Genomic DNA, 144,179 nt, shown 5'->3' with positions numbered 1-144,179 from the left:
TATTTGAACCTAACCCAACCCAAATGAGTTCATAACCCAACCCAAACCGCACGGGTTGGATTGGGTTGATCGGTTTTTCGGGTTATCGGGTCTTTTTGAACACCCCTAATTATAATATAAGGTTTATTCAAGAGGAAATAAATGTTTGAATAAGATTTGAATATTAATTATATGAATTGGATTCATATAATTAAATTTAGTATAAATGAGATTTAAATCAAATATCGTGAACTAATGAGATAATGGAAACTATAGGTTATATTGTATTTGATATAATATTAAACTATAGGTAATATGTTATATTTGATATAACATATAATTTAATATCTATTATATGATAAAGTGGTTGTCATATAAATATATATGAATTGTTTTTATTAAAATAATTTTTTTATTAATTTATTTTTTATTTTTAGAAAAATAATTTGGGAGGGAGTTGTTGTTGGAGTTAGCAATTAGCGAAAGTAAACAGAATCATTAAGTATTCCAATTCATTAATTTTAGCAACTAAGAAAGCATGCTCATAAGAGAAAAATAGATTTTAAAGATATACCTTTGTAGAACTTCTTCAATCCACGAATTCAACTTGAATCTTCTCTACAATTCCTTGTTGACCACTAATTGATCTTCCGTAATATTCTCTAGGACCTTAGATTGAATTGTGGGAATCAAAATGAGCTGAATTGTCAAGAAAATTATGAGAAAATCAACAGTTTGTGCCAAGGACTAGAGAGAAACTATTTCTCTCTCTTTTTTTCTTCAGATTTTTCATCTCTTTCTTTCTCAGCAATTGGAGTTGGTTTTGTTCAATTCTCTCATGCATTCAGAATGTTTCATGGATTGACACCTCTTACTTGAGAAAATAAGTGGAATTTGAGTGGAATTGTAGTGTTAAATGTGGGATAAACCCACTTATTTGAATTTTCAAATTTTCAAATTTTCAAATTTTAAAAAAATATTTAAAATTGATTTAAGATCAATTTACTGGATTTTTCATTAAAATTCAGTTTTATTTAACTTTCCAAAAATTAAATTAAAATAAAAATTGGTTTTCTAAATTCAAATTCTCTCATCACACTGTTCTAAGGTTTATCCATTTGTAAGCTAGTAGGGGACCTAATGAACCTACAGATCATGAGCTCCAACGATCTGATATTAATCGGCTAAACTCTTAAACCCAATTAACCAATATTTGTTAACTATTGGGTCACTCCATTAAAGCCAAGTAGTTGCACTCCCCTCATTATAGATATAATTGTGTCCGTTCGATATAAACATAATTAGTAAGTCAACCCTTCATAGGTTGTTTATAATAACGACTAGGTCAAAAGCTGTTTTACCCCCGAGATTACATCTTGTTCCTTAAGTTCCACTAATCCTCTAATAAACAATTGGTTTGTGATCCAATCACTAAACCAAGTCCCTCTCAGGACAACGAGAGGGTGAGACCCCTTGTTCAAGACCTGGAGTCAGCACTTAATGGAATAACATCTCTACTATCCCTAAATGCGGGTAGAAGTGGAGTTCTTCTTGCACCCTATGTCCCCAGCTATCTACCCAGTCTTACCCTTGAAATAGGAAGCTTATTGAGCCAGCACTGTTGAGCCACCCCTCACCCATGCAAATCTAAAGATAAGCCTGAATAAACAGGAGTTCATAGTTAGCTCAGGATTAAGGTCACGTTATCTATATCATCGTTTTTAAATAGTCAGTCTTAAACAGTAAATAACATTATAAAGTAAGAATGACTTATTTCTTGGTCCGGTCTTATACAAACTCTTTGCATAGGATGCCCCCACGCGCATATCTCCACATGAACAAAAAAAGAACACTTCGTTTGTAGCACTTTACAACAATTCTAACATCTTCAAAGTGGGTCGCATCTGATAGTGTCCCCAGAATAAGGTACCCAGACTTATCTGTATACTATAGACCATTTCTGCTATTTACTCAAACTTGATCCACTCGTATGTCTCCACATAAAGTTCAGATACTCATGTAATAGCCGTGGATCTTAGTTTATTGGATTTAGGTTATTTTTAGAACGAAATGAGCAATTCTAATATTCAATAACAACTCTATTGAATCAAACTTCAATAATATCTATGTTGATTAACACAATAAGTTTATTGTTTACAAACCACGAGTTTTAGGATATAAAACTCAACAAACTTCCACTTGGACTAAAACTCCACTGGTAACACACATTTGTACACATAATGTTGAGTTTTTGAGTTTTTAGAGAGAAATACAATAAATTAGGACATCATATACCCATAGTTTGTCTTTACTAGGTATCATATACCTTAGATATCAAATTAACACACATTTGTACACATGATGTTGAGTTTTTGAGTTTTTAGAGAGAAATACAATAAAGTAGGACATCGTATACCCATAGTTTGTCTGTACTAGGTATCATATACCTTTGGGTTTTTCTCCAACTTGCCCTAGATTATAGAACCCATAGTCCTAGACTCACCAGGTGACCCTCAAACACTTTAGCCAAGAGGACCCCTACAAACATTTCAGTATACAATAGATTTCTAATTATGAAAAAAAAAATAGGGAATGATCTTATATCCTCAATTTTTTGAGAAAGATGCATCTGACCAATCTTAACAACATTCGCTATAGGGTCAGCTTAATCAATAACTCTTGTTGATATTTTATAATTACTATGGAAACTTGACACAATACTTGATCTCTCATGTGTACTTCTTCAAGTAAATTAGCATTTGTTGATACAAATACTTGATGTTCTTTTGGGTTGAAGAAGTATATTGCTTTTGGGTAGGCTACGAATAAGTATACTATTTTGAACGATGTTCCAATTCCTTAGGGTTTCATACCAACACAGGTGACAATCGTTCCCAACTTCTAAAATATGTAAACATCACTTACTTATCATAAACAACTTTTATGACATTTCCACATCTCATGTGGAGTTTCAGAAACACTTTTAATGGAATGATGTTAAAAAAGTATATAACAGTCACTATTGTGTATTCCTAAAAAAATTTAGGCAACTAAGCATAGCTCATCTTTCAACTGAACCATGTCTAACAGGGTTCTGTTTTTCTTCCCAAGAGTGTTGTGACTGGATTCCATGTTCCATCAAATAGTTCTGGAAATCTCAGATTCTATGTACTCTCTACCTCGATCTGATCGAAGTGTCTTTGTTTTACCTAACAAGTTTTCAAACACCTTGAACTTTTCAAATGTTTTAGACTCATGATAAAATTAGATAAATATAATCGTACTTTGAATAATCATCAATAAAATTGATGAAATATTCATACCCTCCTTGTGTCTTGACATTCATTGGACCATATAATTCTGAAAGTGCAAACTTTAAAGGTTCTTTGGCTCTAAGACCTTTTCTTATAAAAGGTTTTTTGGTCATCTTTGAAAGAACTCAATTTTAAAGAGATCCATGAGCGGAAGTGGATCGTCTACATTCCATTTAGATTGAAAACATGAATTTATAGCAAACATACAAATTATGCATTCTTAATAAAATTACAGCATGCTTTTTAAACAAGAAATAAAAGTTCAAGAAATTATACCTTTGAAGAACCCTTCTTTTTGTATATCTCTCAAACTATCACAAACTCGAACACAACAACCTTGAAGACTTTCTTCAAAAATCTCATGAACCAAAAGGAAGACACCACCACTTGGAACCTTTGGTATACTCGGGATGAGAACCCAGGAGTTGTGGGCTCTGACTATTTTGGTTAGGAGGGAGTTTGTGAATTTGAAAGAGGAAGACAATTGAGGAAGATGACTATCGTATAGCAAGCTTCTCAATCGTGTAGTGAAAATCTCTATCGTGTAGTCTATGTATCTCTCGTATAGACTAGTTAGGGAAAAATAGAAAAACATTTCTTTTATCCCATTTGCCACAAAAAACTGCGTAACCACCCACCAAGGTGGTTGGAGAGAAAAATGGATTATAATTTAAAACAATCAATAATATAAATAAATATGATAACCAACTTATCATATTATATTTATAACCTATAGTTTTAATATTGCATCATATACAATATAAATTATAGTTCTTTTTCTCCATTTTATGGTATTTAATATAAATCATATTTATATTAAAATTAACAATGATTTGAATCTCATTCAAATATTTCTTTCCTCCAATTAAACTATAATGTATCAAATACATTATGTCAATTATATCATATATAATTGAATCAATAATTATATCATATATTATTAAATTCCCTCTTATTAATTTGAACAATTCAAATTAACCAAAAAATTGATTCTCAATTAAATCCTTTGAGCTACCAAAGGGACCTTATGGACCTATAGCTTAAAGCTCCAACGATACGTGAATAATTAATTAAACTCTTTAATTACATTATCCATCATCCGTAAACTGTCGGACACTCCACAAAAGACCGACAGTTGTACTCTTCGCACTACAGATATATTTCTATGTCTATTAAATATAACCAATCAATAGTACGATGACCCTTCACAAATTGCTCGTAAGTACAGTTGGGCCAAATTACCGTTTTGCTCCTCTAGTTACATCTAACTTCTTAAGTACCACCAATCCCTCTAATGAACAATAGATCATAGTCCCACTATGACTAAACCCCTCTCGGGCCAGGAGAGGGTGTGGCATCACATTGTTTAAGACCCGAATCAGCCCTGAAGGGAGCAATTTATCTACTTACCCTTGCTTCGGGGAAGGAGTGAATTCCATCTTGTGTAGCTGAGTTCCCAGCTCCCCAATCAAACGAATCCCCAAAATGGTAGGCTTGTTGAGTCGGCGATTTGGCCACTCTCACCCATACAAATCAAAAGACCGCCCCCATAGGCAAGGAGTTCACAACTCACTCAAAATTAAGGTCATGTTACCTATGGTCATCCTAGTGAAATGAAAGTCTCTATTATGAACGGTGTTATATAATGAGACTAAACATTTTGTGGTCTGGTCTTATACAAACTCCTTTGTATATAATATCCCAGCTCGCATGTCTAATACATGAATGATGCGGATCAGATCATTTGTAGCACTTTACAACATTTGTAACACCTACAAAGAGGGTCATGCTCACAGTGTCACCAGGATAAGGTATCCAACCTTATCCATATACTACAGACCATTTAGGTTATCACTTAAACATGATCCACCTGTATGTCTCCACATACATGTTTAAGTTACAATGGTACCCTTGGATGTTAGTTTATTGGTTTGTGGTTAATGCAACTAAAATATCACATATTTCATAGATAAAGTGAATAAAATATCAAATATTATTAATCACATACAAGTTTGTTCATACATGGTTTACAAACTATAGGACCTTATGAGATTTAGGGCATTAACCCCAACAATCTTATCTTCAAGACAAGATAAATGTAGTGTTAAAAGGTTGTCTTCTAACTGATTTAGATGTCCACTTTTAACAATTCTTAATCCTATTAAGATTTATGTGACCAAATCTTTAATTGCCAAAGATAAGTACTTGAAGAAACCTTTGCTTTTTGTTTTTCAACCATTTTAGATATCTAAATATTTGAAATGGTCTATGCTTTGGTCGGTTTTAACATAGAATTTGTTTTATAATAGCACAAATAAAAAAGAAAATTTGTTAATGAACACTTCATGTATGTCAAAAGATACTTTTATACAAATGTTCTTACAAAAGATAGATACAAGACTTTTCATACACTAACAAGAAGTATATTATCTGATATAATGGATCTATCTTTTGAAAACAACTTCAAGAACTCCCACTGATTTTTCTGAGATAGCCTCCCTTGTTCACAATCTTGAGAGTTATCTCTTCATTTGCAAGCATTCTTCATAAATTAATTTCCTTGTTTTGCTTTTTTCGCCTTCTATTTCGCAAGGTACTTCAGCCAGTTTCTCTTCCAGTATCCGTCTTCATTGCAGTAGAAACATTTTCCTTTGTTTGAAACTTTAGCCTTGCCTTTGCGGTCAGTAAGAACCTTCCCCTTCCCCTTACTCTTTTTCATCTAAACACTTTTGTTATTGGAAGAAGAAGAATAGTCTAACTTTATCTTAGATGACGATGCTCTTTTATCTGCAGTGGCAACATTTACCTCTGCATCCTATCCCTTAGTTTTCAGGAGAGACTGATAAGTCTGTAGCTCATTGAGAAGAGTGGTCATATATAGTCTATCTTGTTCATCATTACATTTGTGCAGAACTGTAAGAAGTTCTTTGGAAGAGACTCTAGAATAAAACTGACCTGACTTTTCTCATCTATGATAGCTTCGTTTACTTCTGCCACATTAAAATTGACCATCATGTCCAGAACATGTTCTCTAACAGAGGCCCCTTCTGTCATACGGTAGTTATAAATGTACTTGATGGCATTATGTCTAAGGGAGAAGAACAGTTGTCCAAAAATCCCCCACAGAGATTCCATAATCTCTTTTGTGGTATGCATGCGATCGTGTTTTTTCACCAAAACATCATATATCCTAGCAAGAATATGGGATTTTTCATTTGCCCTTGTCCACTTGTCATATGCTTCTCGAACAGTTCTGTTTGCGTTTGAGCCGAGGTTAGGAGGACATTCCTCAGTTAAAACGAACCTCAGATCATCTATAACCAGTATTGTATTCATGTTTGATTTTCATATAGCATAATTGTCCCAATTAAGTTTCTCATAAGCCAGTAACTGTATTCATGAGCTAATCATCTCCGAAAGTATAAACAAATTCTATTAGTGAACTTCTTTTAAATCGAATCACGTTTTAGCAAACTAATAATGTGCCCAAATTTCATTATTTTATTTGCAACGATACTTTAGTGAGTCAGAATAGATGCTATCGAGGGGCAGTCAAATACTCATTCATTGAAGCAAGACATTCTTGACTAATACTAATTTTAGAATGACTCATATTCCTATAGTTATTTAGTTACTATTTTTGGTCAAGAACTTACTAAAACTTAGTAATTCTTGTAAGTGCAACCCTCTATTTTCAGACCTCAGAGGTTGGCCCCAACAATGTTATCGAATTGGAGAGTCAAGGTTGGGAATCGACCTAAGAAATCCTATCCATTTATGGAGTTTGAGTTGTCTTGAATCCCATGTTACAACCCTCTGAGGGGATAGTCACCATAAAACGACTAGCTTATGTTGCATAAAAATGACAAGCAGGCGTAACATAGGAATCTCACGGTCCAAACTAATGGAAGAGACCATAGGACACGTTGACACACATCCTTTACCTACTTACTATGACTACTTCCCTTATTCACCTTGCTATTGACCTATGCAAATACTTTTCGAACGAAGGTTATGTCACACCCCGCTCCAGACCACCCTACGAGCCTGAGAAATGGTGTGATTTATAGCAGTTATCAACCCTTTTATTGACACTTACTATCTAATAACTCTTTTGGAAATAACTCTGATACCAATGTACGAATTTAACAACCAACTGATTAAGTAGGCCCATCTTATATTACAATAACGTAATGTTTATACAAATCCAAGACTTAACAACAAAATTTACAACAACAACTATAAAACCCCCCGGGAGTATAACTGTGGTACGTGGCAGACCTTGAACTTAGCAGCACCCTGGAACTCCTCACCTTTCGCTACCTAGGAAAAGGAAAAACATTTGGAAAGCATGAGCTATAAAGCCCAGTGAGTGACTAGAAAACTGATTTTTATCAGAAGAACTACCCCACACTTGGGTACTTTTGCTCAGATACCTTCTCAACTGTGTCCTTCAGTATCGAGCTTCTCGGATACCTTCTCAAATGTCCTTCGTTATCGAGTTTTAAGTAAAACTAGTCATAAAATAGCTTTCTTTAATAAAACTTATGAAAGATCTTTCTTTAGCACATGGTTTCTTAAAACATTGAAAACATTTTAGTCACTCATCTTAATCGTTTAAGAACCTTCCTCTCTAGAAGTTCCTTTATCACCTCGGGCTCCCTTTTGAACCCTAAAATCCAGATTCAATTTAAAGCTCAGATTACTCATAGTTATATGCTTTATCTAGAGATACTTCCTTCTACAAATGTGCTCTAAACTGCCTCAGGTATCTTACCCTAAAATATTAGCTTAGAAATTCTCGTGGTTTGGCCGAAATCATCAAAACATTAAGACTGGCCCAGCTTACCCGACAGCTCGACCTTTCTGTCTTTTCCTCATTCTCCAGCCCGATTCCTTGGAGCTTCTTCTCCGAAAGTCACACTATGAAAACAAGACTCCTTTAGCTTTCAGATAGCTTTATAATCACATAAAACGCACGAGTATTCTGGGAGAACTCCTCGTTCCAAGTTGATTCTGCTTTCTAGACTTCACTGTCCAATGCGTCCTCTTTAAACTTCTATGTCAAACGCATGGATTTTGCTCTCAATGCAAAGTTTCCTCAACTTTCCCACTCTTCTTTATGTATTTTGAGTTGTGATCTGAATGAAGTCTTTGGTCCTATTTATAGGCATCCAAGATTTATCCATAGCTGACACCTCCTACTTGGCCACATGACCAAGTGTCTCTTCCTTACACCATCAACGCAATCTTGCATCAGCACAACCTAATGTGTCTTCTTCTCCTTTCACCACGCATGGCCCTTACCTTTGTATGTCTTCTTATGCTGCTACCTCTTTTACTTAAGGCTTAAGAATTCTTCCTAACAATCCACATGTCCAGATGACATCCTCCATGAGTTCATCCTTCATATGCGTCCACAAACTCTTGGATGTTCAACGCATTACTTCCATTTTCCTTCCTTCAGCTGCATGCCATCACCAACAACCCTTCCAATGCATCAACACAACTTCTTCCAACGCATTGGTCCCTTCCAATGCATCTACACAACTTCTTCCAACGCATTAACACAACTTTCTATACTTAGCCAAATTTCCAAATTTTCCCTCCTTCCAATGCATCCCACACAATATTCTATACTTAGCCAAATTTCCAAATTTTCCCTTTGCCCAAGTACCATTTCCAAGATCTTGTGGCCAATGCATAGCAATGCCTAATCCAACACTTAGTTAATTTTTAGGGATTTAAGCTTAACTCAAAGCTGACATAGCAATGCCTAGTCCAACACTTAGTCAATTTTTACGGATTTAAGCTTAACTCAAAGCTACTCACATAGCAATGCCTAGTCCAACACTTAGTCAATTTTCAGGGATTTAAACTTAACTCAAAGCTACTCAAGGAAAATCTATTCAACACTTAAAAATTTCCTTCTCTTCAATATAGGATTTAACTTTCTCCTAGTTAATCTCTTAATCACTTGCTTAAGTAGGAAAAATAGAAATCCGGGTTTCACAGGTCACTTCCAAGGTGACACAAAGTCGAGCATGAATCTCACGAGGTAAACTCTTGGGGACGCGAGAGCTAACAACAACATATCGTATAAGTTATTAATCTTCCACTGAAGTGGTCTATTTATTTTGGGTAAAAATTTTTTTTACTTAGGTTTACTCCAGTTAATAAAACAAAGTTTAGGTGATTATCCAAATATAATGTTTATATTTAGATTTAACCTACGATGTCTAGGTGATAAACAGTTTTAAAACCTCACATCGTTCACGCATGATCATAAAAACGGGTTAACAACGCTCACTTATTCGGTTATAATCCCCAAGCAGGAGGTTTTCTGTAAATCGTCAATTTAAATACCTCCAACCTTAGATAGGATTATAAACTGGTTGAGTTTGTAACAAAAATTTACCAGATAACGACCTATTTTAACTATTAAAACAAGTTGTTATTTGTTAACCCTAGGTGAACATGCATTTTATCTTTGTTATGGATTTTAAATGTCTAATCCGATTTTTATAGCAATTATAAAACAATAGACATGTTGATCATCCATAACATTCACCAAGCATTTCATAATTTAATCTAACACCTTATATTAAAAACTTGAAATCCTAAACATGCATACTATATATTATAACTTTTATAACATACTTTCAATGCATGCTACATGCTTCCTGTGGTGGGATTTTAAATCTACATAGCATACTATAAGCACATACAAGATTTATTTAATTATAACATACATTCATAATGCATAAATAATTAAACACACACTGATATGGACCAGTTTTGGCATTTTAAGCAAGCAAATAGCCTAAATTATTACAATAATAATCATTAGCTCTATTAGCTTCTGGACTTCACAAACCAACCCGAAGCAAACCCGAACCGCCCGAATCGAACCTTTAAAGCTCCAATACGGGTTGAACCGGCCAAAACCAGATGAACCGGACCTCTAAGACTCGAATCAATCGAACCGGTTCACTTGAACCACCGGTCGGGTTGCGCACATTCTTTTTGGACTAGGATGAGCAGTGTTGCGATGCTTCATCCCAGCTTTGCAACGCTGCTTGGCAATAACTTCACGACAGGTTTTCTTCTGCTGACCTTTCTTGCTTCTTTCTTCAATTACAATCTAATTGCACTCTATTGACTCTAACAAATTTATAGACTCTTAATCATACATTAAGGCCCATAAATAAGAGCCAATTACAACCATTAACACTTAATTGAAGAGAATTTAAATGTCAAAACTGGAATTATCCATATCAGCAACCATTATCATACAACATATGAAAATCACCTACCAAGCTAAAATTACCTCGAATTGAGTGCTTAAATCATGCTCTGATTCCAATTGTTGGAAAACACCTACCACTTTTACTGCAGGAATAAGCAGAAAAATAATAGAGAGGAAACACAAGAATTTACGTGGAAAACTCCCAACTCGGAGAAAAACCACGACCTATCAGAAAGAAATCCACTATGTGAAATTTTTTTACAATCACACAGAACAATTCTCTCCCTTGATTCCAATTACAAAAGCACACTCTCAAAGCTTTTAACTACTCATACCTTTTGTCCCACTCTCCAACTAGAGAATACAAAAGGAATTTAATTAGAGTTAGCACACTAAACTTAAAGTGTTTCTAATTGAGACAATTTGAAACTAAAGGCATAAGCTCCTTTTATAGGCTTAGAGCCCATCTTCATTTTTCAATTTAACCGATGTGGGATAAACTGCCATTTTAATATTTTGCCAAAACCCAACAAATTCCACCTTGGCAAGATATTTGAAGAATCCATAGCTTCTACAACATTCATTGTCTTCATTGACAATCATATTTCTCAAATAAGAGAATTATAATCTACTTCACCATGAAAAGTAGACCACTTGGAATATCACCTCCGAAGATTTTCCTTTTTCGTCATATGTCGACAAACCTTGCTGATATTCATGGTGCAACTTCCACCTACTTAGTTCACTTGGAAGTCCTTCAGCCATCGAAAAAACTTCCACCACACACCTTGCATAACTGCCAAGTCAATGTCCATGTGCAAACTTGTAGACTGCTAATATCACATCCTCTATCATGGTAAAACGGATATACCATGAGGATGAATTTTGTCTTCTTCAAAGGAAGTCACTGTCTCCTCTGACAAGAAATATACCATCAGCATCCGATATAGAGCCCTTTGACGAAGCTGCTCTAATTTTCATGTGCCCAAATTGTTCGTATGCTCAACATCATATCTTTTGTTCGAAGACTCTCCTTTTTAAACCTCTACTGGAATCACTCTGAAACTATATTAGAACACCATCACTGCTTAACATTCATTTGTGTAATCCATATTGCATTAATACATCCTTGACTTGCAAATTTCTCCTCATCAAACTTTATTGGACTAATAAAGCTTGAGACACATCTGCTTCACTCCTAGTAAATCAGCAAATAGTGAATGACCCACACTATTTACAATACTGTAGCTCGTTTCAAGAATTCTTTTTTGATGTGGAAGCTCAGACAAAGCTGCAACCACAAAGAATACTCAGACATTCAAGAAACTATAAACCTGATGCTCTGATACCACTTGTAGGGAAAAACCTCCCACTTTTATCGTAGGAATAAGCAGAAAAATAATAGAGAAATTAAAGAAAAGCAATAAAACTGGAAACACAAAAATTTACGTAGAAAACTCCCAACTCGGAGAAAAACCACAGCATGCCAGAAAGAAATCCACTAAGTGAAAAATTGCTACAATCACACAACAATTCTCTCCCTCGATCTCAATTACAAGAGCACTCTATCAAAGCTTTTAACTACTTCCACCTTTTTTCCACTCAACTAGAGAATACAAAAGGAATTTAATTAGAGTTAGCACACTAAGATTAAAGTGTTTCTAACTGGGACAACTTGAAACTAGAGGAATTGGCTTCTTTTATAGGCTTGGAGCCCATCCACGACTTCAACTTGAATCTTCTCCCCAGTTCCTTGTAGACTACTACTTGATCTTTCCTACTATTTTCTAGGACCTTAGATTGAATTGTGGGATTCAAAATGAGCAGAATTGTCAAGGAAATTAAGAGAAAATCAACAGTTTATGCCAAGGACTAGAGAGAAACTGTTTCTCTCTTTTTTCAAGATTTTTCATCTCTCTTTCTCAGCAATTGGAGTTGATTTTGTTCAATTCTCTCATGCATTCATAATGCTTCATGAATTGGCACCTCATACTTGAGAAAATAAGTGGAATTTGAGTGGAATTGTATTATTAAATGTGGGATAAACCCATTTATTTGAAATTTCCAATTTTCAAATGTAAAAAACAATTTTATTTAAAATTGATTTAAAATCAATTTACTGAATTTTTCATTAAAGTTTAGTTTTAATTAAATTTTTTAAAGATTAAATTAAAATAAAAAAAAATTAATTTCTAAATTCAAATTTCCATAAATTTCAAAATTTTAATTTTTAAATAAAATTAATTGATTTAATTAATTAAAATAATTTAATAGCCAATATTAAGTTATTAAAATACCAATTCCACAATCATGAATCCCTATTCATGTAATTAATATTTAAATCAAATTTAAATATTATCCAATTCTCCAATTTCATTTAAGTTGTTAATTAAACGTGTAATTATATCGTATATAATTAATAATTCTCTTAATTTGAATTTGAACATTTCAAAATCTCTCTTCATGCTATTCTAAAGTTTAATCCATTTGTGAGTTAGTAGGGGGATCTAATGGACCTACAGATCATGGGCTCCAACGATATGAGATTAATCAGCTAAACTCTTTAACCTAATTAACCAACATTCGTTAACTATCGAGTCACTCCACTAAACCTCGGTAGTTGCACTCCCTGCACTATAGATATAATTGTGTCCACTTGATATAACCATAATCAGTAAGTCAACCCTTCACAGATTATTTGTAATAACGACTGGGTCAAAAGCTATTTTACCCTCGAGATTACATCTCGTTTCTTAAGTCCTACTGATTCTCAAATGAACAATTGATTTGTGATCCAATCACCAAACCGAGTCTCTCTTGGGTCAATGAGAGGGTGGGACCCCTTGTCCAAGATCCAGAGTCAACAATTAATGGAACAACCTCTCTACTATCCCTAAACACGAGTAGGAGTGAAGTCTTTCTTGCATCCTATGTCCCCAGCTATCTACCCGATCTTACCCCTGAAATGGGAGGCTTATTGAGCCGGTGCTATTAAGCCAACATTCACCCATGAAAATCTAAGGATAACCCAAATAGACTGGACTTCATAGTTAGCTAAAGATTAAGGTCACGTTACCTAGATCATCGCTTTGAAATAGTCAGTCTTAAATAGTAAACAACGTTATAAAGTAAGAGTGACTTATTTCTTGGTCTAATCTAATATAAACTCTTTGCACAGGATGCCCCCACTCGCATGTCTCTAGATGAACGAATTAGGATCACTTCGTTTGTAGCAGTTTACAATAATTGTAACATCTACAAAGTGGATCGTCTTCGATAGTGTCCCCAGAATAAGGTACCCAACCTTATCTATATGCTATAGACCATTTTGGCTATTTACTTGAACTTGATCCACTTTTATGTCTCCACATAAAGTTCAAATACTCATGTAATGGCCATGGATCTTAGTTTAGTGGATTTAGGTTATTTCTAGAACGAAATGAGCAATTTAATATTCAATAACAAATTTATTGAATCAAAATTTAATAACATCTATATTGATTAACAGAAATAAGTTTATTATTTACAAACCACGAGTTTTAGTATATAAAACCCAACAGTTTTAACTCCCTCCCCCTTGTTCTCTCTACAACGTGCATGAGTGGATTGGTACCAAGTAGATCACCTTCTTTTTCTCTATTGAGTTTGACAGAGATGAACATAGATTTTTTTTCTGAGAAGAATTCCCACGTTCTCTGTTCTTCCCCTCTCCTTCCTCTCAAACTCAAACTCCTTTTCTTCCAAAATAACAAGAACCCACAACTTCTTGGATTCTTATCCTAGAGAATATAGAGGAATCCTTCGTGGTAGTGGCCAACTAGGGTTTCAAGTTTGTTGCAATTTTGGAGTAGAGGATATACAAGAAGGTTTATCTTCAAAGATGAGTTTCTAGTCTTCCTTATCTCCTTTTTCTAATTTCATAATTGCATGCTGTAATTTTAATTTAAGTGCATAATCATTATGTATGTTTCTGTAAAAATTGGGATTGGGGCTGATCCCCGCTTCCACTCAGGACCTTCACCAGTTCCATCAATTGGTATCAGAGCGCCGGGGGGGGGGGGGGGGGGGGGGTTGCCCAAATTTTTCCTAGTCCTTACAGCCTCTAATTTTACAATTTTTATTTGTAAAGGCCTGTGTTTTGGGCATATTTTGGTCGAATTCTAGAGAAGATGAGCCAAAAATCGAAGGAGTTTCGAAGGAGATCGCAATTGTACAATGCATTCTGTACATTAGCATTGTAACGTTGTGCCCTAGCATTGCAACGCCACGATTAGGCGAACGAAATATTCTATCCAAAGCATTATAATGCTAGGTCACAACATTGCAACGTTGCGAGATGGAAAGAAAAAATCGGTTCGTGCATGGTTCAGTTCGCAGCTCGGCTGGTTCATGTTCAGTTCGATATGTTCTAGTGATTCTTGGCCAGTTTGGGTGCTGAACGATCCGGTTCATGCGGTTCAAGGTCCGGTTTGCTTGTTTTGAACCGTTTGACCATTATTTTTTGAATAGTAGTCATTTTTTATTAATTAAATTGATATAATCATTATATTAATTTAATCAATAGTTTAGGAGTCCAATCCCAGTCCAATAATTGTTTTTAAATTATTTTAATTTTATATATGTCATAATATATGTCATATAGTAAAAATCTCACCATAGGTATTCATGCATCATTATTTATATTATAAATGTTGTAGTATAATATATAGTTGCATGATTTATTTTTATAGCATACTCATGCATCATATAATATAAATATTATAGTATATGTTTGTATGCATTAATAATATAGTCGTGCATCATTTATATTATAAGTGTTAAAATATATAGTTGAATGTATGTATGGATGTATGTTATTAAATAAATCATTACTTTATTATATAAGTGTTATATAAGGTTAGTAATAAAATGAAATTGCATTAAGCATGACACTACTTTAGGTAATTTATAATTGTTATAATTTTACCAAGTGTTTCAATGAATGCAATTGTATGATTTTAATATATTTCATTTATTTTATAAAAGTTATAATTAAATGAAATTAGAAATTAAAATCAATAATTTAGAATTCCATGCAAACCTTAGGTTAAAATAATTTTTAAAAATAGTTTTTAAAATATAATTCACATAGACCTAAGATCACTTCTCTAATAAGAGTAGAAATTAAGTTTAATCTTTTAATCAATATAATAGGATTAAATTGGTTCTTAATTAAAAGATTAAATTTGTAACAAACGTATCTATAAGGGACCTTTTGTCTAAGGTTAGTTTTGTCTAGACTGAGGTATTTAAGTTGACGGAAATGTAACACCCCTACCTAGAAACTTACCTGGAAAGGTGAATTAGATAGATTTGTTACAAGCATGTAATGGTTGATTGAAGTTTATTAAAATGTCTAATAAACATTAATCAAAGTTGTTTAACCATCCAAAGTAAATGTTACTTTTGGGCAAATTAAACAAACACTTAGTTAAAATTAGTAGTCGAATTTTACTAAGTTAAATAACCCTAGGTAAAACATTCAGTGGGAGAAAATGGGTATATGATACTTTATTTTACCTTTTCACGTTTCTCCCTAAAAGTTCACACTGTGAAATCTATACTCGGTCTCGAGACACCTTTACTTGTGTCCACCTATGGATGGTGTTTGTATTAGTCAATATTAAGGTGAATGGAAATAGTGTTTATAGTAAGTGAGAGCGGGATGTGTGTTAAGACATCCCACAGTCTCTCTCATTAGTTTGTAGTAAAGTTTCATGCTCGACCTCGAAGCACCTTTGCTTTTGTCCCCCTCAGATGGCATTTGCATGATTCTTTACCTTAAGCTCCAGAAATGGATAGGGTTACTTAAGTTTTTGCCCCATCGGTTTTTTCCTATGGTTGGCTCATTTGGGCGGAACTCTAGAATCTAAAATGAGGGATTGCACTTAGAATAAAATGTTATGCAAGTTTAACAAGTTTTGGACCGAACAATGGTGATTAATAGTTACAGTAACAAGGAATTATTTTGTCTATTGGTTGAGATAGTCTCATTTCAGTGAAGGGGCACTTGATCACCTTACGATGACTTTTGTCCTATCTCACTGAAACATCATTGCAAAAATAGATGTCACTTAGGTTACATTAGATTATTTTTGTAAAATTTGATTGGTTTTTGCAAATGGGTTAATGCATAGATTTCTAACATAAATAAATTGTATGGTTTCAGAAATTAAATCATGACTTCCGTGACACTAACCTACTCATTGTCGATAAACTTATCGGCGAAAATTATATAACGTGGAAAAACACAATCAACACAATACTATTCATCGATGACCTTCGTTTTGTTCTTATGGAGGATTTTCCATCTATTCCTGCTTAAACTGCCACCCGAAATGTTCGAGAGGCATGTGAGCACTAGATAAGGGCAAATGAAAAAGCATGAACGTATATCTTGGATAGCCTTTCTGAAGTCTTGGCCAAGAAGCATGAGCCCATAATATCTGCCTGTGAGATCATGGAGTCCTTGCGAGGGATGTTCGGACAACCATCCACACAACTCAGGCATGACGCTCTAAAACAAATCTTCAATGCCTATATGCAAGAAAGGGCATTTGTTAGAGAACATGTTCTCAACATGATGGTCCACTTCAACGTGGCAAAGATGAATGGGTCTATCATTGATGAGGCCAGTCAGGTTAGTTTCATCTTGAAATCTTTGCATGAAAGTTTCCTATAGTTCCATAGCAATGCTGTTATGAACAAAATTGACTACAACCCGACCACCTTGCTCAATGAGCTTCAAAATTTTCAGTTTTTAATAAAAAGCAAGAACAAAAGGGAGATGCAAATGTTGCCTCGTCCTCTAAGAAATTCTACAGAGGTTTGACCTCTGGAACTTGTTAGAGTATATTAACGTGCAACGGACGAAAAACATAATCAATAAGCATCTAATCATACTTAATTTGAGTTTAAAACATGTTTCAAAATAACTTTTACAGAAGAGGGTTTGCTGAACACAATACCTTCAAGTAGACAACTACCAAGATCTTCTCTACTATTCTCTTGCAAGGATTGTGTGGTGGAAACACTAAATTGAGCTGGATGTATATAAGATATGAAGAGGGTTTGGAGGTTTCTGCAAAGTTCTCTTTTGAAGTTTTTATAAGCATGAATCATTATTCATCTCAGCACTTCAATTTTGGAAATCTCCACTTTGAAATCTCAACTTTGAAAAATGATTTTCAAAAAAAAAAAAAAAATCCAAAAAAAATGATTTCCAAAATCATTTTTAAATTAAACTTATTTATTAGTTTTATAAAAATTAATTCTATTAATTAATTTTTAAATAAAACTAATTAATTAAACCTTTTAATTAATTTTGTTAATTTAATATCTAATATTAAATTAATATTTAAATCATATTTTAAACATTAATCGTTTCTCCAGTTTCATTTAATTTCGATAAAATTAAACATTTTAATTATATCGAATACAATAAATAGAAACCCTAATTGAACTTGAACATTTCAAATTCTAAACCCTAATTTCAAATCTTATCAAGATGACTCAATTTATTAATAAAAAAAGAACTAATAGAGGGACCTTATGGACATACAGATCATGAGCTCCAAGACTTGTAATTAATTGGTTAAACTCTTTAAACCGAATTAATCACTACTCGTTAACTATTAAGACATTCCACTATAGCTCGATAGTTGCACTCTCGTCACTGTAGATATATTTCTGTCTATTTTAACCATAATCGGTGAGTCGATTATTCACAGGTCGTTCCTATTTGCAGCTAGGTCAAAGATTACTGTTTTACCTGTCACACCCCCTCCCAGATTACCCTTTGAATCTAAAATAGAATATGACCGCAGTAGTTACTAGGTCTGCTGCCAACACCTACCACCTTAGCCCTCTAATCTAAATGCCAACCTGATAAACATTAATAATGTATGCATATGATATGCCTCCTTAAGATTCTACAAAATATTATATAAACACATGTATACAGCCATGATATGACATCTAAGGGGAGAAACATTCACAGATGGGCCCAAACATCTCTAACAAAGCCCTAGTCCCACTCAAAACATGTGTACATAAATAGATCATCAACCTAAGTCTTCTTAATAAGCCGAGTCTTTAGGTAGCAAGCAGTAGCAGGATCAACCCGGAGGAATCTAACCGCTACCTGAGAAGGGAAAACACAGAAATTCCATGAGCTTAAAGCCCAGTGAGTGACTATAAAATCGTATAACATTATGCATTACATTACTGTAAACATGTAAATATATTAATAAGGGTTTCAAGCAATTGTCTCTAAATGTAGCTTTAAACCATTCTTAGATATCATCAAACATCATTATTCCCTAGTTGAGAACAAGCCTAAATGCTCTAGCTCCCAACGTCTATTACCGACCAAGAGACCCATACTTCAGTCTCTCATTCAGAACAGCCTACATGCACGTGTCCATACTAAGTACCGTCATACCCTAGGTACTTCCGCTCAGATACCTTCTCAAACCTGTACTTCAGTATCGAGCTACTAAGATACCTTCTCAAATGTCCTTCGGTATCAAGTTGGTCAGGTACCTTCTCAAATGTCCTTCGGTACCGGGGTATTTTTTGTATCATTAAGTTAAGTTCTGTTGCCTACCATCTACACAAGAACTCATTCTCTCATAGCCTTCCTCTAGGAAGCATATTTTATCATTAGAACTTAACTGTTGTAATGACTACATGACATATCTTGAACGGTGCTACACATATACAAGTCGGGGAACATGCGTTAAGTTATTCTCCATCTATTTGTTGCTTGAGAAAGTATAAATTCATCACTAATGTCACTGTAACTTACTTGATTTTATATGCATAAGTACTGGAGACATTAATTCACTTAGTCACTCACCACTTGTCAAGCTCTTAATGGTTTATATGTCTCTCCTAGCTATTCTGGGCATGAAAGTACATAATTCCCGGTTAAACTACTTAGAATTCTAAGTAAAATACCTTAATTAATTCATTTATTAAAGGAACTTTCATCAACAAAGACAGCTTTACTGGCGAGATTCCTATGAGCGAGGTCAGCGAGATCCTCTAGAGCAATACCAGCGAGATCCTCTAGAGCGATACTAGCGAGATCCTCTAGAGCGAGATCAAGCTTTTCCTGGAAAACTTTCCTCCTAGCGATACTCACCTTATCAGCGATACTCAGCTCAATTCCTAGCGAGATTTCCTTTTAGAGTGAAATCTGCGAGATTCTCTAGAGCGAGATCAGCGAGATTTCCTCATCCCCATATGTCGCTATAACTTCCACAGTGAACTGGTTGTTTGTTCATCCCAATCAGCTGTCTGCTTATGCACCGATTCCCTATTATAACTTTAAAAATTCATAACTCAAAATACAGAGCTCTTTTCAAGAAATTTTCTTCTACAAACCTGTTTAGAATTGAGTTAAACCTTAAAATATCAGCTAAAAATTCCTTGTAGTTTTTCCTGGAACTTTCAATCTTCACCTCGGGCCCTAATTAACCCAAGATTCTGCCTCCTCTGTACTTTCTTCACTTCTTGTTCTTCTCCTTGTGCAATCTTCCTTTGGCAAGACAACCTCGCAAACTAGATTCTCTTAGTTTTCGAATGGCACTGATTTCACTAAATTTGCTCATGTCAATTGCCGAAACCATGCCTTTGAATTTCCTCTTCCAAAAACTTCCCACCGCCTCCAGAGTTCAAGGGTTAACTGCCACGTCATCCCTCATTTAATATGTTTTTCCTTCCCTTCCATCATAACTCCTATAAAAAAACATGAATTGCTACTTAGTAAATATATAATGTAACATTCCTTTGGCTAAACATGCTTATCTAGGAAACCTAGAATTCGGGGTTTACAATCATCCCCCCTAAAAGAAATTTCGTCCTCGAAATTTACCTGATATGTTATTTGAAGAGTTGAGGATATCTCTTTCTCATTTGTTCTTCAGGTTCCCAGGTAGCTTCCTCGATTCCATGATTACGCCATAGCACCGTCACCAAAGGAATCGTCTTATTTCTGAGTACCTGGTCTTTTCTGTCCAAAATCTCGATGGCCTCTTCCTCGTAAGATAAATCTTCTTTGAGCTGTACCGGTTGTGTTGCTAGTATGTGCATAGGATCAAACACATATTTCCTTAGCATCGACACATGAAATACGTGATGAATACGAGCTAGCTCCATCGGCAACTGCAACCTATAAGCTGTTGGACCAACCCGTTCCACAATTTCATATGGTCCAATGTGTCGTGGACTTAACTTCCCTTTTCTCCCAAACCGGAGAATTCCTTTCAATGGGGATAGCCGAAGTAATACCCGTTCTCCAACTTTAAATTCTAGTTCTCTTCTTCGCTTATCGGCGTAGCTCTTTTGTCTATCGTGAGCCGCCTTAAGATTATCTCTGATAAGTTTCACATTTTCTATTGTTTGTTGAACCAATTCTGGACCCAATAATTGTGGTTCTCCGACTTCGTTCTAGTATACTGAAGTTCTGCAAGGTCGGCCGTACAATGCTTCATAGGGAGCCATTCTGATACTAGAATGGTAGCTATTGTTGTATGCAAATTCAATCAACAGTAAGTGTGTATCCTAACTTCCTTTGAATTGTAATACACAAGCTCTTAACATATCTTCCAGTGTTTGTATAGTTCTTTCCGACTGTCCATCTGTTTGTGGATGAAAAGCCATACTGAAATGCAATTTAATGCCCATAGCCTTCTGTAAACTTGGCCAAAATTTTGAAGTGAACCTCGAGTCCCAGTTTGACACTATCGCCACTGGAGCTCCATATTGACTGATTATCCTATCCATATAAATCTTAGCTAGACGGTCTAGTGTAAAAGTAACTTTTACTGGTACAAAGTTGGCCGTCTTGGTTAGTCTTTCGACTATTACCCAAATGCCATCATATCCTGAGGGTGTCTTAGGCAATCCAAATAGAAAGTCCATTGTCACATGCTCCCACTTCCACTCAGGCACTGAAAGTGGATTGAGTAATCCTGCTGGTTTTTGTCTTTCAGGTTTTACTTGTTGACAAACTATACATCGGTCCACATATTCTGCTACGTCTCTCTTCAACCCAGGCCACCACTACGACTTCTTCTAAGTTCTATACATCTTGGTGCTACCTGGATGCATGGCATAAGCGAAACTATGTGCTTCCTCTAGAATGGCTTGTTTAATCTGTAGCTTGTTAGGCACACACATTCTCCCCTCCTTTTTTAGTACACTGTCTGTTCCCAGTTGAAAGTCAACCCTAATGCCCTTACTTACATCATCAGCAATCTTCTGAAGATCAGGGTCTTTCAACTGATCCTGCTTAAGGTTTTCTACTAAGGTCGGCCTTATCTGAAAAGTAGCTATCATTCCTCCTGACGATTCCACTGATAACGCGGTTCTGAAATTCTTGAACTCCTGCAATAGAATTCCTCTTATTGAACCAATAATGGCCTTGGGTCCCGAGGATTTCCTACTTAGTACATCTGCTACAACATTAGCCTTACCAGGTTGGTACTCGATGGAACAGTCATAATCTTTAATCAATTCAATCCATCTTCATTGTCTTAGATTCAACTCTTTTTTATCAAAGATATATTTTAAGCTTTTGTGATATGTAAATATTTTGCAGCGCTCTCCGAACAGGTAATGTCTCCACAATTTCAGAGCCAAAAAAACTGCTGCCAACTCCAGATCATGTGTAGGATAGATGCTCTCATGTTTCTTAAGTTGACGAGAGGCATATGCAACCACCCTTCCATCCTGCATCAACACACATCCCAATCCTTGTTGGGATGCATCACAATAAATCTCAAATTTCTTACCTAGAAACAGGCAAGGTAAGCACTAGTGCTGATACTAATCTCTGTTTCAGCTCCTGAAAACTATGTCCACACTCTAACGACCATTCAAGCCTCATGCCTTTCTTGGTCAGATTCGTCAATGGAAGAGCTATCTTAGAGAAACCCTCCACAAATTTCTGATAATAACATGCCAAACCCAGGGAACTGCGTATCTCTGAAACAGTCATCGATCATTCCCAATTAACTATTGCTTTCGTCTTCTGGGCATCTACACTAATGCCATCTGCTGAAACAACATGCCCAAGAAATACCACCCGATCTAACCAAAAATCAAATTTACTGGCATACAACTGCCTATCTCGCAACGTCTTCAATACTATCCTCAGGTGGGTTGTATGATCTTCCCTACTACCAGAATACACTAGTATATCATCAATGAATACTATCACGAACTGGTCTAAGTAGGGATGAAATATCCTGTTCATAAGATCCATGAATACCACAGGGGCATTTGTTAATCCAAATGGCATTACTAGAAATTCATAATGTCCATATCTTGTTCTAAATTTAGTTTTAGGAATGTCAGCTTCCCTCACTTTCAGTTGATGATAACCCGATCTCAGGTCTATCTTTGAAAACACTGTGGTTCCTCTTAGCTGATCAAACAAATCTATAATGCGTGGTAACAGATATTTGTTCTTAATCGTTACCTTATTTAGTTGCCTATAGTCGATACACAATCTAAGTGTACCATCTTTCTTCTTCACAAACAATACCGGAGCTCCCCAAGGCGATACACTAGGTCAAATATATCCCTTGTCAATTAACTCTTGCAGTTGAACCTTTAATTCTTTCAATTCAGTCAGTGCAATTCTATACGGTGCCTATGATATAAGAGTTGTTCCTGGAACTAAGTCAATAGTAAACTCCACCTCCCTGTCGGGTGGTAATCCCGATAGTTCTTCAGAGAATATATCTCGAAACTCAATTACCACTGGGACATCTTCTAAGTTCAGCTTTTTCCCTTGAGCAATCACTACATGAGCCAGATAGGCTTTACATCCCTTGCTCAATAGCTTCCAAGCTTTCACTGTCGATATCAGATTCCCCGCGGCTAATCTTTTGATTCCTGTCAGCATTGCATCCTGGCCATTTGATTTTCTAAGTACTACCTCCTTCTTGTACAGTCTACTGAAGCACGATACTTACTTAGAAAATCCATTCCCAGGATAGCATCAAACTCCTACAGTTCTAAGGGAAGTAAATCAGCATAGAAGTTCTGACCATTGATCAGTACCTCACAATGATTATAACATCTATCTACCATTATCACATCTCCCAAAGGGGTAGAGATAAATAACTCTTCAAGCATAGGTTCAACCAACCTATCTATACTAGATGCATACATGCTAGATATAAATGAATGTGTGGCACCAGGATCAAATAGAACATAAGTAGACTGTTCACATAATATAACATTACTGGTCACAACATCTGGAGATTCCGCTGCCTTCTGATGTGTCATGGCGTACACTTGCCCCTACTACTGGGGTCGACCTATGACATTCTTCTGCTTGGTACCGCTTGACCCTTCACCTCGATTTCCAGCACTCTTTGGTTGGTTAACTGTCTGGGAGGTTGGCTGTTGTGCTGTCGGGACGTCCCTGTTCACCTGGGTACAGTCCCTTTTGAAATGCCCTGTTTGTCCACTTTGAAAACATACCCCTCTGCCACTATAGCATTCCCCAAAATGCCTCTTGCCACAACTAGGGCACGTCGATCTCTTATCTATGTTGGCTACCGATTCACCAACTCGTGGCATCTCTGATTGACTAGCTGCATTGGCCGAAGGTCTCGTTTTCCTTTTCTTGGATCCCTGCCAACTGGTTCCCCTGAATTGGCTTCCACTAGTCTGAGTTGCAACTAGAGTTCGAGATCCCCTGTCTCTAGGCCCTACTACTGCCTCACTGCCTCTTGGCAACTGCTCATCATCTGCCAAACTTTGCTCGATGCGTGTTGCTATTTCTACTAACAGGTAAAAATCTAGCCAATTAGCCGTAGACGTCACCGGAGTTCTAATTTCTTTCCTTAAACCCTATTCAAACTTCCTACATCGATCTTTTTCCTTAGCAATAATCGGTAGGGTGTATTGCGATAACTCTGTAAATTTCTGCTCGTACTCTACCACCGACATCGTTCCCTGTGTTAGTTTAAGAAACTCATCCCTTTTCGCATCTCGGAACAAGCTGGGGTAGTACTTGTCTTAAAAGACCTTCCTGAAGTCAGGCCATAACATCGCATCTGTACTGGCTCGTTTGATGGATATCATTTTCCACCATTTCTCTGCTTCTTTCTGTAATAGGAAGGTGGCTAGCCCTACTTTCTTTTCCTCTGGACAACTCATAACATTGAAACATTTTTCAACTACATCCAGCCACAACTCGGCTTCAGCTGGGTCTGCTGTACCTTCAAATTTCACAGCCCCTAGGGCTTTAAACTTCTCAATACCATATTTCTTCTCTGGGTTGGCTACGTAGCCCACACTGGCTGCTAATCTATGCACTATCCCGTCAAAAACTACATCTTCTAGCTGAGAATCTGCCCTTGCCTGGGGAGTACTACACTCTCCCTTAGACATTTTTTCCTGACCCACTGGACCATTCACCTTCTTTTCCCCACCCAGTAGGTTCTCTCTAACCTCCGGGCCCCTATTGGTAGGGTCAGTATTCCTGCCACCTGTCTGCTTACTCGGTCTGCCACGTTGCCTCGACATTTCCCCTAATACAATGTACACATGTTAGGGACTTGCACTTAGGGACATAGACTTATGCATGAACTTCCCCTCTCATTCCTAAAACCTTATGCTCTGATACCAACTTGTCACACCCCCTCCTAGATTACCCTTTGAATCTAAAAGAGGATATGACCGCGGTAGTTACTAGCCCTGCTGCCAGCACCTACCACCTTAGCCCTCTAATCTAAATGCCAACCTGATAAACATTAATAATGTATGCATATGGTATGCCTCCTTAAGATTCTACAAAATATTATATAAACACATGCATACAACAATGATATGACATCTAAGGGGAGAAACATTCACAGATGGGCCCAAACATCTCTAACAAAGCCCTAGTCCCTCTCAAAACATGTGTACATAAATAGATCATCAACCTAAGTCTTCTTAATAAGTCAAGTCTTTAGGTGGCAAGCAGCAGTAGGATCAACCCGGAGGAATCTAACCGCTACATGAGAAGGGAAAACACAGAAAATCCGTGAGCTTAAAGCTCAGTGAGTGACTATAAAATCGTATAACATTATGCATTACATTACTGTAAACATGTAAATATATTAATAAGGGTTTCAAGCAATTGTCTCTAAATGTAGCTTTAAACCATTCTTAGATATCATGAAACATCATTATTCCCTAGTTGAGAACAAGCCTAAATGCTCTAGCTTCCAACGTCTATTACTGACCAAGAGACCCATACTTCAACCTCTCATTCAGAACTGACTACATGCGCGTGGCCATACTAAGTACCGTCATACCTTAGGTACTTCCGCTCAGATACCTTCTCAAATCTGTACTTTAGTATCGAGCTACTAAGATACCTTCTTAAATGTTGGTCAGGTACCTTCTCAAATGTCCTTCGGTACCGGGGTATTTTGTATCATTAAGTTAAGTTCTATTGCCTACCATCTACACAAGAACTCATTCTCTCATAGCCTTCCTCTAGGAAGCATATTTTATCATTAGAACTTAACTGTTGTAATGACTACATGACATACCTTGGCCTGTGCTACACATATACAAGCTAGGGAACATGCGTTAAGTTATTCTCCATCTATTTATTGCTTGAAAAAGTATAAATTCATCACTAATGTCACTGTAACTTACTTGATTTTATATGCATAAGTATTGGAGACATTAATTCACTTAGTCACTCACCGCTCGTCAAGCGCTTAATGGTTTATACGCCTCTCCTAGCACTTCTTGGTCTGAAAGGACATAATTCCCAGTTAAACTACTTAGAATTCTTAGTAAAATACCTCAATTAATTCATTTATTAAAGGAACTTTCATCAACAAAGACAACTTTACTGGCGAGATCCCCATGAGCAAGGTTAGTGAGATCCTCTAGAGCGATATCAGCGAGATCCTTTAGAGCGATACCAACGAGATCCTCTAGAGCGATACCAGCGAGATCCTTTAGAGCGATACTAGTGAGATCCTCTAGAACGATACCAACGAGATTCTCTAGAGCGAGATCAAGCTTTTCCTGGCAAACTTTCATCCTAGCGATACTCACCTTACCAGCGATACTCAGCTCAATTCCTAGCGAGATTTCCTTCTAGAGCGAGATTGGCGAGATTGGGGAGATTCTCTAGAGTGAGATCAGCGAGATTTCCTCTATAAGTGAGATCCTCATCCCCATATCTCGCTATAACTCCCACGGTGAACTAGTTGTTTGTTCATCCCAAGCAGTTGTCTGCTTATGCACCGATTCCCTGTTATAACTTTAAAAATTCATAACTCAAAATCCATAGCTCTTTTCAAGAAACTTCCTTCACAAACTTGTTTAGAATTGAGTAACTTTTTTACCTTAAAATTTCAGCTAAAAATTGCTTGTAGTTTGGCCTGGAACTTCCAATTTTCATCTCAAGCCCCGATTAACCCAAAATTCTACCTCCTCTGTACTTTCTTCACTTTTTGTTCTTCTCCTTGTGCAATCTTCTTCTAGTAAGACAACTTCGCAAACTAGATTCTCTCAGTTTTCGAATGGCATAAATTTCACTAAATTTGCTCATGTCAATTGTCGAAACCATGCCTTTGAAGTTTCTCTTCCAAAAACTTCCCACCACCTTCAGAGATCAAGGGTTAACTGCCACGTCACCCCTCATTTAATATGTTTTTCCTTCCTTACATCATAACTCCTATAAAAAAACATGAATTACTACTTAGTAAATATATAATGTAACATTCCTTTGGCTAAACATGCTTATCTAGGAAACCTAAAGTTCAGGGTTTACGGCACACCCTCTGGATTCTCACACCAAGAATACCAAGGTCGCCTTGTTGGTGGTGTCAGACTCAACTCGACACCGTCGAGGTTTTCCAGGGGCCGTTCATGGTGTTGCGGAGGAGTTCGTGACCAAGGAGATCGTTGAAGACGAGCGCAAAGTGTTCGTGCGGTGTTGCGGTCGTATAGATCAAGCGCTCGTGGTTGCAGTTGTTAGATCAGAGTCGCGCATCGGAGTGTGGAGACGTTTCTGCATATGTGCGTAGAGTTCTCTTTATGCATTTGTTGTTCATGCTGTAATTTCTAGAATTATTTGTATAACCATTTGTTTAAAGTCGACTATAAATGATTTGTTGATTCATGATTGTAATTTGGAATTGTCTTGTCCCGATGCTCATGAAAATTGTGAATCTGATTTCCTTCAATTGGTATCAGAGCCAGGTTGTCTGATATTCCAAATTACAGATCTGAATCGAACGATTTTTACAGTCACGGTGGGTCTTTTCATTTGTGGCTAACTGTTTTCTGCATTTGTGGATGAATTTGATGAATGTTTCGGGTTTAAATTGCCTTTTTTGTTAAAGCGTTCGTTATTACAAAGTGTTAATTGTAAGGGCCCTTGCGTTTTTAGGCAAAATTAACTTTGCAATCGAGTTTGTAATTCGAAAAGTTCGAGTTCGTCGAGTCGTTCGTGATGAAGCTTCGATGCATAGCGATGCAGTTCTCAACGAAGAAGAATATTAAGCATTGATTAGATCATATAGCCTCAGGTAAACGATTGTAGGGATTTTACTAGGCGGTCGTTTAGATATTTCGTTCTAGACGATTGTGTAGTATGTTCTAAACGATCATTTAGCTAATGCTAAGCGATGGGGTAAATTGTTTACCATATGTGTGGCATTGGTTGCGCGATCGCGAAGGCGCTAGAGGTAGGTGATCGTAGTAGAGCATGCGATGCTCGTCGTTTAGTAGAAGGCGCGCGTTAGACGATCGAGTAGTTAGCAAGCTTTATCGCTTAGTTACTACCTATGCGATCGCGCGTATGCAATACGAAGATGCTAGCTATGCGATCGCTTAGGCGATGGTGCTTCACGACATCGTAGTCGCTTAAACAATCGCGAAAGGCGGGCATCGTGCGGAGCGGGCTAAGCGATCGTGTACTTCAGGCTTCATTGCTTAGTAAAGGTACACGATCGTGTTGTAATGGCTAAACGATCGTTTGGATTTTTCTAGACGATTGTATAGTAATGTTAAATGATTGTTTAACTCTGGGAGCGCTGGTAAGTGATAGAACGAAGGGTTTATTTTATCGTGTAGACGATCACAGGGTGTTTAGTACACGATGGATGGTTGAAGAAGCGATGCTTTGCCGAGTGGTTCAAGACTCGGTTCGCCTGTTTGAACCAGAGACTCCTTGTCTTTGTAATAGTTAGCTTTCCCTTTTGCGTTTTAAGGCAATTTTACCCAGTTCATCAAACTTTTATTGCTTATACAAGTGATGTATGGTACTTATATGTCAAAGTGTTTGTCATATAGTAAAAAACCCACCTTGAGTTGTGCAATTACTCATGCATCATGTATTATAAATGTTATAATCGAGCTGAAGAAATTACTTGAAAGCAAGCGCATGCATCATGAAATATAAGAGTTATATTTTGCATGCAGTGAGCATTATCATGCATCATCCTTTTATTATAAATGTTATAGTCTAAGGGTGAATGGAAGCATGTTTTACTTGTTTCATTGCGGTTTTGTATAAGTGTTATATAAAAGAAGTAGCAATGAATGGACAATGCATTGAGCATGACACTTAGGCCGTTTATAAGAGTTATGAATGCCTTGCATGTGTTAGCTTCGCGTTGTGGTTGTTTCCATTTATAAGTGTTATAAAGGAAATTAGACCTAAAATCAATAATTCAGAGTTGCATGCGGACTTAGGGTGAACTCAATTTTTTAAAAGGGTTTTGAAATTGGATTGAGATAGACCTAAGTTCAAGTGGTTTTAAAGAGTTTAGTAACCTAGATTAATCTTTTAAATCGGTTTAATATGATTAAACTGGTTGAAATAAAAGATTAAATTTGTTGTTATCCTATCTATAAGGGACCTTTTGTCTAAGGCGGGTTCTAGCTAGGCTGGGATTCTTATGTTGACGGAAACGTAACACCCCTACCTGGGAACCTACCTGGAAAGGTGAATTAGATAGATTTTCAAGAAGTATGTGACAATTTTGTCAAAGACTCCGTTAAAGAGTTTAATGGATGATGATCAAAAGTTGTTCAACTATCCAAGGTAAAAGTTACTCTTGGGAAAACCTAAAAGTCACTTAGTTAAAATCCTTAGCCGTGTTTTTTTCTAAGTAAACTAAACCCTAGGTTATACAATACTCAGTAGAAGGAGGAGGCGTATCAGATATGTCTATGATTCTACTCACGTTTCTCCCTGTATGTTCACACCGTGAGATTCATGCTTGGCCTTGAGATGCCCCAGGATGCATCCCCCTTCGGATGCTGTTTGCATGAGTCAATATCAAGGTGAACGGAGAAAGTGTTTATAGTAAGTGGGTGAAGGGTGTGTGACAACACATCCTATAGTCTCCGTCATTGGTTCACACCGTGAGATCATTCTGTACGCCCTCGTGTCATCTTCGATGTGGCCCCCTTTCGGATGGGTTTTGTGCAGTTGGTCAATATCAAGGTGAGCTCTAGAAATGAGTAGGGTCGCTTTAGGTTTTGCCCCAATCAGATTTTTTCCCTTCAAATTGGCCTTTTGAGATGGACCTCTCGGGCTTAAAATGGCGGGTCACACTTACGAGAAATTGTTAAGTAAGTTAATGATCTCTTGGCCAAATCAATGATGGTTAGTCGTTATAGAAGCAAGAGTTGTTCTAGTATTAATGACTGGTTGAGATCTTCTCAATTCAGAGGAGGGATAACTGACCTCCCTTCAGCGGCTTTTGTCCTAAACCTTTGAAGCGTTATTGCAAAACTAGATGTCACACGGGGTTCATGTTAGTTTTGCTAAAACCTTATTGGATGTTGTTTTGTTTTACAACAGGTATTTGCTTAAAACCTAATGTAGGTCAATGTGTTTTTCTTTTCAGCAACTCGTTAGTATTTCTGTTTAAAGCTTTTAAAAATGACCGATTTATTACAGTGGAAAGAATCGTGTGAAATAAATTTCGTGGCAAGCGACCTCCATCCCACTACTCTCCAAAAGAGGAGACAAGACAGTAAATATGATTTATTGGTCTTGGAGACATGTCTAGTAGAGAATGATGATTCTGCCTAGATCCTAGATTCAGTGCTACCATCATGTTAGTTCCTCTTACAAAGGATTTAGTTCCTGGCAAACGTTGCCACAGAGAGAGATAACTCTTTGAGTAGGTAATGGTGAGGTTGTTTCAGCTGTTGTTGTAGGCAGGCTGAAGTTATTTGTTGACAAGAAACGTTATCTGTTACTAGATAATGTTTTTGTTGTTCCTCATATTAAGAGGAACTTAATCTCGATTTCTTGTCTCATTGAACAAAGCTATATGATAACGGAAAGAAATGCACGTTATCATAGTGCTAAGTTCTTAAACAATGTTGGATTACGTTGATAAAACATGTTAAATTGCGTCCATCAAGCATCAATTTCATAATATTGCAGTCACATGCATTCATCGCATAGGAATAGTTTATTTTTGTGTTTTTATGCACAATATGCGTTGACACAATGCAAGAATTGCGATCATAGGAAATCATTGGTCGAGCGCAACTTCACCGCAAGGCTTTGTGATGATTGTGTTCGCAAACATTCGCCCGAGAAGGATTGCTGTAACTTGATCAGCGCAACATGGTGGGCATATCTGGGTGAAAGGCTAATTAATCACGATGAAACAGAAAGCTGATGACAGTCGAATCCAAATTAAGTTAACAGCCGCTAACGATAACAAGTACATTCAGCTTTTCGGTGACAAATATTCGGCGCATCAGTCAGGAGAATTAAAGTCATCCCATCTGTGCAATCATGAGAGAGAAACCCTCATTCATCTTGGATATTCTATAAATATCAAAGGCATCCTTCAAAAAAAGGGTTCACCATTCATTAGTTCGAAGTTTCATACACTCGTATTCATAGTTTTCTTTCGTTTTAAGGCAGACGCGAGAGAGAAGGTTGTGCCAATAGATTATTCCGGTAAGCTTGGGAGAGCACCAGAAGCTTTAAGAACAGAGAGAGGGCCGATGCCTGCGGAAACAGGAACATCTTTAGAACCGAATAGAGATTACAGTGTAAAAGCCTCGGTCAGCAAGAAATTGCTACCAGGTTCTCTACCTTTAACATCCATTGTTATTTTGTACTCCACTCATTTATTGAAATGGAATCTACTTCTCTATATCTGTTCACTCTCTGTTATTTACGCATGAGTAGCTAAATCAGTTGAATGGGTTGAGAAGCATTTAGCTAGCACAACTAGGGAATGTTCATTCTATGCGATTATCTTATATTATGCATGCTTCATTCGTCCATTAGAGATACTCGGGAGGGTAGTCTAAGGACAAGATCTAGGCTTAGGAAGGTCAGGTTAGAATCTAGGCTCGGGAGAGTTAGATTAGAATGCATAATCAAGAGATAGGAGCTTAGGAATAAGCATTATTTGTTATCAACGCATCGCATGCATCCTAGAGATAGGATATGATTGTATGCGGTCACCTTGCTTGTATGCATTTTGCATCATCGCATAGGACAAGAGTAGAGACTTGAGGATAAGCTCTATGGACACTTTTGTATTCATGCGTCCTAAACTTAGGAGCATCGCATTTGCATTGGAAAATGACTTACTGTGACCGTTCATCACATACTCAATGCATCTATCACACAACTGACTTTTCTTAAATACGCTGCATTTTTTTATTTTCTCATTAACGAAATCAACAACAAACCAACAATTAATTGAGTTACCGGTTATCACAAAGTTTTCATAAAAGTTACCAACACAACCTATTTTCACAAGTCCCTGCTGGACTTGAAAACTCAGTGGAATTTACATTTGGATTATGCTGAGGAAACTTGAGTGCACAACGCAATTTCATCAACGCATATCATCCACATTTTCGCTTCATAAAAATAAGCATCAAGTTTTTGGCGTCGTTGCCGGGGACTTTGGCAAAATAGTGTGCTAACGATAATTTTTCTGATTTCTTTGCAGACTCTCAATCTCTGGCCAGTTACGACCCAGAGATTGAGAGACCGCCAATAGCAACCACAGTCAGATAAAGAAGAGATGGCAGAGCAGCCTGGAAATGGAGCACTAAATGATAATAATGTCATGGCAAATCCAATCCTGCTGGCAAACGATCGCAATAGACCCATTAAGGACTATTCATCGCCAAACCTCTATGATTTCTCTCCAAGAATCATGAGGCCTGCCCTCGATGGAAGCTGATTCAAAATTAAACCGGTGATGCTGCAGATGATCCAGACTGTAGGACAATTCGAAGGCCGGCGTGGCGAAGACCCGCACGCCCACCTTCGAAGTTTTATTGAAATCTACAATACTTTTATGTTCCCGAACATCTCTGCTAAAGAAGTTCTAACTTTGTTCCAATTTTTTCTCTGTGATCAGGCTAAGAAATGGGCGTATTCTCTCGAACCGGGAGAGATCACTTCTTGGAAACAGGTCGTGGAGAAGTTTATGAAGAAATACTTCCCACCTACTGAGAACGCCGGACGAAGGAAACTAATTACAAATTTTGAACAAGACATGGATGAATCTCTCAGCGATACCTGGGCGAGGTTTAAGAGGTTGGTCAGGGATTGTCCACACAATGGGTTGTCAGACTGCCTTCAAATGGAAATTTTTTATCATGATTTGAAACCCGCTTCGCAGACCGCTGCCAATGCAGCAGCCGCTGGTGGTCTACTTGATAAGACGTATGACGAGGCAAAGAATATCTTGGATCGCATCTCTAAGAACCATGAAGATTGAAGAGAGAGTGACCAGAGATTGAGACTCAAAGACAATGATGCAAATAATGGAGCTATTACTTCACTACAAAATCAGATGATGGCAATGATGAACTTAATTCAGGGAATTGTGATTAGCAGCCCAACACCGCAAAACAGACAAATCAAGGCAATCAGTCAAAACACCGCAAGGTGTGCGACTTGCGGTGATGGACATGCGATGGAAGATTGCCCGCAAAATCCATAATTTATTTACTTTGTAAAGAATAACCCCTTTTTGAATACCTACAACCCCGGGTAGAGCAACCACCCCAATTTTACTTGGAAGAATCAGAAACAGAATTTCCAACCCGTGGCGCAGAAAGAAGAGTCACCAGGATTCTTCCCACGCAACAACAGTCAAACGAGAAATCAAGCAAGCAGCTCACAACCACCACTTTCCTCTTCCTTGGAAAGTTTATTGAAGAATACATAGAGAAAAATGAAACAGTGCTTCAAAGTCAGGCTACGTTCATCCGTAATCTAGAGTATAGATGGGCCAGATTGCGAGTGAGCTGAAAAGTAGACCGCAAGGGGCTTTGCCGAGTTCAACAGAACTCCCACGCAACCTGGGGGGATCAGGTAAAGAGCAATGTCAGGTTGTGACATTGCGAAGTGGGAAGACTGTGGAGGGAGAAAAGAAGAAGCTTAGTCGGACAGCTCCCATTGCAGCAGAACCTGAAGTTGCGGTGACACAAGAAGAAAGAGAAAAAGAAGCAATAGAACCAGAGGTTGCGTTGACCTCAAAGCCAACCGAGACGGGAATCGTGAAAGTACAGTTACCTCTTTTCCCGCAGAGACTAAGGAAGAAAAAGAATGAAGAGGTACAGTACCAACGCTTCCTATCTATGTTAAAGAATTTACATATTAATATTCTTTTCAGTGAAGCGATTGAGGAAATGCCTGCCTACGCAAAATTTCTAAAGGATATGGTAACTAAGAAGAGAGGAGCTAGTAATTTTGCCATGGTGGCATTAACACAAATTTCCAAATCAATAATTCCACCGAAGATGAGCGATCCTAGGAGCTTTACCATTCCTTGCTCCATAGGAGGACTGTATATTGGGCAAGCCCTGTGTGACCTGGGAGCCAGCATAAATTTGATGCCTCTGTCAATCTTTAGGTAGTCGAATGTGGGGCAATTTGTGCCCACAACAGTGACTCTCTAACTGGCTGATAGATCTCTAATACATCCATAAGGAAAGGAGAAGGACGTGCTGATAACCATTGACAAATTTATCCTGCTAGTCGACTTCATCATTTTAGACTACGAGGGCGACAAAGATGTACCTATCATTCTGAGGCGACCTTTTCTATCAACAGGTCATGCTCAGATTGATGTATATAGAGGAGAGATCAATTTGAGCATCAACAGACAGAAGCTCAAGTTTAACATAATTTGTGCCATGAAATTTTCAGATGAAGAAGACCTGTATGACTCAGATGATGACTAGAATGTGATTGAAGAAGAAAAGTTTGATGAAGAAAATGAAGAAGATGATGCCAGCACATCCGTTGCTGCCTGTAATGCGATCACAACAAAAACAAGCAAGGAAGAAGAAATGATTGCAAACCAAGTAGAAGAGCCAACAAAAAAAGAAGAAGAGGAAATGCCAGCACATCACTTGCAGCACATGCTATTGCCTCTACCCACTTGAAGACATAATCGACGACCAATAAAATATAGTGCTTGCCATGCGAAGGAGGGGATGGCCCCATGAAATCAAGCCCCCATACATCGAATAATTCTAGCTCCAAGATAGTGTTCATTGGCATTGCATTGTTCCATGAAATGTTACCGGTGCATTGACACCGATCACATTTCATTGCGTAGTCAACAACATCTTTAAATAATAAAGGCCAAAAGAATCCACTTTGCAAAACTTTAGCTGCAGTGCGTTGCCCTTCAAAGTGCCCACCATATGGCGAGTCATGACATTGCGAAAATATGCATTGTTGAGTAGCATTTGGTACGCATAATCGAATGATTTGGTCTGCACCTCTTTTATACAGATTTAGCTCATCCCAATAATAATGTTTGCATTCATGCTTGAGCTTCTTCTGTTGATGGTAGGTGTAATCTTCAGGAAATTGTTCACAAACCAAATAATTAACGATGTCCGCATACCAGGGAAATTCTTCTATGTAGAATAACTGCTCGTCCGAAAACACGACACTCATTTCAGATTCATTGCGGTCAACCTCGGGATTTTTCAGTCTGGATAAGTGATCTGCAACTTGATTCTCTGTCCCCTTCCGATCAATTATCTCGATATCAAATTCTTAAAGGAGGAGAACCCATCTGATTAACTTCGGCTTTGTGTCTTTTTTTGTCATTAAATATTTGATTGTCGAGTGATCAGTGTGAACGAATACCTTGGTTCCCAACAGATATGCCCTAAATTTCTCCAACGCAAAAATCACAGCCATGAGTTATTTCTCAGTGGTGGTATAATTTATTTGAGCAGGGTTTAGAGTTTTTGCGATAGGGTGCAAAATAGTCTTCTTCTTTTGCGCTAATGCAGCCCCCATCGCATACTCGCTTGTGTCGCACATGATTTCAAATGGCATTGTTCAATCTGGCGCAATTAGTACGGGCGCAGTAATCAGCGCATCTTTTAATATTCTGAATGCGTTGAGGCAATTGTTGTCAAACTCAAATTTTCTGTCCGCCTCTAACAATGCACTCAGTGGTCGTGTAATTTTAGAAAAGTCCTTGATGAATCATCTGTAAAATCCCGCGTGCCCCAAGAAGCTTCACACAGCCTTCACGCTGGTTGGAGGTGGGAGTTTTTCAATTGCTTCAATCTTTGCTTTGTCCACCTCCAACCCTTCCCGGGAGATTTCGTGTCCCAACACTATACCCTCCTTAACCACGAAATGACACTTCCCCAATTGAGCACCAGATTTGTCTCTTCACATCTTTTCAGAATCTTCTCTAAGTTGGCTAAGCAGACTTCATAAGTGTTCCCATAAACGGAGAAGTCATCCATAAATATTTCCACAAAGTCCTCGAGATAATCTAAAAAGATCGCCATCATGTACCTTTGGAACGTGCTTAGCACATTGCAAAGGCCAAACGGCATGCAACAAAAAGAAAACGTCCCATATGGGCAAATGAATGTGGTCTTGTCTTGATCTTCAGGAGCTATCATGATTTGATTATATCCGGCATACCCATCCAAGAAGCAGTAAAAATCATTCCCTGCTAGTCGGTCCAATATTTGATCGATGAATGGCAGAGGGAAGTGATCTTTCTTTGTGGCCGCATTCAACTTGCGGTAGTCCATACATGTGCGCCATCCAGTGATGGTTCTTTGCAGTATTAATTCATTGTTCTCATTTGGGACTATCGTCATTCTGCTCGTCTTCGGCACACATTGCACGGGGCTGACCCACGTGCTATCTACTATGGGATAGACAATGCCCGCATCCAGCCACTTGATGATCTCCTTTTTGACGACCTCCTTCATCGCAGGGTTAAGTCTGCGTTGATTTTCAATTGTTGCTTTGTGGTCATCCTCAAGACGAAACTGGTGCATGCAGTACGCGGGGCTAATTCCTCTGATGTCAGCGAACGTCCGGCCAATTGCTCACACATGTTTCTTAAGAATGCTCATCAACGCATTCTCTTGCTCTTCGTTGAGCGCAAAGGAAATTATCACTTGCAGCTTCTCATTCTGCCCCAGAAATGCATACTTCAAAGGGGTTGGTAGGTTCTTTATTTCAAGTGTTGGTGGTTCCACGAGGGAAGGTTGCGTTGTTTTTCTTTCTTCTTTTGGCTCTTCTTCTTGCGTTGCGATCATTTCTTCTCCTTTGTTTATTTTTGCTACGATCGCATTGCAGGCAGCTACAGATGCGTTGGCATCCTCTCCTTCACACTCTTCATCAGAATTTTCTTCTCCAATCAAATTCAGGTCATCATCAGAATCTTGCAGGTCTTCTTCATTTGGAAATTTCATGGCAGGAATTATATTAAATTTAAGCTTTTGTCCGTTTATACTCAAGTTGATTTCTCCCTTGTGCACATCAATTTGAGCATGACCCGTTGATAGGAAAGGTCATCCTAAAATGATGGACACATCTTTGTCGGCCTCATAGTCTAGAATGATGAAGTCAGCTGGCAGAATAAATTTATCAATCTTGATCAGCACATCCTTCACCTTACCTTCTAGATGAACCAGGGATCTATCAGTCAATTGAAGAGTCACTGATGTGAGCACAAGTTGCCTCACATTTAATTGTCTAAAAATTGACAGCGGCATCAAATTTATGCTGGCCCCTAAGTCACACAAGGCTTGCTCAATATAGAGTCCTCCTATAGAGCAAGGAATAGTGAAGCTCCTAGGATCGCTCATCTTCAGTGGGATAATGGATTTGGAACTTTGTGTTAATACCACCATGGCAAATTTTCCAGTGCCTTTTTTCTTAGTTTCCATGTCCTTCAGAAACTCGGCATAGGCAGACATTTCCTCAATCGCTTCACTGAAAGGAATGTTAACATGTAATTGCTTTAACATAGATAAGAAGTGTTGGTATTGTACCTCTTCGTTTTTCTTCTTCCTTAGTCTCTGAGGGAAAGGTGGTAACTAGACTTTCACGGTTCCCGTTTCATTAAGCTTCAAGGTCGACGCAACCTCAGGTTCCACTACTTCATTTTCTCTTTCTTCTTTTTGCGTTACCACAATCTCAGGCTTCGTTGCGATGGAAGTTATTCTACCATGCTCCTTCTTTTCCCCCTCCACAGTCTTTCTACTGCGCAATATCACAACTTGACATTGCTTCTTACCTGATCCCCCTGGGTTATGTGGAAGTTCGGTAGAACTTGGCAACGCCCCTTGCGGTCTACTTTTCAGCTCACTCACAATTTGGCCCATTTGCAATTCGAAGTTGGGGATGGACGTACCCTGACTTTGAAGCACTGTCTCATTTTTCTCTATATATTGCTTCAATAGACTCTCCAGAGAAGAGGATTATGGTAGTTGTTGTGAGCTACTTGCTTGACTGCTCAGATGACAGTTGTTGCATTGAAAGAATCCTAGTGGCCCTTCTTTTTACGCCACAGGTTGAAAATTTTATTGTTGATTCTTCCAAGCAAAATTGGGGTGGTTTCTCCACCCGGGGTTGTAAGTGTTTGAAAAAGGATTATTCTTTACAAAATATACATACTGTGGATTTTGCAGGCAATCTTCCATCACATGCTCATCACCGCAAGTTGTACACTTTGTGGTGTTTTGACTTATTACGTCAATTTGCCCACCTTGCAATGTTGGGCTGCTGATCGCCATTCCTTGAATCAAATTCATCATTGCGGATATTTGGTTTTATAATGAAACAATGGCACCGTTATTTACATCAGAATCTTTAAGTCTTAATCTCTAGTCACTCTCCCTTCAGTCTTCATGGTTGGAGATGCGGTCCAGGATATTATTCGCCTCATCGTAAGTTTTGTCAAGCAGACCACCAGCGGCTGCCGCATTGGCAGCGGTTTGTGAAGCAGGATTCAAACCGTGATAGAAAATTTCCATTTGAAGGCAATTTGGTAGCCCATTATGCGAACAATCCCGAACCAACCTTTTAAACCTCGTTTAAGCATCACTGAGCAATTCGTCTATATCTTGTTCAAAATTTGTAATAAGCTTCCTCATCTTGCGTTCTCAGTAAGCGAAAAATACTTTTTCATTAATTTCTCCACAACCTGCTCCTAAGAAGTAATCTCTTCTAGTTCGAGCAAATAAGCCCATTTCCTAGCCTGATCATAGAGAGAAAATGGGAACAACGTTAGTCAAACTTCCTCAGTAGAGATGTTCGGGAACACAAAAGTATTACAGATTTCAATAAAACTTCAGAGGTGGGCGTGCGGGTTCTCGCCATGCCTTCCTCCGAATTGACCTGCAGTCTGGATCATCTGCAGCATCACCAGTTTCATTTCGAATCTTCTTTCGTCGAGGGCAGGCCTTATGATTCCCGGAGAGAAATCATAGAGGTTTGGAGATGCATAGTCCCTAATGGGCCTATTGCGATCGTTTGCCAACAGAATCAGATTCGCCATGACATTATTATCATTTGGTGCTTCACCTCCAGGCTGCTCTGCCATCTCCTCTTTATCGGATTGTAGTTGCTGTTGGCGGTCTCTCAATCTTTGTCTAAAATTCCTCTCAATCTCCAGGTCGTAATTCGCAAGAGATTGAGAGTCCTACAAAGAAATAAAAAAAAATACCGTTAACAAACTATTTTGCCGAAGTCCCCGACAACGGTGCCAAAAACTTGATGCTTATTTTATTAAGTGAAAATACGGATGATATGCTTTGATGGATTGCGTTGTGCACTCAAGTTTCCCTAGCGAAATTCAAGTGTAAATTCCTCTGAGTTTCCTAGTAAGTCTAGGGTCGAACACAGGGACTTGTGAAAATAGATTGCATTGATAATTTTTTATGAAAACTTTACGGTAACAAGGAAAATAAATAAAGTGTTTGGTTGTTGATTGCATTGATTAAAAAGAAATAAATAAATGCGGGGGATTTGAGAAACAAAAGTTACGTTGATAAATGCAATGAGTATGCGATGAACGGGTTGAGAAGATCTTTAGCTAGCGTTACTTGGGAATGCGTTAGACCATGCGATCATGTTACTACCATGCATAGCAAGTCATTTTCCAATGTAAGTGCGATGCTCCTAAGTTTGTGTTGAATGCAAAATGTCCATAGAGTTTATCCCTAAGTCTCTACTCTTGTCCTATACGTTGATGCAAAATGTATGAAAGCAAGGTGACCGCATACAATCATATCTTATCACTAAGATGCATGTGATGCGTTAATAATAAATAGTGCTCATTCCTAAGCGCCTATCTTTCGTTTATGCGTTCTAATCTGGTTCTTGTACACCTAGATTCTAACCTGACCTTCCCAAGTCTAGATCCTGTCCTTAGACTACCTTCCCGAGTATCCCTAAGGGACAAATGAAGCATACATAAACAAGATAATCGCAAAGAATGAAGATTCCTAGTTGTGCTAGCTAAATGCTTCTCAACCCATTCAACTAATTTAGCTACTCATGCGTGAATCACAGAGAGTGAACAGATATAGAGAAATAAATTTCATTCTTATAAATAAGTTAAGTACAAAATGCCAATGGAAGTTTAAGGAAGAGAGCTTGGTAGCAATTCCTTGCTGACCGAGGCTTTCTACACTGGAATCTCTATTCTGATCTAAAGATATTCCCGCTTCCGCAGGCGTCAGCCCTCTCCCTGTCTTTGAAACTTCCGATGCTCTCCCAAGCTTACCGGAACGATCTACCGGCACACTTTCTTCCTCGCGTCCGCCTTAAAATGAAAGAAACTATGGACAGAGGCGTGAACTTGTAAAGTGGTGAATTAATCGACTGCTTAACCCCTTCTCTGAAGAATGCACTTGGTATTTATAGAGCTTCCATGGTGAAAGGCGGCTTCTCTCTCCCGGTTGTACAGATGGGACAACTTTAATTCCTGATTGACGCGTCCAATAATTATCACCGATAAAGCTGAATGTACTTCGTGACCGTTATTGGTTGTCAACTTAATTTGGATCCGACTGTCATCAGCTTTTTTTCCCATCGCTCTTAATTATCCTTTCACCTGGATGTGCTCACCATGTTGCGATGACCAAGTTGCGGCGATCCTTCTCGGGCGAATGTTTGCGAGCACGATCAACGCAAAGTCTTGCGTTGAAGTTATGCTCAACCGATAATTTCCTATGATCGCAATCTTGCATTGCGTTAACGCATATTCTGCACAAAAATACAAAAATCAATAGTTCTAATGTGTTGAACGCATGCAACTACAATATTATAGAATTTATGCTTAATGGACGCAATTTAACATATTTCATCAACGCAATCCAACATTGTTTAAGAGCTTAGCACTATGATAACGTGCATTTCTGCCCGTTATCATTATGTCGGGTACAACCAGATTATGATAGCTCCAGAAGACCAAGACAAGACCACATTCACTTGCCCATATGGGACATTTGCTTTTCGCCGCATGCTGTTTGACCTTTGCAATGCGCCAAGCACATTCCAAAGGTGCATGATGGCCATCTTTTTAAATTATCTCGAGGGCTCTGTGGAAATCTTTATGGACGACTTCCCTGTTTATGGGAACACTTATGAAGTCTGTCTAGCCAACTTGGAAAAGATACTGAAGAGATGCAAAGAGACGAATCTGGTGCTTAATTTGGAAAAATGCCATTTCATGGTGAAGAAGGGCATAGTGTTGGGGCACAAGATTTCCCAGGATGGGTTGGAGGTGGACAAAGAAAAAATTGAAGCAATTGAAAAACTTCTACCTCTAACAAGCGTGAAGGTTGTACGAAGCTTCTTGGGGCACGCTGGATTCTACAGACGCTTTGTCAAAGATTTTTCCAAAATAGCACGACCACTGAGTGCGTTGTTAGAGGCTGACAGAAAATTTGATTTTGATAACAACTGCCTCAACGCATTTCGAGTTTTGAAGAATGCGCTGATTACCGCACCCGTATTGATTGCGCCGGACTGGACACTTCCTTTTGAAATAATGTGCGATGCAAACAGGTATGCGATGGGAGCTGCTTTAGCGCAAAAGAGAAAAACAATCTTGCATCCCATCACATATGCGAGTAAAACATTAAATCCTGCTCAGAAAAATTATACCACCACAGAGAAAGAGCTTCTGGCGGTAATTTTTGCGTTGGAAAAATTTCGAGCATATCTATTGGGAACAAGGGTACTCATCCATACTGATCATTCGACAATCAAGTACTTAATGACAAAGAAGGACGCAAAGCCGAGGTTGATCAAATGGGTTCTCCTCCTTCAAGAATTTGATATAGAAATAATTGATCGAAAGGGGACGGAGAACCAAGTTGCGGATCACTTGTCTAGACTGAAAAATCCTGAGGTTGACCGCAATGAGTCTGGGGTGAGTGCGGTGTTCCCGGATGAGCAGTTGTTTCATATTGAAGAATTGACCTAGTATGTAGACATAGTTAATTATCTGGTTTGCGAACAATTTCTTGAAGATTACACCTATCACCAACAGAAGAAGCTCAAACATGAATGCAAACATTATTATTGGGATGCACCAAATCTGTATAAAAGAGGGGCAGACCAGATTTTTCGATTATGCGTACCAAATGCTGCTCAACAACGCATATTATCGCAATGTCACGACTCACCATATGGTGGGCACTTTGGAGGGCAGTGCACCACAGCCAAAGTTTTACAGAGTGGATTCTTTTGGCCTACATTATTCAAGGATGCAGCTGACTACGCAATGAAGTGTGATCGGTACCAACGCACATGTAACATTTCATGGAAACATGCAATGCCAAGGAACACCATCTTAGAGCTTGAATTGTTCGACGTATGAGGGATTGTCTTCATGGGACCATTCCCTCCGTCGAATTGTAAACATTATATTTTATTAGCTGTCGATTATGTATCCAAGTGGGTAGAGGCAATAGCATGCGCCGCAAGTGATGTGGTAGTGTCTCCCAGTTCCTAAAAAAACATATTTTCACTCGTTTTGGCACTCCCCGTGTCATCATAAGTGATGAAGGATCCCACTATGTCAACCATAATATCAAGGAGCTACTGCACAAATACAACATTCTCCATAAAATGGCCACCGCATACCATCCGCAGACGAACGGTCAGGCCGAGGTGTCCAATCGAGAAATTAAGTTGATACTTGAGAAGGTAGTAAAGCCTTCACGGACAGATTGGGCAACAAAGCTTGACAATGCGTTATGGGCATACCGGACCACATTTAAAACACCCATAGGTATGTCCCATATGCGTTGGTATTTTGTAAGGTGTGTCATTTACCTTTGGAGCTTGAATATAAGGCACTGTGGGTGGTGAAGAAGCTAAACTTTGATTTGAAGAAAGTAGAAGAAGCGCGAAAAATACAACTGGTCGAGCTAGAAGAAGGGATGATTAACGCATATGAAAATGCGAAGATTTACAAAGAGCGCACAAAGCACTGGCACGAAAAATGCATATGCGGTAAGAACCTTCAAGTCGGGCAAAAGGTCTTACTCTTCAACTCACGTCTGCGGCTCTTCCCGGGAAAATTAAAACCACGCTGGTTCGGACCTTTCATCATTAAAGAATTATTCCCACATGGTGCGTGGAGCTGATCACTGAGGATGGAAGCCGTACATTTAAGGTTAATGGACAGCGAGTTAAGGCATAATGCGGAGGTGATTTCCATCCAGAAAAGGCCTCCGTGAAGTTGAAAAACCCGGAATATCCTTTGTTTGATTCTTGAACTCTCATTCCTTCTTCACTTTAATCAGTAGTTATCTATCTACATTTTACTCATTATTATCTCTAAAAAAAAACATGTTGTTTTGTTTAAAAACATTTGACCCTTTTTTTTTTTTGCATACAATGATTAAGGCACAGGATCGGAGATGTTACATAAAGCAGAAAATTTTCTCACTCCATCACCGCAATCCAAAGAAGAGAGATCGCCGCAAAGATGGATACGTCAATACACAATGCGGGCGACAGTGCAAATTTAGGGGTGTATTCTTCCTTATCTCTATTTCAAATTTTGCACTATCACATCGCATGTTAGTTTTAAAAGTTTTATCATTGCATCCTCTTTGATTACCGAAATCATTTGACATGGATAACTTTAGTAGGTTACCGCATGCTGTTTCTTTGCCAAGTATGATTTCAATGATGAAAAACATGCTTCTATTTCTTTTGTATATACTAGAGTCAACTTAACTTTAAGATAATCACCTCATGAAATATTTCTAGAAGTTAGGGGTTTGCTAGCTTTCTTTCAAACTCTCTTTACAAAGCATTCTAAGAACATCGCATGACTCATTTCAATCTTTTGGCAATGAGGACATTGCCGCATTTTAAATTTGGGGGTGAGGTATTTATTTTCGACCTTGCTATTTTGAACACAAAAAAAAAAGAAGAAAATTTTGGGAATAACAACTCCACTGTCAACGCAATGGGAAACCCATGTTGATAAGAGTTAAATTGTGAAAGGCACTTACCCGTAATTGGATGTCCGCATGATACACATGGGGGCAAGCCAAAACAAATGTAAGTCAACAGAATCAACGCATAAATAAATGACCACAACTCCATTGCCAAGTAGTTATGAGTTTAGTCTAAGAAAGAGTGCACTACTTGTAGTTGGATGTTCACATGACACCCGTGGGGGCAAGCCAAAATGAAGGCAAGGCACTTAGATCAGCGCAAGGTTAGAAAAAATAGCAATGACAAGAAATATGCAAGGATAAAATCATTTGACACCCCGGTGAAAAAAACTTTGTTTCTTTTTGAAATAAATCATGTGATGTTCCAGAAGTTAGTAAAGTCTTTTTGAAGGTTAAGCTTGCAATCCCTGGGTCTTAGAAATATCTTGAGAAGAGACTTGAACAAAACTTAAGAAAACTTTGGTATATAATATTTGAACGAAGTATCCTTGAGAAATTTAGGAAAAGAACATTGCGGTTGACTTGCTAAAGGAATCTTTAGCTTATACTTGAGGACAAGCATTGTTTAAATTTGGGGGTGTGATAATGGGCAGAAATGCACGTTATCATAATGCTAAGTTCTTAAACAATGTTGGATTGCATTGATAAAACATGTTAAATTGCGTCCATCAAGCATCAATTTCATAATATTGCGGTCGCATGCGTTCATCGCATAGAAACAGTTGATTTTTGTATTTTTATGCAGAATATGCGTTGACGCAATGCAAGAATTGCGATCATAGGAAATCATTGGTTGAGCGCAACTTCACTGCAAGGCATTGCAATGATTGTGTTCGCAAACATTCACCCGAGAAGGATTGTCGTAACTTGATCAGCACAACATGGTGGGCACATCTGGGTGAAAGGCTAATTAATCGTGATGGAACAGAAAGCTGATGACAGTCGAATTCGAATTAAGTTGGCAGCCGCTAATGATAACAAGTACATTCAGCTTTTCAGTGACAAATATTCGGCGCATCAGTCAGGAGAATTAAAGTCATCCCATCTGTGCAATCATGAGAGAGAAGCGGCCGTTCACCTTGGATATTTTATAAATATCAAAGGCATCCTTTAGAAAAGGGGTTCACCATTCATTAGTTCGAAGTTTCATACGCCCGTATTCATAGTTTTATTTCATTTTAAGGCGGACGCGAGAGAGAAGGTTGTACCGATAGATCGTTCTGGTAAGCTTGGGAGAGCGCCATAAGCTTCAAGGATAGAGAGAGGGTCGATGCCTGCGAAAGCAGGAACATCTTTAGAACCAAATAGAGATTACAGTGTAAAAGCCTCGGTCAGCAAGGAATTGCTACCAGGCTCTCTACATTTAACTTCCATTATTATTTTGTACTCCATTCATTTATTGAAATGGAATCTACTTCTCTATATCTGTTCACTCTCTGTCATTTACGCATGAGTAGCTAAATCAGTTGAATGGGTTGAGAAGCATTTAACTAGCACAACTAGGGAATCTTCACTATGCGATTATCTTGTATTATGCATGCTTCATTCGTCCATTAGGGATACTTGGGAGGGTAATCTAAAGACAGGATCTAGGCTTGGGAAGGTCAGGTTAGAATCTAGGCTCGGGAGAGTCAGATTAGAACGCATAATCAAGAGATATGAGCTTAGAAATAAGCACTATTTGTTATCAACGCATCACATGCATCCTAGAGATAGGATATGATTGTATGTGGTCGCCTTGTTTGTATGCATTTTGCATCATCACATAGGACAAGAGTAGAGACTAAGGGATAAGCTCTACGGACACTTTTGCATTCAACACATGCGTCCTAAACTTAGGAGCATCGCATTTGCATTGGAAAATGACTTGTTGTGCATGGTTATAGCATGATCGCATAGTCTGACGCATTCCCAAATAACGCTAGTTAAAGATCTTCTCAACTCGTTCATCGCATACTCAGTGCATCTATCACACAACTGACTTTTCTCAAATCCGCTACATTTTTTTATTTTCTCATTAACGCAATCAACAACAAACCAACAATTAATTGAGTTACCGATTACCGCAAAGTTTTCATAAAAATTACCAACGCAACCTGTTTTCACAAGTCCTTGAGTTCGACCCTGGACTTACCAAGAAACTTAGTGGAATTTACACTTGGATTCTGCTGAGGAAACTTAAGTGCACAATGTAATTTCATCAACGCATATCATCCACATTTCCACTTTATAAAAATAATGTAAATTCAGCGCTCGTGGTTGAGGACGAGTGCGAAGTGTTCGTGCTATGTTTGTGCGGTGTTGCGGTCGTATAGATTGAGCGCTCATGGTTGCGGTTGTTAGCACAGAGTCACACATCAGAGTGTGAAGACGTTTCTGCATATGTGCGTAGAGTTCTCTTTATGCATTTGTTGTTCATGTTGTAATTTCTAGAATTATTTGTATAACCATTTGTTTAAAGTCGACTGTAAATGATTTGTTGATTCATGATTGTAATTTAGAATTGTCTTGTTCCGCTGCTTATGGAAATTGTGAATCCAATTTCCTTCAACTTGAAAAAAGGTTCTTCAAAGATTTTCATACTCTATCCCTTGTATTTTCACTTTTAAGTAGCATCCTTATAATTTTCTGTTTATGCATAATCGTTTCTCGTTGGACTGTAATTGTTGTGTTCTTTCTTAATGGGATTTAGAACGATCCACATCCACTCACTGGATGTCTATGTTTAGATTTCCTTCAATTGGTATCAGAGTCATGTTGTTCTGATATTCTAAATTCCATTGTTGTTTTGAACTTAATTTATAGTCTTGGTGGGTTTTTCAGTGTTCTACAATGCATTTAAATGTTAAGTGTGTTTGTGGATGGTTTGATGAATGTTTGCTTTCTTTTACATTTCTAAGTTAATTTGTAAGGGCCCTTGCATTTTTAGGCATAATTAACTTGCTATCGAGTCTGTATTCAAAGAGTTTGAAGAGTTTTGAGTCGTTCATGATGAAGTTTCAAAGAAGCATGGAGATGCAGTTCACTTCAAGGAAGAAGAAGTCCAAGCATTGGTCGTATCGTGTAGATTTGGCTAAACGATCGAGTAGAAAAGTTCTAACTCGATCACGTAGCATTTACTAAACGATCGTATGGCTGATGCTAAACGAATGAGTAAAGTGTTTACTCGATCATGTAAACGATGGTGGTAAGTATATGATACTCATCGCATGGTAGGCGTGCACACTAAACAATCAAGTAGGCCAACATGCTTCATCGCATAGCCACTGGCTACTCGATCACTCGGTATGTGATACTCAATGCTTGCTCCTCGATTGTCTAGAAGATCATGCTTCATCGCATAGTTATCATCTACTCAATCGTTTAGGCATGCGTTTAAACTCAGGGTGCTACACAATTGAGTGACCTTCATGTTTCATCACATAGTCAAAGGTACTCGATCATAGCTACACGATCGTGGTTACTCGTTCAACGTTACTAAACGATCATAAGGAAAAGTTGCATGATCAGTGAAACAAGAATTCACCCCAGTAGTTCAAGACCCGGTTCGCTTGTTTGAACCGGCTGACTCGATGGTTTTATGTAATAGTTAGTTTTATTTCGGATTTTGAGGCATATTATCCTGGTCCATCATTCTTTTTTAATATACATGAGATGTATGTTTGTTTATATGCCATAATGTATGACATATAGATTTAAAACCCACCTTAGGTTATGCATTTTTTCATGCATCATATATTATAAGTGTTATAATGTAGTAGATTGCATGATTAAATTACCTTAAAGCATGCTCATGCATCATATAATATAAGAGTTATATTTATGCATGCATTAAGCATATTCATGCATGATCTTTATATTATAAGTGTTATAGTATAAGGGTTACGAGAGCATTGATGCTTGGTTCATTACTTTGTTATATAAGAGTTATATAAAACTAGTAATGAATGAACAATGCATTAAGAGTGACACTTAGGTTTATTTATAAGAGTTATAAATGCCTTGAGAATGTGTTGCTTCGCATTGTGGTTGATTTTGATTGTTTCATTTTTTTATAAGAGTTATAATTAATGAAATTTAAATTAAAATCAATAACCAAGAGTTGCATGCAAACTTAGGTGAAATCATGTTTAAAAAGAATTTTAAAATTTGATTGAGATAGACCTAAGTTCTTGATTCTAATGAGATTAGAAACCTAAGTTTAATCTTTTAAATCATTTTAATAGGATTAAATTGATTTCCATAAAAGATTAACTTTGTAATAAATCTATCTATAAGGGACCTTTTGTCTAAAGCAGGTTCTGGCTAGGTTGGGGTATTTAAGCTGACGGAAACGGAACACCCCTATCTGGGAACCTACCTGGAAAGGTGAATTAGATAGATTTGCTACAAGCATGCAATAGTTGATTAAAATTCGTTAAAGAATTTAATGAATGATATCAAAAGTTGTTAAACTTTCCAAAGTAAGTGTTACTTTTGGGCAAACCTAAACAGTCACTTAGTTAAAATAATTAGCTGTGTTTTTTTCTAAGTAAACTAAACCCTAGGTTCTTAAAATACTTAGTGGGAGGAAAAGATATATATGATATGTCAATTCCACTCACGTTTCTCCCTTAATGTTCAGGCCATGAGATTCATGCTTGGCCTCATGGTGCCCTGACAGTGTCCTCCTTCGGATGGTATTCGCATAGGTCAATATCAAGGTGAATAGAGAGAGTATTTATAGTAAGTGGGTGAAGAATGTATGTCAACATGTCCTGTAGTCTCCTTCATTGGTTTGCACCGTGAGATCTTTTTACATGGCCTCATGGCGCCCTGGGAGCGTCCCCCCTCAAATGGTTTGTGCAATTGGTCAATATCAAGGCGAACTCCAAAATGGATAGGGTCACTTTAGTTTTTGCCCCAATCGAATTTGTTCCTTTCGAATTGGCTACTTGGGGCGAAACGCTAGGATCTAAAATGAAGGGTCACACTTACGAGAAATTGTTAAGCAAGTTAATGATTTCTTGACCAAATCAATGATGGCTAGTCGTTATAGGAACAAAAGTTGTTCTGGTATAATGATTCATTGAAAGTGTCTTAATTTAGAGGAAGGATAAATTGACTACCCTTCGGTGGCTTTTGTCCTAAACCACTGAAGCGTCATTGCAAAACTAGATGTGTTAAGGGTTCATTTAGATTTTTCTAAACAAGATTGGATTTGTTTTGAAGAGTATTTGCTAAAATCTACTGTAGATCAATATGTTTGTTTTTTCAGCAACATGTCATTGTATGATTTTTCATTAGTTACCTTTTCTAATTTGACCGATTACATACATTGGAAAGAATCTATTAAAATGTATTTCGTGATAAATGACCTCGAGTTTGTCATGTTTGAGAAGTGTCCTCTAGTCTCGATCCCTGATGCATCGGGAAATGATCATAATGCATATAAGGTGTGGATGAAGGCTAATTCGTTGGATCGACTTCACATTTTGACTAGCATACCTAATGCATTGGCCAAGAGGGTTGAGAACATGATCATTGCACGTGAGATCATGGACTCGTTGCAAGATTTGTTTCAACATAAATTCTCACTTTTTGAGAAAAATGGGATTGATGACAAAGAAACCAGTAGTGTTAGTTCCCAAGATAATCTCCAGTCTTTCTTGAATGTCAAGAGTCTAAAAGAGAAAGCAATTATTGCTGACTCTAATAAAGTTCATCTACGAGAATTGTTCTCTAAAATAGAACTTGGAGCTTATCTAGGTTCTGATACTGATCCCACTACTCTCCAAAAGAGGAAGAAGTCCAAAGATGATAAATGTGATTTATTTGTCTTGGAGACGTTTGGTAAAGAATGATGATTCTGCCTGGATACTTGATTTAGGTGCTACTAATCACGTAAGTTCTTCCCATCAAGGATTTAGTTCCTAGAAAAAGTTGGAAGATAGAGAGTTAACTCTTCGAGTTAGTACTATGAGGTTATTTCAGCTGTTGTTATAAGCAGGCTTAAGTTATTTTTGGATAAAAAAACGTTATTTGGTAGTAGATAATGTTTATGTAGTTACTCATATAAAGAGGAACTTAATTTCAGTTTCTTGTCTGGTTGAACAAAGTTATTCCATCTCCTTTTCTGAGAATAAAGTGTTTATTTTTAGGAATGGTATGGAGATTGGTTTTGGTTTAATGGAAAATAACTTGTATGTACTAAGGCTATTAGTCATAAAAGCCTTGCTTAACACTGAATTGTTCAAAACAGCAACGACTGCAAAAAGACCAAAGGTTTCTCCTAAGGAAAACGCCCATCTTTGACATCTAAGGTTAAGTCGCATCAATCTCAATAGGATTGAGAAATTGGTGAAATGTGGACTTTTAAATGGTTTAGAAGAAAACTCTTTGTCGGTATATGAATCATGCCTTGAAGGCAAAATGACCGAACAACCTTTTACTGGAAAAGGTTATAGAGCCAAGGAAATCTTGAAGCTTATACATTCAGACCTCTGTGGTCCGATGAGTGTTAGAGCACGAGGTGGGTATGAATATTTCATCTCTTTCATAGATGATTGTTCAAGATACGGGGTATCTATACCTAATGCAACATAAGTCTGACGCTCTTGAAAAGTTCAAGGAGTATAAGGCTGAAGTTGAAAACTTGTTAAGTAAGAAGATAAAACGCTACGATCTAATCGTGGTGGAGAGTATATGGACTTAGAATTTCAGAACTATATGATAGAACATGGAATCACGTCCCAATTCTCAGTCCTAGGTACACCTCAGCAGAATGGTGTATCAGAAAAGAGAAACAGAACCCTGTTGAACATGGTTCGGTCTATGATGAGTTATGCTCATCTTCCAGACTCGTTTTAGAGATTTGTAGTGGAGACTGCAGTTTACATTTTGAACAATGTTCCCTCGAAAAGTGTTTCTGAAACAACTTTTGAGCTATGGAGAGGCCGTAAAAGTAGTTTACACCACTTCAAGATTTGGGGATGTCCGGCCCACGCGCTTGTGCCTAACCCTAAAAAGTTGGAACCTCGTTTGAAAGTTTGCCTCTTTGTAGGCTACCCTAAAGAAACGAGGGGTGGATACTTCTATGATCCAACTGAGAACAAGGTGTTTGTGTCGAAAAATGCTATCTTCTTGGAAAAAGACCACATTAGGGATCATAAACCACAAAGTAAGCTTGTTTTAAATGAGATTTCTAATGAGACTACTTAGAGTTCAACAAGAGTTGTTGAACAGACTGATAGATCAACAATAGTTATTGATGTTAGTTCATCTAGTCAACCATCTCAAGAGTTGAGACTGCCTCGACATAGTGGGAGGGTTGTGAACCCACTAGAACGCTACATGGGTTTGACTAAAGCCCAAAACATCATATCTGATGATGGAATTGAGGATCCATTGTCTTATAAGCAGGCAATGGAGGACGTTGACAAAGATTAGTGGATTAAAGCCATGAATCAGGAAATGGAGTCTTTCAATTCTGTTTGGGACTTGTAGGTCAGCCTGATGGTGTAAAACCTATAGGTTGTAAGTGGATCTACAAGAGGAAAAGAGGTATAGATGGAAAGGTGCAGACTTTTAAGGCTAGACTTGTGGCAAAGGGTTATACCCAGATCGAGGAATGGACTATGAGAAAACTTTCTCACCTGTTGTCATGTTGAAGTCTATCAGGATTCTCCTATCCATTGCCACATTTTATGATTATGAGATATGGAAAATGGACGTCAAGACTACCTTTTCGAATGATAATCTTGAGGAGACCATCTACATGGCTCAACCCGAGGGATTCATTGATCCAGATCAAGAACAAAAGGTTTTCAAGCTTAATAAGTCCATTTATGGACTGAAACAAGCATCTAGATCTTGGAACATTAGATATGATAGTGTGATCAAATCATTTGGCTTTGATCAGAATGTTGATGAGCCTTGTGTTTACAAGAAAATCATCAACAGCTCAGTAGCTTTCCTTGTTCTGTATGTGGATGATATCCTACTCATCGAGAATGATGTAGGTTTTCTGATTGACATTAAGAAGTGGCCAGGCGCCTAATTCCAAATGAAAGATTTGGGAGAGGCGCAGTTTATTCTAGGGATCCAAATTATAAGGGACCGTAAGAATAAAAGGTTGGCCTTGTCTCAGACATTGTACATTGATAAGATGTTAATCAGGTACTCGATGCAGAATTCCAAGAGGGGTTTATTACCTTTCAGGCATGGAATTGTTTTGTCTAAGGAACAATATCCTAAAACATCTCAAGAGGTTGAGGAAATGAGACAGATTCCCTATGCATCGGTTGTTGGTAGCCTCATATAAGCAATGTTATGTACTAGACCTGACATTTGCTATGCAGTAGGGATTGTCAGTCGATATTAGTCCAATCCAGGATTAGATCACTGGACGGCGGTCAAAACGATCCTCAAATATCTTTAGAGAACGAGGGATTATATGCTCGTGTATGAAAATAAGGATTTGATCCTTACAAGATATACAGACTCTTGACTTTTAGACTGATAAAGATTCTCAGAAATCAACATCAGGGTCATTGTTCACTCTAAGAGGGGTTGTAGTTTGGCGAAGCATCAAGTAGGGATGCATCGCGAACTTCACTTTGGAAGCCGAATACGTAGCCGCTTGTAAAGCTACTAAGGAGGTTGTTGGGCTTCGGAAGTTCCTTACCGATTTGGAAGTTGTTCCAAATATGTCTTTGCCGATCACATTCTATTGTGATAACAGCGGGGCTGTGGAAAATTCTAAGGAATCTCGAAGTCACCGAAGAGGCAAGCACATAGAACGAAAGTATCATTTGATCAGGGAGATTGTGCATCGCGGTGATGTGATTGTCATGAAGATTGCATCAGAGCACAACATTGCTGATCCATTTACAAAGGCTCTCACGACTAAAGTGTTCGAGAGTCATTTGGAAAGTGTGGGTCTACGGGACATGCGGCACCTTATCTAGGGCAATGGGAAATCATACTGGGGTATAGAGTATGCCCTAGTTTATTGTATATTGTATTGTTTTTGTATTATGCATTAGTCTCCCGAGGTATTAGGACAAGTGGGAGAATGTTGGGATCGGTGTCCTATTTCTCTTGATAGTCTCGTAGTTTGTAAACACTTTGTGACCATATTGTTATTAATAAAATAAGTGTTATTTTATAAGCATTTACACAATCCAATAAACTAAGATCCGTGGTTATTTTATGTAACTTAAGCATGTATGTGGAGACATACAAGTGGATCATGCCTTAAGTAATAACCTAAATGGTCTGTAGTATAAGGATAAAGGAAGGATACCTTATCATGGTGACACTACGGATACAACCCGCTTTGTAGATGTTACAAGTGTTGTAAAGTGCTACAAATAGTCTAATCCTGACCATTCATGTGGAGACATGTGAGCAGGGGTATCCTATATTTAGAGTTTGTATAAGACCAGACCATGAAATGATTAGTCTCTTTATATAACGTCGTTAATAATTGAGACTTACATTTCACTAGGATGATCATAGGTGACATGGCCTTAATCCTGAGTGAGTTGGGAACTCCTGCTTATGAGGGCGGTCCTTTGATTTGTATGGGTGAGAGTGGCCAGATTGACAACTCAAGAACCCTACCATTTTGGGGATTCGTCTGATTGGGGAGCTGGGAACTCAGCTACACAATACGAAATTCACTCTTTCCCTGAAGAAGTAGATAAATTGATCCCTTAAGGGTTGATTTCGGGTCTTGAACATAGTGGCCACACCCTCTCTTTGGAAGAGAGGACTCAGTCATAGTAGGACTATGACTTATTGTTCATTAGAGAAATCAGTGATACTTAAGAAGTTATATGTAACTACATAGGCAAAGTAGTAAATTAACCTAGCTGTATTTACAAGTGATTTGTGAAGGGTCATCGCATTGTTGACTGGTTATATCCAATGGACACAGAAATATATTTGTAGTGCGAATAGTGCAACTGTTGGTCTTTAGTAGAGTGACCAACAGTTAACGGATGGTTGATCTCGTGATTAAAGAGTTTAGTCAGTTATTCACGTACCATTGAAGCTTCAAACTACAGGTCCATAAGGTCCCCTTGGCAGCTCAATAAGTTCAAGTTGAGAATCAAATTTTGGGTTAGTTTGAAGTGTTCAAATTAACAAGAGGAAATTTAATTATATGTGATATAATTAATTTGATGTATTAGATATATTAATTGGAGGAATTAATATAAATATGATTTATATTAAATACCATAACATAGAAAAAGAACTATGATTTATTTGTTTCATATGAAGAAATATTAAAACTATAGGTTATAAATATAATATGATAAGTTGGTTATCATATTTATTTATAATATATTAATTATATGATAATTAATTCTTTTTCTTTAATAAACGATTGAGTGAGAGGTTGTTGAAGGTTATGGTAACTATGAGATAAAAGGAAAATCGTTTTCCAAAAATCAGATTGATCATTCATTTGTGTCGTTTGACAAAAGAAAGGATTATCGAGTAAAAACGTTTTACTAAACGATAGTGTCTCACAGCTTATATGATACTATACGATAGTTACTCATTTACTCATTGCTGAATGATCGAGTAGCGAAGTCTATACGATAGGCTTCTTTATTTATTAAACGATCGAGTATTAAGTATATACGATAGGCTTCATCCATCTCCCACTTACTCGATCGTCTATCTCCCCCTTTCCTCTATCCAAAGTCACACAGAACACATAACTCCTGGATTCTCACACCGAGAATACCAAGGTAACTCTTGTGATGGTGTTCCTATTTCGTTCGAGGGTCGAGGATCGAGTTGGACTCGATAGTGAACGAGGATTCATCAGTTCGTGTTGTTGGTTGTTTCGTTCGTTGAGATCATGTTCTGATTGAGTTGCTGAATGATCAAGGGATACCTAAAGAAAGGTTCTTCAAAGGTTTGCATATTCTATCCCTTGTATTTTCATTTATAAGTAGCATGCTTGTAATTTTATATTTATGCATAATCGTTTCTCGTTGGACTGTAATTGTTGTGTTTTTCTTAATGGGATTTGGAACAATCCGCTTCTGCTCACTAGATGTCTATGTTTAGATTTGGAATGATCCGGTGCCTAAAATCCCGACTAAGTTGGAGAAACAATTCTCTGGTTATATTGGAGATCCTAGGCAGGTCAATGAGATTCAGATGAATATTCAGAGCATATGGAAACTTTCGTGGTTCATGAACTTACTGACGCCAAACACATTTACTAACGATTGTGTAAGTTACTTTCATTCAATGCGTAGTAATGTCGTGCATGAATACACAAATAATAATTATATTTTTTAGAAGAAGTTATTGGACAATGTAGATCCAACGCATGTGATGAAGAAATTTATTACAACGGATAGAACTGTCTCGGTGAGTAAATATAACATAAAGTGTATTGTCAAATTATCGTATTTCCTAACTAGAAATTATTGATATGCAAAATTTTCTTGTACATAGCCAGAGACTGTATGATGAGATTAAGAAGGGCACTAGGCCATTAGAAGTGGAATACACTTGGGTGAAAGATGATACAGATCTGAGATATGTGTAAGGGGAAGAGCCAGATTACTGCATACATTAGAAGGAGGTTGATTACATATACATGCCATACAACATTGATGTTACCATTGGGTGCTTTTGGTGATCAACATGGTTGTCGGGCAAATACTGGTATGAGATTCCCTTGTCACGATGACATTTGATGACGATTCTGTTGGGTTTTATGCTCTAAAACTATTAGATAGTGAATGTAATTAAATGAGTGTCATTAATGAATAGTTATTGATGTTTTTATCAATAAGTGTTATTGATGTTTTATTTAATTTTGTCTTATTAACCCTAAAATCCAATAAGCTAACATCCTAGGTTGTCTTATGGGTCTTAAACTGTATGTAGAGACATATAGGGATCAATGTTCAAGATATAGCCTAAAGGGTCTATAGTATAGGGATAAGGTTGAGTACCTTATCCTTATCCTAATAACACTATGGATACGACCCACTTTGTATTTGACATAAACGCAGGGATCCAACGCGTTCGTGTAGGAAACACGCAAGTGGAGGTATCCTGTGCATAGTTTGCATAAGACCGAACCACGAAATAGTAACCACTAGATGTAACTTCGTTGACTAGTTACGTTTCTATTTCAATAGGATGACCTAGGCAACTTAGTCTTACTCTTGAGTATATTATGAACTTCTGTTCACGAGGAATAGTCCTTTGATTTTTATAGGTGAAAGTGGCCAGTTCGCCGACTCAATATGCCTACCATTCTAGAGAGAAGATTGAGTAGATAGCTGGGAACATAATCATACAAGATGGATTTCAATCCTTCCTGACTTCAGGGTAAGTAGATGAGTGTTCCCTTAAGTGGTGTCTCTAGGACTTGAACAAATGGCCTCACCCTCTCACTGGCTCGAGAGGGGCTTTTGTTTAATGGTTGGACCATAAACAGGTTGTTCATTAGAGAAGCACTGATACTTAAGGATGTAGAGATAACTCAGGGGTAAAACAATAATTTGACCCAACTGGTGTTACGAACACTCGTGAAGGACTAACTTGTTGTTATTGGTCTATATTCGTCGACACAGAAACATATCTACAGTGAGAAGAGTGTAGTTGTGGGTCTTTAGTGAAGTGTACCCACAGTTAACGAATATTGATTAATCTGGTTAAAGACTTTAGCCAATTAATCTCACATCGTTGGAGCTTCTGATTTGCAAGTCCATTAGGTTTCATTCCTAGCTTGTAAAGGGTATTGAGGTATTTGTTATTAAATTAAATTTGAAATGTTCAAATTTAAAATTGAAATTTTTTTAATGTATGTTGATACATTTTAATATAAAGTTCAATTTTTGACTTTATTGTTAATTTTGGATATGATTCAAAATTAATAAATGAGAGAACAAAATAGAGCTAGTTGCATAAATAGAATTTAAACCCAAAATAATAGAATATGTAGTACAAGGATAAAATAATTGCATATATAGATCAAAAAATGGTAAAAGACTAAAAAACTCATGCCTAGCCACCATTTTGTTCGCTTCTTCCCGGTTATCTCAAATTAAAAGCTATCACTGATAGCAGCTATCAGTGGTAACCACTGATAGCTGCTATCAACTGCTATCGCTGATAGCTTCTATCAATTGCTATCGATGATAGTTGCTATCAGCGATAGCTTTGAATTTGAGAAAAATTAATACAATCTTGAAATATTAGCTTTAATTTGCTATCAATTAATAGTAGCTATCATTGATTCAGTTTCATCAGTTGCAATCAACGTTGAAATATTACTACTTAAGGCTATCAGTGGCTATCAATGATAGATTTATAAATAGTGATCAACTTTGAAAGAAGACCAACAACTTTGATTACCATAGTAGTTATCACTAATAATCTTTTAACATGGCTATCATTGATAGCAGCTATCAATCGTTATCACTGATAGACTTTCATCAATTAGAATCAACCTAGAAATATTAACACTTAAGGCTATCAATGATAGATTTCTATAACGGGTTATCACCTTTGAAAAAAACTCGATATATAGATATCACCTAAGTTTTATCACCAATATCACTCATATTGTGGTTATCAGTGATAGCTTCTTCCACTGATAACATCACTAATAAGATGCTATCAATGATCTCACTAATATTATGCTATCAGTGATAGTTCTCTATCATCAATAACGTGCTATCAGTGGTAGCTTCTATCATCGATAACGTGTTATCGGATAGCTTATATCATCGATAACATGCTATTAGTATTAGCTTCTATCACTGGTAACATGCTATCAGTAGTAGCTTCTATCAATCATAGCCACTGAACACCTTTTTGCCTCTTTCTTATCCTACCCAAACATTTATAAGTCTCTTTTCTTTTCGATGATAGCTTCTATCACTGATAAACATGCTATTAGTGATAACTTCTAGCCATATTAGTGATAACTTCTAGCCATTCCACTTACATCTTAGTTCGAGATTCAACTTTATTAATTAAATTCACTAAGTTGGCTATCAACGATAGATTTCTATAAGTGGCTATTAACTACGAAAATATACTCAAAGATTAAGCTATCAATGATAGAAAATATTAGTAGCTATCACGATAGACTTTCATTTGCTATTTATATTTATTATTTGTTATAATAATCAAACTTAATGATTGACTTGTTAGTGTTAAGTCACTTATAAATTGAGTATTTTCAAGTCCTGCGTATGGAACTCAGTCTCATAATTCTTATGAAAAAAAGGGAAAGAAGAAAAAATTCAAATAAAGGAAAGAAAGATTTAAAAATAAGAGAAAGAGAAAAAGCAAAAACTGAAAATAGGAAAGAAAATTAAATAAAAAAATGAAGCAAAAACCGGACAAATGAAAGAAAAACTAAAAAAAGAAAAAGAAAGGGAAGAAGCAAAAAAATTGGAGAAAGAAAATAAAATAAAATAATAAAAAAAGATAAGGGAAGAAAATAAAAACAAAAAAAGGAATAAGCAAGAGCTGAAGAAAGAAAATAAAAATTAAAAAAAAAAAAAGAATAAGCAAAAATCGAAGAAAGAAAAGAAAATTGAAATTGAAAATTAAAAAAAAAAAATCAAAGATTGACTAGTCAACTCATCCATATTTGTAAATATTTTAAAGATGTAATATATTTTTAGTTTTTTTTTCTCTTATTCTACTATGTATTACAAATATCCAACAAAATATTTGAAAGAAGTTCAAATATTAATTTAGTATGAATAAGATTCATATTGAAAACTATAGGTTAAAAATAATGTGCATTGGATGTGCATTAAAACTATAGGTTAAATGAGATAAATGTTTTTTTTAATATGATTCAAATGGGAAATTAAATTAAATATGTGATATTTAATTGGATGATTAATTAATTGAAGAAATAACTAATTAATTTTGAATTTAATTAAATTGATTAAATCAAAACTATAGATTAAATTTAATGTACATTAGATGCACATTAAAACTATAGGTTATGTGAGAGGAAATGATCTAGATATGGTTTAAATGATCATTTAATTAAATATGATTCAATTAATAATTTTAATTTAATTTAATTTAAAACAAATTAATTCCCCATTTTAGGGAAGTTACGAGAAAATATGGGATCAATCCCACGTTTTTCTCTCCCTCTCTCACCATCTCTCTCTAACAAAAGGGTTTTGTTTTGCAAAGGGAGAGGTGGGCTCAAAAGCTCTTTGTGTATGTTTTCTTCTTCATGAGAAAAGAAAAAAAAAATCGTTATGTGATATTCCCAAATCCCAAAAAAGAGAATCCCACAATTCTCCATAACCTCAATTCCCTGCAAGAATAGGAAGGTTTCCAAGTGATGGTGCCCAATCCTAATTCAACAGAGAAATTCTACAAAATTATCAAAAGGTTTGCAAGGTAGGGTTTCTTCTCCTGTATAATTAATCTTTTGGGAATTGCATGCTTAATCGATATTACCTTTTATTCCAATGCAAAATTGTTTTGATTTTAAATGCCAATTTGGAAAAAAAGAAATGGTTCAATGTTTTGGCTTCCACTGTGCCTTAGGGTTTTAATCCCTTCAGATTCGTCAAAAGAGCTAGATAACATGTGAACTGTGCTTCCAAATCTACTATAAAGGGTTGGAGTCTTTTCAGCAAAGCTAAACCTACTTGCGACACCCTGGAGAGTGTATCAAGTGAAGATTGCACCGCAGTAGTCTATAGGGGGTGACTACGGTATATTCTATACTAAATTTTTTGAATATGATGTAACTAAATCCCCCTTAGATACATGTAGGTAGGATAACGTTCCCCTTTTTCATCGTCAACTGACTATGCAATTGTGGGTCGATAGAGCCTTCTTGTAATTCTTTATGTACGTACTTTCATAAATAATGTAATGTGAAATTTAAAGAACAAATTTCCTCATTTTCACTATTTCCCCCTAAATCTCAGGGTAATATTGCCCCGAGAACGCCCAAGATTTAAAGAAACTAACCTTTCTAATTTATATCTCGGGGTAATATTGTCCTTGAGAGTGCCCGAGTTTTATACATTCTAACATTTATGATTTAAATCTCGGTGTAACTTTGCCCTGAGATTGCCCGAGAGTTCAACATTTGAACCTTCTATCTTCAATCTCGGGGGAAATTTGGCTCAAGATGACTCGAGATTTATATTTTGTTTTCATTCTCGGTGTTAATTTTGCTCGAGACTAACCGAGAGTGAACAAAAGAATGCACATCACTTCAATAGATATTCTAACCATTCATAGTCCAAATGAAACTAAATAGAAATTATTTATATAGTCTAAACGAAAATTAAAAAGAAACAGTACTACAATAAATGACTCTAATCGTCTCTACAATCTGAGCTCAACAAGTTTTCGATTGTGCCCAATGTTGCGACATCGAGTACACTTGTGAATCTGTTTCTGTAATTCACTGTTGATGGGATACATACAGTTGGATAGTGACCAATTGTTCCAACAACCCTGAGAGGTAATACTATTCTATCAACAAACCCAAGTGATGTCTTCCACTCTGATGCATGACATATAGGGAATATAGGCTCTGCATAACTAGCCAGTCAGTTCATGACTGTATATGCACTTGAGCATAAACTATATAGATCAATACTCCTAACCCGACAAGCGGCAAAAGCTATGAAGCACAGACACAAATATGGCCACACGATATGGATACGATCAGATACGGTAATTCGTCAATTTATAAAAAACTAAGATACAGATACGTCTAAGAATACGTCATTTTTTTATATATTTTTTAATATATATATTTCTAAAAAATGAGGATACAGATATGTTGAATATACATTTTTTTTCTTTAAAAAAATATAGCATATAGATAAATTTAGCATATAAGTTAATAACATTAGCACAAAATAGAATACAAACACTGAAATACAATACAAAAAAAAAAAAAGCAACATCTAAGATGTTGAAGTACAATAGTTAATAAAATACAATAGAAAAGTGATTCATATTGAAAAGAAGAAGAAGAAGAAGATTAGAGAGAGAAGTATGAAGATAAATAAAGAACTTATTGTTGAAGATATCCAAATGGTTTATATTTTGGTGAACTTTGTGGGGACTCAAGTGTGAAGATGGAGATTAGATGATTATAGTCTAAGGTTTGGTTCGTTATTTATTTATTTTTTTTCTATTAGTTTTGAACTCCAGTAGTGAGCTTTTTAAATAGGTTGCCTAATTTTAGATTAGGAAAGATTAGATGAGTTACTTGTCTTTTTTCTTTAAAAAAAGTATGTATAGAAATAGATACATCAAATCGTGTATCAAATACATATTTGGAAAGTATCTGAAAGTATAGATACGTTAAATCGCGTGTCAGATACGTATCTGGAAGTATCGGTATCCAATACGTGTCTGATACTGATTCTTTACCTCACATGAAGTATCTATGCTTCATAGGGCGAGAGCATGCAAACAGGGGATCTCATAGTAATCAAACTCACCACACATGCAAGTCTTCTCGTTCAAATTAACACGAGGTTAAGATGGCCGTATACAATCTCAAACTCGTGGGGATCGATCGGTCTCACAATATATGTTTGGGAACTGATATCTGCAAATTTCATAAGTTTTTCCCTATGGTATGACAAAACTGATTCTCGCCTTGATGCTAATGTCTCGCGCTCAGAAAATCATTCCCGATGAAGACTTCTAATATAATCCAACAGTGCAGTCACCGGAAGGTATCGACCATCCTTCAATACTGCGTTGGTACACTCTACAATATTAGTGTCATCTGATCGTACCCCATTCCCCCTTGGTATACACACACTTTAACAACCTGACGTTAATAAGATATTTTTGAACACCATTATAGGGAGCCAACTTGTTCCAATAGTATTGAAAGACGGACTCTCGGCATACCTTAGATGCTAATATGAAGTTTACACAGACATTGTTGTTGAACTTCATTGTCAGGTTCAGGCTCAAATGATGGATACAAAGTGATGGAACTGGTGAAGGTCCTGAGTGGAAGCAAGGATTGATCCCACATCCCAACTTTTACAGAACATTTAATTTTACAGAAACATACAGAATGATTTTGCATTTAAATTAAAATTACAGCATGCAATTCTGAAATTAGAAAATGGAGATAAGGAAGACTAGAAACTTACCCTTGAAGATTAACATTCTTGTGTATCCTCTTCTCCAAAATTGCAACGAACTCGAAACCCTAATTGGCCACTACCATGAAGAATTCTTCTATATTCTCTAGGATGAGAATCTAAGGAGTTGTAGGCTCTTGGTATTCTGAAAGAGAGGAAGTTTGAGTTTGAAAGGAAAAACAGAGGAAAAACAGAGAACTTGAGAACTCTTCTTAGAAGAAAAATCTGTGTTCATGTCTGTCAAACTCAATAGAGAAGAAGAAGGTGATTACCAATTACTCTGCACCAATCCACCCATGCACGTTGTACAGAGAAAAACGGGGAGGGAGTTGAAATTGTTTTTCAAAAAATCAAAAAATAAATTAATAAAAAAATGTATTTTAATAAAAACAATTAATATATATTTATATTATAACCACTTTATCATATATTATATACTAAACTATATGTTATATCAAATATAACATATAACCTATAGTCTTCATTATCTCATTAATGCATAATATAAATCCCATTTATAGTAAATTTAATTATATGAATCAAATTCACACAATTAATATTTGAGTCATATTCAAATATTTATTTCCTCTTAAATAAAATTTATACTATAATGTATCAAATACATTATAGTAATTATATCATATATAATTAAATTTATATAAGTAATTCCCTCCGTTAATTTGAACAATTCAAATTAATCCAAAATCGATTCTCATTTAATCCCTGTTGAGCTACAAAGGAGACCTCATGAACCTGTAGCTTGAAGCTTCAATGGTACTTGAATAATTAATTAAACTCCTTTAATTAAATTCAACACTTATTAACTGTCTGGCACTCCACTAAAGACCAATAGCTTGAGATCTCCACGGGCGGAGCGGGGCTGGGGATGCCATTCCTCATCCTCATCCTTGCTTCTTATTTCATTCCCCATCCCCGTGAAATTCCCCACGAGGATCGGGTTTCCCGTAGGGAATTTTTCTCCGTTACTTTTTTTTTTTTTTGCAAAAAGCCAATTAATTTAAATGACTAATATGAGAAATTTGTAATTAAATAATTAAATTTATCACTAAATTGTTTATTATGGTTAGTTTTACAAGATAATTTGAATCTAAAGATAAATTACTCAAGTTTTGGCCTAAAAAAGCTAATTAAAATTTTTTTGTAGAAAGAAAGAAATATAAATCAAATTATTCACATATAATCTAAATTTAAATATTCAATTTAAACATATTCATCATCTTTCCCAATAAATAATCAAATTTGAAATTTAAATATAATATTTATATAATAATAATAATATAACATTAGATAACTATACTAAATAAATATGTAGAAGCTAATCAAGGTGGGGAGGGGGAACGAGGCGGGGACAAGGAATGCATTGCCCGTTCTTGTCCCCATTTAGCTCACGGGAAATTTTTCCCCCACTCCGTCCCTGTGGGAAAATTGGACATCTCTACCGACAGCTACACTCTTCGTACTACAAATATATTTTTGTATCCAATGGATATAACCAATCAACAATGCGATGACCCTTCACAAATTGCTTATAAGTACAGCTAGGCCAAAATTACCATTTTACCCCTATAGTTACATCTAACTCTTTAAATACCACCGATTCCTCTAATGAACAATAAGTCATACCCCAACTATGACTATACCCCTATTGAGCCAGGAGATGGTATGGCGCCATATTATTTAAGCCCTGGAATCAACCCTTAAGGGAGCAATGTATCTATTTACCTCAACGTCGAGAAATGAGTGAATTTCATCTTGTGTAGCTGTGTTCCCAACTCCCTAATCAGACAATCCCCAAAATGGTAGGCTTATTGAGTTGGTGATCTGGCCGCTCTCACCCATACAAATCAAAGGACCGCCTTCATAGGTAGGAGTTCACAACTCACTCAGGATTCAGGTCATGTCACCTATAGTCATCCTGGTTAAATGTAAGTCTCAATTATGAACGGCGTTGTATAATGAGACTAGTCATTTTGTGGTCCGGTCTTGTACAAACTCCTTTCTATATAATACCCCCGCTCATATGTATTCACATGAATGATCAAGATCAGATCATTTGTAGCACTTTACAATAATTGTAACATCTACAAAGCGGGTCGTACTCATACTGTCACCAGGATAAGGTATCCAACCTTATCCATCTACTACAGACCATTTAGGTTATCACTTAAACATGATCCATCTGTATATCTCTACATACATGTTTAAGCTATAGAAGATAACCTTAGATGTTAGTTGATTGATTTGTGGGTTTAATGCTACTAAATATCAAATAAAACATCTCATATTTTATTAAATAAATAAAATGTTTGAACAATACAATTACAAACTATAGAACCCTACGAGATTTAGGACATCAACCCCAACAATCTCCCATTTGTCCTAACGCTAGTGGGTGTACGATATACAAGTCATACTAATATACAAGTACACAAATCAATAAACTAGGGCATAAAACGCGTCTAGTACAATATCTCCCACTTCCCTAGACTATGTGTGGCCTATCCCGTAGACCCATATTCTGCAGGTGACCCTCAAACACCTTAGCCATGAAGGCCTTTGTAAATGGATCAGCAATGTTGTGCTCCGAAGCTATCTGTGTGACGATTACATCCCCTTGATGCACAATCTCTCGAGTGAGATGATACTTCTGATTTATGTTTCTCGCGCTTGTGACTCTAAGGCTCTTGGGAATTAGCCATGACACCACTATTATCACAATAAAGAGTGATGGGCTTTGACATGTCTGGAACTACTTCCAGATTAGTCAGAAATTTCATGAGCCACATAGCTTCCTTAAAAGCTTCACAAGCCGCTACGTACTCAGCCTCCATAGTGGAGTTAGCAATACACCTATTCTTGGTGCTCTTCCAGACTATTGCTCCTCTATTAAGAGTGAACACTAATCTTGATGTGGATTTCCTAGAATTCTTATCAGTTTAGAAATCAGAGTCCGTGTATCCTGTAAGAATCAAATCCTTAGAACCATTCACGAGCATGTAGTCTTTAGTTCTCCGTAGATACTTGAGGATGTTTTTAATGGCGGTTTAGTGATCAAATCCTAGATTAGACTGATGTGTACTAACTATCCTTACTACATAACAGATGTCAGGTCTAGTACATAATATCGAATACATCAGGCTGTCAACAACTGATGCATGGGGGATCCATCTCATTTCCTCAACCTCTTGAGGTGTTTTAGGACACTGTTTCTTAGACAATATAACTCCATGCATAAAAGGGAGTAAACCTCTCTTAGAGTTCTACATCGAAAATTTGACAAGCATTTTCTTAATATACGATGCCTGAGACAAGCTAGAATTTTGTTCTTTCAATCTCTAAAGATCAAAATGCCAGAAAAAACCGTGCCTCTCCCAAATCTTTCACTTGAAATTAGGTTGCTAGCTAATTCTTAATTTCAGTCAGTAGACTTATATCATTCCCAATGAGTAGGATGTCGTCTACATATAGCACTAGAAAAACTACTAAATTATTGATAATCCTCTTGTAAATATAAGGCTCATCAACATTTTGATCAAACCCATAAGATTTGATCACAGTATCAAATCTTATATTCCAAGATCGAGAAGTTTGCTTCAATCCATAAATAGACCAATTAAGCTTCCAAACCTTTTGCTTTTGACCTTGGATTACGAATCCCTTAGGCAGCTCCATGTAAATGGTCTCCTCAAGATTTCCATTTAGAAAGGCAGTCTTGACGTCCATTTGCCAGATCTCATAGTCATAATATGAGGCAATGGACAGAAGATCCGGATAGACTTCAACATGGCAACAGGTGAGAAAGTCTCCTCATAGTCGACTCTCTCAACTTGGGTATAACCCTTTGCCACAAGTCTAGCGTTGAAGGTTTGCACCTTCCCATCAGTACCCTATTTTCTCTTGTAGATCCATTTGCAACCTATAGGTTTTACCCTACTAGTTGATCTACAAGATACGAAACAGAATTGAAGTACATAGACTTCATTTCGAGATCCATAGCTTTGATCCATACATCTTTGTTAACATCTTCCATTGCCTTTTTGTAAAATAATGGATCCTCAACATCTTCGTTAGCTACCATAGCTAAGATTTCTATTAAACCTATATAACAAATAGGTAGGTTCGCAATCCTCTCACTACGTCGAGGTTCCCTCAACACTTGAGGTGGACATGACCTACTAGATGAAAAAACTTCAACAACTCTTATTGAGGTGTTGGGTTCTTTAACAACTCTTGTGAAGGTTCAGTAGTTTCCTTGGAAAGTTCATTCAACACAATCTTACTGAGGGATTATGCTCCCTTATGTGGTCCTCTTCTAGAAATGTAGCGTTTTTCGATACAAACACTTTATTTTGTTTAGGATCGTAGAAGTAACCACCTCTCGTTTCTTTAGGGTAGCCTATAAATAGGCACAATTTTGAACAAGGTTCCAATTTCTTGGGATTTTCCTCAAACACATGTGTTGGGCAACCTCAGATCCTGAAATGACGTAAACTACTTTTATGACCATTCCATAATTCTAAAGGTGTTCTCGTAGAACTCTTGGATGGAACACACTTAAAACATAAGTTGCAGTCTGTACTGCACAACCCCAAAACGAATCGGTAAGGAAGCATAACACATCATAGACCGAACCATGTCTAACAGGGTTCGATTTCTCCTTTCTGATACATTATTATTCTGAGGTGTACCGGGTGCTGAGAGTTGGGATACAATTCCATGTTCTATCAAATTGTTCTGGAATGTAAGATATAAAAACTCTTCACCTCGATCAGATCGAAACATTTTAAACATACCCATATCTTGAATAATCATCTGTAAAAGTGATGAAATATTCAAACCATCCTCTTGTTCTAACATTGATCGACCCGCAAAGGTCTGAATATATAAGCTCTAAGGGTTCTTTGGCCATATGATCTTTCCTAGTAAAAGATCTTTTAATCATTTTGCCTTCAAGGCATGACTCACACATAAGTAAAGAATTTTCTTCTAACTCGCTTAGAAGTCCATTCTTAATCAATCTCTCAATCCTATTGAGATTGATGGGCCCTAACCTTAGTGACAAAGATGGGAATTTTCTTTAGGAGAAAATTTAAGTCTTTTATTTTGCATTACCGCAGTTTTAAGGAGGGTTTTAGTTACTAATGGTCTTAACACATACAAATTATCTTCAAGATTAGCATTAAAAAAATAATAATCTTTTCTTGTAAACAAACACTTTATTTACTTGAAAATTTAGAGAATAATGTTGTTCAAGAAGACATTTTACAGAAATCAAATTCTTTTTCGAACCTGGAACCACATATACATTATCTAATAAATTATAAGATTTCTATAAGTAGAGTCGAAGCCCTCCCACTGCCATAGCTGAGACGACGTGTCCAGTTCCAACACGCATCATCATCTTCTCAACTTCCAATTGTCGCCAGAAACTAAGTCTCTGAAATGAAGAACAAACATGGTTAGTGGCGTCTGAATCAATTATCCAACGTGAATCAACATTTTCCACTAAACAAGTCTCCAATACAAGTAAATCATATTTACCTTACTTGGCCTTCTTCTTTTCTTCAAAATATTTGGGACAGTTCCTCTTTCAATGTCCCTCGTGGTTGCAATAGAAACAGATTCCTTTTGCAACCTTGCCCTTTTTGCCCTTCTGGGCAGCAACTGGTGGGTTAGTTTTCCCCTTTCCACCTTTCTTCTTTTTCCACTTTTTGGTGTCATAAGAGAAAGACATAGACTTAGTTCTGTTGGAAATTGCCTAAACTCGCAGTTCGTAAATGTTGTTAACATATTTTATTTATTAATAAAAATGTTGTTGAGTTTTTTATTCAATAAATTACTATTGTTATTGCATCCTTCTATGAAAATCCAATAAACGAATCCATGGCTATAACATGAATACTTTAACTTTATGTGGTGACATAAAGATGGATCAAGTTATAGTGTGTAACTAAAATGGTCTATAAGTATACGTATGAGATTGGGTACCTCATCTTGGTGACACTATTGAATGTGGCCCGTTTTGTATACTGATACAAGTGATGTGATCTAAAAATCATTCATGTAGAGACATGTGAGTGGGAGCATCCTATGCAATGAGTTTTCATAAGACCGGACCTCAAAATAGTCACTTTTCTTTATAACAACTGTTTATTGTTAAAATTGACTATCTCAAACTCAATGACCTAGGGTAACTCAATCTTAATCCTGAGCTAACTATGAAGTCTTGTTTATTCGGATTATCCTTTGATCTTCATAGGTGAGAGTAGTCCAATAGCACTGCTCAATATGCCTTTCATTTTGGGGATAAAACCGGATAGATAGCTGGAAAAATAAATTTGCAATATAGAATTCGCTCCTACCCGATTAAGGGTTAATAGATGGGTTGTTCTCTTAAGCGTTGATGCCTTATCATGAAAAATGGGGCCTCGCCCTCTCATGGAAAAGAGAGTTATGATTTATAAGTTGGACTATAAATCAATTGTTCAATGGAGGGTCAGTGGGAGCTTAAGAAGCAAGATGTGTTTACAGGGGTAATGTAAACCCCGAACTCTAGGTTTCCTAGATAAGCATGTTTAGTCAAAGGAATGTTACATTATATATTTACTAAGTAGCAATTCATGTTTGTTTATAGGAGTTATGATGGAAGGGAAGGAAAAACATATTAAATGAGGGGTGACGTGGCAGTTAACCCTTGAACTCTGGAGGCGGTGGGAAATTTTTGGAAGAGGAATTTCAAAGGCATGGTTTCGAAAATTGACATGAGCAAATAGTGAAATCGGTGCCATTTAAAAAATCTAGTTTGCGAGGTTGTCTTGCCGGAGGAAGATTGCACAAGGAGAAGAACAATAAGTGAAGAAAGTACAGAGGAGGCAGAATCTTGGGTTAATCAGGGCCCTAGGTGAATATTGGAAGTTCTAGGCCAAATTAAAAGGAATTTTTAGCTGAAATTTTAAGGTAAGAAAGTTAGCTCAATTCTAAACAAGTTTGTAGAAGGAAGTTTCTTGAAAAGAGCTCTGAATTTTGAGTTATGAATTTTTAAAGTTATAACAGGAAATCGGTACATAAGCAAACAGCTGCTTGGGATGAACAAACAACCAGTTCACCGTGGGAGTTATAGCGAGATATGGGGATGAGGATCTCGCTTATAGAGGAAATCTCGCTGATCTCGCTCTAGAAAATCTCGCCGATCTCGCTTTAGAAGGAAATCTCGCTAGGAATTGAGCTAAGTATCACTGGTAAGGTGAGTATCGCTAGGATGAAAGTTTGCCAGGAAATGCTTGATCTCGCTCTAGAGGATCTCACTGGTTTCGCTCTAGAGAATCTCGCTGGTATCGCTCTAGAGGATCTTGTTGATATCGCTTTAGAAGATCTCGCTGACCTCGCTCATGAGGATCTCGCCAGTAAAGCTGTCTTTGTTAATGAATGTTCCTTTAATAAATGAATTAATTAAGGTATTTTACTAAGAATTCTAAGCAGTTTAACCGAGAATTATGTCCTTTCAGGCCAAGAAGAGCAAGGAGAGGCATATAAACCATTAAAAGCTTGACGAGCGGTGAGTGACTAAGTGAATTAATGTCTCCAGTACTTATGCATATAAAATCAAGTAAGTTACAGTGACATTAGTGATGAATTTATACTTTCTCAAGCAACAAATAGATGGAAAATAACTTAACACATGTTCCCCGGCTGGTATATGTGTAGCACAGGCCAAGGTATGTCATGTAGTCATTACAACAGTTAAGTTCTAATGATAAAATATGCTTCCTACAGTCACTCACTAGGGTTTAAGCTCACGGAATTTCTGTGTTTTCCCTTCTTAGGTAGCGGTCAGATTTCTTCGGGTTGATCTTGCTGTTGCTTACCACCTAAAGACTCGGCTTATTAAGAAGACTTAGGTTGATGATCTATTTATGTACATATGTTTTGAAAGGGACTAGGGTTTTGTTAGAGATTTTTGGGCCCATCTGTGAATGTTTCTTCCCTTAGATGTCATATCATGGTTGTATGCATGTGTTTATATAATATTTTGTAGAATCTTAAGGAGGCATACCATATGCATACATTATTAATGTTTATCAGGTTGGCATTTAGATTAGAGGGCTAAGGTGGTAGGTGCTGGTAGCAGAGCTAGTAACTACTGCAGTTATATCCTTTTTTAGATTCAAAGGGTAATCTGGGAGGGGTTGTGACATAGGCTCTGTTCAGACTTAGTGTGAGGCAGAAGAACGGAGGAAAGAACGATCGCATACACGACTGGGCAAGTGAGAGAAGTCTGATACCTATCGTATAAGTCGATGCCCATTAGATAAAACTATGCGATCATCTAACAAAAGCTATGCGATCGTTTAGCTCTACAGACTCTACATGATTGTTTACCTTGGGCCAACGATCATCTAGCAAAGCTATGCGATCGTTTAGTAAATGCACGATCGTTTAGCTCGCACTTGCCGTCATTTAGTAAATTTGTATTTACTTGACGACTTCCGTGATTTTCTTTTCGTCGGAGAGAGAACTCAAAATCTTTTCAAAACTTTTGTGAAAACTTCTTCTTTTTCAAAAAGGAGGAAATCACTTTCTTTTATACTCACGGTTACCATGATCCAATAACCACCCACTACATTTGGTTATTTAAAAGAAAAAGTATTAATTATTTAATAATTAATATTATTATAAATATAAATGATAACCAACTTATCATACTATATTTATAACCTATAGTTTTAATATTTCATCTCATGAAACATATAAACCATAGTTCTTTTTCTATTCCATAATACTTAATGTAAATCTCATTTACATCATTCCTCCACTAGATGTATCTCATACATCATACCAACTATATCATATATAATCAAAATACCTCTTGTTAATTTGAAAATTTCAAATCAACACCAAGAACTGATCCTGAACATGAATCTAAGCTACCAAGGGGACCTCATGAACCTGTAGATCCGAAGCTCCAATGGTACGTGAATAACTGACTAAACTCTTTAGTCACGGGATCCACCATCTGTTAACTGCTAGGCACTTCGCTAAAGATCGACAGCTGAACTCTTCTCATTACAGATATATTATGTGTACATCTTAACCAATGAGCAGTGCGACAACTCTTCACAGATCGCTCATAAGTACAGTTGGGCCAATAACTGTTATGCCCTTGTAGTTACATCTATCTTCTTAAGTACCACTGATCCCTCTAATGAACATAAATCATAGTCCTACTATGACTGAATCTTCTTTTCCAAAGAGAAGTTGTGGCCACTATGTTCAAGCCCTGGAATCAGCCCTTAAAGGAGCAATCTCTCTACTTATCCCTGCTTCGAGAAAGGAGTGAATTCCATATTGTGGATTGAGTTCCCAGCTCCTAGATTAGACAAGTCCCCAAAAAGGTAGGCATGTTGAGTTGGCAATCTGATCACTCTCACCCATACTAATCAAAGGACCGCCCTCAAAGGCAGAAGTTCACAAAACACTCAGGATTGAGGTCGTGTCACCTATGGTTGTTTAGGTGAAATGCAAGTCTCTAGTATCAACGGCATTATATATAGAGTCTAGTCATCTCGTGGTCTAGGTCTTATACAAACTCTTTGAATAGGACACCCCCGCTCCACGTCTCCACACGAATGGTCAGGATCTACCATCTGTAGTAGTTTACAACACTTGCAAACCTCTACAAAGTGGGCCGTATCTGTAGTGTCACTAGGATCAAGTATCCCACCTTAATCCTTATACTACAGACTTATTTAGGTTATCATTTAAGGCATGATCCACTTGTATATCACATATACATGCTTAAGTTCACATAAGATAACCAAGGAGCTTTGTTTATTGGATATAAGTAAATGTCAGAATTAAATAACACTTATTTTATTCATTTAACAATGTGCATCTTTACAAAACAACGAGACTCCAGGAGAATTAGAACACCAATCCCAATAATTCAAGTATCCCTTGATCGTTCAGCAACTCGATCAAAATATGATCTCAACGAATGGAACAACCAACAACACGAATTGATGAATCCTCGATCATTATCGAGTTCAACTAGATCCTCGACCCTCGAATGGAACAGGAACACCACCACAAGAGTTACCTTGGTATTCTCGATGTGAGAATCCAGGAGTTGTGGGCTCTGTGTGACTTTGGATAGAGGAAAGGAGGAGATAGACGATTGAGTAGACGGTCGAGTAAGTGGGAGATGGATGAAGCCTATCGTATAGACTTGATACTCGATCGTTTAATAAATGAAGAAACCTATCGTATAGATTTTGTTACTCGCTTGTTTAGCAACGAGTAACTATCGTATTGTAAACTCGATACACGATCGTATAAGCTGTGGGACACTATTATTTAGTAAAACGTTTTTACTCGATAATCCTTTCTTTTGTCAAACAACACAAATGAATGATCAATTTGATTTTTGGAAAACGATTTTCCTTTTATCTCACATTTACCATAACCTCTAATAATCTCCCACTCAATCGATTATTAAAGAAAAAGAATTAATTATCATATAATTAATATATTATAAATAAATATTATAACCAACTTATCATATTATATTTATAATCTATAGTTTTAATATTTTATCATATGAAACAAATAAACCATAGTTATTTTTTTATATTATGGTATTTAATATAAATCATATTTATATTAATTTCTCTAATTAATGTATCTAATACATCAAATCAATTATATCACATATAATTGAATTAATTTAATTATATCACATATAATTAAATTTCCTCTTGTTAATTTGAACACTTCAAACTAACCCAAAATTTGATTCTCAACTTGAACCTATTGAGCTACCAAGGGGACCTTATGGACCTGTAGTTTGAAGCTCTAACGGTACGTGAATAACTGACTAAACTCTTTAATCACGAGATCCATCATCTGTTAACTATTGGTCACTCCACTAAAGACCGACAATTACACTCTTCGTACTATAGATATATTTCTGTGTCATAACCAGTCAACAGTGCAATGACCTTTCACAAATCACTCGTAAGTATAGCTGGGTCAATTTATCGTTTTGCCCCTGTAATTATATTTAACTCCTTAAGTACCACTGATTTCTCTAATGAACAATAAGTCATAGTCCTACTATGATTGAATCCTCTCTTCCAAAGAGAGAGTGTGGCCACTATATTCAAGACCCAAAATCAGCCCTTAAGGGAGTAATTTATCTACTTACCCCTGCTTCGGGGAATGAGTGAATTCCTTATTGTGTAATTGAGTTCCCAGCTCCTCAATCAGACGAATCCCCAAAATGGTAGGCTTGTTGAGTTGGCAATCTGGCCACTCTCACCCATACAAATCGAAGGACCGCCCTCATGAGCAGGAGTTCCCAACTCACTCAGGATTAAGGTCATGTCATCTATGGTCATCCTAGTGAAATGTAAGTCACAATTATCAATGGCATTATATAAAGAAACTAATCATTTCGTAGTCCGGTTTTATACAAACTTTTTGTGTAGGATACCCCCGCTCACGTCTCCACATGAATGGTCAGGATCAGACCATTTATAGTACTTTACAACACTTGTAACATCTACAAAGCAGGCCATATCCGTAGTGTCACCAGGATAATGTATCCCTCATTTATCCTTATACTACAGACCATTTAGGTTATTACTTAAGGCATGATCCACTTGTATGACTCCACATATATGCTTAAGTTACATAAAATAACCACGAATCTTAGTTTATTGAATTGAGTAAATGCTTATAAAATAACACTTATTTTATTAATAACAATATGTTCACAAAGTGTTTACAAACTACGAGACTATCAAGAGAATTAGGACACCAATCCCAACAGATCAAACATTTCACCTTTTTCTTTCTCTTCTTCCCCATGGGTTGACCTCCGATAGAACTATGGAGCTTTTATGAGACTGCCCTCTTCCTAGTTGTTCTTTCCATACGGACCACCTCTGGAGACTGAGACAACATAATTACTTCGTTGTCATCATCCAAAAGCTACAAATAAATAAATATTTGTCATGAAAGACATAAACCCTAAAGAACCAATTGTACGAACATCATAAAAGTATACCTCATCCTTCAACTTGATCAGAGTAGGTATTAATGGACCAATCATATCTTCGTCCCCCTATTGATATCTCGGTGAGGACAACACCTTCACCATTGTGGGTAGAAGTGGGATCCTTAACAGGTGGATCTTTAGTGGAAGGACTAGGAACATGTCCAGACTTAACCAATGGAACGTCAGTAGGTGGATCCTATGCAACAAATGGGTATCAAGCAACAGATGGATCCTGACCAACAGGTGGGTCCCAGGTAAGTGGTTTTTCAAACAACAGACTTTATCCAACGCCATAATACTATTGCGATTCAACCGACTTACCCTAAAAATGATGTAAATAGAATAAATGAAAGAAAATAACTACATAACTGGAGATTATTTTATGTATCATATCTTCATAATCAACATTAACATTTCCTTTATGGCCTTCAGCTCAGTCGTAAAGGAGGACTTCATACAATCCAACTTCCCCTCCAAGCATTGTAAGTGCTGACTGCACTCACATGTCATATCTTTCTTATACATTGCAACTTTCCTTTTAAGTGCACTTTGTAAGCTACTCAGAGTTTTGTAACACCCTAGTTATAGCTACAAAAGCCCCCCCACACATCAATCAACCCCTACATGGTCCAGTCCATGTGTTGCCTCCATTCTCTTCCCATCATAACCAACTCGATGAAATAGAATATAGCCATCCTCACCGCATCCTCATCACTCTCGAACTCATAATCTGAAAAATCCTTGTCTAACTCAGTTCCATTTATATTGGACCTATCATCCAAGTACAACTTTCTAAGCCTAAGAGCTCTATCTTGATCAAACTCAATTAAAAGTCTGGGCCTATATCTCAAACCTGGCACTATATCAAACTTCTCCCGCTCGAAAGAAACCTTCTTACCCAGTGACTGAAAGCTAATGACGTCTTTCCTATCCTCTTATACCACCCTCAAAAGAATATAATGACACAAAGGCCCATTAAAAACTAACTTAACATCCAAAAAAATGACAAAGAATAGTCTGCCTAAACAAGTACAATTGCTTAAGTGTTAACTTTTTTTTTTTTTAATATTTGAGATTGTTTTCACCAGATGAGAATAACAAGTTAGATTTGCCAGAAAATAGCCAGAAGTACGGATCTTAGGCACCAGTGCCATCTGTCACATAGACCACAAACCAGATATAGAACTCAACAATCAAATAGGCAAAACAACAACAAAACATATACATAAATTTGGAATATGCCTTAAATCTCAGTGTAAAACTCGTCCGAGATCGTATACTAATTATGAAGAACTTGGGCCATTTACACCAGCATGCCGCGAGATTAGGATTTTGGTCCCATTCTGAATAAGATCTCAGGGACGATCTCGGGCAACATTTACCCTAATATTTTATACAAAATGCCCAAAACTCAATGGTCATCCACCCAATCTCGAGACACATTCAAACGATCTCGGGCCCACTTCATCGAATCTTAGTCGAGATTCAAACAGATTTTAAACGAAATAGGATGAAGTATTCAGAAAATTATCAATAACAGATAACATACACAAAAAAAGGACCAAATATTGAAAAAAGATAATATCCAATCCATATTTCTCATATATTGCATATAGACTTCAGAACCCTAACTAAACTCTAATTTAAGATGAAACCATAGACTAACTGAAGGAAATAGTGAAATACCTCTACTATAAGGAAGCTTCACGATGCAAATAATCGTGGAAAAGGAAAATTTCAAGGAATTGAAATAGTTTTCGTGTATGTGAAGGATTTTTTAAAGCAGGGGTATTTTCTTTCTTTCAAACGACTAGATGATTAGAATTCATAACGTTTCAAATTCAATTTCAGGCCCGATCTTGCCCGATAAAGTCCGGAAAAAACCATTCCAACAAGTATTAAAACTATGTGCTATTTTTTACATGTGAAAAATAAAGTGATTATTTTGGACAATTTCCCATTTTAAAGCCGCCCTCGTCTCAACTGTGGAACGAAAAACCGCTCAACTTGATGGGTGATCAGTAGCTGCTTCAGACGATCTTTCTTCACCAAAATTGTTCCAATTGGTAACTTCAACTTTCTTTCATTCCTTTCCTTCAAAATTTGTTTGTTTGTACTTCAAATTCTTCGCGTTACTTGCTTGTTTTACCCGTTTGATTTTTTGTTCTATGCACTTGGTGTTTGGCTATCCCTAAAGTTGAGGAGATTTGGGAACTTCATCTCCGTTCCAATTGCTGATTTGTTAACGTTATCGGATTGTAGATAGCCGATGGATTTGTTTTGAACCTATTTTTTTCAATTGTGTTTTCTGTAATTGAGATTGAACATGCGGGTCAATGGGTGCTTGCATTTCCAGCCTATGGCCCGTTCTCTGATAAATACTGGAAGTTACAACTCAACTTTGGACGTCTTTTGGGACATGAAATGATTCGATTCTTCATACATTGTTTTCTCTCTTCTTTCTTCTTTTTTCCTTTGCACGGATTCGTTGAAAGTTTGGTTGAACAGCCTAATTTCATTCTTCAAGATGAAGTTTATGCCCCTGTCTGAACTTTCCTCGCTTTCTGCGAGCATCTCCTCCCCCCACCACCCCCACCAAAAAAAAAAAAAAAAAAAAAAAAAGAGGAAAATTGGGATAAGCTGAGATTATGAAATTGACGGAAGGAAATTGGGATTGTTTAAGTTTAGGTCAATTTTTCCTTGAAGCTCTGTTAAATTGAGGGTATCCATTTCATTTCAGGAAGCAGTTTATGAGTTAGGAAATGGAATCAAGTAACGACCCTGAGAATCAGCTCATGATTGAAGGAAATATCGCTCAGAATATGAAGATTGATCCGGAGAGAGCTCGGTTTCCATGTTGCATTGTGTGGACACCTCTTCCTGTTATTTCTTGGCTTGTTCCTTTCATTGGTCACATTGGTATTGGCAGAGAGGATGGAGTAATCTTAGACTTTGCTGGCCCCAATTTTGTATGTGTGGACAACTTCACATTTGGAGCAGTCGCACGGTATCTTCAAATCAACAGAGATAAGGTACATGCCAATTTCCACATTTGAAGTAAAGATCAATCTTTTATCATCTAAGAAGCATGGATGCTTTAGTGTTCAACATGTATCGAACACTTGGACACTCCGATACTTGTTGGACATATATTGGACACTTATTAGTACGACAGATGTGTTAGACATGCATATAACACTTGTTCAATAAACTAAAAAGACATATATGTCAATAATAATAAATTTAGTGTGAAATACACTAAACTAAGTTTTTTAAGCATGCATCAACCCATTTACTTTATTTTCTTTTGAAATAAAAATGAAATATATTTTTAAAAATGTATATTTTAATAAATATGTCATTTTCATGTCGTGTCTTGGATTTTTAAAAAAAATAATGCGTCGCCATATCCGTGTCTCGTATCCGTATTGGTGCTTCTAAGTTTACAATCAGCTTTCCCTCAATTTTACTGTGTTAGTAAAACTCATGGCACGGTGTTGTGATAGGAACCTCTTTCCCTTTAGTTAGTTTTTTGGTCCATTCCTTACACAACTGATTTTATTGTACTCGATATGCAGTGTTGCATTTCCACTCATAGAAGTGAAGAAGAATTGAGGGAAGTTGATCATGGCAGAGAAATTTCAACATGGGATGATGCATTGCGGAGAAGCACTCAAGAGTTCCAACACCGATCCTACAATCTCTTGACTTGTAATTGTCATTCCTTTGTGGCTAATAATCTGAACAGACTTGGGTTTCGCATAGGTGGATGGAATGTGGTGAACCTTGCAGCTCTGATTTTTCTCAAGGGTCGATGGGTCAGTAAAGGAGCTGTTATCCGGACGTTCTTACCATTTGTTGTGGTATTCAATATTGGACTCGCAGTGGGGGGTACTACGTTTCTTACCTTCTTGGCATTCTTCACTTTCTTCCTGGTTGGTTGGTTCATTCTTGGTACTTACGTCTTCAAAAATTTGGTCCAGTTGTAATGTTTCTGCATTTTTTACACATTGGATTCTGTGACTTGAATGAAGGTAAATTGCTTTTCTTAGTTGTATTTGTCCAATCTTTGTTATTGTGCCGTGCAGTTCATATGGCGTATCATATACGTAGGAGGCAAAACATTTAATATAGCTCACGACCGTGATTACTTGCAGCCTGTTTAGGCCATTAATCAATAGAGTTCGTGAACTGTTTATTAGATAAGTGGTAATGATAAATTAAAATAACTAAATACTTCTACTTATATTGTGATTAGGTGAACAAAAGTTTAGAATTAAAGAATTGTTTGTGAAGTATTTGGGGAAAAAAAGGTAATTTTTGTCCAAGTTTGGTGAATAATATACTGTAATCAGTAGTTCGAGTTCTGTACAATTGCTAATGAAATCGTTTACTCAAAGATTTAGCTATTTAACTGTACAATTATAGATCAGATTTTAGAATTTTTATCCTATGTCTGTTAAATAAATTATTTCACATTAAAGGCAAGTCTGTGAATGAAATTTGCATTGCAAAATTAAGCAGTGTTGTATATTGTTCTCTCTCCTTTTGCCCCCTAGATAAATAACTTCGTTTCTGGTTATTCAATGAAATCACATTGTTACATCAGGATCCCCTCCTAGCATGAAGACAAATAGATAAAAGCTTGTGCTTCCCTCTAAAATGGAAAGGAAGGTTGCAGATTCAACTTAGGGCCCTAGAATGAACATATCACCCCACACAAAAACAAATACTTTTTTTCCCTAACAAACACTATTGTATAGCAGCTGCTAACCATTTGAAACCAATCTCCTTTTGCTGTACAGGTAACCAGGATGAAGACTGAACACTACTATTCTTGTTCTATACCTTTCCTTTACCCTTCCTTTACTTGCTTACTTTTGCTAGTGCTGTGTGTATAGTCATATCACTGAATCCGCGCTTGATTAAGTAGCTAAAATCACCTTTTTGTTTTTATCAAGTTAACCCCCCCAGTTGGATTGAAATGTAGAAGTTGTGGGATTACATGCAGCTTCAACCGATAATCGCTTCATCATATTTGGACATGGGTCTTCGAAGTTGCTGTTGGATACGGTAACAACACATCTCTGCTTTCCCACGCATTTCTGCAGAAAAATAAGCAGAAGTATAAGTGACTATATTTTATCCAAGGATCTAGATCTTCTTGCTATTTGAATACTTAGCATGGTATCCACAGGAGTTTGTTCTTAGAACCTTCTCTAGAATGGCACGTGAGGTAGGGGCATGGCAAGTTCCTTGCTGGTAGCTCCCGCAAGTTCCCAATGGGGTTCCAAAGCTTGCGAACTTAATGGAAGAAATGTATTGGCCTGGTTCACAGCTGAGGTGAACTTTGGGTGTATGAAATTTTGCTGTAATGTGCCAGTTATTGAAAGTTGGGTGAAATTCAGAAACATCAGCACAAACACTTGTCACCAATCTCTTCACAATAGAGATTCTTGAGGGATTTCCTCCAACTTCCTCGAAAACAACCAACAGGTTCTGTTCTGGCCTTAGCCAAGACCGAGGTACATGGTACCTAAACAAAATTTTGGTTGTTTAATGAAGCACCAGTTAAATCTAAATTAGGGTGTTGGGGATCATATTCTTCCATTCTATTTATACTTTTATTAGTTGTCATGGACAATTACCATCTTTGGGTTGGTCGGCCACAGCCTAGCTGACACTTTGGAGGCCTAAATGCTGTAGCATAGTTGCAGCGACTACAATTACCACGAGCATATGCTGTCCAGTATCGTCCAATACTCTGCCCATTAATCCATATTTGACCTTTTCCCATTCCCTCCATGTCCAAGGCCAATGGCTCCTCTCCTTCAGGAGCATCAAAATAAGCCTGCAAAGTTCAGAGAGGCAACATCAATATCTTCGACCAGACTTAGCATTGCTATGTAAGCTTGAATCCTACGTTTTCTTATATTGTTACCTTGTGCCAAGTTAACGGCTGAGGTGTTTGGGCAGCCAATGATGCTTGCACCCATTCAACAGGAGAAAATCCACTGGGAGATATGAGATCCATGGCTTCTCCTTTCAGCCCAACCTGTTGTAGAGAGGCATTGAAAGGATTGAGAAATATTTCTTTTGAACCAATGTAAACCCAAGAAGAGAAGTTTAGGTACCTGGTAAGTCCACTTCTGTGAGGATAGGTCCCATTTTCCCTGACGAAGTCCATAGAGAACAACTGGACCAAGGATTCCTGTGTTCCATGTCTCAAAATGTCCTCCCACATTCTTCATAGAGAACAACAAAGATTAGCAGACAAAGAAAAGACATCATTCTCAATGTTTAGGTTTATCTGTTTATCTCAATGTTTTACTTTTATCTATAAGTGGTGGGAAACATCTCCCTCGTAGACCAAGGCCTAGAGATCCAAATGCTAAAGCATGTTAAGAGAGAAACTTGAAGTATGTTTAAGGGAAGAAATCTTACCGGCAATCCAACAGCGACACTAAGCAAACCAATTTTGTTTGTTCCAGCATGCAAATTAACTTTCCCAGAATATGTGAACCTCCTGCTCTTTCTTGACCCGGAGACAGAACCTAATAAGAGCAGATGTTGAGTTTTATCAATCATAATTGTTAAGCAGGCATTTGGCAGGTGAAAGTACCTGAAAGCTGCCCATTAACAAAGATATGCACAGCGTGGCCTGTCGATTGAACAAGCAGAGTGGGCAGTTCTCCTCCATGCAGAAAGGGTTCAGATGAACTGATATCTATGCTGTAGAAATGTTGAGAGGTCCAGTTAATTGAACCAAACTTCTAATGAAGTTTCCTTGCCGAGTTTTATCGGATTGACCATGAAATATAAAATGCTGAGAAAGGTTGTGTACATTACATTTACAAAGATGAAAGAAAAGATGTGTCACCTGGTTATGTACCACAAGTAGTCACTAGTGTCCCGAGTGACATTTATCTGCTCCAATAAACCAGGAGAAGTCATCATCGAGCTGTCATCTAATGCAGAGATATCTTCAAAATAACTTTCCCAGGAAAGAGTAGTAGATTCTGCAGGCAGCATTCCCATCTGTGAAGTTTGAACTCCAACCTAGAGGAATGTTTTAAAATGTAGTTGCCAATAAGTTCAACCTCAATTACAGATCCTATTAAGTCATACTACTATGGTTCTCCAATGGTCGAACCTTTGCTGTATTGAAAACTGCATTTCTGCAGTCAGGAAGGATGCTGATCGACCATGGAGGTAAATTGTAATGCCTGTTGTTAAAAAAAACTCTTGCAAATGATTTTGTATCATAGTTTGATAGAAAAGCTGCACATCCTCCAGATTCAGAAGTGTATACATGAGCCTGATGCAGATGGAGAATAAGACGTAAGTTTTCAACTTTCGACCTATAAAATATTTAAAAGACATGGATTGTGAAAAGATGTGAAGGATTGGAAAACCTGTTGATGGTCCCCTAATGAAGTAACAATAGGATCAGCTGAAACCAAAGCTGGCTCGCACATTTTAATAGCCCTGTGAAGCTCCTTCAGATGACCATATTTTGGTTGCCTCAATAATCCTGTGAGCAGTTGAGTGAGAAAACCTTTAGCTCAATATGACAAGTATGCTGGAATGCTGCTAAAGCTGATAGCTCTAATGCTGAGTTTATTTGTCTCATGTTTCTGACAGAAAGATCCATGTGGAAATAAGCATATGATTTCGGACTCTCACCATACTCGTCGATTGGAGCATCATAGTCATAGCTGGTAGTAATGAAAGGACCTCCTGCAGTGCGTCCAAAGTTTGTCCCACCATGGTACTGTATCATAAAGAAACAACAGAGGATTAATATTCAAAACATTCTGAAACTCTTAGATTCCTGCCAAAGACTACTAACCATATAATAATTCACCATGGATCCTCCTCTCTGAATGAATCTAGCCACTGCAAATGCCAAGTCTTGAACCGGTCGTTGATGCAACGGACCACCAAATTCAGAAAACCTTCATGTTTGATTGCCAGAGAACAGAATCAAACACAGAATAACAATCAAAATCATTGGGAATAGAGTGATTATGCAGTAAGAAGTCATTCAATGTTACTGTCTATGCAGAGATCTTACATACCAACCAGTCCAAGCTTCTGTCCACATTGTAGGTTTGTAGGGTTTGTTGGGAGAAAATGCATCACAGTAAAAGCCATTGCATGTGTTTATCTATCAGAAAACAATCAAGTGCAGCTATAAGTGTAATATCATATGTTTTTTATGTTGCTACCTTTGGATTTCATTTTAGTTAGAAATCAAAAGAAATAGTAAAAGAGTAGAATGAGTTACCACTGGATCAGGGGCATCTTCTTCCTTGCACATAACCCATGGGACTCCTGTTTGTAGTCCAACAGCCATGTTTGCTGCCCAAGTCATGTAGTTATGACCAGCTGCCCCAAATAATTTGCTTTCTGTTCCATACTCATTCTCAATCTGCAACAATACACACACCATGTTCTCTTTCTCATACCTTCACTAAACTAGTTTTTAACCTGAAGGAATGGAGGAGCTGGAGGGTAATTAAGGACTTAGACAACTCAGATTATATTTTATATTTTTAGATTCATTGAGTTCAGGAATGTGTTGGCAATTTGGATTCAGTTTTCGAAAACATTTTTTGAATTCTTTGATCCCAATAAAATTCTGAAAAATAACTTTTTTATGTTTTCAGTGTATTCAAATTTTGAACTCAAAATTTTAAAATGCAGAACTATATTAAAAATGATAAAAACAATAAGAATTGTATTATATCATGTTATAAACTCAATTATTTTTGTTAAATTTAAAATATATAATATTATATATGTTATATGACATTCCAAAATAATGATTATACAAAAATGTTAACATAAAATAAGTTTAGAAATTAATTAGTAATGGTTTATATTCAACCTAGTATTTCATGAGTAACTAAATATATTTTCAATCACATTTTGAAAATTTGTTTAAATTGAAATTTAATTTATGAATATGTTATCAAACACATATATGAAAAATATGAAACACAACTTTATTTTTATTGAATTCCTTGTTTCGAATTTATGTTTTTATATTGCCAATCAAACAAGCCCTAATATTCAACTAGGGGCATGTTTGAAATCTTAAAGATATCGCAATTTTTACTATTTACTCAATTCATGCTAATTCACTTACCAATTTTAAGAAAACAAATGTGTTCTATCTCAAAAGAAAAAAATTGCAAAATTTATTTAAATTTAAGGGCCATTTTTAAATATAAAAAAATGAACCAAAATATTTACAAAATATAACAAAATTTTAGAATTATCAATGATATACGTTGATGTCAATCATTAATAGTTCTAAAATTTTGTTAGATCTTGTAAATATTTTCAACAGATTTACCATTTGAAATAATTTCCCTAAATTTAAAATGAAATTGAAAGTCAAATACTTTTAGTTTAGATCCAAAATAAAAAGACTTGAGATAAAATGGTGTGCATTTGAACTTCTCATTTCTAAGTTTACATCATACATTATGGACTTTTACAGTTTAATGCTTTTTATTTGTTTATTAATTATTAATAATATATTTGAAACCGTAAATTTTAGAGATTATAACTCAATTGGCATCTATATGTATCTATATGTGTTAGCAATTATGGAGTCTATGACAAAATATAGTTTATAGCAGCTTTGGTTAGATTTGTCATTTTAAACAATTACCCATAAAAAAAAATCTATTATTAGTTTTAAACAATCCAAATGTGACCGAATAAAAGACATTATTTATTAAAAAGATAAAAATAAATGCAGAAACGTTTTAGAAATCCAAAAGAAAATATCAAAGATCTTTTTGTTTAGAAAATGGTTAAATGTTGCTGTTAACAGAAAAAATATCAAGGTTTCAAATCTATGTAATGTCGATTTTCATCGATAAAATATTGATGTTGATAGATAGTTTTGAAAAAAAATTACAAATTACAAATATTCTTATATAAATAAATAAATATTTTATACTTTTAAATGAATCAAAATACTCTATTCATATTAGGTTACAATTCCTTTCTTATATTTTGATGATATCGTGAGGTTTGCTTGAAGGAAGCTAAGCTCGCATCTCATTGCTAGAGTTCCAACTAATAAACGATATAATGAAAACACCAATTCATTTATCATGTCGACATAAAAAAATTATTAATATTTCAAATGTTAATGGATATATCGACCATCGAATATATATATATATATATATATATATATTAAGATTTGATGCCTGCAAACTACTTCGTTTGACCGTCATTTGGTATACTTTTCCCAAGAAAAAATAAAAAAGAAAAAGAAAAGTAGAAATAAGGAAGAAATAAACCATCAATAATAAATTTGATGTTTTAAAAGTAAAAAAGAATGCAAAGGATTTCTTACTTGAGCAAGGATGATGGGACCACCCTGAGACTCGAACAGGTTTTCGCTCTTCATTAGCCCCACTATCTTCTCCGTAAAACCTTGCATGGCGTTCTATATCACCATAACCAAACACACCCTTTAATTATTATTATTATTATAATATTGCATTATACAAATTTATCCTCTAATTTATCATTTGTTTAGAGAATACTGGAATATTATCCTTCAATAACATAAATTCATAAATTGAAACAAATGATTGTTTTTGGCAGATATTGTTTAGAATATATTTTCAAGTATTTAATTTAAAAATAAGTCATTTGAAAATAAAATAGATTATTTTACAACCATTCAAAATAATATTTTAGGTATATTTTCAATTTTTTTTATCAAAAGTACTTAAATAAAAATGAGTTTTTTGAAAAGAAAAAAAATTCAAATCAGTACAAACGGATACTTAGAACTTAGAACTTAGAACTGAATTTTAAATCCTCACATGTTCTAAGTACCGTTTTTTAGTCTAAAATTTTAAAAGGTGAATGACAATAGTACTAATTTTTCTTTTAAAAGAAAAATAAAGATATCTCTGTATATAGTTAGATGCAAGTCCAAATTACTGTTTAATTACAAAAGAAGAAAAAAATCATTAAAAAAAGTTTTTTTTTTTTATAAAAAAAATTGTCACTGTGATAAAATAGGTAGGAAATGTACAAACATATATAATATATTATTTTATATTTAAAGAATGATTTAGATTTTGATGTTGAAACCTTAAAAGCTTCGTTGTCTGTTCTGAAGCTAATCCCCGGAACATACTTCAACCAAACAGGGAACCCTCTGCATCCAAAAAAGAAAAGCCCCATTGTACATAAATAATCAAATCAAACCAAAAATTATTGAACAAAATGTAGTCTAAAGAGAGAAAATAACCCAAAATTCCACTCAGCACAAACGTAAGGCCCAATGCGAAGATGAGCATACAGCCCTGCTCTCTGTATCGTCTTAATAAACCTCACCAAATCGTATCTCCCTTCAAAATTGTACTGAAATTAAAGAAGAAAAACAAAATCCATTAATTAAAACCGGAGAAATGAAAAAGAAAAAAGAAAAAAAGAAGAAGAATGAAGTAATTAATTGAAGAGTTTACAATGCCGGGATAAGGCTCATGGACATTCCAGAAAACGTAGGTTTCAACGACGTCTAAGCCTCCATTTTTGGCTTTCTGAATCAGATCTTCCCACATCTAGCCAAAACAGAGGTAATTAAAATTAGATAATGAATTAGTTTATAGAGAGAGAATACGAAGAAGAAGAAGAAGAAGAAGAAGAAATGAGTGATTCACTTGAGGGGTGCTTCTGGGGTAGTGAATGGAGCCAGAGAAGAGGATTTTTCTTTGGCCATTGATGAGAATGGCCTTCCGATCGTACGTGACAGTGCTGTGAATGAAGTGAGAATTAGCTAAGAGAAAGGCAAGTAGAAGAGGGAAATAAAAATGGGCCGCCATTGTTGAAGCTCCTTGAAGGTTCGTTGTTGCTGTTAAAACAGAAATGGAATTGAGAAAGTGGAAGAAACAAGTGTCGAGAGAGATAGATGAAAGAGTGCGTGGCTAAGGGAGTGGGCTACAGAAAGTTGAAACGAAAACTGTATTGCCTGACTGCTTAATTCCAAAGCACACACTACACGCACCCACGCTAAATACCAACACTATCCCTCTTTTGTTAATTTGCTCTGTCTCTCCTTCCCTCTCGGCTCTCTAGTTATTAATCAATTATTACTCTTTTTCACCACTAACTTTTTACAAACATGAGAAAGGAAAGTAGAGAGAAATTAGATAGGAAAATATATTCTCCTTTCCTTGGCTAAAATTGATCATAAATTTCAAAATGTTACATTTGTATCTCTAGATTTTGATTTCAATATTTAATTTTTTTAAATTTTAAAATATTACATTTTTGCTAAACTTGCATTGTGTGGGTGGATGTCTTTCCCAAATTGTCAATAATCATTGAGCAAAGCAAGGATTGGTGGTAAGTCTCGGTCGTCTAGGATGGGAAGGATCATTGATGATTTGATGACAAGATCATGGATGCTATTTTTTATCCTTTGGTCCATTTAGGAGTATCGAGATTACTTGAATAACTTGAAAGCTAAAGCATCTTTTTATAGTTTTGATTAGGTTGATTGATCGAACCCATGAAACTGTGAAAAGTCTATTTTTGTTTTGTAGGGGAAGAGTCATGTGAGTCATAGCGTTTAGGCCCCTCCTCTGGCTTCTTGGAGTGATTCTCTCAATGCAAAGGGTTGGGATGGATTGTCCGTGACTCCCTTTGGATGCTAGCTTCAAACGAATTTCTGGGTATATGTCAATTAAGGTTCTTGAAACTTAGGCTATTAAGGTTGGGATTTGTCAGTGCTACTCGTAGATAGATTTTCAAGTTGGTATGCTCGTGGTTGAATCAGATGCTTTGGATGTAGGGAAGATTTTGAATTGTGAGGTTGTTGACTTGTCTGAAAGCAGCTTTGTTATTGATGATATTTTATTTTTGGCTAAAAAATTTGAACGTGTTATTTTCTCTTTTTTGTAATCGTGCTGGGAACTCGGTTGCACATAGTCTTGCTCGAGTTGCAACTAGGTAAAAGGTGTTGTTGAGTTGAATGGGTCTTCTGTGGAAGATTAGGAGATATTTTGGTTTCCAAACTTTCGAGGGTGGTTATCCTCTATTTTGAACAAGGATAGTCTTTTCCCCGTGCTTAGCCTTTGTTTTGAAGATTTTATATATTTCATTTATTTTCAAAAAAAGAAAAAAAAAAAAAGATGTTACACTTTTGCTAATGAGGCTTGAGTTTAGTATTTAATTTATCCTAAGATTTTAATATTTTACACTTTTATCGAATCTTTGCTAATGTTTATTTTGGTCTTCAATGTCAATTTTCAATTCATAAATTGAAAATAATTGTGATGAAGTAAAATTCTATAATTAATTTGATTAGTGATGGAAAATTGGTGAAAACTAATTAATTTTAATTTTTTTAAAATTAATTAAGAGACATAGACACTAAGTAGTGTGTATTTAGTAAAAAAAGTAATTTTAAAAATGTAAAATTAAAAACTTAAAGATGGAATCAAAACTCAAATAAAACTCAAAGTAAAAATGAATATTTTGAAACCTTAGTTACCAAAAAGGAAGATTAGACTTGGATAAAAAAAAATATAACATTTTAAAACTTAAAAACTAAATAAAAGTTAACTTAGGACCAAAATAGTTTTTTTTTTTTCATTTTCTTTTCTTTGTATAAATAAATAAATACCTGTAAAGTAAGAGATTTTAAACAAATAAAATAAATAATAAAGGAAGAGATATGGTAGAATATCTCCAAAATCTCTTTAATACACTACCATAAATAACATATATTTTTTATTATTCAGAAAATCGTTGAGGAATTGTGGTAATAATCTCTCCTTCTTCTTCTGGGAAATTATTCGTCTTTTTTAATCTATTATAAATAGATAATACCATCTATTTTCAACCAATAATTAAAAATTGGATGTTCAAATAACAATGTGAAAAAGATATTTCATAATCTAGAAGAAATGGTAGCTGTTCTTTTATTATTATTATTATTATTAAAAGAAAAAAAAAGTGGTAATATTAATAATAAGGAAAGTACAAAGACCTAGAAGCTACATGAATGCTTTGTGGTTGGGTCTGTATATAAGGAAAAGACATCCCATAAGTCATACGTTTCTTTGGGAATATTTGGATGGAAATAATTACATATAATATAATCATCTTTAATTACAATAACCATTTTCTTGAAATTTCATATAAAATTAAACGATTATTGGATGTTTCTAATAACTGTGTTGTTATTTTTTTTTTTATTAGTCGGAAATAGTTAGATTTAAACAGATGTTCATAATTTTTTTAAAAAATAAATAGTAGAGAATAATTCGTGTATATAACATTAAATTTTGCCCCTTATAGACGATGGCTAATGAATGAAAAAAAAAATTGTTTTCAAACATAGAAAAATGAACAAAAATATTTACAAATATAGTCAAATATCATTGTCTATCTATGATAGATCCGGATAAATTATGACATTTTAAAAACATTTTCAATAATTTTAGTATTTAAAACATTTTTCTATATATATATATATTCTTTAAAACTAAAAAAATGAAATCTCCCAAACCATATCCATGACTGAATGGGTGACTGGTGTCAGCAGTACATTGGTGCATTCCTGAGCAGCTCCAGCCTTGCTTATTAGTATTATTTGTAAAATAGGTAAGTCATTGATAAATTTTTTTTTGGTACAAATTTTTTATATTATTATCCACATTCTATTCGTTGATTCATCCATGTATCTTTATTGTATTAATATCTATGTATTTTGAAATTGCTATATTTATAATTAGTTTTTAGTGGTATTTTTGCAATATTTACATAAATTATACAATAAATGTTATCTTTAATTACTCGTAAATTGAATGTGTGTATCTCTTTTTAGGGTTTAAATTAATACAACTCTAAAATTTAGAAGTACAAATTAATATTTTTTCTATTTTAAAACTTAATCCGTCTAAATTGTGTACCCCTCCATCAATAATTATCATTGAACATTAAAGTAAATATTCGCTCTCTAAGACTAACCTTCTACACTAATTACATATATTAGTCCTCTTGAAAAATAAATAAATAAATATCCTAGATAATCTAAAAATAATGAGAGTAATAAATTATGAAAGTAAGGTATATAATTATCATATTATATGGAGTATTTATTATGGTATATTTATTTAATATTCTGAAAAGGAAGTAGGGAGTAGTTAGTAGGGTAAAAAAGATGAGAGAGGTGAGAAAATAAAAAAAATGGATTGGCACGTGATGGGCAAATGGAATTATGATTTATGAATGAATGGTATGTTGCGGTGTTTTAAGTAAATGAATTGGCACAGCCTTTAGCGGCGCGAAGGACGGAAGAAAAAAGGCGGGCATTAATTAAACCCACACCAAACCAAACCACCAACCGACTCATTGCTTTGTTTTTGCTTTCATATTCTTTATAGTCAAATTCCACACATCCTTTTTCCCTTTTTCACTTTTTAGGGTTAGTGCAAATGACACGTTTTCACAACATCATGTAATCACAAATTTATTCTTGAAATTTAGTTCGTTCCGTCTCTTAGTTTCTAGTTTTGTTTATTTTTTTTTTATTGGGACGAATTACAAAAATCAAAGTATGATGGTAGTTTGAATTATATCCTCAAATTTTTAATTGTAAAAATTGAGCTCTCAAACTTATATAAATACTAAAATTGGATACTCAAACTTACATAATGGTAGAAATTGTAACATTTGTATAAGTTTTAGGTTTCGATTTTTATCATTTTAGAATCCAATTTTTACTACCATTGTATCTTAGAGGGCCCAATTTTTACAGAAAGTTTGAGGGTGTAATTGCAACTACACCGTACTTTAATGGTGGTTTTTGCAATTTGACCTTTTTATTTTGATTTCATCAAGTCTATGAATTTAGGCCACGTTTATTTCCATGTAAACATGATCAATAAATAGTAATATGAAAAGTGTGACCTTGGTTAATTATTTGTGGTTGTTTGCCAAAATTGCGTCATTTTAATGAAATGTAGGTCCTTCAATAAAATTCGTGATCCTAAACCGTAATTCAATTGTGGAAGGGAGGATCATCAATTTGATTACGTTTGAGTATAACGTGAGATCTACACATATTTTACTAATTTTTCACCATTTACTCTTTTCTTCCGAATCCATATCCCATATCAGTATCAATATCTAAATCGACAACCAATATTAATATCAATAATCAATATTAACATCAATATCAATATCAATATTCGTAATCAATATCAATAATTAATATCCCACGTATCGATAATCATAATTAAAAAGTTGACATTTTTTGTTTGCTTTTATATGTTATTTTTGTGTTAAGCCATCTTTACAAGAATGGCAATCAAGTTAGCAATTTGTTTTTATGTATGATTTTGTTGCCTTTTTTACATATTTCTGTAAATAATTGTTAGCACCCAAAAGATGCTACTTCACTCAACTTAATTCAGAACCATTATACTATTTAATATATTAATTTGATTATTTTATAGATATCAGACATCCAAAAAGTAGAATTGAGCATTAAGACGTAAACGGATCACAATTCGGTGCCCTAATGAAGCAACCGGATCAAATAGAAGAGCAATAGCACAAAAGGGACCAAAACGGTCCCAGGCAAGAGCATCTCAATGCTATGATACACTGCGGCTCGACATGAAAACTAGAATGTCCAATTTCAGGGTAGTGTCACAGTGCTGTCTATAGCATTGTGGCTACGAGTTTTCCAGGCAGACATCTAAACGTGTGCGCGACGGTGTTGAGACACCCACCCATTGTTATAAAAGAAAATATTTCTCCATTTTAGGTTAGATCCTCTCAAGCCTCTCGTTCCCAATTCGATCTTCTCCTCCCTTTTCTCCTCTTCTTTATTTTTCTTTGTTCTTGGGCGTTGTCGATGATTGTAAAGCCTATCTTAGACCGATTTTATGGCTAAGGTGAGTTGCTAGCTAGGGTCTAGATGAAATCCATGGATTGATTGTGAGAATTTTGTCCTTAATCTATATTTCTCTTTGATTTTTTATAATTCTTGAATGCGTAATAACTTTTATGCTTAGAATGTGTGTTTGATGTGGCCAATCTTCATATATTCTTTGTTAAGCTAGAGATAAATGCATCTATGTGTATGAATCTCAATTGGGCAAACGTTAAAGCATGCTTGGGTATAGATTTTATGTTGCCTAGGACGGTCCTTTCACAACATTGCATGATTAATCTATTCAAGAATAAAATTAATTAGTAACTTAGGTTATCCGTATTATTAATCGTCTTAGTTGAAACCACTACACTTAATGCAGTTGTTCATTTGTTATGGATGCTATCGAACCCAAATAATTGAGCAGTAAGTTTAATTAAGAATTAAGTAGAGTATATGTAAGATTTCTATAGATGCTATCAAACCCAGTTAATCGAGCATTTAGTTTAATTAAGTAATTAATTACTAATTTGGGCGCTTGACTCGGCTCTCCGAGCAAGTAGACTAAGCACATCAATTGAAGAGAAACATTTCTTAGTAATTCTATGATCAATCAAGTATTAGGTGGATCCTAAGTCCTAAACTAAGTTTTTTTTTTTTACTTTTTCTCGCACATTATTTTCTCCCATTTTATTTTCCTACATGTTATTTTTCTCACTTCAATTCTCAATTACTCCAACTCCCCTGTGTTATGTTTTAGCTAAAGAATCTGACTAGCTCAAATCTTTCAAGGCAAGGGGCCTGATCGACATTCTTGTTTACTCTGATCCGGTCGAGGTGGTTTTTGTTTACCAGTGTGTAGGTGGTCTAAGTTCCTATGACCAAGTCTTTTCTGGCCCATGTGAATATCTTTTCTTAATGTATTAAAGAGGGCCTCTCTAACCAATGAAAAGTGGTGGGTGTCCAATAACGGCCATTCCTGGCTCGGCTCCGATAATGTAGTTCCGGGAGGAGTCAGTAGTTGGGCACTGGATCCCTTCGGACTTGGAGAACGTGGGCTATATTCGCGCTTATTTGTAGATTGACTCGGTCTAGTCTAACCACTTCTACTATGTAGTAGTATAGGTAGTCTAGATTGGTAATTATAAATTTTATTTGATTGGCGGAGAGAAGTTTACAATACCCCATCTCCGGCCTATCAAAAATAATATTTTTTTTCTTCGATCTGTGATTTTTGGATAGTTTTTTTGCAAAAATGAATTAAATTAGGATAAAACTTAATGAATTAAATAATATCATCTTATTCAATAAAATAATAGTAGATTACTTACTTTTTCTTCCTCTATAAGGTCCTATTTATAAGACCTAATTAGGATAAAACTTAATGAAGTATAATTATCCAAATATTAAAATGATTTACACCAATGATTACGTTAATCTTAATGATAATTATAATCATCCATTTTATTATCTCATATTAAAATATTTAATTATTTGAATCATATTCAAATCCATTAATTCTCCTATATTATATAGTTTTAATTTGAATCCTATTCAAATTAACTTTACAATAATGTATGTTAATACATCAATACTTATATTATTTGTATAAATATATTTTTCTTCATTTAACACATAAATTTGAACATTTCAAATTTTTTTAATACATTTGATCTGGTTGGTCCATTGTGAGCTAGCAAAAGGATCTTATGGATATACAGATTATAAGCTCCAATGATACAAGATTAATTAATTGAACTCTTTAATTGATAAATCTCCATTCATCAACTATAGGGAAAACAACTATATGCACTATAGAACAAGTTGCATCCATGGATATAACCATTACAAGTAAATCAATCATTCACGAGTTATGTATAAATACAACTTAGTCAAAAATTCGTTTTACCTCTATAATTACCTCTATCTTCTTAAGTATCATTGATCCTCTAATAAACAATTTATTCATGTTCCAACCATAAACTAAGTTCCTCTTGAGTCAGTGAGAGGGTGAGGTCTCTTGTTCAAGTCCTGAAGTCCGCACTTAAGAAAACTACTCATCTATTTCCCTTATACAATAAAGAGTGAATTCCATCTTCTTAAATTACTTTTCCAACTTCTTATTTGGTCAAGTCTAAAAAATGGTAGGCAAATTAAGTCGGCAAATCGGGTCATTCTCACCCATGTAAATCATAAAAGACAAGTCTTCACAGGCTAAAGTTCATAACTCACTTGTGATTAAGATCGAATCACATATTATTATTATGTGAAATAATAATCTATTCAATTAACATATTTACAAAGAGAGATTAAATATTTTGTGATCTAATCTTATACAAACTCTTTATAGGATGTTTCACTCACATGTCTTCACATGAATTATTTGAATCAAATCTTCTGTAAACACCCGACCCTTATCCATATATTATAGACATTTTAGATTATTACTTGAAAATAATTTATCTGTATGTCAATCACATACTATTCAAGATTACATATTAAATAACTTTAAATTTTTACGATAATGGATAATTTAATATTACATATTAAATAACTAATTAATTACGAAACTTTAGGACACAAACTCGAATAACCCAAAAAGTAATTCATAAAGCAAACAAAAGAAAAATGCTGCCTGTAAAAGTAGAATAACATGTATCATAAGAAATAAAACCAACATGGAAATCTGAGAGAAATAAATAGGAATTTCGACACAAACCATAACTAGCCAAACCAGGAGCTGTCGTATTGAAGGATCGTTGGATATGACGAAAGGATACTTCATTAGAAATGAACAGAACAATGGTAATATCCACCTTCATGTATAAGCTTCGGAGATATACACAACCTCTTTCTTCATCAGTATTTGAATAAGCAGCAGACAGTCCGACCCAAACGGTCAGCAAGACGGCCCCCTTAATTGATACCAATTGTCCCATAAAATGGTATCCACCAAATTCCAAATGTGATCATAAGATATCCCCCCTTGTAATGCAATCAGGCTTTGGGAATTGAAGCATTGAAGCATTGAAGCATCCCCCCCTTTCCTTTTTTTTTTTTTTTGGGCTTCTTTTTGTAGCTTTATGGTGTATAACGTGCTAAGTAATGGAAAGTAAATCCACTGAGTTTTAAATCACTTTTTGAAAAGATTAAAAAGTGGTTATTTCCAATTAAAAGCACTTTTTTTAATTTTCAATGTTTGGTCAGATTAATAGTAGGACTGACTATGAAAAAGTATCTTTTTTAGAGTGAAGTTTCAAATGAAACACTTAATTATTATTTTGTTTGTTTTTTTTCGGAGGATTTTCAAAAATAAAAGAATTAAAAAACTATTTATCCAAAATAACAAAATTGTGATATTATTTCAATGATAGAAACTGATAGAAGTTTATCATTAATAGAGGTCGATAGAATTCTATTAGTGTCTATCACTGTTTTTTTTCATTTCTAGAAATAGTTTGACATTTTTTTTATATGTGAAAATTTTCCATTTCTTTTCGTACAACAATTGAGGATGTGGATCAAACCTCTCATTTCTAAGAGGAAAGATCGTGCTAAAATTCACTTTAACTATTTTTTTTTTATTCTATGTTAAACACTTTCCTCGAAAGTCAACTAAACTCATTATAAAACAAATTAAAATTTTAAAGTCAAATAAAAAAAAATTAGTATAGTGTCTTTCCAACTTAATGGAAACAGTGTAATCAAAATTTTGATATATAAAAGAAAAAGGCCAAACCTAGTATCACAAGTAATTATTTACAAGCAAATGCATACTTTAATTGCCAATCAGAATCAAAAGTTGCAAAGTCAATGGGGTGAGGATTGTTCCACCATGAACTTAAATAGTGTTTGTTTTAATGCACATCATTATTCTTGTATTGAACTCACTTTCAAAGATTATTATTGTTATTTTGATCAAAATTTAGCTAGAATTTTGATTTTTTTTTTTTTTTTTTAATTTGCTTACAGTGAGATATAGGTTAATCATGAGGTATACGGCTATCATAAAAGATCACATTGTTTTCATCTTAAATTAACCAAGAATAATTAGACATATATGTACCATAATCAAATCCAATTATGTAAGAGAAATAAGGTTTTAATTAAGAGTTTGAGATGTCTTTTTCGGGGAAAAAATAAAATGAAATGTGGGTTATTTCCGATATAATAAAATGAATTAACTTATTTATAGATATAGTAAAATATCACTGTTTATATGTGATAAATAAGGGGAGATATTGATAAACATCTATTAATATCTATCACTGATACTGATAAACATCTATTAATGTCTATCACAGATACTGTAAATATTTATTGATGTCTATCACTGACAGACTGAGTCATTTTGCTATATTTAAAAATATCTCAAGTAGTTTTATTATTTAAAAAAATTATCCATGAAACCTTTAGAGTCTGCTTAGTAAAGAATTAGAAAACAAAAATCTAAAAATAAGAGATTCAATGAAAATGGAGTTATTCATGTTTTCAGATATGTACTTGATAGCAAATACAAAAATTGGATTCTAATTTAATAAATTGTTTAGAATGTGTATGCTACTATGTTCATAAATCATAAAACTATTTATAGTTATCCACTAAATATTAATTGAAAATAAACTATTAATAATAATTTATTTATGAACATGTTTTATGTTAAAAAAATTTAACATAAAACATAATTTAATAAATTACATAATACATAATTTAATTTTTAAAAATATTTGAGCTTATAACATGACATACTTCTAAATTTTTATATATTATTTAATATAATTATGCATTTCAAATTTTAAAATTCAAGATCTGGATACAATGAAAATTTAAAAACATTATTTTCAGATTTTGCATTATTTTCAAATTTTGTACAAAATTCGTGTTATCTACCAAACACATATTAATTCAGTGAATCTGAAAATATAAAACAAAATTTGAATTGTCAACTAAACATGTTCTTATTTCGTAAGCATTTAACCAAACACTAACAATTGTTTTTATATATTAAAAAAACCTTTATAAACACTTTCAAAGGTAGATAAAAAAACATGTTAACTCAATTATGCATTGATATTATATCTTGTCAATGTTTTTGCGATGGTAAAGTACGTACCATTACTTTGGTTTAGAGAGAGCTAACGGATGATTAAACAAAATTAATTAGATTTAAGATAATGTTTAGTGTTTACTTTATCTAGTCGGTGCATGTATTTACAAACATATATTGAGTTTCCATACACGATAATATTACTCTTATTAAGAATAATGTCGAAGTTCGGATAGGAAAAATACACGTGGAAGCTAGGGAGTATTGAAGTAGGAACCAAAGTACCTTATATAGAGCTATAATGATGTATTTATAGACAAAACGGATCTTTATTTTCTCTCCCCTCTGATAACAGATCAGATCTCATGTGGGATTCTTGAGTTTGAAGGTGTATGTGTTTGGACATGTCTTATGGAAAACGTGGGCTCTCCCTTAGCCCGTCATAACCATGTCTCGATCCAATCTAATTTTCTTTTTCCTTCATTTATTAGATTTTATCATTTTGATCCAAAATTACTCGGTAACGACTTTGATTTCTAAAAATCTTTTTAAATAAGAATAGAAAAAGAAATAGACCAGGGCGAACCCGTTTACATTTCATATAATTTGAATGTTACCTGTTCCAAATTTAAGTCTATAACTGCTATAATTTATTTGATACTGGAAAATAAATAATTCAACCTCATAAGATTATTGAAGTTGGCACACTGACAAAAGAATTCTTGCATATTTGACCGTTTGGTCTACTTTCGATGAGAGCAGTCAAATATTTGGAATGTCAGTTGCGATTGTGAACCAATAAAATTGATGGGTAAACTATATTTTAAAATCATTTTCTAAAATTTGAAAAGTAGAGTGTTTTTTTTGAAACTTTAATGGTAAAATAAATATTTTTTATAATTGTTTTGATTATAACTCAATAGGTTAAAATATACGGTTTGAGATGAAACTCTTTTATTATCTAGAAAAATATTTAAATGCATTATTATTCATCTTTACGTAGTTATAACCATACATTTAATTACAAGTTGTCAAGTGACAATTTTTCTAATTATACTTTACTTTTTTTTCTTTGTGAGATCGAGAGAATGTATGAAGATGGGTGCAGTCCACTGCATGCAAATATTACTCTTTATCTTAATATAGTGTCAAAGTTAATGTGAATCCCAAATGAAGCATTCGACCAAAAAAAAAAAAAAATCTAATCCAAAGATGGTAAATTCAAAGAGAAATCATCTTGAAGAGTTCATATTGAGGATCACATGTTTGACGGGAACAAACTTCACAATTTATAAAAATATATGAGTTATTCCTTCCTATTATTAATTATTATATTTTAAGATAAAATCTTATATATCATCTAATATGGTGTTAGAGTTCATATGGTCCAAAAATGTCATCTACTGAAAGGTTTCAAATCCTCATTTGTGGTTAAATATATAAAATTTAGTCTGTCTTATGAAATTATTTATTAGAAAATGGCTAATTAGACAAATAATAATAATAATAATAATACTACAATTTTCTTCCAAAATTCTAACTTATTTATTATTTTTCTAAAAAATAAAGTAGAGATATTTTTTAAAGATCAGCAAAGTTTTTTTTTTTAAAAAAAAAAAAAAATTATTTTTGTCCCCAAGTTTTAGATGCAGTTTCTATTTGATATCTAGGTTTTCAAATGTTACACATTCAGTCCTTAAATTTTGAATTTGTTTCAATTTAGTCCTTAAATTTCAAAATGTTACAATTTTACCCTTGAAATTTGAGTTTTGTTTTAATTTGGTCTCTCAGTTTCAAGATTTTTACATTTTTAACCTCAAATTTTCATTAATTACTCATTTTCAATTATTGACGTCAATTTCTATCTATTAATTAAAAATATTTATGAAGTGATAAAACATAAATAGAGAAACCTAGTTAATTATAATTCTTTTAATGATTTTTAATTTATTAACATAAATTAATGGGTATTTGTAATAGATGATAAAATGAGGGAAAAATCTAAAAATATATCATCTCTTTAAAATATTTGCAAATATGAAAGTATTGGGTAATGAACCATTGGAATTTTTTCTAATTTCCAATTTTGTCATTCCTTATCTTGTCTTGTTACGCGCGCATATATATATATATATATATATATGTATATTTATCTTTTTATTTATATTCTTTTCTTTGACTTTTTTTTTTCTTTCGTTTCTTTGGTTTTTGCTTCTTCCATTTCTTTTTTAATTTTTTAATTTTATTTTTTTTCTCCAATTTTTCTTATTCCGTTTCTCTTTTTTTATATTATTTTTTATTTTAAATTCTTTATTTTATCTAATTTTTGTTTATTCTCTTTCTTTTTTTCTTTTTTAATTCTATTTTCTTCCCTTTCCTTCTTCTTCCCTTTCTTTGTTTTTTAATCTATTTCCTTTATTTGGTTTTTTGTTTATTTTCTTTCTTTTTTCTTTTTTCTTTTTATTCATTTTTCCGATTTTTGCTTCTTCCCTTTCATTTTTCATTTTTCATTTTTGTTTTATTTCTCCAGTTTTTGTTTCTTCCCTTTCTTTTTCTTTTTTAATTTTCTTTCATTTCTTCAGTTTTTGCTTATTCTTCTTCTTTTTTTAAAAAAATTTTCTTTCTTTTCTTTAGTTTTTTCTTCTTCTCTTTCTTTTTTCTTTTTAAATTTATTTCCTTTATCTAATTTTTGCTTCTTCTTTTTTTTTTTATAAGAATTATGAGACTGAGTTTCATACCTAAGACTTGAAAGTACCCAATTCATAAGTGAATTAACATCAACAAGCCGATCATCAAGTTTGATTATTATAACGAAATATTAAATATAGATAGCAAATGAAAATTTTCATGATAGTCACTAATATTTTCTATCATTGATAGTTTAATATTTGATGATTTTTTTCACAGTTAATAACCACTTATAGAAGTCTATCATTGATAGCCAAATTAGTGAATTTAATTAATAAAGTTGAATCTCGAACTAAAGTGTAAGTGGAATGTCTATAAGTCATTACTAATAGCATGTTTATCAGTGATAGAAGCTATCAACGATAACATATTTGATGGTAAAAAAGAATGACAGAAGTTATCTCGAATAGCATGTTATCAATGATAAAAACTATCACCGATAACTACGATATAAGTGATATCGATGATAGAATTAAGGTGATATTCATATATTGATGATATCAATGACATAAAAGTCAATTCCATTTGATGAAAGTCTGTCATTGATAGCCATTGCTAAAAGCTATTGGTGATAACCACTGATTGAAGCCATTAGTGATATCCGTATATCAACGATATGACTTAGGTATATATCAATAAAATGAATGATATTAATGACATTGGTGATATGACTTAGGCAAATATTAGAGATAGTCACTTATAGACCTCTTATTGATAAACTTCTATCACTTATAATTTTAAATGTTAATATTTGAAAGATGATAGTTTCTTTTCAAAAGTTGATAACTACGTACTTATAAAATTCTATCATTGATATCCATTGATAGCCTTAAGTGTTAATATTTCAAGTTTGATTCCTGATCAAATGTATCAATGATAGCCATTGAAAACTGATAGTAAATTAAAAGACGATATTTCAAGTGTTTCTATTTTAAGGTTGTATTAATATTTCTCAAATTGAAAGTTATTGCTGATAGCAACTATCAATGATAGCAAAAGATAGCAACTATTAGTAATAGTTGCTATCAGTGATAGTTGCTATCAATAATAGTTTTCAATTTGAGAAAACTAGAAGAAGAAGCACGAAATGGTGGGTTGCGTGTGGCCTTTTTGGTCATTCACCTATATAGCTATCACTGATAGCTGCTATCAGTGATATCTGACACTAATATTGTACTATATCCCTGGTATGTTTATCCTTGTTCTACATCTTTTATTATTTTGATTCTGCTTGTTATTTGTGCAACCAACTCTAAATTAATACTATAGACGAAAAATGAGTATTTAGTGAATAATCGAGGTTAAAAAGTGTAAATCTCGAAACATAGGGATCAAATTAAAGCAAAACTCAAATGTCAAAGGTAAAATTGTAACATTGTGAAACTCAAGGATTAAATTGAAATCAAACTCAAAATTTAAGAATTAAATGTGTAACATTTTGAAATCAAAAGACTAAGAGTGTATTTGGAATACATTTTTAAGTTTTTAATTTAAAAAATAAGTCATTTTAGAAGAAATTGAAGTGTTTGACAACCATTTAAAATAACTTTTCAAGTGTATTTTAATAAGCTTTTATCAAGAGTGTTAAATAAAATTAATTTTTTTAAAAAATAATTTTTTATCATATCAATCTAAATGGATCCTAAATAGAAAATAAACTCAAAATCTAATGACCAAAAAGTATTTTTTCCATTTTTTTTTACCTTCCTTAGAACCCCGGAAGAAAAATGATTAAAATTTACACGCTTTTTAACTCCTTAGTTGGCGGGCTGTTATGGAATCATGGCATGCCGGAGCCGTTGATTTCATCATTCTGCCCAATGCCGTTTATACAGTTTAATAAAAGGTAAAGGATCTATGTCATTATTGAGATGGCACTCAATACGAGAGACCATATACATGCATTGTTTGGTGTGGATAATAATGACTCATACATTCAAAATAATCACAACAATGTTTAAATGTTATTTTTGTAATTCTATCCCTACTTTAAATCTTATTTAAATTCTCTCCAAAAGATAACTTTTCTGTTTAAAAGAAAAAAAAATTCTCATTCAATTTAGTCTCTATCATTTTAGATGCCCATGAGTTTGACTTTTATACTTTCAGTGGTAATTAAATTTAGTCATATAAAAATATTGATAACTTACGAAAAAAAAATTTAGTCTATAATAATTTTCTCTACATATTTTGAAAATATATTCTCATTCATGTTTTCTTTATTATTATATAACCAACGTAGATAAAAATTACCTTCGGACTAGCAATATAATGACTTAATATAATTTAGGTGATGGGAGATTAAAAACCTTTTTTAAAACATAAATGCAATCAAATCGAACTCAACAATCACACCATGCAAGTCTTCTCACTCTTTAAGAATAAGGGAAAGAACAGAAGTTGGAAAAATATCTTTTCCAAACCCAAGAGGACCTAAAATGTAGGATGTCAAAGAAACTAAGTTATGGACAACTATGTTTTCCTCTTTAGGGACTTTACAAAAATCAAAACGAGATTAAGAGACTCTTTAACAAAAATATCAACTTTAGATAAATCAAAATCTTTAAGATTCAATAATATGACCACCTCCAAAAAATTAGATGACTAAACTTTCACTAAAGGTTTCTGCTCATGTCAATGCTTATCATGAGGTAAAAAACCGTTGAAACAATTGAATGAACAATCAAACTAAACAACTAATTTTAAATTTTATAGTGAATCAAATTGATGGAAGATCCTAATTCATGCCCTTGGTTATGAGCCACATAACGTAATTATTAAGGCATTTCTCACTTGAAGAAATGGAACTGTAACTTGCACACACGAATATTATATGAAGGAGTAATAAAACATGCAGCGGAATAAATCAGAATCAATAAGCACTCTAACTACTCTTAATTTGAATTTTAAACATGTCATTCAAAAGAAGTTCAAAGAGGGTTTGAAGAAAGCATTACCTTTGAAGACCAAATCCACGAATTCAGCAGAATCACTTCAATATTGAGCTTGAAACTTCAACAAGACCACCACAAAGATCTTCTATACAAAGCCCAAGAAGGAATGAGAGATGGAAACACTCAAATCAAGCTGAATTTTGAATAAATTTTGATGGTTTGAGAGGGTTTTCGACCTTATAGCAATTCAATATCAAAACCTCTGAATTCTTCTTCAACTCTCTGCATGGAGGTTCAATTTATACTCTGAAATCATGCAACAAAGTGAGGTTGCATGGAGGGCAACACCTACTTGAAGAATTGATGAAGAAGATGGTGGAATTAAGTGATAAACCACCATAGGTTTGGTTAGTGGTTTTTTTCCTAAATTGGAAAAACCCACTAACATGGAAAAACAATTTTAAACTAAAATTGTTTTTAAATAAAACCACTTTATTTAAAACTTAGTTTTTATAAAATCAATTCAAAACAATTAATTTAAATAAAATTAATTTTGTTTTTAATTAAACCTTTTAATTAAAAGAAAATTAATTTAATATCAAATTAATAAAACACCAATTCCACCAAAATGATCAATTTCATATTTAAATCATAATTTAAATATTAATTGATTCTCTAATTTCATTTAATTTCAATTAAATTAAACGGTTTTAATTGTATCAAATACAACCAATCGAAAACCTTAATAATTAAATTTGAACATTTCAAATTCATAACCCTAATTCCAAAATTCATCCTATCCAATACTCAATTAGCTATTTCAATTTATGAGCTAGTAGAGGGACCTAATGGATCTAAGTTCATGAGCTCCAGCGATCTGTTATTAATTCGTTAAACTCTTTAATCGAATTAATTACTATTCGTTAACTATCAAGACACACCACTATAGTTCGATAGTTGCACTCTCCTCACTATAGATATATTTCTGTCTATGTAAACTATAACAAGATATATTTCTGTCCTGTAAATACATTTTGTTCCTTAAGTTCCTATTGACCCTCTAATAAACAATTTGATTCATAATACCACTTATGAATCATGTACCTCTTTATCATGAGAAGGCGGGGCCCCAATTATTCAAGACCTGGAATCAGCATTTAAGAGAACAACTCATCTACTAACCCTAAAATGGGTAGGAGTGAATTCCATCTTGTAGGCTATGTCCCTAGCTATCCATCCAATCTTATCCGCAAAATGGAAGCTCATTGAGCAATGCTGTTGGACTACCCTCATCCATGCAAATCAAATGATAATCCTGAATAAACAGGAGTTCATAGTTAGCTCAGGATTAAGATCGAGTTACCCTAGGTCACTTTAATATGAAATAGTCAGTTTTATACAAACTCATTGCATAGGATGCCTCCACTCACATGTCTCTACATGAATGATTTGTAGATCACATCATTTGTATTACCTATACAAAATGGGCTGCATCCAATAGTGTTACTAGGATGAGATACCCAGTTCCATCCATATACTTATAGACTATTTAAGCTATATACTATTAATTTGATCATGTTTAAGTCACCACATAAAGTTAAAAGTATTTATTTTATAGCCATAGATATGTTTATTGGATCTTCATAATATAATGCAAAAACAACTTTATTGAAATAAGACACTCAATAATAATTTATTGATAAATAGAATGTTTAACACAAAATTTACGAACGTCAACTTTTAGGATATTCCTTACAATATATACATGTGTAATGTAATGTTTGCTCGATACATTTTGATGATTAAACTAGATGTAGATTCAGTAAAGCAAGAGCTAAGATTGTGTCTACCTTGCTAGTGAATAGCTTTTTCTACTTGGATTTTTATTTAGTTTACTCATGTGGCCAAGAAACTAGTTAGGTGCTTCTATTAAAGAAGAAACTACTTTACCTTGCGGCCAAAAACAATTTGTACATATGGTACTGCTTTCTCCACAATCCTTGGAAATTAAATTAAGTTTAGATTTGTGGAGAAAGAGTTAAAAGATCGTGTGTACCTCACTTGTTAAAGAGTTTTTTTTTACTATGTATATATATAATTGGTCTATCTCAATGGTTATCATAATCCTTGAATTTGGCCTACGCTTCAATCTGAGTTAATTCCAGTATTATAGGTCAAGTCCCTATGAGAAGAGTAAGCTCGTGCACCTCAATATTTGAGGTGGAGTTTGACTCTTCTTGCACGAGACAACTCAACTCTCCCCACAATGCTTAGTCCCAATTTTTTGAAAAAAATCTTTAATTCAACTCTTCGTAAATAGACATCTACGTTAAAGCGAGCATAGTTCAATTTACTGTATTTATAATCAAGAGATATGTAGTTTGAATCTCTTGACTTCTATTATATTTACAAAATAAACGTCAATAAACAAAAGTGTATTTTACCTATATTATTTAATCTCATCCACCTCGCACTATCCTCAAAATGTGATGAACTAGTATTGAAACTTTTGCGTTTGAATATTAGAAAAGCTTTCCTTTTTGATTGGGTTGTCCTAGCTGATCCATCCACGTCGCCTTACAAGCTTACACGGCAAGCTTACGCATGCGTAACCATTCGGCTTTCCAGTTTTAGACTTTGCTCACCTTGGCGAACGTAACTTCTTGTGATTAAAAAAAAGTATATTTCAATCACATTTTCAATTCGATAATATTAGTTCCCGGCGTTAAAACCAGTTTGAAAGAAGTTTTGGATGATGATGACGACGACGATGAGGAAGAAATCTGCCAGTTTTCTATTCAGATACTCTCGAATTTTTCACTCGGATCAGCCTTTGAGTCTTAATCACAACAATTCGCTTCTCCGTTCAGGTTTCTTTCACGTCTGGCTGATTTCATTTGCAGTTTGCTCTTTCCGGTGGATACATCTGTTTGATTGATATACATTACTAGTTTGTTTACATTCTTCATCATTTTTAGGAACTTCCTTGTGCATGCCAATTTCACGATATATTGGTTCGTTTCGGGGATGCAGAAAAGCTTTTCAGGCTTCCGCGATCAATCATTTTAGAATGCCTTGCGGATTTCAGTTCAGACGCTTTACTTCATTATCGTCTGTGGTTCAGAGAAATCCTTCATTTTCGAGGTTAAATTCTGATGATATCGACTTTTTCCGGAGTATTTTGGGGGAGAAAAATGTAGTTCAGGATGAGGATAGGCTTTTGGATGCAAATACAGATTGGTTGCGGAAGTACAGAGGGACGAGTAAGCTTTTACTGCAACCTAGGAGTACAGAAGAGGTTTAATTCTTCTTCATTGAGTTGAGACTATTTTCTTTTTCGTTCTTTATAGTCGATGGCTTGTTGAAGTCAAAATTCTGAAGCTAATAGCTTATGGTTTGAATTATAGATTGTTGAAATATAGTGAAAAGTGATGCCATGGTCTACTTAATCTTGTAGAAGACATACATTTTAAATTTTTAGTTAGCTCATGTTCTGCCTGACTCTGGCTCTTGAGGAATCTCAATTAGTTCAGCAACATCTTTAAATTGTTCTGGACTCAATACATTCTTTACTTCAATAGCATTCATTTCTTCTTGTGATCGATTCTGTTTTTTCCTAACCTCTTTTTCCACAATGGCATTCATTTCTTCGATAGCATTCAATCTACGTTGAATGACTCTTTTTCTACATCCTCGACTGATATAAATGTAGGCCAACATATCTCTAACTGTAAAAGACTTCGAACCATCTTCACAACAATCCTATCCTTACAAATCAATACCAAATCTGCTACTCCAGGTTCAGTCTCACCTCTTTAAGTACTCACCTAATGGTTACCTGAGAAAAAAAGGGTATTCAAAGCCAAGAAGTGATGCTTGTTACGGATGCAGTGAATTTCGGACCTAGCTCAGTTATATCTTCCTTAGAATGTGAAAGTTGAAGAAGGCTATGAACGATGCGTTCCTGGCATTGATAAATAACCAAACATCGAGCTTGGTTCTGGAACTCCTTAAGAAATTATATGGGTGAGCTTGTAAGTGGGAACCCAAAATGAAAAGGCACTTTATAGCAACTATCCCATGATTGAAAGCAGGGCTTATTGCCAATAGATATCACTAATATGCTAACTTGGCACTTGCTTCTGCTGATAACTTCAATCTTAGACAAGTAGACACATCATGCACTTCGTTTTGGTGTGCTGCAAGAGCAAGTGTTTTTGGAACAACTACCTGCTTGTCAAGTAGGTGATGGTAATAATTTACTTGTTTCTAAACTGCAGAAAGTAATATATGGCTTATAAGTTATAACAACCCCTAAACCTAGTTTGATCCTTCACTAGTTCAAAGGCTAATATTGTTTCCCTTTTTCTTTTTATTTCTAGTTCAATGGCTAATCAAGCCCTTTTTTACTCTTTTACTGGTTACACTTTATGTATATTCTAGTTTTCATGGATGATATCATCATTTGAGGAGGTGCAAGTGGAAACATTTATGAACTTATTGCAACTTTGAAATGAGGATTCTGCTCTAAAGTATCTTAGACCTCTGAATTATTTTCCTGGCATGGAGGTGCTCCATTCTGCTTAAGATGGTCTACTCCTATCTGAATCCAAATATTTGTGATATTCCAAAAAAATGTTAAAAGTGGCAGAGGCGAATTACTACTCCTGTGATAACTGGATCCTTTTTATCAGCCAGAGGACTATTGTATTGCAGTAAGCAGTAATTACAAGGTTAGACCTCTGTTACTCATGCAATATAGTGTGTTGATTCACGTACTCCCACAAATGTGCACTGGGAGGCTGTGAAGCACATATTTAGGTACCTCTCCTCACATTTCCATCTGTAATGCCTAATCCCTTCTTATTAACTTAGATTGGAGATCTTGTGTGTGACTCCTTCCCTTTGGCATAGGGACTTCTTATCCTCACGGCCTTTAGAGGGAGGGAGGGAGGGAGGGAGCTCTAGGAATTATGGATGGAAAGAAATTTGAGAAATTTTTTAAAACAAACATCTTCCATGGCTCAACCGATAAGATTCTGTGAGATTGAAGGTATCATCATCACGGTGTTTGCTTTCTAAGGCCTTTACTACTTTCTCTTAACTAGATATTCATCTGAATTGGGATGTTTTTTTCTTTCCTTTGCATTTAGATGTGCTATTTTTGTTTTTGTTTATGTTTTTTTTTTTTTTTTTTTCTGTTTTAATTCACTCCTTTATGGAGTTTGTAATGAGGCGGGGAGGGATGGATGGAGGGAGGGGGGGGGACATATCCGCTGAATTGTTGATATAAGCTGTTTTCTACATATAAGTTATCTTAGGTGTTCTCTTCCCTGTTGAGCGATAGCATTCATCAACTTATTCTTGGGTGTTTCTTGGCTTCCAAACCTCACATAATATCGCTATACATGATTAAAGCTCTTCTCTCTCTTGGAATTGTGGATGGAAAGAAATTTGAGAATTTTTAAAACAAACATTTTCCATGGCTCGGCTGTTAAGACTCTGCCGGACTGAAAGTGTCATCATAGTGTTCTCTTTCTAAGGCCTTTGCTACATGATACTTTTCTGAAATGGGATGCTTTTATCTTTCCTTTGTAATTGTATTTAGATGTGTTATTTTTGTTTTATTTTCTGTTTTAATTCATTCACTTTTGTATTTGATAACTTTTGAGTAATAGTCCCTTTTTCATTTCTTCAATGAAAAGTTTCACCTTCTGCTTCAAAAAAGAAATAATTATAATAAATTTTTAATTAGTACTTTAGAATGAATTAGTTATTTCCATTTTCATAAGGGGCTATAAATATCAACGTTGACTTGAGGACGGGGGTTGAGGAACACCACCCCCCCCCCGTGAAAAAAAAAACGAAATCAAACAAGAACAACCCTCCAATTCTTTGAAATCATAAGGATGCTATAATTATAAAAGAATTTAGTGTAATTTGAACACCACCAAGAGGTCGTATTCTGAACTTGTGCCCAAAAGAATCAAAAGAGGTAAACTTATCATCAAACAACCTACTATTCCGCTCGTTCTACAAATGCCACAAAAGTGCGCGGGTCACACATTGCCAAAGAATTCTACCTTTAGCACAAAAGTTCTCACCATTCAGGCCATCCATAATCCAATCATCAATCTTCTTAGGGAGGCAACTAACTACCCTGAATGTGGCAAGAAGACAATTCCAACCTCTAGACTCAAAACCACAGTGTAAAAACAGATGATCCACAGACTCCATCTCTTTAAGATAAAGAAGGCAAATGTCAAGTTGATGCAAAGACCAATTGTGAGTAGCAACCATCGATATAAATAGTCGAATGGAAGTTAATTTAGCAACAGGAGAAAATGTATTAGAATCAGTCCCATAGATTTGAGCATAACCTTTGGCAACAAGACGAGCTTTTAACCGAGCCACTTTTCCATCAGGATTGACCTTTATAGCAAACACCCATTTACACCCAATAGCCTTCTTTCCAGTCGGAGGCGAAACGAGATCCCAAGTACCATTATCATCCAAAGCAGTCACCTCCTCAATCATTGCACTACGCCATCCGGGATGAGATAAAGTTTCATTAACAGAGTTAAGGATAGAGGTGGAATCAAGAGATGTAATAAAGGAATAAGTGGGAGAAGACAACTGATTATACGAAACAAACGAAGAAATAGGTAAGTACAAGTGCGTTTACCTTTTCGAAGGGCAATGGGAAGATCATCACTCGGTCTCAGATCAGATGTTGAAGAAGCCAGTGGTAGAGGACATGGGTCTGAAGGTGGCTGTGGAGGACACCTGGAGTAGACTTGAATAACCGGAGGGTCAGAAGGAAGAGACACAGAGGAAGGTGGAGGAGAGAAGATGTAGAAGATGAAATCTCATAGATAAAAAGATCATCCTCCCTCTGACACGGTTTCAACGGTGATGGACTAAAGGGTATATCTTTGAAAAATGTGACATCAAGAGATACGAGAAACCTGTTTAGAGTAGGACAATAATAACAATAACCCTTTTGAACACGCAAATAGCCTAAGAAAATGCATTTAAGAGATTTCCGAAGATTTCGTAGGAAAAAGAGTATGATAAGGATGAGGACAGAGGAAGGCATTCTATTAATCAGAAGCAAGCAATAGACATAGCATCGACCTAAAATTGCTTTGGAACATGGATTTGAAAGGATAAGGTGCGGGTTGTTTCAAGGAGGTGTCTGTTCTTTCTTTCAGCAACTCCATTTTGAGATGGAGTGTCTACGCAAAAGGATTGATGAATGATGCCATGACCACATAAGTAAGATCCAAGTACATGAGAGAAATATTCACCAACATTATTAGTACGCAAGGTTTTGATAGAGACATTAAATTGATTTCGAATCTCAGCATGAAAAGCACAAAAATGAGACAATAACTCAAAACGAATTTTCATTAAGTATAACCAAGTCACACGAGAATAACAAAGCAATGGAAACCTGTTTGGGACACGACTGGACAAGGACCCCAAATATCAGAATGGACTAACTCAAAAGGAGCACTAGCTCGTTTATGAACTCTAGGACTAGAACTAAAACGATGATATTTAGAAAACTGACACGAATCACAATTCAAAGATGATAAGGAATGAAATTTTGGATAAATTTTCTTCAACACGAACAATGATGGATGACCCAAACGACAATGGACTTCAAACGGGGATGTAACTCCAGAGCAAGCCACAACTTTTGGTATCTGATGGTAAAAAATGTAAAGACCCCCCCGACTCATGTCCTCTACCAATAATCTTCTTCGTCATACGATCCTGAAACAAGAAATAACTAGGAAAAAAAGAGACAAAACAATTAAGGTCACGAGTAAGCTGGCTAATAGAAATTAAATTAAAAGACAATTGACGCAAATGTAATATAGAGGACAAAGAAAGTGATGGAGTGAGAGAAATGGTGCATATAGTCATCAAACATTCTATGAACGTGTTCTTTTCCAGAGTATAAAAATTCTAAGAATTCTAAGAGTTCTTTCACAGAACCACAATGATCTACCAAACCAACAACCTCACTTTCAATGGAATTCTTAATCTGAAGATAAAGTCGAACGTCATCACGAAGCCAAGCCTTTTTCTTTTCATCTTTTGGTGGCTCCTTAGTCACATGATCATCTATATCTGTACTAAGCAAATAAAATTGGATTGTCCGACTCCAATCATAGTAATTCGATCCATTTAACTTGTGTTTAGTTATCTTTGATGCTAGGGGAATTACATTAGATACTACCATATGCTTCACTTCATCCATTATGAGCTAATAAACAGTTTGTAGATCTCACAAGCGGAAAGAACAAATCAGAATTGAAATCAAAGTGAACCAAAAGAACAAAACAACTCCAAATTGAACAAAACAACAACAAACCCTAAGCACAAAAGGGTATTTTTTCCAACTAACTCACAACCGAGTAGATTTCAATGGAACCAAATGCACAGAACAATCAGAAAAGATAGGCCGAGAAGAACCCAATTGACGGAACGTGGAAAGGGGTCCCACGTGCTCCCACACGCCGGCGCGTGGTGGCAGAGCAGAATCAGAGTGGCAGCGTGTGAGCTTCACGCACAGTTGTTTCCGGCGACTGACGACGGCAGACTTGATCGGACGGCGATGACGCTTCTCCAGGGATGGGTGGTGTAGAGAAACGGTCACTCAAACTTGATGAATCAACTCAAACCCTAACCTTGTGAGAAGCGTAAACTCTAAACCCTAACGTAGCCGTTGAACAAAAATTCTAAACCCTAGACCGCTCTGATACCATGTACTCAATAGAATAATGATCTTATTCAATTAATCAGGCTGAAGATATACATACATATATATAATATATATAGGCTACTCAGAAAACCTAATCTAGGAGATATAAAATGACAATAAAGGACAACTAATTATATTACAATATAAATACATATTATAACGAAGCTGAGATGAGCAACTTGAAGGGCAAATTAGCTAATGAATTCCAAATTAAAGACCAGAGGATCTTGAAATACTTCCTAGGGATGGAATTTATCCTTGTTAATCAAAGAAAATATGTCGTTTATTTACTTGAAGAGACAGACTTACTTGGTTGTTGTACAACAGAAACTCCTATTGGGCAAAACTTAAAATTGCAAGCTGCAAAGGATACAGAGGTAAAGGACAAGGAGAAATATCAGAGACTCGTGGGAAGACTTACTTATTTATCTCATACTCGTCCATATATTGCTTTTGCTGTCAATATGGTGAGCCAGTTCATGCATGCCCCAAGGCCAACCCACTTTGAAGCCATCTAAAGAATTCTAAGATATTTGAAAGAGACTTCAGGAAAATGGATACTATTTAAGAATGGTCATTTACATGTGGAAATTTACATTGACGCTGACTGAGCAGGTAGTACCACAGATAGGAGATCAACTTTTGGCTATTGTTCCTTTGTTGGAGGCAATCTAGTTACGTGGCGAAGCAAAAAACAAAGTGTGGTAGCCAGGAGTAGTGCTGAAGCAGAATTCAGGACTTTAGCACATGACATTTATGAGGGTATATGGATAAAAAGATTATTAGAAGAATTGAAATTTATCCAGGTAATGCCTATACGGGTTTACTATGACAATAAGGTCGCCATCTCCATAGGACAACCCAATCCTACATGATAGAACAAAACATATAGAGGTTGATAAACACTTTATAAAGGATAAGATTGATACTAGAGTGATATGCACTACCTATCTTCCTACAATAGAGTAGATTGCTGATGCATTGACAAAGGGGCTTCCAAAATTACAATTCGACAAATTGATTAGCAAGCTGGTAATGGAAGATATCTTTAAACTAGCTTGAGGGGGAGTGTTGATTTATGCAAATATTTTATTTTTATTTGGTTTTATTTGCTGTAATAATTCTGTAGGATTCTTTCCTTTTCTCTCAATATTTTCCTTATTTCATTTAGTTTGTATTCTATTTAAATTAGGGCTTTATACCCTTGTAATAAGGAAAAAAAGAGAGAAATATTTTCACACATGGTCATCCATGCCATAAATAACTCTAATAACCTCCCTCTAAAGGGCCGTCTCCTCATGGCAGAACCTCTAAAGCCATTTCATCAACAAAGCACCGTTCTTCTGACTTAAGGACCCAATACCAAGCCCATCGTAGATATAGGGAGGGAAGACCACTGCCACTTGACATGATGAGAAGCCGGTTTAAAACTCCCACCATCCCACACAAAATCTCTAATAATCTTCTCCATATTGTTAATATAACACTTAGGGGCCTTCATCAAAGAAAAGAAATAACATGGTAAACTGTTAAGAACCGATTGTGCTAGAGTTAACCTCCCTCCTTTAGAAAGGACCGAACCGTTCCATTTATCAATTTTCTTTTTGAACTTCTCTTCAAGAACGTTCCATGCCACCTTAGAAGCATTCTTTCCTCCGAGAGGGAAGCCCAAATAAATAAAAGGGAAGCAATCAACTTTGCAGCCCAATAAATCCGCACTGGCAGCAAGCTCATAGGGCTTAAATTAATCCCAATGAGGGAAGTTTTGGAAACATTTAGGGAAAGACCCGAGCCCAATAGGAACAGGTTGACAACTGACCACCAAGTCCTCAAATTCCCTACACTCCAAGAGCAAAAGATCAACATATAATCCGCATATTGAAGAAGAGTAACCTCAACTGAAGGCCTACCAAAGGAAAAATTCGGACCATTCTTCTTTCACTACAGTAAAGAATAAGACTGCTGAGAGCATCCCCAACAATTGTGAACAAAAAAGGAGAAAGGGGTCCCCCTGTCTAAGGCCCCTTTGAGCCACAATCTTCGCCCTCGGTCTCCCATTGATGATAATAGAGAAATTAGTAGATGAGAGACAACCTCAGATCCACTTCCTCCACCTTTTTTCGTAACCTTTAAGTTTGAGGACCGCATCGAGAAAATCCCAGTCAACCTTATCATAAGCCTTTTCAAGGTCGAACTTTAAAATAGCCCATTTCTTACCTAAAGCTCTCCACTCTGCCACAGATTCAGAAGCTGTCAAATTGGCATCAAGGATTTGTCTTCCTTCCACGAAAGCCAATTGGGAGTCGTTAATAATAGAAGGGAGGACTTTTTTCAGCCTCATAGTCTAAACCTTGGAAATAATTTTATAAAGCGAAGTCACCAAGCTAATAGGCCTATACTCATTTACCTTGATCGCCTTTTTCTTCTTGGGGATCAAACAAATGTATGTTTCATTACACCTTTTATTAATGATTCCGTTTTTAAAAAACTCTTGGAACACTCCAAGTAAGTCATTCTTCAAAATGTTCCTAGATTTTTTTATAAAATTCTCTAGTCATACCATCCGGCCCAGGCGACTTTAGGTTCCTCAAGTCAAAGACAGCATCTCTAATTTCAGCCTCCTCAAAAGGCACTTCCAAAACTTGACTATCCTGAGCATTCAAACCATTCCAATCCAAACCGTCGAAAATAAAGCGCGGGCTAGAGTCTTTCTTGTACAAACTGTTGTAAAACCCAATAATCTCATCTTCTCTAAGGAGAACCTGCCCCTCATTGTTCTCCAACATATTAATAACATTTTTACTTTTACGAGCTGAAGTCCATCTATGGAAAAATTTGGAGTTCTCCTCCCCTTCTCGAAGCCACTGGATCTTACCTTTTCGGGCCCAAGCACACTGCTCTCTAGACACAATCTCAGTTAACTCTGCCTGGCACACTTCCCTTTCCCTTCTATTATCAACTGAGAACGCACCTCCCTCTTCTGAGGTATCAAGCTTCTCTAACTTATCAGTAAGGATATTCTTTTCGTAGTTAATACAGCCAAAGACCTCTCTTGACTTGTATTACACAGTTTTTTTTTCTTTAATCATAGATTGAAATGGAATGAATTTGAAGATTTTTCTCTCATCTTTTCGAGCTATTTTGTTGTTTAGCCTTGGATTGGCTTAAATTGAAAATCTGCTGCTTCGGGGAAGAGGGCATGTGTGTGTGTTAAGGAAGCTCACTAGAAAAGCTGGAAGTTAGTCTGTTTAAGTTTTTGTTAGGTACTAGATATTTAGTATGGTGTTAGTTAACGGGTATAAGGCTAATTAGATAGATAGGTAGATACTGAATAAAAGTAGTTATTGTATAAGGGTAGTTACTACATGTTATAAATAGAGGGAGGGTAAGTGAGTGGAGGTTATCTTGTGGAGTGATCTAGGGCTTGGGTGAGTACACTCAAGAGGGAGGTTCCAAGTTCCTTTATACTTGGGTTATTTTGTATTTTCATCTTTATATCTCAATATATTTCAGATTTGTTCTCGTTAGAAAGCATCCTTACAGTTTTCTGTTGAGCTATACTGTTATGTTAAGTATCGGGAAGAGAGTAGGCATGAATTGGTTTTTCTTTTAGTTTGGCAACTCGATAATCTTCAGTTTTTGTTGTGATCCATATTATTTTTTCTCTATCAGATACTTTTCCTGACCAATTTTGCAAGGTAGAAAAATTGAACTTATTACCAATTGAAGTTTTAGAAGTTTTTGAACTTGTGTCACATGTAAGAAATATTATTAGGTTGAGATATCATCTGTTGGAAGACAAAGCTGTAAAATGGAATTAAATAAAAAGATAAATTTGTGCAAAAGATAAATTTGCGCTTACATTTTAATTTTCCATTTTTTCTCTTCTAATGAGGTGCCTTTGGACGCATATACTTTTAGTTAACTTGGATTGATATGTTTGTTTGACGCCTTTTCTCAGGTCTCTCAGATACTTAAATATTGCAACTCCAGAGACTTGCCTGTTGTACCCCAAGGTGGAAATACTGGTCTTGTTGGCGGAAGTGTTCCAGTTTTTGATGAAGTAATATAGTTGATTAGTTTTTTATTTGGTTTCTATACGGCATCTGATTAGTGTAGCACGTCTCCTTTTACATTCTTATTACCTGGATAATTATTTTGGTTTTAGAGTTATGGATATCCTATGGGTAAATGTCTCTGGTTATTAAGCTGTAGCCAGTCTATCAACATGTGCGTATCCAGATTGCTTGTTATTTATATGGACAAATTTTGTGGGCTCTATGCACAATTATGATATTATGTGAGTAATATCATTAAGTGCAGAAAATCCATCCATCGAGAAACATCATCTATGTATAGCTTTCTTTTTTAAAATTTTACAAAAAGGAATGGCATTCTTTTGAATCTTTTGCAGGTAATAATCAATCTTGGATTAATGAATGATGTCATATCTTTTGACAAGGTAAACACCACTTTTCATTTGTTTCCTAGTTCCTCTTTCTATCTATCCTCCCTATTTACTAAGTTTTAACTAAAAGCTGGAAGCACCATTTTCACCATTTTTTAGGCAAGATTTTGTAACATAACTTATCTGAAGTTCATTTTCCCTTCAGCATCAGTCAAAAGCCATGGAATAAGGTTCTATCTTTCCATTGTGGTCCTTTGAAACATAATAGAATTCACCCCCTCTTAAAGTTTCTCGGAGAAACTGACCAAAACTTCTATTTCCTGCTCGGGGAATCATTATCCTTGTCATTCTTTTGGATGAAATTTTTGTTTAATTTGTAATAATATGTCATGAATTTGTTTAATAGTTTTGGTTAAATTCTTTTTAGTTTTCTGAATATATAGTTTGTCAGCACATCCTCCATAGAGGGGTTAGTATCATGTATTGAACACTTTTGAGTCATAATAAACTCCTTAGGGTTAAGCTTTCTTGGAGAATTCTCGCAATTGTCTTTTAGACTACACCAAATTGCTATCAAGAAATCGTCTAATCAATGTTGGCTGTTGCAGTGGAAGACCAGTGGAACATTTGGATTTTTTTAAAGAAAATTCCTTCAAGTATTTAATTCTGATTTGTTACATGAAAGTATTATGCTTGACTTGCAATCATCAAATTTGGAACATTGAGATCTGAGAAGAAAAACTGGCAATGTTACTACCGTTGGCGAAGAGGTTAAGGAACCTCAAAAAACCAAACCTCTTCGAAAAATTCTTTTGTGGTTGATGTCTTAGTTCAGTCTGGGAGTTTTTTTTTTCCTTCCAAATTTTCGTTGTTTGATTGACAGGGAGGCATTGGATATCACAGATCTCTTCTCCTTGACAGGAGAGTTTGATTTTAGAATCGGGAGAAGGAATCATCATATTTGGAGCCTTAACCCTTCTAGTGGTTTCTCTTGTAGATCCTTTTCCATTGTTTGTCAGACCATTCTCCCGTAGGGGGCTCTATCTTTTTGGTCTTTTTGAAGATTAAGACCCAAAGATGGTTAAGTTCTTCGTCTGGTAGGTTTTGCATAACTAAGTTAACAATTTGGATTGGGTCTTGAGAAGTGGCCCGTGTTGGTTGGCTCGTTGTTGGTTAAGTTTTACACAATAAATTTTTATGGATGCGTTTGGTCTTAGAGATTTGTGGGAATGGTCAAGGAGTTCTTCCTCCAATTCCCCTTTCAAGGATAAAGGTCGATTCTTTTGGCTTGTTGGGGTGTGCTTTATGTGATTTGTGGGAGATTGGAACAATAGAGTGTTGAGAGGGATGGAAAGAAATCGTAGAGAGGTTGTGGGGATGGTCAAGGAGTTCTTCCTCCATTCGCCTTTCGAGGATAAAGGTTGGTTCTTTTGGCTTGGTCGGGCATGCTTTATTGTGAGATTTGTGGGGAGAGTGGAACAATAGAGTATTTAGAGGGATGGAAAGAAATCCTAGAGAGGTTCGGTCACTTATTCGTTTCCATGTTTCCTTTTTTGCTTCAATAACGAAGGTTGTTCGTAATTACCCATTAGGTCTTAATGTTCAAGCTTGCACAAGTCTTCTTCATGACTTTTTGAAGATTGGATTTTTGAAGCTTATGTTTGGCTAGTTTAGAAGTTTATGCTTTGCTCAATATCACTTTCAAGCCTCATCCGGATTTAAAGCTCTCTCTTTTGAGGTTCAAGTTTTGCCCTCTGCTGGATGTCTCTTTGGTTGGAAAGTCTTTTGCTTAATGGATTTAGTGGATTTTTGTTGTAGAGCTAAGCCTCTTCATTTTACGAAGACTTGATCTTTCTGTTATTCCATAGTATTGATCTTGTAATGTTCTTGTATTTGCAATTATTTGTTAAGTTTTTTTTGCTTCGTTTCTTGTACTTCAAACATTAGACTCATTTCATTAATTCAATGAAAAAGTCTTGTTTCCTTTTCAAAAAGAATTACTCATTAGGTCTTATTTTACAGGACTGAAGGTTTTTTCTTTTATTGTTTTTTCTATAATCGGGTATTCTTTCATTTTTCCTCAATTTTTTTATATCTGTGAATGTCTGGGCCAACTTAAGTTCACCTCGACTAATCTCATGAAATAATTCCTTTGACTCCATCATATTTGGGTGTCAAGGAAACTCGTAGGATATTAAATCCTAGGTAGGTGGCTACTATGGATTGAACTCCATGACCTTTTAGCCCTTTATCAAGGTCATGCCACCTATTTACCATTAGGCCAATCCATGATAGTTTTTTCAATTTTCCTCAATGAAAAGTTATTTCTTCATAAAAAAAAGAAAAAACAAAAGAAAAAAATAAAAAAATAAAAAATCCTTGCTAATTTTGGTTGACAAGTCAAGATGACAGTTTTATGAAAGAAGTTGGAAATTATTTTAGTGAAGATTTATGTGCATTTGGAGGGATTTTTGAGGTTAAACCAGTTGACTCAAGTGCATGCATTTCATAAATTCTTTTAGCAATGATTTGCAATCACCAGTCACATGCCAAACAGAGGTATTGCGTCCTAGGAATTAGAATGAAAAAACTCCTGGCATAAATAGTGAAAAATCTGCGAAATTTGTTTGCTTTATCAGTGTTCTGGTAAATTCAAAGCATTTTCAGTTGGAATATGTCATAACCATAGAAAGAAGCCAATGGCAACTTTGGAAGTTTGTGTTGTTTCCTCCTATCTTATTTATTTTTAAACTCAAGGGCGAGTGGCCTCTTTTTTTTTTTTTTTTTTTTTTTTTTTTTTGAGGAGGGAATTGATGTAGTAAGTTGTTTACTAGTTTTGGTTAAAATTCATTTTAGTTTTTAAAATACATAGTTCGTCACTAAATCCACCATAAATCCTTTGGGTTAGATTTCTTTAGGATTTCTCTCCTTCGTCATTAGGCTACACCATAATATAACTATTTTTTTTAGTGCAATTATGTGATCAATGCTTATTTGGTAGTTATTCTGTTGCGTTCTTCAGGTTAGCGGCATACTTGTTTGTGAAGCCGGTGGCATCTTAGAAAACTTATCCTCTTTTCTGGACAGCCAAGGGTAATATTCTTGCCAACATACACTTCTTGAAAATTTCCTTTTCAAGTTCCACAACGTGAAGAAGACTTGACTGTCTACTTACTGTTCAGTAAAAGTTGCCTAGTATGCTTTATCACATTAATAATTACCGGGAATTACAATGCTATATGTCACCTTGTGCTTTTGCGGAGCCTGTTTCAGTGTATGCTAATTGCTACCGTAATTTTCTTTACATGGTAGATCAAAGTTTGAAGTGCTATGTTAGAGGAGTTATCTGCTTCATTCTTTTCTCTCTGAGGCTCTAGACGTCTTTAATAGTAGATAAATAATTCACTAATTGAATTGGGAAGCAATTTAAAATGAAGGGTTGCAGTTGAAACGCAGGAAATGTTTTTTTTTTCTATGAGATAAATGGTGATTTAGTTTCATACTAAACGCACCAAATTCTTGTGGTATTGTTTTGCCTTTATTTTTTCTCTCTCTCTCTTAAAACAAGTCTTGATTTTTCAATTGTTTATTGGAATGATGAACACTTATGTGGAAGTCTTGGAAAGCCTGTTATTGAATATTTAGGAACTTTTGAATCAGTGTGCCATCTCCAATGAGATTAACGAACCTGAGGTGGATTTATCCAAATATTTGATCAACTATCTTTTGGTAGACTAAACAACAACAAATACATGTTGATCTTTCTATATATACATATATATTAACACAGATTCAAATGCAAATAATTTGTATATAAACGCATATGATGCTCCTAGAAAATAAACGATATAATTGATGAGTCAAATGAAAAAATTATGTCAATAACGTTATTGGCATTGCCAATTGAAAAGATGAATGCAAAAGTGTTTAAAAACGATTTTTCAACATTCTGCCTATTAGTATTGTAATGACAATGATAATGGTAATATACTTGATGCAACAACCTTATAAAAATAGGATTTGTTTGTTCTATAGGTTCTACAACTGCATAAGCTCTAAGGTAATACAATTGATGCATGGGCCAATGAGTATAACATGATGTCAAATTTACTAGTTTCTTTCATTTTCCTGCAACTCTTCCCTTCCTAGCTGAAGAATTCTTTTTTCTGCCCAGCATCAATTTGTTTTCATGATATTTTATGCCTCCATTCAGATTTATAATGCCACTGGACTTGGGTGCTAAAGGAAGCTGCCAGATTGGTGGAAATGTTTCTACTAATGCAGGTGGTTTGCGCCTTGTTCGTTATGGATCTCTTCATGGCAGTGTACTTGGTAAGGACTCTATATGGTCATTCTGGTTCATGATTTACATACATAATTATGTCTCTTGATTTAATTGATATGTGCACAAATCCCAAAGAAAGTAGCATTTGATGCTCATATCCGTTCTTATTAAAGAAGTGAATCATAAAGGAGCGAAGCTAAAGCTTTGATGATGGGTCTGATAAGTGGCTTTGACTCAGTTGCAATTGCAAATGTGGGAATTTGAAAGTGCTTGCCAAACCTTTTCTTTGAAAGCTTATGTGCTCAGCATGTTTTTGTCAAATCTTTCAGGACTTGAAGTTGTTTTAGCTGATGGTAGTGTGCTCGACATGCTGGGAACTTTAAGAAAAGATAATACTGGATATGATTTGAAGCATTTGTTTATAGGTATGTGCTTATTCTTTCATCTATTTCGTATTTAATCTATAAATCTACGGTCTCTATAAAAAGTTGTATCAACATTGATAATGTTTTATGTTGTAGGCAGTGAAGGTACCTTGGGCATTATAACCAAGATTTCAATTCTTACCCCACCTAAACTACCTGCTACTAATGTTGCATTTCTTGGATGTAAAGATTACTCGAGCTGCCAGGTATCCCACCTCTGGTTTTTCTGTTTGCCATAATGTACTTTTTCTGAATAATTTTAGTTGATCCGATCGAATTATGAACCAATGGTAGCACAACTTTCAAAATCTTTGACATTTGTGGTTAAATGGAAGTTATTGAAAATTATAGATCTTCAATCTGCATGAGTACTCAAGGAATTGGTAAAATCATTCAAAGATCTGCCAATTATCAAGTCTAAATTGTTATTATAAACTAATCCTTTGGGCCTTTATGAATTCCTTTTGCTTCTCCTTTCCCTTATTTGAGGGGAAAAAACCCGTCTGCTTCTTGCTTTGCCAAAGTACTTACATTTTCCCTGATATTTATGTACTTATCTATTAAATAGAAACTTCTAGTGGATGCAAAGAGGAAACTTGGGGAGATTCTTTCAGCATTTGAATTCCTGGATAACATGTCGATGGATTTGGTGAGGTCTCTTCATCCTTATTTTCTTCTTCAAATCGTGGATAACTTAATAGTTTGGAAGATCTTTGGGGATAGTTTTCTTATTTGGATATGGTTATGGTAGTACCAGTTGAAAGTCAAGGGCCATTACAATACATGATCTGGTGAACAGTTTATTTTTAATTTTTTAGAAACAATAGAAACGTTGAACACAAGTAATATGCATTTGAAAAAATTGAATCTAATTTGTATTAAGTTTACATAAACGATTATAGATTGCTGAAGGATTTTAATAATAATAGAAGGTTGTTTTATTTGTTCCCCGAATGTTCCAAAAATTCAATTTAGTAAATATTAATTATTAACACTCGCAGCTGTATAATATAGTTATCCTTGACTGACTTGATTTAGGAATGAATTATAAGTATGCCCAACTATTTTCCTTAATTCTCTTCGGAAAAAAAAAAAGATATGTTTCTACTTTCTATTTTTGTACTTTCAAAGCGATACTCACTTCACTCTATGTGTATAGGTTCTCAATCATTTAGAAGGTATTCGAAATCCATTGCCTCCGACAATGCATAACTTTTATGTTCTGATCGAGACGACGGGCACTGATGAATCATATGACAAGTACGAGCTTGTAATTCATTCATCTGCTTGGACAGTTCTTTATTGGTGTTAAAAAAAGATATCTTTGATAATTCTCATATTTGAATGTATTTGGAATCACCTGTAAGTTCAAAAAGAGCGGAAAAAGCATAAAATAAAGAATTTTGAGTCGTGAGGATCTATGAAGAGCAATAAAGTCGTGAGATCTAAGATATCTATAATCCACCAAGATTAAAATGGAAATACATAAGCTCTTCTTCGCAGCTGGGGTTGCTAATACATCTGTGTTTGCTTGCTCATGTTCTTTAACATATCACTATGAAAGGTGTTTGAAGTATAGTACTGTTAAAGAGAAAAATGCTATTGAAAATCAAGGACTTATTGAAATATTATTGTTTTCCTTAAAAACCAAAATAGCAAGTAAAGCTTATCACTTCCATGCCCTGAATTTTGTTCTGAAATCAAACAAAAACTCGAGTAGAAATGTGTTGTCAATAACAGGTGACTACAATTTCTTTTCTTCTACATAATGTCACAAATTAAACAGATGTGAGCCTATGCTAGAAAATTAAAAATGTTGCTGCTTTGACATGTTATTGCAATCTTATTTGCTTCTATCTTTTATTTGGATTACCAGGGAAAAGCTTGAAGCATTTCTACTTAGTTCGATGGAAGGTGGTTTAATCTCTGATGGTGTTCTCGCACAAGACATCAACCAAATATCCTCTTTTTGGCATATCCGTGAGGTATTTATCCCTGCTATATACTGATCTTCAATCGATATTGCTGTCAGTTTTAGGGAGTGATGCTATATGGCACTCAAATATTTTAGCACACCTCTATTCTCATTCATTGATATAAATGTCATTATGAGGCCTGCGTTCTATTTGCAATTGATTGTTTCTTTTATCTTCTCTAGTTCGATTTTTGTCTTGACTGTAGGGTATTCCAGAGGCATTGATGAAAGCAGGAGCTGTTTACAAGTATGATTTGTCGTTACCTGTCGAGAAGATGTACGATCTTGTCGAAGCAATGCGAACAAGACTTGGTAAGAGGTATTCCTCACAGGAACTTGTGATTTTTGAAGACCATGACTTATAGGCACTTCAAAATCTGCTCTCTTTAGGCAACTCCGCTAAAGTAATTGGTTACGGCCACCTTGGAGATGGTAATTTGCATCTGAATATTTCAACTCCACAATATGATGATGCGGTAATCCCACCTGTTCATCCTGTCCAGCTGAGATCTTTAGGTATTTAGTATCAGTTTTTAACCATGTGTGATAACTTCTCAGGTTTTCGCACAAATTGAACCCTTTGTCTATGAGTGGACTTCTAACCATCGTGGAAGCATCAGTGCAGAGCATGGCTTGGGATTGATGAAAGCCAATAAGATTTTCTACACCAAGTCCTCTGAAACTGTTCGTCTTTTAAAAACTTCATGAGTTTTCCTATACTTATTATTTCATTGAAGTGTGGCCTTGTTTTATAACATTTTAAAGGCACACTAATTCTGATAGGTACAAATCATGGCTTCTATTAAGAAATTGCTGGACCCTCGTGGCATACTCAACCCCTATAAAGTTCTGCCGCACTCCCTTGCTTCCTAACCTGAGCCAGGTTCTCGACTCGACTCTTCTTGAATAAATACTCGAGTGGTTGAGTTTAGCAAAGCATTTCATAGGTGCTTGTGAAATAAAGAATCAACAACAAACGGGTTTGTATGTTGATGCCTAAGCAAATCCAAAAATGCACATATCTGACAAATATTGCTTTAAAATTCTGAAGGGATGTTGTAGCTAGCTAATCATAAAAGTAAGATGTCAATTCTGTTATTTAGAGCTTCCGTTGATATATCAGACATTAAGTGCTTGCATTATAGTGACGTACCTGTCATGTTTGAGAGAAATCCTACCGCTCATTTGTCTTTGGTATATGTAAAAATTACTTGAAATGTATAGTTGGAATAGCCAAGGGCTGTTCTATAGTGAATTTGTTTTTATTTTCTGCATTAAGAGATCATACTTGACTAGTATTTTTTTTTGTTTTTTTTTGTTTTCTAGTGTAACTTCAATAGCAGTGTTTTAAAATTTAACAAAAAAGTTGAGAACTAAGAAAACGTAGTTTTCAAAACTTGTTTCTTTCATAAGGACCTTACACTTGAATGATATCTGATTTGTTTTCTTGTACGTTTGAAAATTATCTTATTGGAATGATGTTCACTAAATCCTCTTTCTGGAAGTATGTAGGATTTTATTCTATCTTCTTTTTTTTTTTTTTTTCCTTTACAAGTAGTCTAGAGGGAATCAGAGCACCAATTTCAAGTTGTGTATAGCTTTGGATAGACGCATGTTTGCATGCGTGTAAATTGTTTTTCCCCCCTCCTCTTTCTCTCTTTCTAAATAGATGACAATCTAAGATTTTGAAGTTGAGTCATTTGCAATCGCCTCTTTTGTACCACTTTCATTTATAGTTTGACACATCATTGAATGATATAGTAATTCTTCACATTATTCTTTAATCGAACTATTATGGCAAATAATGAAGAAAACCTTTCTATAATTGTTTTTGGGACCTTATATACACGGACGTCTAAAAGTTAAAAGTAAGTTTGATTAAGTGGTATTGGTATGTGCTCTCTTTCTACGGATCGAAGTTCAATCCCCACCTCTATATTTGTTGTACTAAAAAAATTATCACAAAATTACAGCGAGAAAGGAACTCAAAAAGGCCGAAGTTACAAGAAAATTACTAAAATTAGTATCCCTTGTTCCCTTGTTCGGTCTTTTCACTATAACTTACTCTGAAAAATTACCAAGATTAGGAATATAGTATTTCTAATTTATTGGAGGACCAGCTTACCTAAATCGATTCCCGTCATTCAAGCTTGGAATATGCCAATCCCAAGTTGGGAGTGCCAAAAGAATTTTGTCACACTTCTGTAAGTCAAGGGAAGGACACTAGCGAGCATCTATCTCTGCCCTAAGACACCTGGAAGTGGCGGCGGCGACAGAGATGGTAGTCATGGATGGAGGAGGAAAAAAGAAGGCTAAAAAGAGGAGAGAGGAAATAAATAATTCAATGGTTATTTTGATTTTTTTTAAAAAATATTCTTCTAAATAAAAGTTAATTCTCTGGTCAACAGTTGCCAGCTATAATATCAAAAATTGACCGTAGGTATTAAAATGCTACCAAAATCAAATTTTAGGAATAAAATCTCGAGTTTGAATATTTAGATATCAAAATGTAGCAATTCCAAACCTTACAGATTAAAAGTATGATTTTCAATGGAAAGAATTTTTCGAAAAAGAGATGCAACAATTTTCAAGATATGTTTGTGACATGAGTTTTGTTTTGTTTTTGTATTCAACAAATGGGAGGAGTTTTGAACCTCTTACCCAGGTTGGATATTCTTTGTGAGGTAGGGATATTAAATATCTGAGATTTTAAATGACTATGATATGATAATTAATGTCTGTATTTGGGTATATAGGATACTTAATATTTGAAAGTTAACTATTTGTGTTTGACTTATCATTTTTATAAATAGAAACTAAAATTAAATAATAACTTAGTCGGGTGTTTTTAAATAAAAAAAATGAGAACTTATTTACAAATATTACTAAATATCATTGTGTATTAGTGATAGAAGTCTATCGTGGTCTATCATTGATAGACAATGTTATTTTACTATACTTAAAAATATTTTCAACAATTTTACCATTTAAAACAATTATCCACTTAATTAAATTTAAGAGAACAATTGCTTATCATACGTTAAATTAAACATTATTTAATATATTATTAGTTTAGTTAATTATTTAATCACTTAAAAATAAACAAATATATTTATATTAACATTTATTAAACATTATTAAGTTATTTAAATTTATTATTAAGAATAAATAAACATATATAAATTAATTAGAATATTCATAATTAATAATAAATTTTATATTAAATGGTTAAATAACATAAAATAGTAATTGTAAATGTATTAAGTGAAATTTATTAAATCTAAAATTTATATTTAGAAATAATTAATTAAATTTAACAATAGTAATTAATTGATATTAATTTATTAACTAGGCTATATTTTTATTATTCATCTCAAAAGTATAAGAATCATACTTATATTGAGGATATTAGAAAATTCATATGATGAGTTTTAAAGTTCTCTATATAATAATATATTGGATTTTAAAAAATAAGATCGTGTGAAATAAACAAATATATTGAATGTCGGTTTGAAATTCTATGATAAAACTTATGAAACAAAGATAAGGGAAGGAGCTCACTTTGGCACACAATTCGTTGAACAAAAAAAGGTTAAATTATACAAGTGTTCATAAATTTATAGTAAATTTGAATTATATTCCTTACCTTTCTAAAATTTTATTTTTACCTTTAAACTCTAATTTATTTCAAAACTACCTCTAGTTAATGTTTACATTAAAATAGTAATAGAAATCTGGTCTGATGGTGACTTGTAAAATTGTGATGCATGTGAAAAATGTGTCATGTTTTAATTATACTCTTAAAATTAGGATATATTTTAATTAGACGATTATCATTTTCAAAGATTTCATTTTAATCTTTAAATTTAAAAATGTTTCATAACGGCAAATTCCTTAGCCTTAGGTTCCTAGTGGGCGGTTAATTGAAAAATGGAGGGTACAGATAGACATACGTGATGATGAGCTATAAGAGAGAATAAATGGTTTTAATCACATTTGAAATGGTTTGATAGATGAATGAAGATGATTATTAAGAAAATCGCAAAAACTATCTCTAAAGTATTAATTATACCCGCAAACTTCAGTTGTAAAAATTGAATCCTCAAACTTATACAAGTATTAAAATTTGATTCTCAAATTTATATACTTGTAGAAATTGTAATAATGGTATAAGTTTGAAGGTTCAACTTTTATAATTTGGGGGTTTAATCTCTACAATGTAAGTTTGAGGGTTCAACTTTAACAATTGTATAAGTTTGAGGTCTCAATTTATACAAATGAAAGTTAATTACAACTACTATCCTATTTTAGGAGTGATTTTTACGATTTGGCCGATCTTTTTTCTCTAATGATTGCGAGTTAGAGACCTCAAATTCTCTACTTACCCTTCACAAATTTTGTTTTTACCAAAATCTTTTGATTGAGATGGGAGAAAAAACAATATTTTACCCTTACTCCCCAAATTTGTTCTCTCACCTCTTAAACTGTACAACATGATTTTGAATGTGATAGGGCTCTTCAATCTTTTCTTCTTTTAAATTTTAGTTTCATCCTTTAAAGGTAAGGGGTAAAATGAACGACTGAAACAATAAGAGCAAAATTGAAACCTCAAACCACTATTAAGATTTTGAGATGTAATTGAACCACACCAATTATTGTTGAAAAAGTGCTGGAGTGAATCGTCACTCGATATACGAATGTTAAATCGAAAGTACTGATAACAACTGTAACAACAAAAATACCAACAACAAATAAACAAGTAAAGACACACAACAGTTGGTAACCCAGTTCGGTGATAAACACCTACGTCTGGGGGGCAAAAATCCTAGGAAATATAATCCACTAATATTAAAGAGTTAAGAAATTTACAGCTTAGTACTTATCTGCAATACACCAACTACTACAGTGGCTCATGTAGAGCTTGACTCACACTGCACCTAAGCTCCCTCTAGATGTGAGACCCCTTCTCAATTAAACCTAGGCTCCCCCTAAGAATGTTAATATCAGCATTTGATACTTTGACACCCAACAGTGTGTGAGATTCCTCTCAACTTGATTATCTTCCTCTTGGATCAGTGAACTCCCTTCATCGACAACTCTTAGGTCCCCCTAAGATAGAGAACTCCTTATTTGAAGTTGAGTTTTAGGCTCCCCTTAAGACTGAGAATCTCTTATTTGGCAGCAATGGCGTAGGCTTCCCCTAAAACCTTGAAATTCTTCAATATGTTGCACTCAATAGAAGAAGAACATGCATAATAGAATAATGAGCAGACAAGTAAGAACACAATATAGAATAGTTTGACCAGAATACAGAAAAACGTCTTGCTCAATTACACAAATGCGACAACCCTAAATGGTCTGTAACACTCACTTTAAATAAATGAATCCAACAAAAGAAATAAGTCCTCATTTGGAATAAAAATCCGCGCTTCAAAAAGGAACATATCAGACTAAATATCACAACCGAATATTTTCGTATATGGAAAAAAAAATATTATATAGGAAAATACTCTAATGTCACAACTAGATGTTGATACTTTATTTGAGACTTATGCATAACCACTGCTTTAGAGAAAATTATAAAGCCAACAAACCAAATCTCCAACATATTCCCCATTTGGCTTATAATTTTTTTTATAGGTAGAATAAAAACAAACTACCATTCAATAATAAGCATAGATGTCTAAAAGAAAGTCTTGACAAAAACAATAACATCAACAGAACAACACAAAAAAAGCTAAAACATATCAGTCCTTAGAGCAAAAACACATCATAAACAGGAGTAGAAAACCAGTCAGAATCCTCCACCAAACTAGACCACAAACAATTCCCTCTTTCTGGCTGTAAAAAAAAAACATCAACGCCATTGTTGAGAAAAGGAAACACCCCCATGATCAGTAAAACCTCATCCACTTCAGCTTATTTCTGTTGAAGCTGATGCACGAAAGATTCCAGATCATGTGATGCAATAGAAAACAACTGAAGAATACGACCAGTAAACGAAGAAGGTATTATATCTCGACTTGAACCATTAAGATGGTAAGTAGTTGTGATAGTATCCAGACTAAGAACATGGTGACCCTGCAAAAGTTTAGGATTGATGGAGAAAAGACTTGGAGATGAGCCAACAACATCTGAAGTAGTGAGAAGATTAGACTTCTGAAACAAAATGATACCACAAATAAGGCAAAGAAAACAAATAGGAAATTTCAAGGCTGTGGAACCAATGTGGCGTTTAATCTGGTTGATTACAAACACACCATAATTGAATTGTGATCTAGTCCCAATTTGATACATCAAAGTAGCAAGAGCAATGGACAAACTAGATTTGTGCAAAGAAGGGCACCAATTATAAATCCATCTTATGCAAAGGGCATATTTAACATGACAGTTGTAGACAGTTGACCCTTATGTGGCCAAGTGGAACGTGCTCCTTCAGTAAATTCAAACACTAAATCTCTTAAAGAAGAACGTTGTTCTTTCACAGTTTCAGGCATAGTACGAAAATGAAATTGGTTGATCACCGCAGTAGAGAAAACAAAAACAGGCCACCTAATGTGTACCTTCTGAAAATCTGGACTAGTTGATTCTAAAAAGTTTGAGGGAAGATTCACAATGAATTCCGAACCAGCTGAGGATAGTAGGACCCCAAATTCAAAATTGTTCTTTCAAGACCAACAACTTGAATCAATTTTATAAGCTTAGCACATTCTTGAGTACGATTAGATAATTCTTTCTCATCCACAATATTTCGTTTTATAACATACTTCCATAAGCTTGCACTCTCTTCAGTGTGAAAAGAGACCCCATCCAAAGGCACAGTAGGGACATTAGTCACAGATGGTTGTTTTCTTTTGGTTTGAACCATGACCCTAGTGACCCGAACAAATCCTATAGCTTCTTTGTCTAAGCTACTCTTGAAACCCCAGTCAGAGGCTTCCTCAGAAGCAGATTGCTTAGAATCATGATCAGAGGACTCAGAAAAAAAATATTAACATCATAATTACCATATCTAGAAACACCAGCACTATCAACGACTTTCTTAGATTGAAGAGCAACAATAAGGATATTGTCTTCATCATTAGAATGAGTGGAGTAGGGAGAATTCTCTAAACTTGGGCCACTGGAATCAGTGTCAATTTCAGATCCAACAACATTTTTCACATTCTCAAGAGTTGCAGAGACCAACGAATCGGTATTATCAAGATTTTGGTTGGGTAAAATGGATGACTCATACAAAGTCTTCACATTTTCTTTAACATTTTGAGCCTCGTCACTAGGCCCAGTGCCAATAACAATTGGAACCACATGAGTGCTTTGCGAATCAATACCATTGAGAATAGAGGAGGCAAGAACAATATTCTCAACAACAGAGTTCAAAAACGTTTCATCAAAAGTATTTACACCTTCACTTTTTTCTAAATCAGCAGAAATTTCAACATTATCACGAACCAACATTACAGTTGATGTAGAAATAGAAAAATTCTCAGATTCATGACAATCCGGATTAACAACATTAGAATACAACTTAAGAGCAGGAGTTTGAATAGTCGTATCAGCAAAAACAGAACTAGATTTAAGATTAACATCATCAACTAAACTACTTTCAGAAAACCTAGCTTCTACACGAGCTTCTACAGAAGGTTCAACAATCTTTTTAGGTTTTCTAGGCATGACAATAGTTTTGAGGCTTTGAGGGCAACCTTGGGTCTTTGTGTTCTTAAGACATACAATTAATGTCATGGACAGTTCAGTTGAGAATCTCGGCCCATCAGTTGTGGAAGCCCATAGGACAGATCATGCAACCATAGGATAGATCATGCAATTAACGGTCTTAATTATGGTTGGTAAGAAGTCGGGGAAGTTTAACCAGGGTTTAACTTCAAATTTCTATTCGAATTAAAATTATAGGCGGTTTGATTGTGATAGGTTTCCTTGTTGCGTTGTGGGTTTCTCTCTCTCTCAACTGCCTCTATTCAAAGTTTGTATTCTTGCTTATCTCTCTTAGTCATCTCTAATGGTGAGTGCTCGCCAAGGGACTCACACATCTGACAGTAAAATGGTAAGATATAAAGAAAAATCTAGGCGCAAGATGCATGTTGTTGATGAAGTTCCACCGCCCTCAACAAACAAATATGATGTTCGTGTGCGAGGTTTTCCTATTGAAATTAAGGAAGTTGGAGTTACTCCTTCCTCCACAAAAAGAAGACATTCTGGAACAAGTCAACCATTAGAAACTAAAGAGAAAGGAAAGGTAAGTTCATCGTCCTTAACGATGGTTGATTTAATTGGGGCTGGTGGTTGAAATTGTTCCAAACAAAACTCTTTCTAGTAATCGCACTCATATTGTCACAAAAAAGGGTCATGACATCTTGTAAGACATCATACTCCATCACCATTTGCTTCAGACAAATCAATTGTGTACATTTACTCCCTACTGCAATATATTCTGCTTTAGTGGTAGACAAGGAAACACATTTTTTTTCTTGCTGAATCACGAAATCAAGTTATTCCCTAAGAAGAAGTAACCTTCGGATGTACTCTTTCTATCCTTTGGGCTAACTGCCCAATCAGCATCACTCTAGCTAACTAGAGTGCTACCGGTATTAAGAATGTACAATAGACCATAATCGCTAGTCCCATTTATGTATTTGATGATTCTCTTTGCACTGAGTAAATAGCTATTTTTAGGACAAGATTGATATATAACACATACCCCAACAACAAATACAATGTCAAGTTTGTTGGCAGTCAAATAAAGCAAACTCCCAATGATGCTCTTATAGAGACTCTCATCAACATTAGTTCCACCGGAGTCTTTTGACATTTTTACATGAGTTGGAGCATGAGTTATTTTAGTACTGACACTTTTAAGGCCAAATTTCTTCACTAAATTCTTGACATATTTGCTTTGTGAAATGAAGATTTCCTCATTAAGTTGCTTGATTTAAAATCCTAAAAAATAGGATAGTTCTCTTTTGCTTGATTTAAAATCCTAAAAAATAGGATAGTTCTCTTTTGCTTGATTTAAAATCCTAAAAAATAGGATAGTTCTCTTACCATACTCATTTTAAATTCATCTTGCATCTGTTTCACAAAGAGCTCAACCATCTCCTGAGACGTTCCTCTAAAAACAATGTCACAAACATAAATTTGAATAATCACAAATTTTTCATTAGAGCTCTTTACAAAGAGAGTTTTATCAACTCTCCCCGTCTATACCCATTGTTGACAAGAAATTGGGTTAGACACTCGTATCATGCTTTGGGAGCCTGTTTGAGGCCATAGAGGACCTTATTGAGTTTATACACATGCTCGGGGTGAGATGGATCCACAAATCCTTTGGGTTGAGCAACATATACTTCCTCATTTAGAATTCCATTCAAGAAGACAATTTTCACATCCATTTGATGTAATTTAAACTTCAAAAGACAAGTAATGTGATGACGGAAAATTGGTAACGTAATATGCGAGGCATGTCATAGGTTATGCGTTGGTTCTCATGCGTCGGTGGTCATGCGTTGGAATGAAAAATATGCGTTAATCTTATATGCAATGACCATGCGTTCCTGTCACAAGTTTTCTTGCGCTCTCGCCAAGTATAACGAGAACGCAAGTTTCTCGAGTGATTCGAGGTCGAACTTAGGGACTTGTAGCTAAATGTTATGCGGTAGTGTGTTTGCGGCGAAGAATAAAAGAATTTGAGGGTGAAAGGCTACGCACTACTCCTACTTCTAATTAACAGATTAATCGGTGGAAGTATGACTGAGAGGTAGAGACACGACAACTGTTAACGCGTAGTAAAATACATGGAAAAATAGATGAAAAGGCGAGGATGTCTTCACTGCAACACTTAACTTGATCGCAAGGGCAACCTCAGCCAACGCAAGCTATGCGATCATGCTATACACACTTAACGTAGATGCATGCGATGTATATGCGATAGTGTCAAGAAGCCTATTTCTAAGCCTCTATATCCCCCTCACGTGCTCTCACATATAAGCAAGATGACCGTATACCACCATAAGGGTGCATATGCTGTTTAGTAGCAAACAAAGCTTATTCCTAAGTTTCTCATCCTTGCTTATGCAATCCAACCTGCTCTCTCAAGTCTTAGATTTGGTTTTTTAGACTACTCTCCCAATTATGCCTAAATGATGAATGATGCGCTCATAAGACAAGGTAATCACATAAACCTGGTTGACGTAAGATTATTCCTATCTCAAGTGAACACTTGCTTACATTGCTTAATGCGATCAACCACTTACCCTCCCGGACAGTTAGTTGCTGCTGATTCTACTTATAGACAAGCAATGCGTCTGTTTATAGACAAGCGTTGCTACAGTTTCACACTAAGCAAATAAGGTTTTCTCACAATACTCGTGCAACGCACACCTCTCGGTGGTTTGCTACATGCTTCATATTCCTATGTCATATGATTAAGTATGCGATACTCTAATAGTATTACTTAGTGATGTAATGAAAGTAAAGGATGCTAAGTAAATGAAGATGGAGATGGAATCAAAGGAAAATATAGAAATGCATTGATCACAAAATGTATTAATTCTTTAAGCCAAAATGTAATACAATACAAAGATAGAAGAGAACGGAAGGCCAGATGGAAGTAATGTCTTGCTTCCATCAGATGTGTGTCAAGGCTATCGGTGATGCCATGGATGGGCGGTGGAGTAGACTCTCTCGAGCTCTAACTCCGGTCGTCACTCGGAATGGTTAAGGGGATGAAAAACTCTTAAGCTATCTTCTCACGCTTTCGTCCGGATCACAAAGATCCACCCAAAGGTAGAGAACCTTGGATGGAAAACCCTGAATGATTTGAAGTTCTGCTCAACGACTTCTATTTATAGAGCTTGATTGCCAACAGCATTAATGGACCTGCTCTGAATCTAACACTTGCAGCATGATGGTCTTTTTCTGAATCTCTGCTGCTAACGGCGTGGTAGGTGAAATGTCAAAATCATCCTTTTGATAATCCCAATGTATGCGTTCATGCTTGTATTCCACCAACCTTGCGTTCATCCCTTCTATTATGGTTATTATCTGTAGCCGCAATCTCTCTGTGATGACCGCATTCGCTCGACAGCCGAAACTTTTATGCGATGGACACATACGGTTGATGACTGCAACATCTATGCGATGGACACATGTGGTTGATGGCCGCAACATCCATGCGTCGAATGTATGCATTCGCCTCTGCGATGGAGAGATTCCCCGCATGTGGTCGTCCTTACGATAGTTTGGCTTCCGCGTATGCGATCGATTTCTGCGGTTGCTACAAAAATAAACAATTGAATGCATAATAACGTATAATAGTGGGTTAGTCGAGATTCTTAATGCCGATAGACGCAAACTCATTTTCTCATGAATTTTAAGTATAATCGCAACATCTTCTACTTAACAGCCCTCATAATTCTAAATAAAAGGCCTATAATGACGTGCATTTCTTCTCGTCATCACAATGCCAAGCAAGAGTCTGATGGCTTCTAATCTTACAATAGGAGTGAAGGTTTCATCAAAATCCACACCTTCAACTTGTGTATATCTTTGAGCCACTAACCTTGCTTTATAAGGTCACATTTCCATTCTTATCTGTCTTGTTTTTTGAAAATCCACTTTGTACCAATAACATTCACATATTCAGGCTTGGGGACAAGAGTTCAGACATCATTCCTCATAAATTGCTCGAGCTCCTCTTGCATGGCATTTATCCAACATTCATCTGCAAGAGCTTCTTTGACATTTTTTGGTTCAATAGAGGAAGTGAAACAAATGTCATCATTTCTTCTTCCAGGTCCTTAATAATATTACTAGAAGGATGATTTTTATGAACCTTGATGGAAGGTTGTTTGTTACTAGCTTCTGCATGCTCTGAGATATTTTGGTTAATCTCCACTAGAATTTTTGAATTCACATCTGAAGGCATGTCAGACGATGTTAGGCATATTAGTATTATCAGCTGAAGTGATATTGAGATATTCTTCAATAGAAGGAGAACTAGGGAAAACAACATCATCATCAATTATAACATTAATAGAATCCATTATAGTATGAGTTCATTTGTTGTAGACACGACAAACTCGACTATTTGTGGAATATCCAAGAAATATCCCTTCATTAGATTTGGAATCCCATTTTCTTCAAGTCCTCTATCAACAAGAATGTAATAATTACTTTCAAAGTCATGAAAATATTTCATATTAGGTTTTCTACCTCTCCATATTTCATAAATAGTGCTTGTAGTTTCTGGTTGTAAGACCACTCTATTATGTATATGACAAGCCGTGTTTAAAGCTTCCGCTCAGAAGTGAAATGGCAGATATTTTGCATGTATCATTGCACGGGTCATCTCCTGAAGTGTTCTCTTTTTCCTTTCTACAATCCCATTCTGTTGTGGTGTAAGGAGCTAAAAATTCACGGTGAATCCCAGCAGACTGACAGAACTCAATGAATTGAGAGTTCTAAAACTCTTTACCATGATCACTTTGAATACATATCACATTTAAATCTTTCTCACATTGTAGTTGAAGACAGAAAGCACGAAAAACAGAAAAAATGTCTGATTTTTCACGAAGAAAATGCACCCAGGTGTATCTGGAGAATTTGTCAACAACAACTAGAACATATCGTTTGCCTCCCAGACTCTCAGATTGCATGGGTCTCATCAGATCCATATGAAGAAGTTCCAGAACACAAGAAGAGCATGAATGGCCTGATTGCTTGTGAGAGACATGAGTTTATTTTACTAAATCTCCACAAATAATTTCAGGAGACGCTGATAAAGAGGAGAGACCAGTTATGGCATTATTTGCAAGAGCCTTCTCCTGAATAGTTTTCATGCTTATATGCCCAAGACGTTTATGCCATAAGCTCGCTTCATCTTGTCTAGAGAGATGAAAAATCTGCGAAGAATGATCAGGACTCCATAAATAACAATTATCAGAGGAACGCAAACCTGTCTTAATGAGAGCTTTGACATCGTCTGTGACAACGAATTTGTCTTTGGTAAAGCTCACATTCAGTCCTTGGTCGCACAACTGATTGATGCTAATAAGATTGATAGTGAGTCCTTTAACCAACATTACATCTTTCAGTAGAGGAAGGCCCAGATAATTTAGTTTTCCTTTTCCAATAATATTTCCACGAGCACATCACCAAAGTGATCTTTCCGGAACTAAGAGATTTGAGATTGGACAAATAACTCTTTTCACCAGTCATGTACCTAGAGCTTCCACTATCAAAATATCAGTAACCTTTAGCAGAGGATTTAAGCAAAGCTAGAACCACATTACATTGGTTTTAAACATTTTTCTTTCTTCACACGTGTTTAACTCTTGTTTGGTTTTTATAATGATTTTGTGAGAAGTTGTGAGCACTTTTGGAATAGGTGGATCTGAAGAGAATCTTTAATAATTGAGAGCAAAAAGTGAAGGAATTGGTACAGGTCTAGTGTGGATGCGGTGATCGATCCCAAAAATTATTTTCACAGAATACAAGTTTTATAGAATACAACATTATACATACACACAAATTAATTTTACAATATGCAATAATAAATAAGGAGAAAATAGGGTTTAGGAAAGCTTACCCTTGAAGAATTTACAACCCTCTTCTCTGGAATTGATCACGAACGACAACGAACTCGAAACCCTAGTGGCCACCATCAATTGGATCCTTCTGTATTATCTGGGATGAGAATCACATGAGTTTGTAGTCTCTGTGAATTTTGGTAGAGGGAGAAAGATTGAGATATTGAGAGGAACACAAAATTTTCTGGGATTTTTCTTCTTATGCAATCTCACAGAGAGCTCTTAATTTTCTGTAAAACTGAATATTTGAAGAAGAAGACTGCTACCCACCAGAACCACTCACATACGTATATATGGTTGAGAGAGATTAGGGGAGGGAAGTTATTTCCCTCCCTAAAAAAAATTAAATAATTAAAATTAAATAATAAATTAATTTTAATATATATATCTATATATATATAACATCCGTTAGATCATATATAACATATAACCTATAGTTTAATATTGTATCATATACAATATATATAACCTATAGTTTAATTCTCTCATTAATGGTATTTAATGTAAATCCCATTTATATTAAATTAACTATATGAATCCAATTCACATAATTAATATTTGAATCATATTCAAATATTTATTTTCTCTCAAATAAACTTTATATTATACTGCATCATATACATCATATACATTATAATAATTATATCATATATAATTAAGTAAAATTAATTATGTCACATATAATTAATTCTTTCAATTAATTTGAACAATTCAAAATAATCCAAAGTTGATTATTATAAATCTCTGTTGAGCTACAGAGGGGACCTCATGGACCTGTAGCTTGAAGCTCTAATGATATTTGAATAATTAATTAAACTTTTTTAATTAAATTATTCAACATCCATTAACTGCCAGACACTCCACTAAAGAACGACAATTATACTCTTCGCACTACAGATATATTTCTGTTTCCATTGGATATAACCATCAACAATACGATGACTCTTCACAAATTGGTCATAAGTACAGTTGGGCCAAAATTATCGTTTTGGTCCTATAGTTACATCTAACTTCTTAAGTACCATTGATCTCTCTACTGAACAATAAGTCATAGTCCAACTATGATCAAAACCCTCTTAAGCCAGGAGAGGGTGCGGTGCCACATTGTTCAAGCCCAAGAATAAACCCTTAAGGGAGCAATTTATCTACTTTCCCTGATGTCGGAGAAGGAACAAATTCCGTTTTGTGTAGCTGTGTTCCCAACTCCCCTAGTAGGCTTATTGAGTCGGTGATTTGGCCACGCTCACCTATACAAATCAAAGGACCGCCTTCATAGGCAAGAGTTCACAACTCACTCAGGATTCAGGTCATGTCACCTATGGTCATCCTGGTGAAATATAAGTCTGAATTATGAACGTCGTTAATAATGAGACTAGTCATTTCGTGGTCCGATCTTATACAAACTCTTTTATATAGAATACCCCCTCGCTTACATGTCTCCACATTAATGACCAGGATCAGATTATTTGTAGCACTTTATAACAATTGTAACATCTACAAAGCGGGCTGTATTCGTAGTGTCACCAATCCAGCCTTATATATCTACTACAGACTATTTAGGTTATCACTTAAACACGATCCACCCATAGGTCTCTACATACATATTTAAGGTACAGATGATAACCTTGGATGTTAGTTTATTGGTTTGCAGGTTTAATGCTTCTAAATGTCAAATAAAACATCTTATATTTTATTAAATAAATAAAATATTTGTACAATACAATTACAAACTATAGTACCCTACGAGATTTAGGGCATCAATCCCAACAAAAAGGACGATTGTGACCCATCTTTCCACAATAGTGACAAACCCACCTTGGTCTAGTCAAGAGATTATCTTTCAATACAACGTTATTGGTAGATGTACCTGAAAATTTGTAAGACTCAGAATCTTTAGCTCTAACAAACTCAATCTTTTGCTTTCCTTTTTATTTTGACTGGTTATAATGTTGTCTTCCTCTCTTAAAAAATTCAAGCCCAGAGTTATCACCAATAGATTTTCCTTCTGTCAAAAGTTTTTCCAAAGACTCAGTTCCAACATTCAACATTATGATATTCTTGTATACTTAATCTTTTTCAGCTTTAACTTGAGAGAGTTCGCACTTCAAGTTTGCAATAATAGACATAAGTCTATGATTATCAACTATTAAAGTCTCAATTCTCACCTTTTGTACATCAAGCACTTTCTGTTCATCTTGCCATTTGAGAAAAAGATATGATAAGAGGGATCTGTAGACTCAATTCCGGTAGTATCATGATCGGTCTTTGCATACACATCATATTAAAAAATATCACATGATGAGGTATCCGAGGAGATGTTACTATCAAATACTTTGACATCATCTTCTGAGTCACTGCTATCTTCGGATTCAGTATCAGACAAAGTTAGTACATATCCTTTACTTTGTCTCTTCAGAAAAAAGGGACATTTAGCCTGTATATGACCGAATCCACCACACTCTTGACATTTGAAATTCTTTTCCTTGTGTGAAAGTGGATTATCTGATTTGTCAAATTCCTTTTTACTATTTTAAGATGTGAATTGATTGGGATGAGTATAACCATCAAACTTGTTATTACTATTAGAGTCGAACCTCTTACCGAAATGTTTTAGTACACAGTTAAACTGTTTTGAAAGCAAAGCAATCGATTCAGTAAGAGGATCTTCTGATTCTCTGTTATCACTCACTAACTCTTCTTTAACCGTAGATTGAAGGGAAATTCTCTTATTTTTCTTTTTGACTTTTCCATCTAGGGACATTTCAAAAGTGAGTAAGGAGCCAAATAATTCATTTACTCTCAACTTTGTTATATCTTGAGCTTCCTCAATGGTAGTGACTTTCATGTCAAATCTCTTGGGTGGAGATCTAAGTACCTTTCTGACAAATTTTTCTTTTTATAATCTTCTCTCCGAGAGCAAATGACTCTTTTGCAATATCTAGCAAATGTACATTAAATTCAACAATGGATTCTTCTTCATGCATTCTAAGATGCTCAAACTTTGATGTCATCAACTGCAGCCTGGACATCTTTACTTTAGACGTTTCCTCATGTGCAATAGAGAATATGTTCCATGCCTCCTTTACTGAGACACAAGTGTTAATTAATTTGAATATGTTGCGATCTACACCATTGAATACAACATTCAAGACACGAAAATTTTCCAATGAGGCTTCATCTTCTTCTCCAGACCACTGATATTTTGACTTTAAAATTTCCTTTCCATCATCAGTTTTGATGGTAGGATGAGTCCATCTAGGTACAACAACCTTCCAAATTTTGCTATCAATGACTTCAAAAAGGCGATCATTTGAGCTTTCCAATAAGAATAGTTTGTTCCATCAAGAATAGGTAGTCGAGTGATAAAGCCTCCTTCCTTGATTCATTCCATGATCAAAGCACCTGAGATAAATGTGTCTCGCTCTAATACTAATTGGAAAAGCACTAGGGTGACTCGCTACTCGATATACAAATGTTAAACCGAAAGCACTGACAACAATTATAACAACAAAAATACCAACAACAAGTAAATAAGTAAAGGCACACTGGTAACTCAGTTCAGTGATAAATACCTACGTCTGAGGGGCAGAAAGCCCAGGAACGATAATCCACAAATATTAAAGAGTTAAGCAATTTACAACGTAGTACTTATCTGCAATACACCAACTACTACAGTAGGTCATGTAGAGCTTAACTCGCGTTGCTCCTAGGCTCCCCCTAGATGTGAGACTCCCTTTCAACTAAACTTAGGCTCCCTCTAAGAATGTTAATATTAGCATTTGATACTTCGATACCCGACAGTGTGTGAGACTCCTCTCAATTTGATTATCTTCCTTTTGGATCAGTGATCTCCCTTCACCGACAATTCTTAGGTCCCCTAAGAGAGAGAACTCCTTCTTTGAAGCTGAGTCTTAGGCTCCCCCTAAGATTGAGAATCCCTTCTCTAGCAACAATGGCTTAGGCTTTCTTTAATGACAGAGTTGACAATCAACCAATGGAAGCTATTAGGATCCTAAACACTCTAACTACATCATTTTAATGGTTTGGCATGCATATTTAGTTTTTTTTTTTTCAAAAGGGTTAGAGTGAACAACCTTTGAAGAATCTCTTTAATATTTCAATCTACCACGAATTTCTTCTTGCAATTTTGTTGTAGACAACCGCAAGGACTTCTCCACTATTCTCTTTGCCTTAGATTGAGTGGTGGAACTCAAGTTGAGATAGACTGAAGGTCAAATTTAGAGTTGGAGAGTTTTAAGTTTTATGGAATTTTCAACAGAAAATTCAACTCAAAGTCTTGTGGTTATATGATTTGATGATCCTTTTAAATTAATTAAATATAACTATTTATACATAAAACCCATGCAAATCAAATTAAACCTCAAGAAGACACATAACATTCCAGTCAGAATATCAATTAGGTGTAAATTTGAGTTGGTTTATCCCACTTTTCATTCAAAATCATTTATTAGATTAAATCCAATTTAAATTTAAAACAATTTTTAATTTTACTTATTTATTACAATTAAGTTAATTTAATCTATATTAAATTAACTTAATAAAAAATTAATTTTACAATTTCAATTTCATAAATTCAAATTATTATAAAATTAATTTTAAATGAATAAACAAACAAACAAACAATTAATTAAACAATTTAATTAATTAAATAATTTACTATCAAATATTAAATTAATAAAACACCTAATTCAAACATGAATAACTATTCATGTAATCAATATTTAAATCAAATTTAAATATTTTTAATTCTCCAAATCCGTTTAAAACAATAATTATATCGAATATAACAATCCATACCTTAAATCGAATTTGAACATGGCAAATTCTTTCAACACGCTATTCTAAGATGTAATCCTTTTACGAGCTAGTAGAGGGACCTAATGGATCTATAGATCATGAGCTCTGATCATTTGAGATTAATTGGTTAAATTCTTTAAACTGAATTAATCAATATTTGTTAACTACCGACACACTCCACTATAGCTTAGTAGTCGCACTTTTCTCACTGTAGATATATTTATATCCACTTGATTTAACCATAATTAGTAAATTGATCCTCCATAGGTTATTCGTATTTACAGCTAGGTCAAAATTACCGTTTTACTCTGTAATACATTTTGCTCCTTAAGTCTCCACTGATCCTCAAATGAATAATTGGTTTATGGTGCTACCAATAAACTGAATCCTTCTCAGCCATAGAGAGGGTGAGGCCCATTTGTTCAAGACTAGGAGTCAGTTCTTAAGGAAACATCCTATCTGCTAACCCTAAGATGGGTAGGAGTGGATTCCATCTTGCAGAAATATGTCCCTAGTTATCTATCCGGTCTTAGCCCTAAAATGGGAGGCTTATTGAGTGATGATGTTGGCCACTCTCACCCATGCAGATTAAAGGATAATGCCGAATAAACAGAAGTTCATAGTTAGCTTAGGATTGAGATCGATTTACCTTAGGTCATCGAATTGAAATAGTCAGTTTTAACAGTAAATGGTTGTTATAAAGAAAAGTGACTATTTCATGGTCCGGTCTTATGCAAACATCTTTTGTATAGGATGCCTCCACCTGCATGTCTCCACATGAATGACTTTAGAATCACATCGTTTGTATCAAGATACAAAGCAGACCGCATCCATAGTGTCCTGAGGATAAGGTACCCAACCCTATCCATATACTTATAGATCGTTTTGGCTATATACTCAAACTTAATCCTGTTTATATCTCTACATAAAGTTTAAGTATTCATGTTATAGCCATGGGTTCGTTAGTTTGTTGGATTTAGGAATCTAGAAATGCAATTTATATGTTCAATAACAACTTTATTGAAATAATCTCAATAACATCTTTATTGTAAATAGAAATATGCTTAAAGTTTACAAACTGCGAGTTTTAGGACATATATCCCAACACCTAAGACCTTGAAACTCTTCAATGTGTTGCACACAACATATGAAGAACATGCACAGCCGGATAGTGAGTAGACAAGCAAGAACACGATATAGAATAGTTCGGCCAGAATACAGAGTAACATCTTGTGCAATTACACAAATGTGGCAACCTTAAATGGTCTGCAACACTCACTTTAGATAAACGAATCCAATAAAGGAAATAAGTACTCATTTGGAATAAAAAGTTGTGCATAAAAAATGAACATATCAAACTAAATATCACAACCGGATATTTCTAGATATGGAAAAAATATTCTGCAAGAAAATACTCTAATGTCACAACTGGATGTTAATACTTTATTTGAGACATATGCAGAACCACTACCTAATAGAAAATTATAAAGCCAACAAACCAAATCTCCAACAATTTCCATGTTACATTTTTGTCACTATTTCGATGAAAAGGTTAATAAAATGGTAGTCTTGAAACTAAGGGGTGTTTGATAAATATGTATGAGTTGTTGGGTATTTATTACCCATGTTTGTTAAGCCCATAAAGAAAAATTGTGGATTATTAAAACCACCTTTTTTACCCACTCAAAACTAACCCTAAAAATCAGTGATATTTTAATTTCTTTCTCTTTTCCCTCATCTTCGCCATTTGGATTCTCCCCAGATCTGATTTTTTTTTTATCGTCAAAAGAATGATAATTTTTGCATATGATATGACATGTAATTTTTGTGTTTGTATTATGACACAAATATTATAAGTATCGAAAAGAACATATATTTTGTGAATTTTTTTTGGAAACGGTCACATGTTTGGTCGGTTCATATTATTTTTGTGATCTTATGAAAAATGTTATTGTACTACATCACATTCTCACCATCATAATCAAATGAAAGGTAATTATCCTATGTACAATTTCAATTCCAAATATATTATCCATATTATATAAAAATAAACTGTATGATATGTGAAATAATAATGTTAAGTTAGCAAGATTTAATATATATACATACAATATACCAATTAGTAATTGGGATAATTACTTTCAATATATATATATATATATATATATATTCAATATATATGCATACAATATACAATATACCAATTAATTGATCAGCAATATGGAATGTATTTTGTTGGTATGTTTTATAGATTGAAGAGAATTAGAATTGTTACAGTTTTTAAAAAAAATATATGAAAAATAATCTATTATGTTCTACAAATTGAGGAAAAAAATTTGAGATTGTCCAATTTATGTCATAAATGATTTGAGAAAATACGTGTATATTTGAAAATTAATCAACAATTGCAAAGCATAAAACTAAAAAAATAAAAGAATGAAATAAAAAACAAATAGAAAAAAATAGAACTAATCTCGTTCACAAAAAAACTGCATCAGATCTCCCAACTCAATTCAACTCAACTCTGCAAATAAACACCGACAATTTAACTCTCCAGATAATAATTATCAACTCAACTCAACTCTGCAAATAAACACCGACAATTTAACTCTCCAGATAATAATTACCAACTCAACTCAACTCAACTCTCTACTTTTATCACGCACCAAACACACCCTAAGTTAAAATTTAAGGGTCTAAAAATAAATTTTCTCAAAGTTTAGAGGCATAATTAAAATCTATATATATTTGAGGAATGTATAAAGGAATTAAAATATTGCAAAGTAGCAATAGTATAGACAAAAATCCAAAATACCTAATTGTTTTTTTTTTCTTTTTGAGTCCATATGTTTTAGGATCTACTCTTTCAACCAAACATGAATGAAAACTTTGGAATTTCGACTCCTTTCTTGAAGAGATAATGTGATATTTTGAAATAGAATCAAATTCTCCCACCAAAAGTTATATTATTGCTTTACAGCATATAACTTTACCATCTACCAATTAATGATAAAAGTGAATCTCACTACAAATTCTTCTTCCTCAAAAAATTATTTAATCATAATGTGTCAAAGAGGCAAAGGACCATTTCATAATAATAATTTTAGCTCTTTTTTGGTCCAACTTTCGTTTGATATTTTTTCCTTTGTAGAACAATATTTTAATTTTATTGTTACTGAAGGTTTTATATGAAGGCAAAATTTTACAAGATGCCCATGAAATTGGTTTCAATTCTTTATCTTAACATTTTAAAGTTTAAATTCTATCATAAATCTTTTAATTTTATTTTTAAAAAATAAACGTTATGTTAGCAATTTATATTAAAATGCCTAACAATTCTTTATCTTAACATTTTAAAGTTTAAATTCTATCATAAATCTTTTAATTTTATTTTTAAAAAATAAACGTTATGTTAGCAATTTATATTAAAATGCCTAACAAAAGTTAAAAGATTGAGAGTCTAATGTTTTAAGAGTTTAAATTATAATCTCTATTTTGTGAGGTATTTTAAGGGAAATTGCAAACATAGGGATTACAAGATAGGTAAGACTTGAAACTTCTAAAGCATTAAACGTTGAAACTTGATACATAAAGTAACAGTAATTTGTATAAATTAGTCTTGAAGTAGGAAGTAATAATAATAGAAAAAAGTAAAGATAATATACAATTTTGTTGTGAAAATGATGAGAACACGGATTTGGAGATAATATAATATAAAATATATTTATATAATAATAATAATA

The 144,179-nt window shown here is 35.0% G+C and overlaps 3 protein-coding genes across 5 annotated transcripts; 2 read left to right on the top strand and 1 right to left on the bottom strand.

Moving 5' to 3' along the window:
* Positions 1 to 76,359: 76,359 nt before the first annotated feature.
* On the top strand, positions 76,360 to 82,877 carry RTH (RTE1-homolog). Its single transcript, XM_039028223.2, has 4 exons — positions 76,360 to 76,646; positions 77,321 to 77,612; positions 78,159 to 78,614; positions 79,386 to 82,877. Exons 2-3 carry the CDS (start codon positions 77,343 to 77,345, stop codon positions 78,567 to 78,569), a joined length of 681 nt encoding a protein of 226 aa, XP_038884151.1. The 5' UTR covers positions 76,360 to 76,646; positions 77,321 to 77,342; the 3' UTR covers positions 78,570 to 78,614; positions 79,386 to 82,877.
* LOC120075049 (beta-galactosidase 3-like) lies at positions 79,063 to 86,751 on the bottom strand. Its single transcript, XM_039028203.2, has 19 exons — positions 86,289 to 86,751; positions 86,094 to 86,189; positions 85,877 to 85,989; positions 85,717 to 85,783; positions 84,965 to 85,057; positions 82,871 to 83,014; positions 82,662 to 82,750; positions 82,433 to 82,538; positions 82,267 to 82,354; positions 81,996 to 82,114; positions 81,734 to 81,898; positions 81,461 to 81,639; positions 81,203 to 81,312; positions 81,025 to 81,134; positions 80,715 to 80,825; positions 80,522 to 80,635; positions 80,229 to 80,431; positions 79,795 to 80,116; positions 79,063 to 79,685 (listed from the first exon to the last, which is right to left on the bottom strand). The coding sequence occupies exons 1-19, from the start codon at positions 86,448 to 86,450 to the stop codon at positions 79,542 to 79,544; spliced, it is 2,535 nt and encodes an 844-aa protein (XP_038884131.1). The 5' UTR covers positions 86,451 to 86,751; the 3' UTR covers positions 79,063 to 79,541.
* Positions 86,752 to 104,626: 17,875 nt separating this feature from the next.
* D2HGDH (FAD-linked oxidases family protein) lies at positions 104,627 to 123,309 on the top strand. Of its 3 annotated transcripts, none has more exons than XM_039041009.2 (15): positions 104,627 to 105,015; positions 105,124 to 105,443; positions 114,883 to 114,984; positions 115,336 to 115,383; positions 118,352 to 118,422; positions 119,543 to 119,661; positions 119,944 to 120,039; positions 120,136 to 120,245; positions 120,608 to 120,688; positions 121,199 to 121,299; positions 121,916 to 122,024; positions 122,221 to 122,326; positions 122,405 to 122,490; positions 122,573 to 122,698; positions 122,798 to 123,309. In XM_039041009.2, the coding sequence occupies exons 1-15, from the start codon at positions 104,898 to 104,900 to the stop codon at positions 122,885 to 122,887; spliced, it is 1,683 nt and encodes a 560-aa protein (XP_038896937.1). In that variant the 5' UTR covers positions 104,627 to 104,897; the 3' UTR covers positions 122,888 to 123,309. The 3 variants fall into 3 exon arrangements, with proteins under 3 accessions (XP_038896937.1, XP_090174405.1, XP_038896946.1); XM_090318279.1 differs by having other exon boundaries at positions 104,632 to 105,015; positions 114,883 to 114,937; XM_039041018.2 differs by lacking the exon at positions 115,336 to 115,383 and having other exon boundaries at positions 104,632 to 105,015.
* Positions 123,310 to 144,179: the final 20,870 nt, after the last annotated feature.

This window comes from Benincasa hispida, chromosome 1 (assembly GCF_027475165.1).
Source record: "Benincasa hispida cultivar pf3 chromosome 1, pf3_genome.v1.1, whole genome shotgun sequence".
NCBI classification, from domain to species: domain Eukaryota; kingdom Viridiplantae; phylum Streptophyta; class Magnoliopsida; order Cucurbitales; family Cucurbitaceae; genus Benincasa; species Benincasa hispida.
Note: the sequence above shows the minus strand (reverse complement) of the source record. Positions and strands in the feature narration are given on the sequence as shown.

Excerpts from the sequence above, each read along its gene's own strand:
- LOC120075049 (XM_039028203.2), bottom strand. The coding sequence starts at position 86,450 with ATGGCGGCCCATTTTTATTTCCCTCTTCTACTTGCCTTTCTCTTAGCT. Across the intron at positions 85,058-85,716 it reads CAGACAACGAAGCTTTTAAG|AACGCCATGCAAGGTTTTAC; the intron begins GTTTCAACATCA and ends ATGGTGATATAG. Across the intron at positions 81,640-81,733 it reads CAGTTTTCAATACAGCAAAG|GTTGGAGTTCAAACTTCACA; the intron begins GTTCGACCATTG and ends ACATTCCTCTAG.
- RTH (XM_039028223.2), top strand. The coding sequence starts at position 77,343 with ATGGAATCAAGTAACGACCCTGAGAATCAGCTCATGATTGAAGGAAAT. Across the intron at positions 77,613-78,158 it reads TTCAAATCAACAGAGATAAG|TGTTGCATTTCCACTCATAG; the intron begins GTACATGCCAAT and ends CTCGATATGCAG.
- D2HGDH (XM_039041009.2), top strand. The coding sequence starts at position 104,898 with ATGATGATGACGACGACGATGAGGAAGAAATCTGCCAGTTTTCTATTC. Across the intron at positions 121,300-121,915 it reads ACTGATGAATCATATGACAA|GGAAAAGCTTGAAGCATTTC; the intron begins GTACGAGCTTGT and ends TTGGATTACCAG. Across the intron at positions 122,025-122,220 it reads CTTTTTGGCATATCCGTGAG|GGTATTCCAGAGGCATTGAT; the intron begins GTATTTATCCCT and ends TCTTGACTGTAG.